Here is a 144,179-nt window from a genome sequence, read left to right as displayed (position 1 = left end):
TGGCATTCCTAAAACCAGTGTACATCGTATTCTTACACGTCACCGGTTCCAGCCTTACCATGTACACCTACATCAAGAATTGCATTGGAATGATTTCCAGAATCTTGTACAGTTCTGTCAGTGGGCAGAGCAGCAAATCCACGCCAACCCGAACTTATTCTCCAGTGTTCTATTTACCGATGAATGTTCCTTCTCAAACAAAGGACAAGTAAATACAAGGAACATGCATTATTGGTCCATGCGACAAACCACGATGGCTTAGACAGGTCGTCAATGGAGAGTTAACGTCTGGTATGGGATGCTTGGTACTACAATTATTGGCCCTATTTTCATCAATGGTAGTCTAAACGGCACAGCATATGCTAACTTCCTCAGACGAATTCTTCCTCCTCTTCTCAATGAAGTGCCGCTAAGAACCAGAAAGCTTATGTGGTATCAACCCGATGGATGTCCAGCACACAATGCCTAGCGTGCACGTCGTGTTCTGAACCGAAGGTACCCTGCCAGATGGATTGTTAGAGAAGAAACAGTTACTTGGCCCGCTAGGTCTTCTGATTTAAATCCTCTGGACTTTTTTCTTTGGGTTGTCTATAGCGATATTCCAATAACTCCGGAGGACAAGCAGGAACGTATCGTGCTGGCTTGAAATTCTCCTCAGCAGGCAACACTGGAAGCAGTAAATAATTCTTTCATTCAACGAGTGCACCAGTGTATCGGTGTCCAGGGTCACCACTTTGAGCACCTTTGAATGTTCTACTCCTGGGCATTGGTCCAGGAGAGTCAAAGTCAATTTTGTGTTATGTTTTTACTTGGTTTTCATTTGTTTTCTGACAACTCCAGCAAGTGGATGAGTTTGTGATCCCGGGCTCAAAGTCACTGTTGCGTTATGTAATTAATAACGTTGTGTTTCAGTGAATGGTACACTGTGATACGTTTTTGAATAAGTCTTTAGGAGAGGAAATGAATTCAGAATAAAAAATACAGGGTACCATTTAAAAAAGTCATACTGCTGTTCATATCTTTGTAAAAAACAAAGCTACAACGAAGGCAATCATGCTGATTCATTTCCCCCTAACAGCTAAAGAACATTTGCTTCAAACATTTTGTAATTTGCATCTGGACAGTTATTTAGGGTGGTCAAGATAAATGGGACATCCTGTATATAGGATATAAGAGAAATGCTGCGACAAGCTTCTAGAGGTTGTAGACGGTGTCTTGAGGAACAAATCGAGGATAGAAACCCATGTCCGGAACCGTCATCCAAAGACGCTACAGAGCGTCAAAGTTATCGGCGCCGGCCGCTGTCACTAGGTCGGCCCTTCGGCAGCAAACATGACTTTGTACGCCTACGTGTCTTAGGCTCAACGTCTCGCAGTGTTGTGTGTTATTCAGCGATGCCGAATGATTACCACTATCGCCAGTGGAGAAGATGGGGCCAGCTGCTGAGCAGAATGGTCTTGTCTGCTATGAATGCGATGCTCTGTTGCCTCGGTGGATGGTGGTTTAAGACACGGCTTTCTGTCCGCAGTTTACTTTTCCCCTGGAGACCTGTGTTTTTTGGTATACAGGTCAAAAATAAACTACAATCGAGGCAACAGAGCATCGCATTCTTAGGAGACAAGGCCGTTCTGCGCAGCAACTAGCCCTATCTTCACCACTGGCGATAGTGGAAATCATTCGCGATCACTGAGTAAGAAACAACATGGCGAAACTTTCAACCTATGCTCCATCAGCGTACAAAGTCACGTTTGCTACAGGAAGGACAGCCTTGCGCCAGTCGCCACCGCCTTTATCTCCGACGGTCTCCACCGCCGTTTAATGACGTTTGCGAGCACAGGTTCCTAGCCTCCATTTATTCCCCCTCGAAGTTTGTCGCAACACTTCTGGGAAACCCTGTATATTATATTTTTAACTTTCCTCCTGACGCACGAGTTACGACAACAACGATAAGACAATGGACTTATTACTAATGTCGGTACTGTTCGGTTCTTTTTACATGCCCCTTCTCAGCACTTTCTCATCACCATAGGAAATATGTCATAGATGTCAATGGTCCGCCTAGAGACATAAAAAACTTGAGATTCAGTCTGTTTCGATTATTTATATCAGTCAGCCCGTTCCCATCCCTATCCGGTCCGTTGGAAAGCAATGGCATATGGACTGTCGCCAATCAGTCAACTACTGCAGGATATTTCTTTTTAACTGTGTTCCTGACGATACTGTCTAGTATGATTTCATCTCCTATGTCAGTCTCTTCATCTCAGAACAGCAAAGACATCAAACATCCTCATTTAATATACGTTTGCATCTTAGCTCGCCATGCCACTGTAAAGTGCATGGAAAAGGGTAAGTTCCATTGTATCACGTATTAAGAATTCTTCTCATTGGCAATTTTTCGATGTTCAAATTGAGTGAATTCCTAAGGGACCAAACTGCTGAAGTCATCTGTCCCTAGACTTACACACTACTTAAACCAACGTATGCCAAGAACAACACACACATCTACGCCCGAGGGAGGACTCGAACCTCCGGCGTCTCAAACCGCGCGGCCACTCAAACGGCAATATTTGATGTATTTCAGTTTTTGTATTCCTCTATAATTTTTGCACTCTGCAGTTTATGTGCTTTATGTGCCCATAATAATAACAGAGGACCCGTGATTAGTAATCAAAACGTCGTTGGTCCCGAGTTCGAACTCCGTCACGGTGTAAATTTTTAATAAAAACCATCAGCAATGGCGACCGAAGACTTCCAGCATAAAAAATCACCCACATACAGCCAACGGCCTAGACAAAGAGAGGAAAAGAGCGGACAGAGGTTCAGGGCACTCTCTAGCCCTTGGGACGGCAAACTACCTCTAAAGAGGGAAGAATCAGCAATCATATACGGCACGAGAAGGCAGAAGGCAATGGAAACTACCATGCTACAGCCACATAATGTGTATCCGCAGAACATATGGCCTGAAATTGGAAATGTATCGTGATGATCTCTTCATTATCAAAAGATTCCGGACTAATCCCCCATTCGGATCTCCGGGAGAGGACTGCCAATAGTAAGGTGACCGTGAAAAAAAGACTGAATAATCAACGAAAGGAAGAGTGTGGTAATCAAACTAGAAAATCTGAAAAGGAATATGCTAAGGCTCAAACCAGATGTAGTTGGGGTCAGCGAAGTGAGTAATATCCTCAGTAGCAGAAAAATGGTGTAACAGGAATAGGATCCGTTATGAATAGGATGGTAGAGCAGAGGGTGTGTTACTGTGAACATTTCAGCCATAGGGTTGTTCTCATCCGAATCCAGGGCAAACCAACACCGACAACCATAGTTCAGGCAGACATGCCGATGTCGCAAGCCGAAGTTGAAGAAACAGAGAAAGTATATGGGGATATTGAACAGCTAGTTGATTATGTAAAGGCAGATGACAATTAATAGTCATGGGGGATTGGAATGTGGTTGTAGAAGGAGTAGAACATAGTTTTATGGGAGAATATGGGCTTGATACTAGAAATGAGAGAGGACAATACTAATTGAGTTCTGCAATAAATAATTTTCAGCTGAAAAACAAAATTCATGACAAATATAAAAAATGCACCAAAATACATAGAAACAGAAATAGATAAAATAGAGCGAGTAAATAAATTTAAATATCTTGGAGTAACTATACAATAGAACTGACTAGAAAAATCTGCAATAGATGTAAGAATTAACAAAATGGAGAGAGCATATGGTTTGACCAAAAATATTTACAACAAGAAATGTATATCCAGAAAAACAAAACTAAAACACTACACCACAGTGGTACGACCAGAATGTTTATATGGATCTGAATGCCTAACGATGAACTATAAGATGGACAAACTAGAGGTACTGGAAGAATAATTATTAGAAAAATAATGGATGCAATAAAAACTGCAGATGGTTAGAAAATAAGAAGTAATGAGGAAGGAGATCTACAAAAATATAGAGAAAATATCTGAAGTAATGGCCAAACGAAGATTAACCTTTTTTGGACATCTCTACCGAATGGATGGAAATATACTAACAAAACAAATACTCCTATATTTCTGGATGAAGAAATCGACAATACCATGGATTGCAGAGGTAAGAAAAGATCTTGAAAGAAACAACATCAAAGAATCAGCAATAGCAGAAAGAAACCTTTTTAAAAACAAAATACTAAATCTGGAAGGCTTTCAGAGCAGAAGAAATAAAAAATCGAGAACAACATGGACAGAAGAAAGGAAGAGACTTCATGGGGAGAAAATGAGGGAATACTGGAAAAATAGGAAACAACAACAAAGGGAGAAGAGGAAATGAAGTTGTTAACGTGATCCTAGTTGGTCAATACGATTGTTAAAAAAATAAATAGCAAACACTCTCTCCAAGGGGGGGATATATATACTTTTAAAAGGCCGGTAGATACGGGAAGATTTCAGTCAGATTACATTACGGTGAGGCAGAGATTCCGAAATCAGACACTGAACTGTAAGGCATACCCAGGAGCAGGTACAGACTCAGATTACAATTTAATAGTGATGAAGAGTAGACAAGATTAAGAGACTGGTCACAAATAATCAATGCACAAAGAAGACGGGTAGTGAAGTACTTAGGAATGAACAAATACGATTGAATTTCTCTGAGGCTACAGATACTCGATAAGGAATAGCCCAGCAGGCAGTTCAGTTGAAAAGGAATGGCCATCTCTAGAAAGGGCAATCACCAAAGTTGGAAAGAAATAACGTAGGTACAAGGAATGTAACTGCTAAGAAACCATGGATAACGGGAGGAATACTCCAGTTGATTGATAAAAGAAGGAAGCAGAAAAATTTTCAGGAAAATGAGGAATACAGAAACACAAGTCTTAGAATTGAAACGAATAGGAAATGCAGGGAAGCTAAGGCGAAAAGCCTGAATGAAAAAGGTGAAAAAATAAAAATAAAATGTAGGTTGGAAGGACTTACTCGGCATACAGAAAAGTCAAAACACCTTCGGTGAGATTAAAAGCAAGTGTGGCATCAGTGAAACTGCAATGGAAGTTCAACTGTCAAATGCAGATAAGAGTGCGGATAGTTGGAATGAGTATATTAAAGGGCTCTGTGAGGGAGAAGTCTTATCTGATGGTGTGATAGAAGAAGAAGTCGGAGTCGATATGGAAAAGATAAGAAATCCAGCATTAGAAACAGAATTTAAAAGAGCTTTGGAAGTCTTGAGATAGAGTAACGCAGAAGGGATAGATAACAGTCCATCAAAACTTCTAAAATCGTTGGGTGAAGTGGCAACAAAACGACTATTCACGTTGTTGTGTGGAATGTTCGAGTCTAGTAATATGCCATACAATATCATCCACACAATTTCAAAGTTTGCAAGAGCCGACAAGTGCGAGAATTATCGCACAGTCAGCTTAATAGCCCATGCGTCTAAGTTGCTGACAAGCATTATGTACAGAAGAATGGAAAAGAAAATTTAGGATGTGTTAGGTAACGAACAGTTGGGCCTCAGGAAAGGGAAAGGCATCAGAGAGGCGGTTCTGACGTTGCGGTTGACAATGGAAGCAAGACTGAAGAAAATACATGGCACATTCATACGATTTTTGGACATGAAGAAAGTGTTCGACAGTGTAAAATGACGCAAGATGATCGAAATTATGAGAAAAACAGGAGTAAGCTAAAGGGAAAGACACGTAATAAACAATATCTACAAGGAACAAGATGGAGCAATAAGAGTGGAAACCCAGAACGAAAGGACTCAGATTAAAAAGGGTGCAAGAGGGAGATGTAGTCTCTCGCCCCTCTTGTTCAATCGATACGCAGAAGAAGAGATAAATGAAATAAAGGGAAGTTTCAAGAGTGGGATTACAATTCAAAGCGGAAGAAACAATAATAAGATTCGTTGATGAAATTTCTATCATTGAAAGTGAAGATGAATTACAAGGTCTGTTGAATGGAATGAACAAATCAGTATAGAATATGTACTGAGAGTAAATCGAAGAAAGACAAAAGTAAGGAGAAGTAGCGAAATGAGAACAGCGAGACGCTTAACGTCTGGATTGTTGAACTTGAAGTAGGTGAAGAAAAGGTTGTCTGCTACATAGCAGCAGAACGACGCGTGATAGTCGGAGCAAGGAGGACATAAAAAACAGACAAACGCTGGCAAAAAATGAATTTCCTGGTCAAGATAAGTTAACTAATACCACTCATAGGCCTGAGTTTGAAGAAGAAATGTCTTAGAACGTACCTTTGAAGCTCAGCATTATATTGTAGTGAAACATGAACTGTGGGAAAACCAAATCAGATGGGAATCGCGAATATCAGTAGAATATGATAAGGTAACGAATGAGGAGGTTCTCCGGAGAATCGGCGAGGATTAGAAAATATGGAAAACACTGAAAAGAAGAATAGGACGGTAGGAAAAAATTTACGACGTCATTGAATAACTTGAATGGTGCTAGAGGGAGCTACAAAGGGTAAAAACTATATGGAAAGACAGAGATTGGCATACATCCAGCAAATAATTGAGGACATAGGTGGCAAGGGATACACTGAGATGAGGAGGTTGGCACAGAAGAGGAGTTCGTGGGGGGAGGGGGGGGGGGCGAATCAGTCAGAAGACTAATGACTCAAATTATAACAACAATTTCGTGTGCCTCATTGGGCGGGTGCACAAATTGGACCCCACTTCCGCGACTTGCCTGTCCATAACCTACCCCAATTATCCATTCGAGGTAAAGGAGCCTACAGTTTAACACCGAATCCGAGGCACGTGTCGTTCCTGGAAATTCCTCACATCGTTGCGAGGTGAAGCCTACATTAAGACAGACTGAAAATTTCCATGGTGTGACTGGGACTCGATCCTGCGACTGCTCTGTTTACAAGCACACACTTCACCACTACAACACCAGGCCTCGCTCTGCACCTGTGAAATGCAGTAAGCAATATCCGTTAGAAAATAATGCATAATATGTGTAAAACAAAGCGTTGGGCTATAGACAGAGAAATGCTGAAAGAAACGTGGTTGGCTACTAAATATGCATGCGAAGGATCTCTCCTAAAGCCCAAAGAAATTCTGGTGATATGTAAGGGCTGTCAGTGTCACTAACGTTAGTGTCCAGACGCTAGTGGATAGCACAGAAAGTGAAACTGATGACAGCGCAGAAAAAGCAGAAATTATCATCTCCGATTTCATTTGCTCCTTTACAAGGGAGGAATCAGGAATGCAACCCCTGCTTCGTTTCGCTCAATGGCAAAGAAGAGTGATACAAACATTAGCGTCAGTGACGTTGAGGAAGAACTGAAATTCAACAAGGCACCACAGACTGATGAAATCTCTAATTTGCAATTGCATATCCATAATATACCGTAGATCCCTTGAACAACAAACTGTGTCCTGTTTTTGGAAGAAAAGTAGCACAACTGACTAATAAAACTACAGCACAGTATCATTGACATCCGTGTATTCATTCTGACCTCAAGCAGATATCTCAAAAGGAAATGCTTCATCTCTGCCAACTGATCCTGAACAAAAAATTGGGCATACAAAATGCAACTGGCGCTTTTCTCACAGGACACACTCAGGTGAATACAGTATGTCTTGAACATTTATTAAAGAAAGTACAATCATATCTGTTATGAAACGAAATTTGTGAATGGATTGAGAATTTCTTGGTAGGGGGGACATTCAGGAGTTGGACAAAAATATGGAAACACCGCGAGAAATGCATGCTTGAACATAAATGCAGAAGCTAGTCAAGCCTGCAGACTGTGCTGTTGCGTTTGGCCACGAACAGAACTTGTGTGCAGTGACACCTCAGTGCGTCGCAAATGTGATCAAAAGAGTGCCCTGTGTAGATGTGAGTACAATACGTCGGAGCTAAGTGAATTTGAACGTGGTAAAGTTGTTGGTGCTATTATGCTGGGTGTATCCGTAACTAAGGTAGCTGAAATGTTTGGTGTTTCACGAGGCAACGTACCGAAGATTTATACCGCATATGGGGAAAGCGGAAAATAGTGATCCTCTAAGTCAAAACGCGAACAAAAGAGCGTGTCGAGTGATCGTCACGAACGATCATTAATGAGAACTGTGACGAAAAACAAATTCCGACAGATGCAAAAGTCACTGCAGAGCTGTATGTTGAACTCGTCAGCACCAAAACTACATGAAGGGTGCTCCGTAAGCTGGTAACTGCATCATTCATCAGTGGTGCAAATGCCGCTAACAGAAAAACGTGATGCCGAAGCCATAAAACCCGGACTATGGGGCAATGGAAGAGTGTCATCTGGTCGGATGAGTCTTTTTTCACGTTTCTGGTCGAATTTAAGTCCCAAGAGTGAAACATGCGGGGGGAGGGGTGGGGGGTGGGGGGTTCGGAGACAGTTTGGCAGCCATATTGTGGCACTCCATAGGCCTCACGGGTACCCTGTAGTGGCATTACTGCCAAGGGTTCAAATGGTTCAAATGGATCTGAGCACTATGGGACTTAACTTCTGTGGTCATCAGCCCCCCAGTACTTAGAACTACTTAAATCTAACTAACCTAAGGACATCACACACATCCATGCCCGAAGCAGGATTCGAACCTGCGACCGTAGCGGTCACGCGGTTCCAGACTGAAGCGCCTTTAACTGCACGGCCACACCGGCCGGCGCCAAGGGTTATGTGACCATTTAGGCTGATCAGATCCATCCCATGACACAGTGTTTGCTCCCTAGTGGTGGTGCAGTGTTCCAAGACAATTCCAAGACAACAGGGCCTTTGTTCACACAGCAACGTCCAGGACTGGTTTTGGAGCACAAGAAAGAATTGTCGCATCTCTTCTGGTCATTACAGTCACCATATCTCAATATTATGGGGCCTTGGTGGTCTTCTTTGGCGAGAAGGGTGAGTGGTCGCTATTCACGTCCATCATCGTTATCTTAAGTTGCCACTATTTTGAAGGAAGAATGATATAAGATTCCCTTTAAAACCGTCTTTTTTTTATTTGGAGCCATCAGTCTTCTGACTGATTTGACGCAGCCCGCCAAGAATACCTTTCCAGTGCCAGCCTCTTCATTTCACAGTAGCATTTACAACCGACGTCATCAATTATTTGCTGGATTTATCGAATCTCTGTCTTCCTCTACAGTTTTTACATTCTACAGCTCCTTCCAGTAGCATGTAAGTTAGTCCCTGATGTCTTAACAGATTTCCTACTACCCTGTCCCTGCTTCTGTCAGTGTTTCCCACCGTACAGGAGACTGTTTCGAATGTCAACGGTTTTCCTACACCATATTAAGCATGGTAGAGTGTTACTGGTGTTTCCACATTTTTGTCAACCCCATGTATGTTATCTTAGATGCATTTTCATCGACGAGTTCAGGGCAAGTGACATGAAGCAAAGTGATGGGAAAATGTGTTTGGACTCTTACTGTTTATATTCTATACTAACGACCACACAGACAATATTAATAGTAACTTCAAAATTTTTCAGATGGTGTAGCTATCGATAACAAGCCACCATTTGAGAAAAACTCCGCAAATATCTAGTCATATCATGATGAGATTTCAAAGCTGTGCCAACATCGGCAGAACTGCTTTTTAAATATTCAGAAATGTCAAACAGTGCACTTTGAAAAACGTAAAAACATAATATTCTATGATTACAATATCAATAACAACATAGGCTCATCGTAATGAAGCAAATGCAGACCTCGGTTCATTGGAAGGATAGTAGGGGAGCGTAGTCATTCTAGAAACGAGATTGCTTACAAACAGTCGTACTATCCGCCGTAGAAATTGCTGAAATTTGTGAGACGCTTGGGGAACTTTCACAAGAAGTCAGTTGATTACACTCAAAAATCAATTTATTGACACAATCACTTTATGTTCACAAATATAAGTGAGCCGTGGCGGCTCATATCGATAGTTGCACTCTGGTGGTTTATCTTTCCTGCCACGGTCAGGGCTGTAAGCAGCGCCCTCTGGGGCCTACGCGAGGAGTAACGAGGCGAGGTCCTGTGGGGGGTGTGCTCCGGGACGTGGTGGAAGACGGTTGTCGGGTTGACGCAGCGAGTGTGGGACCGGACCTATCGCATGGAGATATACAAGTTGGCTCTGAACGGAAGGCGCCGTAGCAAGTAGCGGGAAGCGGGCGTCCTGTGAAGGAGTAACGATTTTGCATTGGATGTCCCAGTGGTTCCCGAGAGTTGCGGTGACTGCTTTCGGAGAAGAGAATTGGTAAGAGCTTGTGTCTACGCTCTTTTCCGTACGATGTTGCTGCCTGCCGTTATAAACGGGTGAAAATCAGACGCTTGTATTGAATATACGGGAACTGGTGATGTAAAATTACATTTGTGATTGAGTCTCACTTGTACTGTGACAATTTAGAGGCGAAAACTGTGGTGGTTTCATTAGGTCTGGTTCTTTGCTGTGCAACTAAGGGAGTCAGTTATTTGGGGTAACTGAGGGAGCACCATTATTTTGGTCAAAGTGATACGTTCTCCACGTTTTGTCTATGGCATTGCGAATCTAAATCGTGGCGGAGTACACGTGTGAGTAATTTGCTATTGTATTGATGGTTATGTTGTAAAGACTGTTCTCTGGTGTGTTAAATGACGCGCTGATTTGTAGCCAATCTAAGCAGAAGTTACCATTGCTACTTGCTTATGTGCTACTGTCCTTATGATTGGCGTTGTTTATCTTTTGATTTTGGGTGTGCTCACGTTTAAAAACAAATTACGGCTATTATTCATAAGGATTGTCTAGTAAGGAAATTGCTTAAGCTTTTATCATATGCTGGTCTGTTTGCCTATCACATTGGCTTTCTATGCAGTAACTGAAGGAATGTGTATGGTGGTTCAAGATTGTAGGCTGACTATTATTTGAACTGGTGTTGAGGTTAAGGGCGAGATCAGCATCCCGCAAACCCGCACACTGCGCGTGGTTAAATATTCCGCTATTGGGGAGCCGGCTCTCTGTTCCTGGATTGTGTAAGGATACGTGATGAGTGCATCGCTGTAGTTTTTCGCGGGCTAAATTGCGGGGTGTCGGTGCCGTCCTAGGGCTAGACTTGTGATGTATATTATGTTGAAAGAGAATTAACTGTACCAAACTTAAGAGAGCTTTTAGTTTGTTTTAGGTCTGTAAATGGAATGATGTTGATATTTTGTCGATTGCGGCAATAACTTCCTGTGTGGGGAGATCCTCTGAGGGACTTGTATTGTACTGTTGCAGTGCAGTCCATCTGAAACGTGCTGCTTAAAACTTGGGACTACAGCTCTCTGATGTTATATATTACTGTTTAATCTTAAATGTCTTGGATGTAATATGGTTGTTAAGGATTATGTAATTAATTTTGATCGCTGGTTCCTTAAAGGAAGTATTTTGTTTTAAAATATGTGCTCGATCAGAGCCTATTTAAATATGATTTTAACTCATCATTCAAATGTTCTAGTCTTGCTTTCTTAAACGGCTTTCAGTTAAATGATTGCTATTTGCCTGTTTAAATGTTTGAGTGACTTAAAGGAAAAGAATATTATTTTGTAATTTGTCTGATTGTTCCTTTTGGGTAATACCTGACTTACGTGTTCAATAAATGAGTGTCTAGTCAATGGTGATGCACTGTTCTATTGCTAGCCTACCCCTTCCACTCCACAGCCTATTGAGCTGCTTTGTGTAGAAATTGTGTTCAGAACACCCCTCTACCACGACACCTCAATAATTTCTGCGATCCGTTAGCAGTTCAAAACAAATAAGAAAAATCCTTCTTGAAAATGAGGGCAACATTCCTTTGACTACTTAAAGTTCTTGGAAAACAACACAAATAAATCTCAGCGTGAGGCTATCTTCTGAAAAGTTCTCTTGCAAACGAAACAGACTATCTTCTTAGGCATCAGCAGTAGGCAGAAAATTAAAGTCCCATCCCACGAGCAGTACAAGAAGTTCCTGCATCAGTCCACGGCCGAAGCAGAGGGTCGCGATGCGCTGTGGTTCAGGACAGCAAGGGCGACGTCGAGCCCGGGCGGCGGCGTGGTGCTGGCGATCTTCTAGTTCTGGTGTCGGAGACGGAACTGCCCGATGCCCGCCGGGCGAGGGCAGTTACACCTGCTATTGTTAATTGCTAATTGTTCATTTAATTCAAGTTGAAAGTTAAATCTCTTATTCCTAAATTGCTCAGATTCAAGTTGCTTTTGAAATGATCGTTGAGGTAGCCCAAGACTAACCTTATTTTATTGAATTTCATAGTGCTTCAGAAACAAAGTTCACTATTAATTTCAGTCACTAAATTAATTTTCAATTTTCCGGTTTTATTAATTCTTTTGCTAAATTAAGTCAGAGTGTAGCGAAATTTATTACTTCTGACAAACATTCAGTTTTCACACAACACGTGTCAACCTAGAGTTGCCACGCCTTTAGTGCTAACTATATGTGCATTAATCTTTCATTTTCAGTTATTGTAGTAGTTGTCCACAGGACCGGCGACCGTAATTTTCCCCAAATCTCAAATATCTAATTAACGCCAATTAATTGTTAACGTAACGCCCGCACATTTACTTTCTTTACTAACTTTACCCCTTTTCAAAATTGATTTCCACCAATTTCATTTACACTTTTTCCTTTCATTTAGATGTAACCCTTTCCTCCCTCTTTACCGACAAATTAACTTCGGTGACGATTGCTTTTCCCAAATTTCCATCAGGTGCACGCGGTTTAATTTCTCACTGTCATTAAGGTCGATAAGTGAGGGGGAGGTTACACGTGGCGACCTGGTGACAGGACAATCTTCGGCTTTTAGGTTGTTCTGGACACGAATTTTGCATTGTGCAAATCTCGTAACAAAGTACTGGTTACGAACAGGTAGTTACGTCAGCGAGAATAACAGATTTGAGATTTGGCATTTATATTGAAAATTACCAAAATTTGGTAGACTTGGATACGGAACAATCGGTCGAACAGTGGGAAACGCGCACCGCGGAACCCATTTTTCAGGGGTAGGCGGCTAGCATGAAAGACGCGACCGCCGAAATGCAACAAGAGCAGAAATGGAATTCCAAACTTTAGAAAATGCTTCGGAATCGGAAGTGAGAATCTAATCTGAACCCTTTGATGACGAATACGGGGGAACAATTAAAGAGGCACCCGCTACGGAAGTAAAACCGCTGGTTTCCGGGAATTTAACTGATTTATTGAATGTTTTGATTAGTGAAATCAAGGCTCAGTCTAGCAGGATAGAAACTCAATCGGCAGAAATTAAAGTTCAGTATGCCAAGCAAGAAGATCAGTCTGAAAAAATTGACAGGAAGCTAGACAATCAGAACAAAGCTATTAATGTTGTTAACAACAATGTTGGAGTTGTTAACACAAAAGTTGATAAAATTAAAGAAGATATTGTTGTGATTAATACCGAAATCGGTAATCTTAAACAGGAAATGATACGCGTTCAGGCGGAAATTGCGAGCATAAATACTCGTTTTGATTCCGAAATTAGCAGAATCGAGAAAAGTGTAGGAGAAGCAGTTACTCCGATCATCGAGAATAAGGTGACGGAACAAATTCAATTAGTGAAAAAAGAGGATCAACAGAAGGTGGAAACTTTAAGGGCTTTAGTATCCGAAATAGATACTAAAGTAAGGAAGTAGGCTAACACCTTGCACATAGTTCGGAATTGTTGACGAAAGAGGAGCGGTTCGACCCCTTGAAAAAAGGCGGTATACACGCGACGGATTTCATTAAAAATTGTGAAAGAGTTTTACTCAGATCATGGACTAATGAGAGAATAATTAGTGCGGTTATTGACTTGTTGACTGGTGATGCCAAGCGTTGGGGCTTAAACCTCAGCATTATGGACCTGACTTTCGACGAGTTTAAAAATTTTTTTCTGGTTGAATACCGGTCAGAGCAAAAACAACAAAGTGTCTGGCGCCTTTCGATGCGCATTCGCGTGGCTCGATGAAGGAGTTTTGTGAGGGCTGGATCCGCAAGTTGGGATATTTGCGTGATCGCCGCACGGAATCCGAAATAGTCTGGGAACTCTACAAGAAGCTTCCAGATGATACAAAACGCTAAGTAGGAAGCAATTACAAGACAATCAATGATTTCCTGGAAAGAGTTGAGGACGAGGACAATTGGCGCAATAATCGCGACAGTGGTAGAGGCCGTGGTAACAACAACGGGTACCACAACAACCACAACAACGATAACCATGGGAATAATGCATACCGCAACCATGGCAGCAATAACAATAATGGTTCGGACCGTAATAACAGTCGGTACAATGCAAATAATAACAGGAATGACGGAAACTAGTAGCATACCAACGTAATACGGGCTTCACAGAATAGTAATAACGCCAGCAGTATCCGGGGAGCGGATCTGCTGGGACGAGACAGGGAAACCATTAGCCGCGCCGGTGAGGGGCCGACTGGGCGTGGAGAAATTTTGGCTGCCCAATAACAGGAGAAAACCCAGGTGTCGTCGTTATGAAAATTCCGTATGGAATAATCAACGGCGGGAGAGTGTGCCAGTGTTAAAAGAAAGGAGTGCGCCCACAAGTAGTAGATCAGTTGTAGACACGGCAGTAGAAAATACATTCACTGTCAGTGAGAACAATTTAAGTAGTGTTCCGGAAATCGATTATAAAGTGGCAGCTGTAACACCCACAGCGGAACTGGAGATTGAGTTTAAGAATGATTCGCAAGTGTTGAGGGAAGATCAGGTGTCGGATAAAACGTCCGTCATCGAGCGAGGGGATGCAGAGAGGGATGATGTCTGGTTAAGGCAGTTCGGTCGCTTATACGACGAACTAAGAGATTATAGGGGCCTGCATGGGAGAAGTGTTTATGGGGAGCGCGTGCAAGATTTGCCGTGTCTCGTCCCGCAGGAAGGTAGTGTTTGTGAAGTGATAGAAAGTTCTGGCCCTAACCGGCAGACTTAACCAGAAATAGTTGATGTTAATGGGGAGCACGAGCAAGATTCGTCGTGTTTCGTCCCGCAAGAGTTGGATGTTGAAGTAGTAACGGAAAGTTCTGGCACTGACCGGCAGACTTTACAGAAAGTTATAGTGGTAGAAGTGGCCGACCCATCCGACGCAAAACTCCAGTTTAAACATTGCGAGAGTATTAAGGAGAAAGATAACGAAAATTTTAGCCGGACACGATTGGTAGAAAAGCACGTAGAATACAGCGTGTATGAGGTTAGAGCTGACGTTATACGGTCGGACGGTAGCAGTGTGGGTTGCGCAGATCGAGAGGAAGTAATTGCGGATACTACTGGGCACATTCCTCCAGGTAGATTGGCAGATTAGATCAGTCTGACCAAAGAGGAATCAGCGAAGGTGACAATTAGTGAATTGATAGCAAAGCAACACTCACTAGTTGACTAGTTACAGGAAAAGGTTTCGGTATTGGAGGTGAAGCTACAGACTAAGCCTCAGGACAAACGTGTTGAAATTAAAACTGTATGTGAACAGAAGCTGAAAAAGCCGCCAGGTAAGCCGGATTTAGGATCAAAGCCGGATGGTTTTTTTCTGGAATGACCTGGATATAGACGAGGATTTATTGTGGGAAAATAAAGAAACAGTCGAGGATAAGAGTAGACAGATAATAGTGTCTTTTAATATGCACGCCCTATAACTAAACGTGTTGATTGAGACCGGTGCAAAATTGTGCTGTATCTGGGAAAATATTTCAGTTACTGAAAGACAGACCTGGTATCGTAGTTATGCCAGAAACAGGAGTGAAAACTATCGGTGCTACTGGGAAGGCCAGTAAACCGGTCACAAAACCGATTTTTGTCAACTTCCAGATATGTGGGGCACGATTTGAACAAGAGTTTGTCGTCGTGCCAGACTTAACTACGGAAGTAATTATCGGGTTAAATGGTTCAAATGGTTCTGAGCACTATGCGACTTAATTTCTGAGAACTTACAACTAATTAAACCTAACTAACCTAAGGACATCACAAACATCCATGCCCGAGGCAGGATTCGAACCTGCGATCGTAGCGGTCTTGCGGTTCCAGACTGCAGCGCCTTTAACCGCACGGCCACTTCGGCCGGCTTGTAAATATTATTTGTATTTTTAAGCTGGGTCTGGCCTAGGGAAAACTATGCTATCGAACGATGACATCGATAGGTCGTGTAGAGAACCAAAGTGTATAGGATCTTTGGTAGTGTTAACTGTGCCGCATGGAGCGCGAGCAGAGAAAGAGTCTGGCAGGAGTAGGACGGTGGAGCAGGTGTGTTGAGTGATGCTCCCGCGAGTTGCAGCGCTTTCGGGGCTTGGCAGCATGTAATTGCGCTCGACTTGCTATGATAGTTTCTGACACGGTGTTGCGGACGGGAAGCATTAGCTGGCGCACATCAAGAGCCCGTTTCGCCTGGTGACCGTGTCGAGAAGAAGGCACGCCAACATCCAGCTTCTGCAACAGCGACGGCCGACAATGAGTGACTGTCGCCACCTCCCTGATATACGACTGCAAACCTTCAATCAACTAACAAGGAAGACTAAAGGCACGTAAGGTTTTAGAACTGTATGGTAGACCTCAGCTTTCCGAACTGTTGCATCACAAAATTACAGCAACTTAGCATGAAACTTTGTTGCTCATTGTCCCAATTACATTGCCAAGCAGGGTCCCTTCCTTTTCCGGAATGAACCCGAGTGTCGTTGAAATTCAAACGCCAGCATTGAAGTAATATCATTCGATTTAACTGCTTTAATTTCGAAGTTCAGTTAAGGTATTCATTGCTGTCACAATATTTAGATTACACAAGCACAAATTAAGAGCGCGAGTTTTGTTACCACATTGTAGCTTACCTGTGACTGCAGCTCAGCTTGGTACGTAGTAAATTTTGCTATTGTTAATTGTTCATTTAAGTCAAGTTGAAAGTTAAATCTCTTATTCCTAAATTGCGCAGATTCAAGTTGCTTTTGAAATGATTGTTGAGGTAGCCCAAGACTAACCTTACTTTATTGAATTTCGTAGTGCTTCAGAAACAAAGTTCACTATTAATTTCAGTCACTAAATTAATTTTCAATTTTCCGATTTTATTAATTCTTTTGCTAAATTAAGTCAGAGTGTAGCGAAATTATTACTTCTGACAAACACTCAGTTTTCACGCAACACGTGTCAACCTTCAGTTGCCACGCTTTTAGTGCTAATTATATGTGCATTAATCTTTCATTTTCAGTTATTATAGTAGTTGTCCATAGGACTGGCGACCGTAATTTTCCCCAAATCTCAAATATCTAACTAACGCCAATTAATTGTTAACGTAACGACCGCACGTTTACTTTCTTTACTAACTTTACCCCTTTTCAAAATTAATTTCCACCAATTTCATTTGCATTTTTCCTTTCATTTAGATGTAAACCTTTCCTCCCTCTTTACCGACAAATTAACTTCGGTGACGATTGCTTTTCCCAAATTTCCATTAGGTGCACGCGGTTTAATTTTACACTATCATTAAGGTCGATAAGTGAGGAGGAGGTTACACATGGATGTGTGTGATGTCCTTAGGTTAGTTAGATTTAAGTAGTTCTAAGTTCTACGGGACTGATGACCTCAGCTGTTACGTCCCATAGTGCTCAGAGCCATTTGAACCATTTTTAAACTTTTTCCTTACAATCAGCTAAACTGCATAACAGTAATCCTCAATCCACACACTGATCAGGATACTTTGTGGACTTAACTGCGCGGACGCTCAACACACAAGTAATAAACTCACGGCGAGCATCAGAGGACGACAACGCAACACAGTGTAACAACCTATCAACAAGAGCATGGTGAACTAATATAACGCAGATAATTAAATTTAATACTTTGTGGGACATGGCTCTCGGAAGCCACAAGTCGTCAAACCCTTCCACAGAATGATCATCTAATGCTCCATAATGCCTCCAGTCTTAATTTAGTTGCTCAAGATACCACACAGTACACACGCGAGACTTCCTCTTCCTTCCTCTCGTATGACACTCAAAAATTAATTCCTCGTCAATAAACTCATTACTCACATCGTACCATTGAAATACGGAATCAGATTTCAGACAGATGCCACAAGAATCTCAAAACATCAGCTAATACAATACACGCAGTTGGACTATCCAAACACACACGACATGTGTGCCTAATTGCTGATCATACGTCATAGTGGCAGCACTCACGACTGAGCTATAAGTGATTCGCGAACACCTCATACATGACAGATTAGGTACACATATGCCAAGCAAACTCACTACAAACCCACACTGATATGAGCTTGTCGGTGAATGCCGCAGGAAACAAACTCTAACCTGGTGCTGACAGAACCTTACTGAAGCATAGCCAGTGAAAATAAGTTACCAAGAACACTGGCAGTGGAACAAAACAATTCAAAAATACTTCCACTTCCAGGCGCGTACTGCATAGGATCTAACACGGTACCGATTTCGAAGCACATGACCGAACGCGAATGCTGCAGCCACAATAAGGGAAATCAAATTTGTTATTGATGTGGTCTTCAGTCCAGAGACTGGTTTGATGCAACTCTCCATGCTACTCTGTCCTGTGCAAGCTTCTTCATCTCCCAGTACCTACTGCTTCCTACATCCTTCTAAATATGTTTAGTGTATTCATCTCTTGGTCTCCCTCTACGATTTATGACAGTATTAAGCATCGGGAATAAACTTCCGAGGACAAATCCCCCATCTGCTTCGCTTACATGGCAAAAGTAAATATCTCAATAGGGATGGCACATCGCGTAGGAAATCTCACCAAGTGGTCAAAACGATTTCACTACACATGGTGCCAGACCCTGTCAACAACACAAGGGCTGTTGTTGTTGTGGTGGTCTTCAGTCCTGAGACTGGTTTGATGCAGCTCTCCATGCTACTCTAATCTGTGCAAGCTTCTTCATCTCTCAATACCTACTGCAACCGACATCCTTCTGAATCTACTTAGTGTATTCATCTCTTGGTCTCCCTCTACGACTTTTACCCTCCACGCTACCCTCCAATATTAAATTGGTGATCCCTTGATGCCTCAGAACATGTCCTACCAACCGATACCTTCTTCTAGTCAAGGTGTGCCACAAACTTCTCTTCTCTCCAATCCTGTTCAATACCTCATCATTAGTTATAAGATCTACCCATTAATCTTCATCATTCTTCTGTAGCACCACATTTAGAAAGCTTCTATTCTCTTCTTGTCCAAACTAGTTATCGTCCATGTTTCACTTCCATACATGGCTACGCTCTATACAAATACTTTCAGAAACGACTTGCTGGCACTTAAATCCATACTCGATGTTAACAAATTTCTCTTCTTCAGAAACGCTTTCCTTGCCATTGCCGGTCTACATTTTATATCCTCTCTACTTCGACCATCGTCAGTTATTTTGCTCCCCAAATAGCAAAACTCATCCTCTACTTTAAGTGTCTCATTTCTTAATCTAATTCCCTCAGCATCACCCGATTTAATTCGACTACATTCCATTATCCTCGTTTTGCTTTTGTTGATGTTCATCTTATATCCTCCTTTCAAGACACTATCCATTCCGTTCAACTGCTCTTCTAATTCCTTTGCAGTCTCTGAGAGAATTACAATGTCATCGGCGGACCTCAAAGTTTTTATTTCTTCTGCATGGATTTTAATACCTACTCCGAATTTTTCTTTTGTTTCCTTCACTGCTTGCTCAATATGCAGATTGAATAACATCGTGCATAGACCAAAACCCTGTCTCACTCCCTTCTCAACCACTGCTTCCCCTTCATGCCCCTCGACTCTTATAACTGCCATTTGGTTTCTGTACAAATTGTAAATAGCCTTTCGCTCCCTGTATATCTGGTGCAAAACATCAAACAGCTAATCCTATACGCGGTTCACATATCAAAGACAGCACGCATTCGTAATCACTAACCACGCGTCATTTGCTAAACCACTGCTGAGAGCATGTAATTCGTGATAAAATAAGAACAATCACACACTACGTTCACTGCAAGCCACAGATGCATCAGCTTGCCATCCCCAGCAAGAAACAACTCTTACAGCAGATAGCAGAAAGTACGAATTCAATCCGATGCTTCAAACATTCGACTTACGAGTGAACAGTACGCATCTCTGCCGTACTATCCATGACAGCGTGACGGAAAGCCCGTCACAACAACCTCTGAATACAGGACTTCATGCATCAACGATACGAGAAAAAGCTGTCGCTTCAACCGCAAGAGGCGGTCCATACTGCTAGATACCGCGCTACTCCATGTGACTCGAGAAAAGACCCAGTCTCTAGCCGCTGCACGCCTCGGCTCGTGAAAACAACAGCCAGAGAGCGTGACTTTGACAGCAACACAGTACATGGCAAGTGGTGGGACTTGAAAATCACGGAAGGTAGGGCAACACTGCACAAAGAGAATTCCGCCCAACCAGATTAGCTAGTCGCACATGCAATTACAATCGCTTTGCTGTTCTGCCAAGCCATGATAATTTTGGATCTGCCGGCAGTAAGACGCATGATACCTCAGGATATTAAAGACGCTAACCTCACAGTCACGACAAGACGGTAATCAACGATAATCTATAGCAACACTGAAGTAATACACAGCTAGATAATCGGCGTTGTCCAGCTTACTGACCGAGCGAGATGGCGCAGTGGTTGGCACACTGGACTCGCATTTGGGAGGACGACAGTTCAATCTCACTTCCGGCCACCCTGATTTAGGTTTTCCGTGATTTCCCTAAATCGCTCCAGGCAAATGCCGGGATGGTTCGTTTGAAAGGGCACGCTGTCTTCCTTCCCCGTCCTTCCCTAATCCGATGAGACCGATGACCTCGCAGTTTGCTCTCTCCCCCAAAACAACCCAACCCAACTTAGTGACGTCTGGTACAGTGATGTCGTATGACGCGCCATGAGCTCGCTTAATCCTTATTCTTATAAAATGATGAACTGTTCTCTTTACTTGGTTGTCCAGGCCTTGGAATCGTCAACGTGCTTGTTGCCTCAGAAGTGTCTGCCTACACAAAATGCTCCTAACTTTTATTTTGTGCCCTTTGTGTTCTTACGCCGGCTTCCCGAAAGCTTTCGAAACTGCGCTCAGCCCCGCCATGATAATATGGCTTCCTTGGGCGCTCTGTCACCCCAGCTCACACCAATGGATGTCTCCAGCTTCTGCATTCTGATTTCAGTACTGAATTACAAGTAAAATTCGAGTGTCTCATGATCCATAACTCTGATCACCGTGCAGTTTTCAGCAAAAGCTCTTAAATAAACGGCCACACCAGTGCACCTCCTGTTCCAACCTCTTATTTCTGTTATTCAGTTCTTACGATTTCAGAAATAAGTGCATCAACATTGAGCTAGGTCATTGATTGTACCTATCACTGCCGTATCTCATTCTTGTTCCGACGGCTCGGTGTAATAGGACCGTGAATATTCGCTACCTCCCCAAAAGATTTTTTGTGCAGCAATTACAGACTCTTCATCAACGCACATACCCTGAAACACCGATACACACGCTACAGAAAAATGTATACGAAACTAGTATCTTACAAGCACAGAAGGATAATCGTGCATAATGAATCTAATTCTGTAGTTGATGTAAGAAGTAAGACTTAAACAAATAATCACAAAAGAGACAATTTTCTATTAAATTATGACAATCAAGTATCGCTTTACAAATGCAAATAAAATATGCACATAGTTTACAGATTTACAGAGATAGTATTTACATAACTGATCACACCTGCTGTAGTGTCCAAGAAGTCCGAGGGATATACAGAGTACGAATTTCGAGGGCACTCTTTAACAGTCTGTCTGACTGTCTTGGAAAGCCACAGATGCACTCCACAGTGATAATCTTCCCCCTGCTGTATAACAGGTCAACGCATCTCACCTGGGTAGTACGAATCTGTTAAGTGTACTCCATGTCTAAAGGGCAGCTCAAGTTGACGTGGTTTTTTGTTGGCATGGAAAAACCTATGGAGCTGTGGTGGAAAGCTGTTGTACATTCTTGCGTTTAAGTCCTCACTGAGACTGAAGTTATGATACCCCAGGTTGCTAGTTGTTGAGTGGGGGATGTCTGGAGCGCAGTCTATTGATTCACTCAGTAGGTATCTCCTCTTAAATTGGCAGCTGCTACTTGCTTCACATTTTCTTATATCCTCACAGAAGGATATTTTTTCCTCAAGTTGTATTGTGAACTGTGGCTCTGTGCGGGTAAAAAGAACATTGAAGTAGATTTAACTATACCCGTAACAATCCGCAATGTTTGATTTAGTTGCGCATCTACGAGTTTTGTGTGGCTATGTTTTCCAGACAGGGTTGTAATATTCTGCTGCCGAGTAGATAAGGCCAAGGACAGATGTTCGTTAGGTCGAAGCTGCAGAACCCATCGTTGTACCACATATATTTGCAGGTTATTATTTCTTGGCCTCAGTTTAGCTGCAATCTTTGTTAACTGCTGCTTAAATAACAGCGTTCTGTAAAGTATACCTCCAGCGTTCCGTGGATATTTATAACTGGCCAGACCTTGACGTATATGTCCACTTCACGGTTGGCTAGGATTTTAGTCAGATGAAAGCTGTGAACTCAGTTTCGTTAGGGTTCGGTGCGCATTTGCGAAAATATTGTCCCATAACATTTAGGCGTTTTTTTAATACGTCTTCAAATGGTTCAAATGGCTCTCAGCACTATGCGACTTAACTTCTGAGGTCATCAGTCGCCTAGTACTTAGAACTAATTAAACCTAACTAACCTAAGGACATCACACACATCCATGCCCGAGGGAGGATTCGAACCTGTGACGTTAGCGTTCGCCCAACTCCAGACTGCAGCGCCTAGAACCGCACGGCCACACCGACAGGCAATACGTCTTCAATGAGCTCGATTTATTTGTGCTGTGTTGCAACCATCCAGTCATCGGAGTTAGGACTGAGCCTTGAGGTAGAGGTTGTAACGGAACCTATTAATGGCTTTACTTTACCGAAGTATGCGTTATCCTCCAAATTCAACCAGTTTAACGAGTATTTATGATTATAGAAAAGTTATTGTGTATGTTAACAATGATTGCATAACATGTCTCCATAAACAGTCAACCCATTAAATTATACTGAATAACTGACCCACACAAAAGTTCATATCACTTGATCACTGATACAGCAAATGTCATCATGTAAAAACACCAAGTTCGTCTTAAATAATTAATATGAAGTACGAAAAATAGTGGCCAACTTACGTATTTTGGATCTCCTTAAATAAAAATCATCCAGTGAAACCTATTTGTTGACTAGGACCGTTTTCACTCAGTATTCACGTAAACACTCCTATTTTAGACGAAAACCAATGCAATTCTTAATAATTCATGTTATTTACTTATTTATGCAAATTAGAGAAGTCAATTGACAAACTTCTAAAAAAACGGCCTTTTTGTAACAAAGAATTATTCTGTCAAGTCAACAAATCTCTCTGTCATTTTAATAACCTGTTAAATTATGTCACTCGATATAAATTAATAACTTTTCTGCACAAATTACGATAACAGATGTACATGTGACTTATAAACTATATCTCTTTTTAGTAGTTCTTTGACAATGTTATAAATACAAGCAGCAAGAAGGATCGGGAGCGGAGTCTGAATGTCACTTTGGTAAATTGTATGTGTGTTATTGTTCGAGGTGGATAAACATTGCAAAGAACATGTAAAAGAAGTGCTACTTTGTGTTGTGTCATTGTCTTTGGTGGACATAAGATGGCCACCAGAGTAATAAATACTTGAAGTTTAAATATTTGTTGGTTTCGCTTATTATTTATCATCAAAAGCACCAGATTTAGAGCCAGCATTAGCATCGAGACAGCAGCGATCCAGCAAGCAGCAGCGATTACCACAATGCATTTTAATGGCGCCAACCTAACATCAGGTGCTAACAAGCTCCGTAAATGGGAGTGAAATAGTGCGATTATAGCAATATCTACGACTAGGCGACCATTATAAGGTAAATAAGAAATTTTTGTTATAGGGCAGAAGAAAGTGTACTGTGTGAAGTGAAAGAAATAGTTATCTCACCCGCGAAACTGTGTAACGTATCGGAAACAGACGGTGAAGGCAAAGGGCTTCATTTGTCCCGTCAGCTGCCACGAAAACTTAATTGTATAAAGCTCCGTAAAGTTGTGCGGCTGGAAATGGAGGGAAGAGTAAAAACTGGGGACAGCGGGGATAAATTGCGCTAAATAGTTTCACCTGGCGGTGGGAAAGTTGGAGCAGACGCCGGGCGGCGTCACGCGACGGCTGTGTGTGTGTGTGTGTGTGTGTGTGTCGCAGGCCAGACCGTGTGTCCATGGCGTGCCGCCGCCGTTGCCGCCTAGAGCTCCGGGTTTACGGTCTGCATATATCATTCCGCTACGCATAAAATATAACAAGAAAACTTTGGCCTGCAGGAAATGATATTTGCACCTCCCTCGCGCACCCCTCCCCAACCTGAAACCGGCGCTCGTTGGAATCCCTTTCCGCGCCGGCGCATCGCGGCTACATTAATCTGCAAAGCAAACAGTTTAGACAGAATAAACTCTGGCGCCAGGAAACATTTGCTTATACGCGTAATAGTAAACGGGCTGTTTATCTGGGAGTGCAGTCCCGCGCTCCGCGGAGCGGTCTATAAAAACAAAACGGCAGCGCCGGGAGCAGCTGGAGTGTAAGCGAGCGGCCGTTCACCGCATTAATCCCCGCAGGTGGGTATTTGTCGTCTCCCGCTCAACACAGTCGCCAGAGGCTGCGGTATCCACCATTCATAAACACTCTCCTTCATACCACTGCTTCCTGTCTCTGCGCTGACTGCTACTGTCTGAGTCGAAACAGAAGACATCAAAACGAGTGACTTAATAACCATTCCTACAGGTATGAGGTGATGTTGATATTCAATCGCTGTATGAGGGGTGCTTAAAAGAATTTAATTATTACCTCAAAAAAATAAAGTTGCGCAATTAATTTTTTGTAGGTTTCCAGATACGGGAGTGTACCCCCGGAACACAATAAAATGCCGCGCTTTAGTACCATAACACTCCGCAAGAGCAAACAAAACAAAATGGAACAGCTTATTGATACAGATGGGCTGCGCTATTTTGTCTCCTTTGCTTACGGTACTGTGTGTGTGTGTGTGTGTGACTGTGTGTGTGTGTGTGTGTGTGTGTGTGTGTGTGTGTGTGGTCGGGAGGGGGGAGGGTTTTCTCCAATCGTAATTTGTTTGTCTGTACACGTCCATTACGTCTCGTTCAGATAATGCCTTTGTAGTGCGTCGCTGTTTTCTTTGTCTTAGAGTGTATCTACAATGGATGAGAAGCACGCCTTACCTGGCTCAAGTAGTTTAATGTTACTATCCATTTCTGTGAATATGGGTACCTGTAGTGACTTGCTATGTAACACGAACGTCTGTGTAATGTGCGTCGAGTATTACAAAATGGGCGCTCAGGGATTTTTATTTGTCCCTTTCGAAAAAATGAAGCAACTTAATTAAATCTTTATTGGTTTCCAGATTCATGGCAGTAGCCCTGGCATGCACTGTGTAACACCCCAAGAAACCCGAAAACCCAAATAAGAATGTCATGATAATTTAAAATAGCGAACAGTGTTATCCTGACAGGTACGACAACTTTAACAGTAGTGTAACACCTTAAAGTTTTGATGAACACCAATTACTGAGTATGCCAGGATATAAAGATAGAAAGAAAGAAAGGTTATTTTTAATTAGCTATCAAACATCTCAGTAATAACTGCAAATCAGTACGACGAAAGTTAAGTCCAAAGTAATATGTCGGTCAGAGACAACATTTTTTGTGAAAGAGAGTTGTAAACGCGGCGAAAAGGAAATTCAATGAATCTACAATGGTTGATCATGGAAATGTTAGTCGCTTGCTAGCTTGCTTGCTATCAAGTCGTGAGAGAGCACCGTTTGTTATAGTAGTACAAACGGAACGCTACGAGATTGTTTCTATTAAAAAAAAGTACCATTGCGTGATAGAGATACGCGGACTTTGTTCTCAGTTATTCTGACTGTTGATGTTGAGCCGCTATTGCTACAGCTCGGTCGGTGGAATGGAGACGCGACGCGCAGTGGTGGTTGTCCCCGTCGGATATCGTGAAACAGCACCTGAAAATCTCTAAAGAAAACTGTTCCCCGCGTAATGTGCGAAAGTCCGTTTGCGAGTCCGCACAGTCTTCTCAGCGATGCGAACTGCTGATTTTAATTGTCTGTTATGGTTTTATGATGATTTGCTATGCCCGGTTAGTTAGTTATTGCGGTATTGAGTGAATCATTCATCACCGGCGTCGTTTCACACCACTGAAGCGAGGAAAAATTCATTTGCGGTTCAGAATCAGTAGTTATTGTTACGTTGCTAGGCAGAATTGTTCACTACGGCACGACGCAAATCCAGAGATAATCTATAATGCTATCTTGCTTTCGTGCGTCTAATATTATTTCGGCAAAACACTCCTTTCAATGATCAATGTTCATCAAGTCATTCTTTCAATTAAAATGTTCACCGATGAATCAGATCAATTACGATTCTTTTCAGTTCGGTGATCGTGACAATTACGACAACTTTTACAATCGGCGTATTTGTATTATCTTCGTGTGGTCGTATTAATGTTTCCTACTCAAGGCTAATCAGGTATTGCAGTCTTCGATACTACGTCCATTCTTCGTTGTAACTGTTCACTTTGATGATGGTTGAGTCCAACAATAATATCTCCAATAATTAAAGTTCATTAACTCGTCGTGCACTATCAGAATATCACTTCAGTTCAAGTTCTCAAGTCAGAATAACTGAGAACAAAGTCCGCGCATCTCTATCACGCAACAGTACCTTTTTTTTAATAGAAACAATCTCATAGCATTCCGTTTGTAGTACTATAACAAACGGTGCTCTCTCACGACTTGATAGCAAGCAAGCGAACAAGCGACTAACATTTCCATGATCGACCATTGTAGACGCATTGAATTTCCTTTTCGCCGCGTTTACAGCTCTCTTTCACAATAAATATTATCTCTGACCGACATATTACTTTGGACTTAACTTTCGTCATACTGATTTGCAGTTATTACTGAGATGTTTGATAGCTAATTAAAAAAATGGCTCTGAGCACTATGTGGCTTAACTTCTGAGGTCATCAGTCGCCTAGAACTTAGAATTAATTAAACCTAACTAACCTAAGGGCATCACACACATCCATGCCCGAGGCAGGATTCGAACCTGCGACCGTAGCGGTTGCTCGGTTCCAGACTGTAGCGCCTAGAACCGCACGGCCACTCCGGCCGGCAGCTAATTAAAAATAACCTCTATTTCTTTCTATCTTTATATCATGACATACTCAGTAATTATTGAAATTGGTGTTCATCAATACTTTAAGGTGTTACACTACTGTTAAAGTTGTCGTACCTGTCAGGACAACACTGTTCGCTATTTTAAATTATCATGATATTCTTATTTGGGTTTTCGGGTTTCTTGGGGTGTTACACAGTGCACACCAGGACTACAGCCATGAATCTGAAAACCAATAAAGATTTAATTAAGTTGCTTCATTTTTTCGAAAGGGACAAATAAAAATTTCTGAACGCCCATTTTGTAATACTCGACGCACATTACACAGACGTTCACGTTACAGGGCAGGTCACTACAGCTACCATATTCACAGAAATGGATAGTAACATTAAACTACTTGAGCCAGGTAAGGCGTTCTTCTCATCCATTGTAGATACACTCTAAGACAAAAAAAAAACAACGACGCTCTACGAAGGAATTAGCCGAACGAGAAGTAAATCGCTAGATGTGATGTACATGTACAGACGAACAAATTACGATTTCAGAAAAAATTAGATGATTTGTTCAAGGGAAAGAGTGCATGGTGCATGTCAACAACACGTTGGTCCGCCTGTAGCCCTATACAAGCAGTTATTCGTCTTGGGACTTGTTCGATGCCTTCCTGAGGGAAATCTGCCAAATTATGTTCAATTAGCACGCTAGATCGTCAAAATCCCGAGCTGGTTGGAGGGCCTACCCATAATGCTTCAAACGTTTGCGACTGGGGAGAGATCCGACGACCTTGCTAGCCAAGGTAGGGTTTGGCAAACATGACGACTAGCAGTAAAAACTGACCGTGTGCAGACGGAAATGCTGAAAAGTTAGCCCATGGAAGGCAACAAAACGGGGTGTAAAATATCGTCGATCTACCGCTGTGCTCTAAGGGTGCCCTGGATGACAACCAGTGGGGTCCCACACTATGAAAAGAAATGGCACCCCGTACCATCACTCATGGTTGTCGGGTCCTGTGCCGGGCAACAATTAGGTTGGTAACATACCGCTGTCTGGGGCGTCTTCAGACATCTCTTCACTGATCATCGGGGCTCAGTTCGAAGCGGGACTTAGCAGTGAAGACAATTCTACTCCAGTCAGTGTGATTCCAGGCCGAAGGCGCATCTGGAAATGCCCTGGACAGTGGTGTAATACCAACCTGACTGTCGCCCGCCATGTGGTTCAACAACCAAGAGTGATGGTCCGGGGTGCCATTTCTTTTCCTAGCTTGATGCCTTTGGTTGTCACATACGGCACATGTGCAGACGTCGACGATATTCAACCCTTCTAAACCCCTCCCCCCCCCCCCCCCCCCACTTTGTTCCCCTTCATGGCAAGCCGCCCTGGGCTTTCACCAAGGACTTCCACTGCTTGTCTTCGTGTTTGCCAAAACCTACCTTGACCAGAAAGGTCGCCGAATCTCTCTCCAACTGATAACTTTTGGAGCAATATGGGCAGGGCAATCCTAGCAGCATGGGACTTCGACGATATCCCTCATAGGACATCCTACAAGTCTATTAGTCAGTGTCAACCCGAATAATTGCTTGCATAGGAGCCAGAGATGAACCAACACGTTATTGACTTGCTCCACTTGTGAAGCTCTTTGTCCTGAATAAATCATCCAGTTTTACTGAAATCACATTCATGTGTTCGTCTGTACATGTGCAATACATCTACCGATTTCCGTCCCATTTGGATAATTCCTTCCTGTTGCGTGTTTTTTTCCCCTTCTTCCTTTCTTTATCTTAGAGTGTACAAAAGTCTCAGACAAAAACTATCAGAATAGTTGAAAATTCAAACACTATTAAATAATGTTTAAAACACTAGACATATTTTAGCGATTTTGGGAACATGATTTAAGCACTGACTTTTCTATGACGATGCTTTATTTATAAACAAAAAACTTAATATCGGTTCACATTTCGAAAGCCTCACAAATTGTAAGATTCATGACATAGAATGAAGAGAATTAGAAGAAGACAGGGAACATCACACAGACACAATTAGCCCCAACATCATGAAAGGAGAGTTTAGAAAGTCACAGCAGACGTTAGGGAAAGGATGTCAATGATCTTTGATAACATACTATGTGAAGTGGTAAATGTTTTAGATGGCAATGTAAGAGAGGAGCAAAGATATAAGTTTTAAGAGTTGATGCTATGCCTACGTTGCATGTACGGTTAATCTTGATCCAGTTAAGTTCATATGGAACAAGAACGCTGAAGCATTACGCGTAAGGTTCGATACCACTGCATCAGTACCATCCCTTTTCGTAAATGGTCCATCAAGATGTATGAAACTCTAGCATGGCCCAGGGTCAAAGTGTCTTGGTTTTGGATGCCAATCCTAATTTCATCGTTCTCGTTAAATGTGGTTGATACATAAGGTTTATGTCAGAAGTATTTCTGGAATATAATACACTGGTCATATTCCACTGGGCTAGTTACATCGAACGTTGTCATTTGGAGGTTTCAGGCCTTCTGATTCAAGAAGCTAGTAGTTTGCACGTGTTATCGCCATGCTGTTTTGTGTGAAGTGCTGCATTGTGTATTTTTTTTTTCTTTTTACAATTGTATTGACCAACTACGATCACGTTAACAACTTCAGTTCCTCTTCTTCCTTTGTTGTTGTTTCCTATTTTTCCAGTATTCCCCCATTTTCTCTCCATGAAGTCTCTTCTTTTCTTCTGTCCATGTTGTTCCCCATTTTTTATTTCTTCTGCTTTGAAAGCCTTCCAAATTTAGTATTTTATTTTTAAAACGGTTTCTTTCTGCTATTTCTGATTCTTTGATGTTGTTTCTTTCTAGATCTTTCCTTACTTCTGTAATCCATGCTATTGTCGATTTCTCCGTCCAGAAATATAGGAGTATTTGTTTTGTTAGTCTATTTCCATCCGTTCGGTAGAGGTGTCCGAAAAAGGTTAATCTTCGTTTGGCCATTACTTCAGATATTTTCTCTATATTTTTGTAGATCCCCTCATTACTTCTTATTTTCCAACCATTTGCAGTTTTTATTGCACCCATTATTTTTCTAATAATCCTTCTCTCCAGTACCTCTAGTCTGTCCATCTTATAGTTCATCGTTAGGCATTCAGATCCATATCAACATTCTGGTTTTACCACTATGGTGTAGTGTTTTAGTTTTGTTTTTCTGAATATACATTTCTTGTTGTAAATATTTTTGGTCAAACCATATGCTACTTCCATTTTGTTAATTCTTACATCTATTGCAGATTTTTCTAGTCCATTCTCTTGTATAGTCTATCCACTGTATATCATGCATATTGATTTTATACCTTACGCCCATCGTGTCTTCGATGACAATACGAGGACGCTGGGGTCTGCTGCAGGTCTCGGCTGATTGAAATTCACAGCCGATTCCGCTCCTGGCCATTGAAGGTCGCCGCCACTTCCGGTCCTGACAGGTTTCTGCACATTTGCGGTCACTGGTAGTTCTGATTTAGACGTAGCCGTACAATGATTTTCTCGATACGACAGTCGACGAGTTGGTTATCCTGGTCCACAATACGCAGCTCCAGATAGTACATTGTCTAAACTGTTACCGGGAGGTAGATAGTGTTGGTAGGGGTCTCAACGATTCACACCTTGTTCCAACTGATGGGAAGCATCCGTCAATTGTATGAATCAGTCTATTATTGAGATAGGAGTTTGTTGCAATGTTACACGACATGGTTTGTGGTGACAGAAAGTACACTACATCTACATCCATACTCCGCAAGCCACCTGACGGTGTGTGGCGGAGGGTACCCTGAGTACCTCTATCGGTTCTCCCTTCTATTCCAGTCTCGTATTGTTCGTGGAAAGAAGGATTGTCGGTATGCTTCTGTGTGGGCTCTAATCTCTCTGATTTTATCCTCATGGTCTCTTCGCGAGATATACGTAGGAGGGAGCAATATACTGCTTGACTCTTCGATGAAGGTATGTTCTCGAAACTTTAACAAAAGCCCGTACCGAGCTACTGCGCGTCTCTCCTGCAGAGTCTTCCACTGGAGTTTATCTATCATCTCCGTAACGCTTTCGCGATTACACTACTTGCCATTAAAATTGCTACACCACGAAGATGACGTGCTACAGATGCGAAATTTAACCGGCAGGAAGTAGATGCTGTGATATGCAAATGATTAGCTTTTCATAGCATTCACACAAAGTCTGCGCCGGTGGTGACACCTACAACGTGATGTCATGAGGAAAGTTTCCAACCGATTTCTCGTACACAAACAGCAGTTGACCGGCGTTCCCTGGTGAAACGTTGTTGTGATGCCTCGTGTAAGGAGGAGAAATGCGTACCATCACGTTTCCGACTTTGATAAAGGTCGGATTGTAGCCTAGGCGATTGCGGTTTATCGTATCACAAGCAGTCAAGATGACAGGCATCTTATCCACATGGCTGTAACGGATCGTGCAGCCACGTCTCGATCCCTGAGTCAACAGACAGGGACGTTTGCAGGACAACAACCATCTGCACGAACAGTTGGACGACGTTTGCAGCGGCATGAACTATCAGCTCGGGGACCATGGCTGCGGTTACCCTTGACGCTGCATCACAGACAGGAACGCCTGCGATGGTGTACTCAACGACGAACCTGGATGCACGAATGGCAAAACGTCATTTTTTCGGATGAATCCAGGTTCTGTTTATAGCATCATGATGGTCGCATCCGTGTTTGGCGACATCGCGGTGAACGCACATTGGAAGCGTGTATTCGTCATCGCCATACCGGTGTATCGCCCGGCGTGATGGTATGGGGTACCACTGGCTACACGTCTCGGTCACCTCTTCTTCGCATTGACGGCACTTTGAACAGTGGACGTTACATTTAAGATGTGTTACGTCCCATGGCTCTACCCTTCATTCCCTACGAAACCCTACATTTCAGCAGGATAATGCACGACCGCATGTTGCAGATCCTGTACGGGCCTTTCTGGACACAAAAAAAATTCGACTGCTGCCCTGGCCAGCACATTCTCCAGATCTCACACCAATTGAAAACGTCTGGTCAATGGTGGCCGAGCAACTGGCTCGTCACAATGCGCCAGTCACTACTCTTGATGAACTGTAGTGTCGTGTTGAAGCTGCATGGGCAGCAGTTCCTGTACACGCCATCCAAGCTCTGTTTGACTCAATGCCCAGGCGTATCAAGGCTGTTATTACGGGCAGAGGTGGTTGTTCTGGGTAGTGATTTCTCAGGATCCATGGACCCAGAGTGCATGAAAATGTAATCACATGTCAGTTCTAGTATAATATATTTATCCAATGAATACCCGCTTATCATCTGCATTTCTTCTTGTTGTAGCAATTTTAATGGCCAGTAGTGTATGTCTACTGACTGGTCACATCTGTAAAATTTATTAGGATCCTCTTTCAAAACCTGTCCTTTTGTGAAACCCAATAGCTGCCTAATTGAACCTTTCTGGGTAACGTCAATCATAGCATTTTGTGATTAATTTCGGATTTACGTGTATTGATGTTTGCACTTAGCACAATCCCTTTTCCAGACCGTTTTAAAACGTCGTTTAAATCGTCAACGTCGTAAGCACCAGTTTCTGTTTCCACAACTTCTTTTCCACTATTAATTTCCAGATGCAGTTTATTGTTAGATTCCGTGATATTTGGAATGCTCTTGTATGTCTCCAGTCCAATCAGCGCAATATTCCTCTCCCCACCTCTTAAATCAATCGATCGCCGGCCAGAGTGGCCGTGCGGTTCTAGGCGCTACTGTCTGGAGCCGAGCGACCGCTACGGTCGCAGGTTCAAATCCTGCCTCGGGCATGGATGTGTATGATGTCCTTAGGTTAGTTAGGTTTAATTAGTTCTAAGTTCTAGGTGACTGATGACCTCAGAAGTTGAGTCGCATAGTGCTCAGAGCCATTTGAACCATTTAATACTGACAATCGATCTTTTAAAGTCAGAGTATATGACAGAGCATCTGAACCTCAACTGATGAATGGATGTTTCATGCACTTCCTTATATATCCTACCTCGTAAACTTTAGGAGGAACATGATGCACAGATGCCTGCATAAGTAGGTATTTAAGTCCTGGTGGCGATGAAAATTGTAGAACACACATCTTCTCACGATGAAGTATCGTTATAGCTCTTCTGGTGGCTGCAGGTTTCCAAATGAGTCTAAATGGTAGACGGTACTTGTGTTTTTCTTAACATATGATATCCAGAGGGTTCCTGGTCCCCCGGCAGCATCTAAATTCACAATTCCACATTCCCTGGATATCCACATAGTCTTTGGTAATATCCTGCATAAACACACACATGTTGGAATGTTAAACTTTTCCTCACAAACTTGAGTAGATTTGTATTTGTAAGCGGTATATCCGGTAGGATGGATAATGAGCTTTATTTTTTAATTTGAGAGGAGACCTAGTCCTTTCTTGTGTGGTTTCAGGTATTGTCCTTTTCCGATGGCTGCTGCTTTCGTCATATGGTTATCTCTTCTTGCTTCCTCTAGCTGCCCCTGGGAGGTCTGTGCGTTCCTGGCTGTTCTGAAAATAGACCCAGCACCACCAGCCGGTGAATCCATCGCTGAGACACCTGTTGTTGTTGTGGTCTTCAGTCCTGAGACTGGTTTGATGCAGCTCTCCATGCTACTCTATTCTGTGCAAGCTTTTTCATCTCCCAGTACCTACTGCAACCTACATCCTTCTGAATCTGCTTAGTGTATTCATCTCTTGGTCTCCCTCTACGATTTTTACCCTCCACGCTGCCCTCCAATACTAAATTGGTGATCCCTTGATGCCTCAGAACATGTCCTACAAACCGATCCCTTCTTCTGGTCAAGTTGTGCCACAAACTTCTCTTCTCCCCAATCCTATTCAATACTTCCTCATTAGTTATGTGATCTACCCATCTAATCTTCAGCATTCTTCTGTAGCACCACATTTCGAAAGCTTCTATTCTCTTGTTGTCCAAACTATTTATCGTCCATGTTTCACTTCCATACATGGCTACACTCCATACGAATACTTTCAGAAACGACTTCCTGACACTTAAATCTATACTCGATGTTAACAAATTTCTCTTCTTCAGAAACGCTTTCCTTGCCATTGCCAGCCTACATTTTATATCCTCTCTACTTCGACCATCATTAGTTATTTTGATCCCCAAATAGCAAAACTCCCTTACTACTTTAAGTGCCTCATTTCCTAATCTAATTCCCTCAGCATCACCCGACTTAATTAGACTACATTCCATTATCCTTGTTTTGCTTTTGTTGATGTTCATCTTATATCCTCCTTTCAAGACACTGTCCATTCCATTCAACTGCTCTTCCAAGTCCTTTGCTGTCTCTGACAGAATTACAATGTCATCGGCGAACCTCAAAGTTTTTATTTCTTCTCCATGAATTTTAATACCTACCCCGAATTTTTCTTTTGTTTCCTTTACTGCTTGTTCAATATACAGATTGAACAACATCGGGGAGAGGCTACAACCCTGTCTTACTCCCTTCCCAACCACTGCTTCCCTTTCATGTCCCTCGACTCTTATAACTGCCATCTGGTTTCTGTACAAATTGTAAATAGCCTTTCGCTCCCTGTATTTTACCCCTGCCACCTTCAGAATTTGAAAGAGAGTATTCCAGTCAACATTGTCAAAAGCTTTCTCTAAGTCTACAAATGCTAGAAACGTAGGTTTGCCTTTCCTTAATCTTTCTTCTAAGATAAGTCGTAAGGTCAGTATTGACTCACGTGTTCCAGTGTTTCTACGGAATCCAAACTGATCTTCCCCGAGGTTGGCTTCTACTAGTTTTTCCATTCGTCTGTAAAGAATTCGTGTTAGTATTTTGCAGCTGTGACTTATTAAGCTGATAGTTCGGTAATTTTCACATCTGTCAACACCTGCTTTCTTTGGGATTGGAATTATTATATTCTTCTTGAAGTCTGAGGGTATTTCGCCTGTTTCATACATCTTGCTCACCAGATGGTAGAGTTTTGTCAGGACTGGCTCTCCCACGGCCGTCAGTAGTTCCAATGGAATATTGTCTACTCCGGGGGCCTTGTTTCGACTCAGGTCTTTCAGTGCTCTGTCAAACTCTTCACGCAGTATCATATCTCCCATTTCATCTTCATCTACATCCTCTTCCATTTCCATAATATTGTCCTCAAGTACATCGCCCTTGTATAGACCCTCTATATACTCCTTCCACCTTTCTGCTTTCCCTTCTTTGCTTAGAACTGGGTTTCCATCTGAGCTCTTGATATTCATACCAGTCGTTCTCTTATCTCCAAAGGTCTCTTTAATTTTCCTGTAGGCGGTATCTATCTTACCCCTAGTGAGATAGGCCTCTACATCCTTACATTTGTCCTCTAGCCATCCCTGCTTAGCCATTTTGCACTTCCTGTCGATCTCATTTTTGAGACGTTTGTATTCCTTTTTGCCTGTTTCACTTACTGCATTTTTATATTTTCTCCTTTCATCAATTAAATTCAATATTTCTTCTGTTACCCAAGGATTTCTACTAGCCCTCGTCTTTTTACCTACTTGATCCTCTGCTGCCTTCACTACTTCATCCCTCAAAGCTACCCATTCTTCTTCTACTGTATTTATTTCCCCCATTCCTGTCAATTGCTCCCTCATGCTCTCCCTGAATCTCTGTACAACCTCTGGTTCTTTCAGTTTATCCAGGTCCCATCTCCTTAAATTCCCACCTTTTTGCAGTTTCTTCAGTTTTAATCTACAGGTCATAACCAATAGATTGTGGTCAGAGTCCACATCTGCCCCTGGAAATGTCTTACAATTTAAAACCTGGTTCCTAAATGTCTATCTTACCATTATATAATCTATTTGATACCTTTTAGTATCTCCAGGGTTCTTCCATGTATACAACATTCTTTCATGATTCTTAAACCAAGTGTTAGTTATGATTATGTTGTGCTCTGTGCAAAATTCTACCAGGCGGCTTCCTCTTTCATTTCTGTCCCCCAATCCATATTCACCTACTATGTTTCCTTCTCTCCCTTTTCCTACACTCGAATTCCAGTCACCCATGACTATTAAATTTTCGTCTCCCTTCACAATCTGAATAATTTCTTTTATTTCATCATACATTTCTTCAATTTCTTCGTCATCTGCAGAGCTAGTTGGCATATAAACTTGTACTACTGTAGTAGGTGTGGGCTTCGTATCTATCTTGGCCACAATAATGCGTTCACTATGCTGTTTGTAGTAGCTTACCCGCATTCCTATTTTCCTGTTCATTATTAAACCTACTCCTGCATTCCCCCTATTTGATTTTGTGTTTATAACCCTGTAGTCACCTGATCAGAAGTCTTGTTCCTCCTGCCACCGAACTTCACTAATTCCCACTACATCTAACTTCAACCTATCCATTTCCCTTTTTAAATTTTCTAACCTACCTGCCCGATTAAGGGATCTGACATTCCACGCTCCGATCCGTAGAACGCCAGTTTTCTTTCTCCTGATAACGACATCCTCTTGAGTAGTCCCCGCCCGGAGATCCGAATGGGGGACTATATTACCTCCGGAATATTGTACCCAAGAGGACGCCATCATCATGTAATCATACAGTAAAGCTGCATGCCCTCGGGAAAAATTACGGCTGTAGTTTCCCCTTGCTTTCAGCCGTTCGCAGTACCAGCACAGCAAGGCCGTTTTGGTTATTGTTACAAGGCCAGATCAGTCAATCATCCAGACTGTTGCCCTTGCAACTACTGAAAAGGCTGCTGCCCCTCTTCAGGAACCACATGTTTGTCTGGCCTCTCAACAGATACCCCTCCGTTGTGGTTGCACCTACGGTACGGCTATCTGTATCGCTGAGGCACGCAAGCCTCCCCACCAACCGCAAGGTCCATGGTTCATGGGTGAGTAGAAATCGAGATCCAAACGTGTTTGAAGCTTTGTACCAGGTCTGCAGTAATTATACCCTAGAATGTGCAATTCGACTGGAAGTTTGTCGAGAATACCACCACCTCCTATAACGTGTCTCCTACCACACATGTTATGCTACTGTGTTGGCTATGCTCTGTGCATCCCATTATACAGCAAATCGTCAACGTCAATCCAGCTATTTTGTGTTACAGGAAAACCAAGCCATTTAACTAGTGCTCTGTTCTCTCGATGTCTTATGACATGCTCTATGAGAAACACGTGTGATTCTGAGCTTTCCTGCATTTCCTCTGTATAAAAGCATCCTGAAATTTCAGTGTCACAGCTATCCTTTAATGTACCTCTCGACCAGTTTGGGAGGTAAGACTTCTCAAATGATGTCTTGTGTTTTGAGATTTGTACTATATCAACCATATTAAATTTCTGTTTACGTGGATCCAGCATTTTAATACAATAGTAAACCATACCCGTAAGCCCAACACTGGTTGGTCTCATTTTTATTATCGAGAGGGGTAACGCAGTGGTTAGCACGCTGGTATTCAGGAGGATGATGGTTCAAACCCCTCCTCCAGTCATCCAGATTTAGGTTTTCTGTGATTTCCCTAAACTGCTAAAGGCAAATTCCAGGAGGGTTTCTTCTAATGGGCACAGCTGCTTTCCTTCTCCATCCTTCCCTAATCGAAGCTTGTTCTCCATCTGTAATGACCTCTTTGTCGATGGGACGTTAAACACTAATCTACTCCTCCTCCTCCCATTTTTTAGGTGCTATGTTTCGTTCGATTAAACTGTGCAATTATTTCTGCGATGATATCTGTAAATTTGTATGAGCCGTGAAGATTAAAATGCATCCACATCTGTCCTTTTATTGTTCTGTTCAGATGTTCCTACGGTCGCAGGTTCGAATCCTACCTCGGCGCCTAGAACCGCTCGGCCACATCGGCCGGCGAGTATCTATTAATAACCATTAAAATATGTTTGAATCCGTTATTCCCGTGTATCTACAAGGATCAGCCTGCCATAAGTCATCGAAACCATCAGGGTACGTTTTTTGTGCTGGTTTGTGCAATTCTTGAACTACTATATCCATACATATTCGATTATACGTCCTTCTCTAAGCTTGGAGATTTTTAAAACGACGTAATTCAAATGAGCGGAATTACCACCAGCAGCTGGTGCCATGAGCAGCTGCAGGCCATCTATTAGCACATTAGAATGTTCATAGCATATATTCTGCGTGTGTCATTTGCTGAATCTTTTATGCTGGACGTCAGTACCATCACCAATTCTATGTCAATAATCTAATACGGGTTTGATAATGCTATTGTATTTTACACTCCTCCAGTTTCCTGTTTTCCTGGGTACACTGGTCATTTGCAGTATTTCATCATACATCTCCAAATATTTGGATGAATAATTTACAGTTTTTTATGGTTCCAGAGTTAGATTTTCACTCTGCAGCGGAGTGTGCGCTGATATGAAACTTCCTGGCTGATTAAAACTGTGTGCCCGACCGAGACTCGAACTCGGGACCTTTGCCTTTCGCGGGCAAGTGCTCTAAAGTTTGGAAGGTAGGAGACGAGATACTGGCAGAAGTGGAGCTGTGAGTACCGGGCGTGAGCCGTGCTTCGGTAGCTCAGTTGGTAGAGCACTTGCCCGCGAAAGGCAAAGGTCCCGAGTTCGAGTCTCGGTCGGGCACACAGTTTTAATCTGCCAGGAAGTTTCAGTTTTTATGGTATTTAGGAAAGTGAGGTTCATCAGACCAGTCGTCCTTTGAGAATCCCTATCGCCTATCTGTAATGTTTTTTTTTTCTTTTAAACTAACCAGCTGCGTGCCCAAGATGTATGGTTTTTCACCACTGACAGCGAAGGTTTCCTCTATCGCCGTGATGGTCAATGAAAATAGCAATGCTGTCGTTGTGTAATTTCAGTGAGCCGGCCGCGGTGGTCTCGCGGTTCTAGGCGCTCAGTCCGGAACCGTGCGACTGCTACGGTCGCAGGTTCGAATCCTGCCTCGGGCATGGATGTGTGTGATGTCCTTAGGTTAGTTAGATTTAAGTAGTTCTAAATTCTAGGGGACTGATGACCTAAGATGTTAAGTCCCATAGTGCTCAGAACCATTTGAACCATTTAATTTCAGTGAGAGTTCATCGAGAGATTCAGTAACTGGTATGAAGTTGTCACTCAGTGTCTGCTCTCGATCCAGATGTCGGAACCTTAGCAGTCGTAATTTTTCTCGAACGGCCTTCCGTCTCACGATGCCCTTTTGCCTAGTCAACATCTTGTTATATGCTAAATGGACTCTTTCGTAGGTTGCACGTTATAAACAATCCGTCCAATTCTGTTATCCTTTACAATTAAATCGTGTACTTTATTTCAATTCCGTCAACCTTTGCAGCTAAGTCATCTACTTTCTTCCTCAGAATGATCCGGGTGTACATCTCTATTTCTTCAGCCCTAGTATCTATGTCACTGATCTACCTCAGAAGAGTCTGGCCATATGTTTCTAGGTCCTTAACTTTACATCCAAGAGATTGAAATTTCCCATTATGTACAGAGGCATTCTCTGTCTATGCATACCTTTGCTTTCAGGCTGAGTTCCTGAAGAGTGTGCAGACTTGTCTGTGGTGTAGAGTAAACTAATGTACCAATCACTTTTTTATATCTACATATAAAGAACATCTACATCTACATTTGTACTCCTCAAGCCACCCAACGGTGTGTGGCGGAGGGCACTTTACGTGCCACTGTCATTACCTCCCTTTCCTGTTCCAGTCGCGTATGGTTCGCGGGAAGAACAACTGCCGAAAAGCCTCCGTGCGCGCTCGAATCTCTCTAATTTTACATTCGGGATCTCCTCGCGAGGTATAAGTAGGGGGAAGCAATATATTCGATACCTCGTCCAGAAACGCACCCTCTCGAAACCTGGACAACAAGCTACACCGCGATGCAGAGCGCCTCTCTTGCAGAGTCTGCCACTTGAGTTTGCTTAACATCTCCGTAACGCTATCACGGTTACCAAATAACCCTGTTACGAAACGCGCCACTCTTCTTTGGATCTTCTCTACCTCTTCTGCCAACCCGAGCTGGTAGGGATCCCACACTAATGAGCAATACTCAAGTATAGGTCAAACGAGTGTTTAGTAAGCCACCTCCTTTGTTGATGGACTACATTTTCTAAGGACTCCCCCAATGAACCTCAACCTGGCACCCGCCTTACCAACAATTAAATTTATATGATCATTCCACTTCAAATCGTTCCGTACGCATACTCCCAGTAACTGCTACCAGTGTTTGTTCCGCTACAAAATAATCATACAATTAAGGATCCTTCTTCTATGTATTCGCAATACATTACAATTGTCTATGTTAAGGGTCAGTTGCCACTCCCTGCACCAAGTACCCATCCGCTGCAGATCTTCCTGCATTTCGCTGCAATTTTCTAATGCTGCAACTTCTCTGCGTACTACAGCATCATCCGCGAAAAGCTGCATGGAACTCCCGACACTATCTACTAAGTCATTTATATATATTGTGAAAAGCAATGGTCCCATAACACTCCCTTTGTGGCACGCCAGAGGTTACTTTAACGTCTGAAAACGTCTCTCCATTGAGAACAACATGCTGTGTTCTGTTTGCTAAAAACTCTTCAGTCCAGCCACACAGCTGGTCTGATATTCCGTAGGCTCTTACTTTGTTTATCAGGCGACAGTGCGGAACTGTATTGAACGCCTTCCGGAAGTCAAGGAAAATGGCATCTACCTGGGAGCCTGTATCTAATATTTTCTGGGTCTCATGAACAAATAAAGCGAGTTGGGTCTGACACGATCGCTGTTTCCGGAATCCATGTTGATTCCTACAGAGTAGATTCTGAGTTTCCAGAAATGACATGACACAAGAGCAAAAATTCTACAACCTCCTGGAAGTTTCGTCTTCACCTAACATCATTCAGTTTTCTTGATTTATTGATTTATCAATATCGAAAATATCATACTGTGTGTGATTCGAGCAATCCATCCATATCTTTTAAAAATCATTCAATGACATGTTGGTTCCTACATGTGCCCGGTAATTGTGTTCTAAATAGAATTTGTTTTGTTTGAAAGTTATAATGAGATTTGCATCATCCCTCACCAACTGTTTCGGGACAATGGAATAAGTTTAAGCTAAGTAGAATACATGAACAACATATGACGACCAAAACAGAAATATTGTAGAATTTCATCCTGGTTTACCACAGCAACATCGTCAGATATGAACTCACAGTGTTACGCTTTACTTTTCCTGCTAGAGGGATTTGACTGCTTCGATTGAGTGTCATGTGTGTTACACCATCTACACCCTGCATTATTTACTGCAGTAACTGATACTTACGATGAAACAGTGTTTTTGAAAGTACATGTACATGCTCAAAGCAGACTCCATCTGGGTGTGTTAGCAGTGACATGAGAACATTTGTCTTGCTGCAGTTAAACGGACCTACAATTATCGCTCGTATGTTATTGGGAGGATTATCCCACTTCCCTCCTTCTCCTGGTACTACGCACCATCACAGAACCAGCACTTCGAACAAAGTCCTGATGTTTCACGCAGCCCACCATGACACCACATACATCAGGTTTTGATGCGCAGTGGGCTTTTATAGAAAAGAACATTGTAATAATAAGAATAATAATATGTGTGTCCACTATAGCGCAATTATTGTACCCACTGACCTACAATGGCTACACCTTACATCAGCGTTGGCACACGTTAGTAATAATTCACGTTTCAATCTTCACAAAAGCACTGTATTTTGCAAATAAAAGTGTCTTGTATGCACAGAATTCAGCATGTATTTCCTTCAAACTGATGGGTTCTCCTACAGCTTCTTGTTTTGACGCTGTACTGATGCAGTGTTCTAAATAGTCTGCATGCACGCCGTATGTACGGACATAGCTCCCATTGTCTTTATACACAGTCTGAACACAAGGCAGCCGATGGTTCAACACAATGTATAGCATCATCCACAGGCCAAACGAGTTTGTAACGGTGGAGAGCTGTAAATAAATGGATTGACCTCCAGATCTCACCATGAGCACCACGCTACTGTACAGTGATTTTATAGATAGCATCAGGCCAGCACAGTAATGTCTGGCGGAGAATGGGATGGATTATACTCGGTTGTCATTTGTTGATTGATGCAGGGTTCTGCATGACACAGTTCATCCCATTCAAACTCTGTAAACCGCATTTTAATATTTCTTGATGCATTTTCAATCTGTAATACAACATGCCGGTCATTGTCCACTGATGCTTCTCTACCAATATTTAACAGCTTGGCCCATTAGCTATTGAATTAGAGTTGAATAGTAGAAACAGCACACTGGGAGGAATCGGCAACTTCTCATCCACCACACCAACATTCTGTCCTTGCAGTAACACCAGAATGTTCAGGGATGGAGCATATGTCAGAGACCAGTACTGACCCACGCTGTGTAGTGTAAGGCCCATATCACAGTCCTCCTGATAGCTGGAGACTAGCTGGGTGACTTCTTTGATGAGTGGGATAGACAATAGTAGCCTGTTGTCCTGCTCCAATGTGCTGGACAGGTGCACTACATGATCCTTTGGACCGCTGCTGCTGCTGTCCCAGATAGGCTGGAGGTCGTTGCAGGATCCGACAACGCTGCTACCACTGCTCGTCCAGACTTGCTAGAGCTCGCTGCCAATCTAGACACACTGGAGGTCGGTGAACAAAGAAGAAGAAACAGTAAGAATCTCCAAACAAAGGCATGGAATTGTACAAAGATGTGGAGCTGAATCACATGTACTTAATTATACGCTTCTTCTGTGAGACAGAGGTGGATGAGGATCTTGAATGATGTTGACACTTCTTGGTTCTTTCACACACTGACTGCGACTGAGATTGCATCCCTCTTATAACACCTGACATCAAAAGCACATGATGAGGACAGGCAAAAGTTAGTAGAGATTCGTGCTGCTGTAAAAAGAGCGATGCACGAAGCATACAACCACTACCACCGTCATACCTTAGCAAAAGATCTTGCTGAAAACCCAAGGAAATTCTGGTCTTACGTAAAATCGGTAAGCGGGTCGAAGGCTTCCATCCAGTCACTCACTGATCAGTCTGGCCTGGCAACGGAAGGCAGCAAAACGAAAGCTGAAATTTTAAATTTAGCATTTGAGAAATCTTTCTCGCAGGAGGATCGTACAAACATACCGCCGTTTGAGTCTCGTACAGACTCCCGTATGGAGAACATAGTGACAGACATCCCTGGGGTTGTGAAGCAGTTCAATGGGTTGAAAATAAATAAATCGCCAGGTCTTGATTGGATTCCAATTCGGTTTTACAGAGAGTACTCTACTGCACTGGCTCCTTACTTAGCTTGCATTTATCGCGAATCTCTTGCCCAACGTAAAGTCCCGAGCGACTGGAAAAAAGCGCAGGTGACACCTGTATATAAGAAGGGTAAAAGGATGGATCCTCAAAATTACAGACCAATATCCTTAAATCGGTTTGTTGCAGGATTCTCGAACATATTCTCAGTTCGAATATAATGAATTTTCTTGAGACAGAGAAGTTGCTGTCCATGCATCAGCACGGCTTTAGAAAGCATCGATCCTGTGCAACGCAACTCGCCCATTTTTCACATGATATCTTGCGAACCATGGATGAAGGGTATCAGACGGATGCCATATTCCTTGATTTCCGGAAAGCGTTTGACTCGGTGCCCTACTGCAGACTCCTAACTAAGGAACGAGCATATGGGATTGGTTCCTAAATATACGAGTGGCTCGAAGTCTTCTTAAGTAACAGAACCCAGTACGTTGTCCTCGATGGTGAGTGTTCATCGGAGGTGAGGGTATCATCCGGAGTGCCCCAGGGAAGTGTGGTAGGTCCGCTGTTGTTTTCTATCTACATAAATGATCTTTTGGATAGGATGGATAGCAATGTGCGGCTGTTTGCTGATGATGCTGTGGTGTACGGGAAGGTGTCGTCGTTGAGTGACTGTAGGAGGATACAAGATGACTTGGACAGGATTTGTGATTGGTGTAAAGAACGGCAGCTAACTCTAAATATAGATAAATGTAAATTAATGCAGATGAATAGGAAAAAGAATCCCGTAATGTTTGAATACTCCATTAATAGTGTAGCGCTTGACACAGTCACGTCGATTAAATATTTGGGCGTAACATTGCAGAGCGATATGAAGTGGGACAAGCATGTACACAGTCACGTCGATTAAATATTTGGGCGTAACATTGCAGAGCGATATGAAGTGGGACAAGCATGTAATGGTAGTTGTGGGGAAGGCGGATAGTCGTCTTCGGTTCATTGGTAGAATTTTGGGAAGATGTAGCTCATCTGTAAAGGAGACCGCTTATAAAACACTAATACGACCTATTCTTGAGTACTGCTCGAGCGTTTGGGATCCCTATCAGGTCGGATTGAGGGAGGACATAGAAGCAATTCAGAGGCGGGCTGCTAGATTTGTTATTAGTAGGTTTGATCATCACGCGAGTGTTAGGGAAATGCTTCATGAACTTGGGTGGGAGTCCCTAGAGGAAAGGAGGCGTTCTTTTAGCGAATCGCTACTGAGGAAATTTAGAGAACCAGCACTTGAGGCTTACTGCAGTACAATTTTACTGCAGCCAACTTACATTTCGCGGAAAGAACACAAAGATAAGAGAGATTAGGGCTCGTACAGAGGCATATAGGCAGTCATTTTTCCCTCGCTCTGTTAGTGAGTGGAACAGGGAGAGAAGACGCTAGTTGCGGTACGCGGTACCCTCCGCCACGCACCGTATGGTGGATTGCGGAGTATGTATGTAGATGTAGATTTAGATCAGATGTAGTGTTCCCGCGTTCCTGTCGGTTCCTGCTAATTTTCGGGTGGGTTGAGAGGGGATGCTGCATTCCTATTGGTTCTCAAGGAAAGTGGTGGCGGGGTGGGGGAAGGGGGAAGAAAACTAATTTCAGGCACCTTTTGGTGCTCAGTTGAGGTCCGTACACCAAAGTGAGCACCTCTGGTTTATTCTGTCTGGGGTAGTGGAATAGGACAAAGTTGTCTCCTGCACTGTAGATTGAGAGACAATTTCAAAAAACATGAATATTTCCAGCACAAGCAGTACGCTCTGCAAGTTTGGAAACGAATCTTCAGCCCATCCTGCTGCATTGCCATTATTTGCTGAAAAGCATTTACCCCACACTCACCAATTATAAACTCCTTATATTCCTTATGTAGGAGGCTATAGACGCAGTCCTCAGCTATATGCTTACAGGTACGAGTGGTCACAGAGAATGTTGAAAATGTTGAGATATAAAACTGCTTCAGCTATTAAATCCTTTTATTCTTCAGTACTACCAGTTTCACAGCACTTACAGTTTCATCTTCAGGACTGCAATATGCACCTGCAGCTGTTAAGTGCTGTGAAAGCGTTACTGCCTAAGAATAAAGTGCTGTGAAACGGGTAGCGCCTACGAACGAAAGGATTTTACAGCTGAAGCGGTTTGTTTCTCACTATAATTTATCATGGCTGTGGTTGCCCAGATTTTGAACAAATCCTGATAAATCTGAATTGGCAGACTCTTGAAGACAGAGGCAAATGATTACGTCATTGACTTGATGTAGCAATGTGTTCTTGGTTTTTCGGATTCAAATTCTTTTTATTTCTTTTCAGTATAGAGCTCATTTTTTGCCATTTTGCCACCAAATTTTGGATTGTGAGCTTTCCTATAGGTTTCGCCAAGTGATTTCAAGTCTCACGCTTGGCACGTTTTGCAGGTATTGTGCTTCGCGTAACAATCAGCAACGAACAACAATCGTTTGCAAGTCAACAGTCTCTTACACGAAATCTAACACGCAAAGCATGCCGGTCACTCCCAGACTAGGGCGGGAGCAAGGGTGGGCCGCTGCCCCCCCCCCCCCCCACACCACCCAGTTTAAAGGGAAAAGAAAAAATATAGTATGGTCAGACGTTTTTATACCAAGAATATGATTTAAAAGTCGATTTTACGCATATTTTTAACGAGGTCGGATGGAGTTTTTTATGGCTACTTAAATTCGCCATTCGTCTTCAAAATTATTAAAAATACTCCATATACCCAGATCTAGCCGCCTCCCTAAATATTATCGTATGGGGCCTTCGCTCCCAGATGCAGAAACAGTGCATGTTACTCAAAACACTCAGATGGAAATATTACTTTTCTCAAGGAAAAATCAGTCTGGATCTCTGTTACCTAAAGCCTTAACAGGAACATGTACTCTTTTCTGATATTTGTTTCAGGGTTAAATTACCAAACACACTTCATTCAAAACTCAAAATATAAGCAACAATACGAGTTATATTATTTACCCTTAAAGTTTCTCTTTCATCTACGTCTACGTGAAAACTCTGCTACGCACAATCAAGTGCCTGGCAGAGGGTTCAGCGAACCAGCTTCAAGCTATTTCTCTACAGTTCCATTCCCTAACAGCGAAGGGAAAACGAACACTTAAATCATTCCGTGCAGGCTCCAATTTATCTTATCTCATTATAACGGCCATTTCTTCCTGCGTAGATAGATACAAACAAAATATTTTCGCATTCGAAGGGGTAAGTTGGTGACTGAAATTTCGTGAAAAGATCCTTTCGCAACGAGAATCGCCTTTGTCTTAATGACTTCTGTCCCAACGCGTGTATCGTACCTGTAACTCTCTCTCTCTCTCTCTCTCTCTCTCTCTCTTCTGCTTGCGATAATACAAAACGAGCTCCCCTTCTTTGAACTTTGATTTCCTCCGCCAATAATATCTGATGCGGATATCACACCGCACAGCAGTTCTTCAGAAGATAATGGACCCGTGTAGCGCAGGCAGTTTCTTCAGTAGACCTGTTAGATCTTCTAAGTACACTACTGGCCATTAAAATTGCTACACCACGAAGGTGACGTGCTACAGACGCGAAATTTAACCGACAGGAAGAAGATCCTGTGATATGCAAATGATTAGCTTTTCAGTGCATTCACACAAGGTTGGCGCCGGTGGCGACACCTACAACGTGCTTAAATGAGGAAAGTTTCCAACCGATTTCTCATACACAAGCAGCAGTTGATCGGCGTTGCCTGCTGAAACGTTGTTGTGATGCCTCGTGTAAGGAGGAGAAATGCGTACCATCACGTTTCCGACTTTGATAAAGGTCGGATTGTAGCCTATCGAGATTGCGCTTTATCGTATCGCGACATTGCTGCTCCCATTGGTCGAGATCCAATGACTGTTAGCAGAATATGGAATCGGTGGGTTCATGGGGGTAATACGGAACGCCGTGTTGGATCCCAACGGCCTCGTATCACTAGCAGTCGAGATGACAGGCATCTTATCCGGATGGCTGTTACGGATCGTGCAGCCACGTCTCGATCCCTGAGTCAACAGATGGAGACGTTTGCAAGACAACAACCATCTGCACCAACAGTTCGACGACGTTTCCAGCAGCATGGACTATCAGCTCGGAGGCCATGGCTGCAGTTACCCTTGACGCTGCACCACAGACAGTAGCACCTGCGATGATGTAATCAGCGACGAATTTGGGTGCACGAATGGCAAAACGTCATTTTTTCGGATGAATCCAGGTTCTGTTTACAGCATCATGATGGTCGCATCCGTGTTTGGCGACATCGCGGTGAACGCACATTGGAAGCGTGTATTTGTCATCGCCATACTGGCGTATCACCCGGCGTGATGGTATGGGGTGCCGTTGGTTACAAGTCTCGGTCACCTCTTGTTCGCATTGACGGCACTTTGAACAGTGGACGTTATATTTCAGATGCGTTAGGACTCGTGGCTCTACCCTTCATTCGATCCCTGCGAAATCCTACATTTCAGCAGGATAATGCGCGACTCCATGTTGTAAATCCTGTACGGGCTCTTCTGGATACAGAACATGTTCGACTGCTGCCCTGGCCAGCACATTCTCCAGATCTCTCATCAATTGAAAACGTCTGGTCAATGGTGGCCGAGCAACTGGCTCGTCACAATATGCCAGTCACTACTCTTGATGAACTGTGGTATCGTGTTGAAGCTGCATGGGCAGCTGTACCTGTACACGCCATCCAAGCTCTGCTTGACTCAATGCCCAGGCGTATCAAGGCCGTTATTACGGCCAGAGGGGGTTGTTCTCGGTACTTATTTCTCAGGATCTATGCACCCAAACTGCGTGAAAATGTAATCACATGTCAGTTCTAGTATAATATATTTATCCAATGAATACCCGTTTATCATCTGCATTTCTTTTTGGTGTAGCTATTTTATTGGCCAGGAGTGTATGCTGCCACTAAATCGCAGTCTTTTGTTGCCTTTCCTCCAACATTATGTATGTGATTGCTCCAGTCTAAGTTATTCGTAATTGTAACCCATGTGTATTTAGTTTATTTTTTTACTTAGCGTTGTTGAAGTCATTAGCTCCAGGATGATTACTTTTTTATATCGTTGACTGAGAGCAAAATACAAAAAAATTGGAGGAATTAATGTTGTCTTAAAAGCTTTAACAAAGTTACTAATTTTGTACCATATCCGCATTTGAACTTACGAACTTTTTTTCCATTTTAAAGAACCAAGAGTCAATTCATTCTTACTGATTTTCTTCTAGCGCATATTAAACGAAGAATATCGAACAACTTGTTTGAGAAATAGTTCTATTTTCGTTTTGTTGCTTTGCTGTAGTGATAAGGGTTATTACTCCAGTCAGAATTTTTTTTTTCAGGCACACTTTTAAACTGTGTTAAGTTGGTCCATCCCTTCTCATTTTAGTAGATGCAGTAAATGGTTCCTGAACGTGACATGTTCTAGTTGATTTACCTTGCAATCAGTTACAAGATTAGCTTCCAGCACAGATTGCCGAAGAATAGTTGTTTGATCGATATGACTTGAACTCTCAGTATGCCAGGTTTTATTTCTTTTATGTTAACCACATGTACTATTATCGACGACAACTGCCTCATTGCCAACTGCAGACAGAGCTCACCAAAATAGAGTGGCCCCGGTGCAGAGGCGTGTTCTTGTGCTAGCCGCCGGGCGAGTCCGTTCGTTTGTTATGAAGGTTGCGTTTCGCCTGCTGAGCTGTGTGCTTTGTTACTTGAGAATGGTTGAGCCAGTCATCAGCTGCCTGTTGCCTGCCGACCACCGTACTTCAACCTAACCTAACCTCGAGTACTCTCATTCTCGTCTCTGTTTTTCATAGCATGACAGTGCTGCCCTTCACACGGTACGTGCAGGGAAAGCGATTCATAGCCAGGTATGGAAGCTGGTGTGCAACGTCATAAAATTTTATAGCTGATGAGGGAGTAAAAATCCCATTAGAAAGAGTGCTAGAGAAGGTGGCAGCAGCTATTGGCATTTTCCATCGTACAGTGAAGGGAATACAGAAGGAGGGGAGAAACACAGATACATATACTACCCAAGGTTTCTCTGCTCCAGAAAAGATGTGGAAGAAGGAGAAGGAAATTTTACATTCATATAATTTTATGTCAGGAGACTAATATATAAAGTTAACGTAATACATAAAGAGCGCCGAAATTATGGTCATTAGTCCATTAATCAGAGAAAATATCTCATTAGATATTTCATCATTACGACCCACACTACACAAATTAGGCGTCAGGTATACCAGTATCTATTTACTTTTTGTTCTTGTCTTATTCATCGTGTTTAAACGTTCGTATAATTCCCACTGCACAATAATTACCCTGTGAAGAGGGTCATCAGATAATACGAAGGGGCTAGTTGAACATTTAAAAATAAACTTATTTTTTCGAATAACATGAGAAATTACTGTGTGCAGGACAGAGACATCATACATTCATAGCTCTCACACTAAACCCTACAAGTGATGTGATGGATCAAGACAAGTTATAAAAGCACCTCTTTCAAAAGGACAAAGTCTCTCTGCAGTACGCTGTAGCACAGGTAAGAAGACACGAATTATGTGAACGTATAGTTGTGCAAAACGCAATAAATTAATTTGTCTCTCGAAAATAAGTAAATGGTTCTACAGTAGCAAAATATGGTTTTGTTGCACATGCGAATTTAATTTTCTTTTTAATTCGTTCTTTACTTCATTATTTCTTTGGTGGTTTCCTCTTGACTTCCTTTCATGACATTTTCTTGGCCTTCAAAATTTTTATTGAAGATCGTCATACATTCGGCAGACTGATAATTGCAGGCGGCGGATGCTCGGCTTTACTGCTAGGAAGGGTCCCCTCTGGTTCTTTCTCTTCTTGTGTCTGTAGCGTTGAAGTTTCACTCAAGCTTAATTCCGTCGTTAGTTCCATGTCTACACATTCTCCCTTAGTCACACCTTCGAAACCGTAACCTCTAAACCCTGCACTCTCGTATTCTCCCTCTTTATCAAAATGAGCTTCCATAAATATCAGTTCTTCCTCCTTTAGAGGCCCTCGCCAGGCACTTAAGTGTTAAGTGCAGAGTAATCATATGGATGTACATGTAGGCACACAACATCTTACACGTGAAATCAAAAATTCAAGACACAAGTTTAACTAACTTTCTCCACAAAAAGTTCGTCACACGCCAAATAATTCAAAAGTTTTGTTTACAGCCGGCCGCGGTGGCCGAGTGGTTCTAGGCGCTTCAGTCCGGAACCGCGCGACTGGTACGGTCGCAAGTTCGAATCCTGCATAGATGTGTGTGATGTCCTTAGGTTAGTTAGGTTTAAGTAGTTCTAAGTTCTAGGGGACTGATGACCTCAGATGTTGAGTCCCATAGTGATCAGAGCCATCTGAACCATTTTTTTTTTTTTTTTCGTTTGCAGCAGCAATTCAAGCAACACACAATTGACATTCTTGTGACACTTAGGCCTAATTGACACAGAAGCGGCGTGGCGCGGACGTATGGCATGGACGCGACGCTGTTTCGCGCCACCTCCATGTTAACAAATGAAGCTATTCACACACAACTGGCGCGGTGGGGACGCGTCGCTTCGTGGTCCGCGCCACGTTCGTTTATCGCCACGAGTAACGCACCCAAGGCATGCGTCGTGCAGACGTCCAAGCGGCGCGCTGCAGTTTCCATTAATTTCAAGTGCCAAAATGGGAGATGATTTAGAGTGTACAGAAAGTTCTATGAAATAATAGAAAAATACCCTCCAATTTAAACGTGGAGACGATTGCAGTCACAGTGTGCAATACAAAGAATGGTAGAGCATCGCTGGCGAACTAAACGAAACATGTTAGGCATTAAATCACGTCACTAATAATATTGTACTTGGTCTTTAATTGAATCGTTCATCCGTTCGTTTGCTTCTCCGTCTGCTGTTTGCTGTGCCGTGGTGTGTCGTTCCAGACGGCACCGTTCCCTTGTTTCGTAGACGTGGTCGTTTCGAACCGCTCCAAGATACAATAGATTTCCGCTTCATACACGGTTTTCTCGGCCATGATACAATTTTTTACACTCTCTGCAAGTTGACCTGCGGCTCTGTTTTTTTACTTATTTCTCATTATTGTGTTTCGAATCATTATTCCTCGCTCAGGAAGAAGTAGTCCCAGAGTAGTATCCCAAATGTAAAGCTCAGTTATACACTGACGGCAAAGAAATCGCAACACCAAGAAGGAGTTTTGCGACATAAACGAAAGTTTATTTCTACACCTGAAAAATTATTTCTGTTCCAGACAGGTCGCACCAATATTCAAGAAAAGCTAAGTAGGAGTAATCCACTAAATTACAGGCCCATACCGTTAACGTCGATATGCAGCAGGATTTTAGAACATATATTGTGTTCGAACTTTATGAATTACCTCGAAGAAAACGGTCTATTGACACACAGTCAACATGGGTTTAGAAAACATCGTTCCTGTGAAACATAACTAGCTCTTTATTCACATGAAGTGCTGAGTGCTATTGACAAGGGATTTCAGATCGATTCCGTATTCTTGGATTTCCGGAAGGCTTTTGACATTGTACCACCCAAGCGGCTCGTAGTAAAACTGCGTGCTTATGGAATATCGTCTAAGTAATGTGGCCGGATTTGCGATTTCCTGTCAGAGAAGTCACAGATCGCAGTAATTGACGGGAAGACTGTGGTGTTACCGCCAGACACCACACTTGCTAGGTGGTAGCCTTTAAATCGGCCGCGGCCCATTAGTATACGTCGGACCCGCGTGTCGCCACTGTCAGTGATTGCAGACCGAGCGCCACCACACGGCAAGTCTAGAGAGACGTCCTGGCACTCGCCCCAGTTGTACAGCCGACTTTGCAAGCAATGGTTCACTGACAACTACGCTCTCATTTGCCGAGACGATAGTTTGCATAGCCTTCAGCTACATTTGCTACGACCTAGGAAGGTGCCGTATTCAATTGATGTTTATTATGTCAAGCATGTATCATCAAGAGCGATGTTCTACAATTGTGGATTAAGTCTTATATCAACTACGTACTTTATCTGGAATTCTCGAGATATTGTCCTGTTCCAGACCTCACGCCAGTCAGCGTGTAATTCAACGCGTGCATTTCGGCCTCCTCTAGAAAAACAGTGTTGGCTCTTCTGCCAACACTACAAAGACATGTAGAAAAACAGAAGTGATTTCTGGCGTTCCCAAAGGTAGTGTTAGAGGACCTTTGCTGTTCCGTATCTACATAAACGATTTGGGAGACAATCTGAGCAGCCGTCTTCGGTTGTTTGCAGATGACGCTGTCGTTTATCGACTAATAAAGTCATCAGAAGAACAAAACAAATTGCAAAATGATTTAGAAAAGATATCTCAATGGTGCGAAAATTTGCAGTTGACCCTAAATAACGAAAAGTGTGAGGTCATCCACATGAGTGCTAAAAGAAACTCGTTAAACTTCGGTTACACGATTAATCAGTCTAATCTAAAAGCCGTAAATTCAACTAAATACCTAGGTATTACAATTACGAACAAATTAAATTGGAAGGAACACATAGAAAATGTTGTGGGGAAGGCTAACCAAAGGCTGCGTCTTATTGGCAGGACACTTAGAAAATGTAACAGACCTACTAAGCAGACTGCCTACACTACGCTTGTCCGTCCTCTTTTAGAATACTGCTGCGCGGTGTGGAGCCCTTAGCAGAGAGGACTCACGGAGTGCATTGAAAAAGTTCAAAGATAGGCAGCACGTTTTGTATTATCGCTAAATATTGGAGAGAGTGTCACAGAAATGATACAGGATTTGGGCTGGAAATCATTAAAATAAAGGCGTTCCTCCTTGCGACGGAGTCTTCTCACGAAATTCCAATCACCAACTTTCTCCTCCGAATGCGAAAATATTTTGTTGACACCCACCTACATATGGAGGAACGATCACCACGGTAAAGTAAGGGAAATCAAAGCTCGTACGGAAAGATATAGGTGTTCATTCTTTCCGCTCGCTATACGAGACTGGAATAATAGAGAATTGTGAAGGTGGTTCGATGAACACTCTGCCAGGCGCTCAAATGTGATTTGCAGAGTATCCATGTAGATGTAGATGTAGTTGTAAATGTAGATGTAGTTTCGTGCCACTCGCGTAAGAGTGGCGCTAGTAGTCCCACTATGAGCATAAAAATCGCGTTTGTTTGAAATACAAGCTGTAGCAGTCATGAGCGTTAGTTACGATTGAGATTGGACGTGATGACTTGATGTTAGTCAAGAATGTCCTTAAGGAGAGAAAAACGCCATTATCAGCACCTCACTGAGTTTGAACGAGGTCGTGTAACAGAGCCAGAGAAGCCGGATGTTCTTCTGCGGAACTGCAGGTAGACGTGCCAGGATTGTAGCCCCTGTAGATGAGTACTGGCACTGGAGGTCACGAGAATGTACGGTCGCAAGAAGGCAGGGCTCTGCATCGCCACTTGGCACTACCGGGAGGGAAGCACATGTCATCTACATCTACATCTACATTTATACTCCGCAAACCACCCAACGGTGTGTGGCGGAGGGCACTTTACGTGCCACTGCATTACCTCCCTTTCCTGTTCCAGTCGCGTATGGTTCGCGGGAAGAACGACTGCTGGAAAGCCTCCGTGCGCGCTCGAATCTCTCTAATTTTACATCCGTGATCTCCTCGGGAGATATAAGTAGGGGGAAGCAATACATTCGATACCTCATCCAGAAACGCACCCTCTCGAAACCTGGACAGCAAGCTACACCGCGATGCAGAGCGCCTCTCTTGCAGAGTCTGCCACTTGAGTTTGCTAAACATCTCTGTAACACTATCACGCTTACCAAATAACCCTCTGACGAAACGCGGCGCTCGAACGAGTGTTTTGTAGGCCACCTCCTTTGTTGAAGGACTACAGTTTCTAAGGACTCTCCCAATAAATCTCAACCTGGTACCCGCCTTATCAACAATTAATTTTATATGATCATTCCACTTCAAATCGTTCCGCACTCATACTCCCAGATATTTCACAGAAGTAACTGCTACCAGTGTTTGTTCCGATATCATATAATCATACAATTAAGGATCCATCTTTCTATGTATTCGCAATACATTACATTTGTCTATGTTAAGGGTCAGTTGCCACTCCCAGCACTAAGTGCCTATCCACTGCAATCTTCCTGCATTTCGCTGCAATTTTCTAATGCTGCCACTTCTTTGTATACTACAGCATCATCCGCGAAAAACCGCATGGACACTATCTACTAGCTCATTTATATATATTATAAAAAGGAATGGTCCCATATCACTCCCATGTGGCACGCGAGAGGTTACTTTAACGTCTCTCCAAGGAGAACAACATGCTGCGTTCTGTTTGCTAAAAACTCTTCAATCCAGCCACACAGCTGGTCTGATATTCCGTAGGCTCTTACTTTGTTTATGAGGCGACAGTGCGGAACTGAATCGAACGCCTTCCGGAAGTCAAGGAAAATGGTATCTACCTGGGAGCCTGTATCTAATATTTTCTGGGTCTCACGAACAAATAAGGAGAGTTGGGTCTCACACGATCGTTGTTTCCGGAATCCATGTTGATTCCTACAGAGTAGATTCTGGGTTTCCAGAAATGACATGACACGCGAGCAAAAAACGCGTTCTAAAATTCTACAACAGATCGACGTCAGAGATATAGGCCTATAGTTTTGCGCATCTGCTCGGCGACCCTTCTTAAAAACTGGAACTACCTGTGCTCTTTTCCAATCATTTGGAACCTTCCGTTCCTCTAGACGGCTGTTAGAAGGGGGGGGGGGGCAAGTTATTTCGCGTACTCTGTGTAGAATCGAATTGGTATCCCGTCAGGTCCAGTGAACTTTCCTCTGTTGAGAGATATCAGTTGCATTTCTATTCCTTGGACACTTATTTCGATGTCAGCCATTTTTTTCGTTCGTGCTAGGATTTAGAGAAGGAACTGCAGTCCGGTCTTCCTCTTCCTCGTTTTGCATACGGCTCTGGCTCGTCGTACTGCAAGTGCAGCAGCAACTTGAGCTGTAGTTGGCACATAATGACGCAAGAATTGTTACAAATCGATTAGTTCAAGGACAGCTTCGAGCCAAACGCCCTGTAGCGTGCATTGCATTGATACTAAACTACAGCAATTTGCGACTCCAGTGGTGTCAAGCAAGAGGTCATTGGACGGCAGGATAGAGGTCTGTTGTGTTTTCTGATGAAACCTGTTTCTGCCTCGATGCCAATGATGGCCGAGTGTTGGTTAGAAGGACGTCAGTTGAGGGCCTGCAACCAACCTGACTACATGCTAGACACACTGGTCCTACACCTGGGGTTAGGTGTGGGGGATGATTTCGTATGACAGCAGGAGCAGTGTCGTGGTTATCCTATGCACCCGGATAGCAAATCTATACGCCAGTTTGGTGAATCGACCTGTTGTGCTGCCATTCATCAACAGCATTACAGGAGATGTTTTCTAACAGAATAACGCTAAGCCACACACTGCTGTTGTAACCCAATGTGCTCTACACAGTGTTGACATGTTGCCTTGGCTTACTCGATCGCCAGGTGTGTCTCCAATCGAGGATTAAGGCTCTCATCGGATGATAACTCCAGCGTCATCGACAACCAGCATTAACCGTCGATGTACTGGTCAACCAAGAGCAAAAGGCATCAAACTCAAAAATGGTTCAAGTGGCTCTGAGCACTATGGGACTTAACTTCTAAGGTCATCAGTCCCATAGAACTTACAACTACTTAAACCTAATTAACCTAAGGACATCACACACATCCATGTTCGAGGCAGGATTCGAACCTGCAACCGTAGCGGTCGCGCGGTTCCGGACTGTAGCGCCTAGAGCCGCTCGGCCATCCCAGCCGGCAGCTTCCAGGCGATTCATCCCTTACCTAACGATATCGTGGCCATGCCGTCTCACTGAACGAGTTCGCATCCCTTTCGAGTGTATTGCGACAGTAGTTCTGCTTGGTATACAGGGTGGAACCACTAGGTACCGTTCAAAACCATTCTTCGAAAATTGAGCTTGATCCGTAGCAGCAAAGTGTACCTATACTTTTTCAGTGTTTTCCTGTTTTGCGCCCCCTGTGATGTAATCACGAGACGGAGTTCGCAACACTCTAGGTGCCACCCGCGCACTTTTGTTCAGCACTACAAAAATGTATATGTACAGAGACACTCGGCATTTCCCACACTGTGACACGTCCGCTGCGATGCTGGGCTGAATTGTGGTGAAATCCGGTGCCAGTGTGACATCATTAACTCACCATCCATCTCACATGAACTTCTTAGCTCCAGCCTTTTTTTTCACGTCTAGTCATCTTACTGTTAGCAGCTTTATAGAGCCAAATGGTGACGTCAAAGGGTGCCACACTTGTGCACCATTACAGAGGAAAGCTATATGCACCGTGAGACAAATTTCAAACTCCTCCGTCGCGATGGGAAACAATTACAGGATTTCGAAAAACAAATTACCCTTTAATTATGTAGCGGTTGCGCGGTTCCAGCCCGGCCGGCGGCATGAAACTCTACCCCACAAACTGACATCAGGCACCTGTACAATACAAGGCATGCACTTTCGCATGCTTGCATTCAACATTCTGGCGGTTACACTGATTATTAACGTACCAGCATGTCACATTTGCAATGGGTTATTTCGCGCGTACATTAACCTGTGAACTTACAATGTTAATCACTTAAATGTGTTACCTAGACAAATGTGTTTTCCGATATTTCATTACTGAAAATTAATTATTTTTTGATGTTGTAATTTTTTATCCGTTATTGTATTTATTTTAGTTATTTTTCGGCTAGCATACTATGGTGTGGGACGTTTACATAGTTAACATTCTTTGTTATGAAATAAACCTGATCATTTGCCTAATACGAATACGTGCCTCATACACTTTTCAAATGTTAAAGTCTCTCAATTAAGATGCGGAAAATATCACTTGGATATAGTAATAGCACAAATCAATATTACTTTATTTATTATCCTTTTAGCATCGAACATGCTCCCTAAAAATTCCTCGGCTCAACCCTTCTTCCATCAGCTGTTGAGCTAGTTTCACAAATTAAACGGAAGTAAGCATTCCTGCGCTGCATCTTTCACGGTATCTCAACAGGTAATCACTGATCATGGAAACCTTCCTCAGTGATGAACCAAGAGTAACATTTCGCCATGGTAGTTACTGACTGAACAAAGACGCTGCTGTTGCAACCATAAATTTCGTATGTAATCCCGCTGTCTTTCCACGAATAAGCCGAATCCTTAAGATACTGTTACTCTATCATACAACAGAATACGTTCGCCTTAGAATCATACTTTCTAACAAATTCTTGAAGTAGTTTGTCCGTAAAGTAGTTGCACGTGACTGCTCCGTACGTAACGGCAATTAGACTCCCTCTAGGACCGAGCGAGGTGGCGCAGTGGCTAGCACACTGGACTCACATTCGGGAGGAAAACGGCTCAAATCCGCGTCCGGCCATCCTGATTTAGGTTTTCCGTCATTTTCCTCAAATCGCTCCAGGTGAATACCGGGATGGTTCGTTTGAAAGGGCACGGCCGACTTCCTTCCCCATACTTCCTTAACCCGATGACACCGAAGACCTTACTGTCTGGTCTCCTCCCCCAAAACAACCCAACTCAACCCAACCCAACTCCCTCTAGGCACATAGTCCGCGAGACTAGTAGCTCTTGGGAGTCGTTAGCGTTAGAAGAAAGGGAATGCCCCCGCCACAGAAAAGAAGCTCTCAGCTTCGAAAATTCCAGAAGTCAGCAATGAGTAAGCAGTTTAGTATCACTATGTCATAACACCACAGTTAGCAGCGGTACTCCTGATGAGCTGAATAATTCTAAATTACAACATGAAATGATGACTTCGCTAAATGAACAAAATAGTAGTTAAAATGCTGATTGAAATATAGCGTCCTATAGGAGTGCAATGCCAAATCGCCTAAGGAAAAATATGTTGTGAATTTTTTGTTCCTGTACATGAAGGTAAAATGGTTCTACTATAAAAATGTTGCTCTGTAAGCATTATTCAGGGCAGTAACTGCACGTACTTGTATTCGATGCTACCTGATTCAAACTAATAACTTTTGAAACCATCAGGTAGACAGTTATTGTAACAAAGACGAATGATTTTATGTTGTGTTCATACTGCGCTTAGTGAACAGTACATTTCAGATTGTAATTATTTTACGTGTTGACTGTTGAAGTTTCTGTTACCACTGAACAAATACTTCATGTAACAGTTTCTTTTCGGAAGAACGTCTAACATTAATGCACATCCCAAACTCATTGACGTGAAACCAATGTTTCTGTATTTTGCTGTTATTTCATTCGTTTGCTACGAGACATTTAGAGTGTCAGTATTTCTAGATGGGTAACTCAGTTGATGGTTCAAGATCGCCTCTTCTAACAGCCGTGTACCGCAAGTCTCCAGAGGAACGGAAGGTTCCAAATGATTGGAAAAGACCACAGGTAGTTCCAGTTTTTAAGAAGGGTCGTCGAGCAGATGCGCAAAACTATAGGCCTATATCTCTGACATCGATCTGTTGTAGAATTTTAGAACATGTTTTTTGCTCGCATATCATGTCATTTCTGGAAACCCAGAATCTACTCTGTAGAAATCAACATGGATTCCGGAAACAGCGATCGTGTGAGACCCAACTCGCTGTATTTGTTCATAAGACCCAGGAAATATTACGTACAGGCTCCCAGATAGATACCATTTTCCTTGACTTCCGAAAGGCGTTCGATACAGTTCCGCACTGTCGCCTGATAAACAAAGTAAGAGCCTACGGAATATCAGACCAGCTGTGTGGTTGGATTGAAGAGTTTTTAGCAAACCGAACGCAGCATGTTGTTCTCAATGGAGAGACGTCTGCAGACGTTAAAGCAACCTCCGGCGTGCCACAGGGGAGTGTTTTGGGACCATTGCTTTTCACAATACTATAAATGACCTAGTAGGTAGTGTCGGAAGTTCCATGCGGCTTTTCGCGGATGATGCTGTAGTATACAGAGAAGTTGCAGCATTAGAAAATTGCAGCGAAATGCAGGAAGATCTGTAGCGGATAGGCACTTGGTGCAGGGAGTGGGAACTGACCCTTAAGATAGACGAATGTAATGTATTGCGAAATCATAGAAAGAACGATCCTTTATTGTATGATTATATGATAGCGGAACAAACACTGGTAGCAGTTACTTCTGTAAAATATCTGGCAGTATGCGTACGGAACGATTTGAAGTGGAATGATCATATAAAATTAATTGTTGGTAAGACGGGTACCAGGTTGAGATTCATTGGGAGAGTGCTTAGAAAATGTAGTGCATCAACAAAGGAGGTGGCTTACAAAACACTCGTTCAACCTATACTTGAGTATTGCTCATCAGTGTGGGATCCGTACCAGGTCGGGTTGACAGACGAGATAGAGAAGATCCAGAGAAGAGCGGCGCGTTTCGTCATAGGGTTATTTGGTAAGCGTGATAGCGTAACGGAGATGTTTAGCAAACTCAAGTGGCAGACTCTACAAGAGAGGCGCTCTGCATCGCGGTGTAGCTTGCTGTCCAGGTTTCGAGAGGGTGCGTTTCTGGATGAGGTACCGAATATATTGCTTCCCCCTACTTATACCTCCCAGGGAGATCGCGAATATAAAATCAGAGAGATTCGAGCGCGCATGGAGGCTTTCCGGCAGTCGTTCTTCCCGCGAACCATTCGCAACTGGAACAGGAAAGGGTGGTAATGACAGTGGCACGTAAAGTGCCCTCCGCCACACACCGTTGGGTGGTTTGTGGAGTGTAAGTGTAGATGTAGATGTAGATCCCAGTTCCAACCCGCCAGCTAACGGGTTCGAGGAGGGACAAAATTTTTACTTTCAACAGTGCATGGGGGCTTAATTAAATAAAATGAAAATACTTTTTAAATTTTTCGTATCTGTATGTCCGATTACGCTGTGTCTCGTAAACGGTTGGCCCTGACTAGTATTATTACGCAATCTGACTGCATAGAACAACATCAAAGAATGAAAGAAAATTTTCGTTAACACAATTAATTAATTAATTCCCCAGCAACTATAAAACCAACGCAACAACAAGCACAAGAGTAACTGTTCTGTGTGTGGAAGTATGACTCAACGTACACATCTGGCACGGTTCTTCTTCAATAAGACAAGAAATTTCAACCACCATTTATACTGACGTGATAAAAAAAATTAGAAATACTATAATTGCGCAAGAAAACCAGAATTACACTCTAATACAAGAACACAAGCCAGATGCTTTGTTGACTGAACCTGTAATTACGCATTATTTAAGACATTGAGATAATAAAAAGAAAAGGAAATTTTTTTTTCTTTTACCTTCATATATTGACGAAAATCACTCTAATCATTACAATATATCTCCACACCAACTCTCTACTACCACATCTCAACAAGAACTGACTACTGCCACATCTCGACAAGCCCTCTTCACTACGACATCTCAGCAAACACTTTTCACTAGCACATCTCAACAGGCACTGACTACTACGAGTTCTCCCCAAGCACTGACTACTACGAGTTCTCCCCAAGCACTGCCAGTGGAGGCGGCTGAATAATACTCTTTGGCGCAATCTCTGGCGCAGTGGCTCAGTGTAGCCACCTTTCATATGCCCCTCCTCCATGGGCCAGAATTTGATGGTATTTTTGCCAGCATTGGTGGTGAAAATACCACCAAATTCGTCCACAAAAATACAGACAAAAATAAAAGATAATATTAATACGTTGAAACACGTATGTAACATAGCAGCGTTGGCGAGGCATTGTAGCATCTGTGACCAGAGAGTATGCGCTTGACCGCGCGAGTGTTGCGAGCGGTTCTCAGTCTGTCAGTCTGTCGTTGCGAGTCTGTCAGTCAGTCGTTGCGAGTCTGTAGCTCTGTCTAGTTGAGAGCAGTACTCTGTCAGTAGTCGTCGCGTGCAGTACGCTAATAGTCGTCATGCAGAGCGGTCGGTCAGCAGTCGCAGCCCAGTGCGGTTGTGTGATGTAGGTGGTCGGCAACACTGGTCAAGATGGTGAATAAGGTATACTGTTAATTAATATAATCATTAGATAATGAAAAATTTTATTTATTGTAATTATTCTCCAACAAGTCCCCCAATAATAATTTTTATTTCAAAGCATTTTTCAAAAATTTAATTTTTTATTGAACTAAAGATTTCGTTGCACTTCCCATTTCATTCCACTTCTTTTGAAGAAAAATTTCACTAAAATCACAAAAAAAAAGAGAATATTATTATTTGCAATGCAGTTCTTCCAAGCGGTGCGCAACAACAAGAGCAGAAATGTGACATCCATTTATTCTGAGGTAAGACTTTAATTCTGATTGTTTTGCACAGGGCCAAAGACCGATGTTTCGGTTTAATTGAATTTCCTTATCACTGAATGGACTTTAATTTTTTTTGAAGGATTCACATTCGAGTCAGATTGCGTATTTCACATTTTTGTTGCCATTGTCAGTACATTTCATTGTGGGCAGGTTACGCTTACAGCAATGTCCATTAGCATCCCTAAATAATATTGTCAATTCTTTAAAATTATAGTGGGGAGGTTACACTCGGCTCCCATTTCTATATAATATTGTCATTTCATTTCTTTTAAATTTCGGTGGGGAGGTTACAACGTAAATATCACATAATTAGATAAAATTTTGGCTTTGCACTGACCTTTCAATAACCTAATATATAAAATACAGTAAGCAATACAAATTCTTTTCATACATGTGACTTTACATAATAGTTCACACAATACACAAAAAATCAGTTTATACAAATGTTCACATAAAATGCTTTCAATGATTAGTTCCAGCAGTAGCACCCAGCAATGGACAACAGGTGCAAATACCAACAAGTGACATCATTTTAGTAGAAACAGTTCCATTAGTGGCACCCAGCAATGTTGAACAGGTGCAGACAGCAACAAGTGACATCATTTCAGTGCAAGCAGTCCATCAGTGGCACCCAGCAATGTTGAGCAGGTGCAGACAGCAACAAGTGACATCATTTCAGTACAAGCAGTCCATCAGTGGCACCCAGCAATGTTGAGTAGGTGCAGACACCAACAAGTGACTTCATTTCAGTAGAAGCAGTTCCATTAGTGACACCCAGCATTGTTGAACAGGTGCAGACACCAACAAGTGACTTCATTTCAATAGAAGCAGTTCATCAGTTGCACCCAGCAATGTTGAAAAGGTGCAGACACCAACAACTGACATTATTTCAGTAGAAGCAGTTCCATTAGTGGCACCCAGTAATGTTGAGCAGGTGCAGACACCAACAAGTGACATTATGTCAGTAGAAACAGTCCGTCAGTGGCACCCAGCATTGTTGAACGGGTGCAGACACCAACAAGTGACATCATTTCAGTAGAAGCAGTCCATCAGTGGCACCCAGCAATGTTGAACAGGTACACACAGCAACAAGTGACATTATGTCAGTAGAAGCAGTCCATCAGTGGCACCCAGCAATGTTGAATAGGTGCAGACACCAACAAGTGACATTATGTCAGTAGATGTAATCCATTAGTGGCACCCAGCAATGTTGAGTAGGTGCAGACAGCAACAAGTGACATCACTCAGTAGAAACAGTTCCATTAGTGGCACCCAGCAATGTTGAACAGGTGCAGGTAACAGTTCATAATATTCACCATCACTAATCAGACAGTTCAGGCATGAACAATAGTTTGAATCCACATACAAATGCTTTTACACTAAACATACAAATCATAACAAACACACAAATGATGTCAGATAATTGTCATATTAACTATTACAAATACACAAGCCAGATCAAAATGTACGGTTGCTGAACAACTGTCAGTGAGCCAAGATATGCAATTACTTCCTCTCTCAAAAAAAAATATGTACTGCTTATTGATTTAACAAGTGTGTGTAGACAATCTTCCTTCTACTTTAGTGTTCTAGTCTGCTATCTTCATCCTCCTTGTTCCATATAGACCAACAAAAAAAAAAATATGCACCTCACTTACTTTATCTCTTATCCACCAAAACTCCAATAATCATCAGCATCACATCATCTCAATACTTCAATAATACCTCTTACGTCGATACATATAAACCTTATCATTAATATCATTTACCTTACCTCTTGTCCACAAAAACTCCAATAATCATCAACTTCATATAATCTCAATACCTCAATAATACCTCTTCAATACGTCGATACATATAAACCTTAGCACCAATATCATTTCACTTCCATAACAACTCTTTCCTCTAGTCAGTCTCCTCGAACAAGTACAGATAAAATCCTAATGCAAACCTCATCATCCCATACAATCCGAAGACACATTGTCAACACACAACCTCTGTGTAATCCATCTGAGCCAAATCGTCTACTCATTATGAATTATAAACAAAGAAATGCATACATGACCTCTAACAGACTTAGTTCGAATAACTCTCAGTAATTAAGTACGATTACGGAGTGTGAATGATCATAATATTTCACAGTGTGTACACCACTTCAAGAATTATGGCAAACAGAAGCAAACATGTGGAGTATTTCTTGTGTCAAGTGTCACTTCCTATTTCAATTGCTCACGAAAAATGCAGTGTAATAACTGTCAATGGTCTAAACCTAGTTTTGGTATGTCATGTCGTTAGCTTCCTTCCTATTAGCATAAATTTATACAGCTTCCATAAAACCTCCAGCTCATGTGACTTCTATGAAGTTTCTTGTACTAATGTCGTTTATGTCGAATTATAGCAGTTCATTTTCTTATCTTAAAAATATAAGGCACTGAGCGTAAGCAAAACAAGCAATAGCGAGTAAATATACCAGTAGAGAACAGAATGTCAACAAGTGGATGCAGCACAATTCTTACAACGAGGCTCTGCCAAGTGAACAATCTATAATTAATACAATAGTGTGATCTACACTCTATGTTCATTCACAGTATATCAGCATTTCTATATACCAAATTAAAGAGTAGTTGTGACAACAAAACAGAAATGTGTAAATATGCAATCCATAAGCAAGGCAGCAAATATGTTATCTAACATAATAAACAGGTCATTAGCATCATATCAGCATAAGCAAACAAATGTTCATATGTAATCTTAATAAGTAAACATGAAGGCGCAAGCAGATAAATCACAAAGTATAACTTACATACCTAACCACATCAGCACAATTAATCAGGTGACAATTATAATTTAAATAAATAAGCACAGCAGGCACATAATAGAAAAATATGACATCAGTGAAAAAGCAGTGCAGCCAAGCGATGCATAATATATACAAATAACAACCCTGTTCACTAATAAAACATTGACAAAAATCAGCAAATGTACGCAAGCACGTCGCTTCACAAGTAAATTCATAGAACATGAAATTAGCACAAAGTATGAATCACGTAATTGCGAGCAGCAAATTACGTCTAAAGTACGTACCTAAGTGGAAATTTGTTACCTGAAAAATGAACTCAATTAATAGTTACCTTTTTAGTTTATTACTTTTTTCTTCGAAATTACATTCTTTCTGAAATTTTCTCGATAGCAAGTCCAATAACGTCGGAGACACACACAATTTACCTGAAGTTCTTAAATATTTTATACAACCGTATCCTGAAAAATACTGAACGTTAATAACTGAATTTAATCGGAGAAATTAGACTGTGTATTTGTTTACGGCTGTCAGTGCATTCGCACTGAGCGCTCGATCAGCTGTAGGCGCGTGACGTAGGAAGTAATTGTTTGCGGTCAACGACTGCCTTGTGGGGCGCGCAGACTTGACTGTTGCTTTGAGTATGTGCCGCCGCCGGAACACAGCGCGGTATCCTTGTATTCTCTGCATGTTTACATGTAGCTGTTAGTTTCTCTAAAGTATGTCATTCCACAAAAATTTTAACGTTTGATATGTGATGTATTCCCTTAGAGCGTCGAGATTTAAGAGTTTCTACTTCGACAGTGTTATCATGAATAATTTTGCGAATTCTATATGGACCGTTATAAAGCAGAAAAAATTTGCGACACAAGCCCGTTCCTTTGTGAGACAAACGATGAGACTTAATTAATACCTTTTGGCCAACTGAAAAGTTTTTAAACGACCAGGACGTTTTGCTGATTTCTTTCTTCTAGCAGCCGCAGATGCAATATTTTGTAGAGCCAGGTTGACAACTTCAGAATGCCGCAGTTTCCGTGAAGGCGGAAAAGGAACGATTTCAGATATGCGATTTGTCGGTGCTTTGTTTTTTAATATCAGTATAGGCGGTAAAGAAGTTGAATCATTAGGAAGTTCATTCAGAATGTTTTGAAAAATCTGAAGGTACTGATCCCACGTTCTGTGATTCTGATGACAATAAAGACGACACAATTTATTCATTTCCTTCATCCATCTCTCTGAAGCGTTAGATTGAGGGTGAAAAAGTGAAATGAAAATTGGTTTAATTTTACGACGCCGTAGAGTACGAAGCCAAATTTTAGAACGAAACTGTGATCCATTATCTGATATAACCTTATCAACATGACCCACTTCTTTAAGAAAATGTTTGATGAAAGCGTTAGATACTGAACGAGCTGTTGCTTTGCGTAAAGGTGTAAAACACACATATTTTGATGTCAATTCCACTGCTACCAAAATGTATGCAAAACCATTAGTAGAACGAACCACTGGACCGAACAAATCGACTGCAGCCATGTCCTTTAATTTCGCTGGAATGATAGGAAACAACGATGCTCTGTGAGAAATTGTTGGCGGCTTAGCCTTTTGACATAATTTGCATTTGGCCAGAACAGATCGAATACGTTTTTCCATATTACTGAAGTAGCAATTTTCCCGTAATTTATGAAAGCATTTTCTGGGACCAAAGTGTGCATAACTGAAATGCGTATACCAAATCAGCTTATTAACCCACTCATCGGGAATACAAACTAACCAAGCAGAGTTGTCGACCGATTTTCGTTTAAAAAGACTGTCATTGCGAACTAAATAATGCTGTCTAATCGCTACGCTTTCCTTTCTCCTCCACTTCTCCTTAATGTCCTTCCAGATTGGATCCTTATTTTCCTCCTTAGCGATGTCCTGGAGCGAAGACGAAATAAAGTTCTCAAACGCAACACCTTGAATATACATCAAACAATAATTGTTTTCTATGCAGTCCTCTTCAGCACTTTGTTTCAAACCCATAGGTGCACGTGATAAAGCATCAGCAACAATATTTGAAGAACCTTGTATGTAAACAATACTAAAATCAAATTCCTGTAGGTACAACGCCCATCGTGACAATCTGCCATGAGTTAATTTTGTCGACATAAGAAATTCCAGAGCTCGATGATCGGTGTAAACCTTAGTATGTCTGCCAAACAAAAATGTGCGAAATTTTGTAAAAGCCCAAACAACAGGCAAAGCTTCAAGTTCCGTAATCGAATAATTCTTTTCTGATTTAGAAAGAACACGACTTCCAAATGCAATAGTCTCCTGTACTACAACGCCGTTTTCTTCTATCTCTTGAAATAAGTGTGCCCCTAGGCCCTTGTATGATGAGTCCGTCGCCAAACAAAAATCTTTAGATAAATCCGGATTTGAAAGAAGTGGAGCAGCAACTAAGGCATCACGAAGCTGTTCAAATTCTGACTGAGCTTCCTCATCCCAACACCAATTAGATTTCTTTCCAGATAGTTCACATAAACGAGGTGTGGCCAAATCGTCCAATCTAACAAAGCGTCTAAGAAAATTACAGACACCAAGAAAACTACGAACATCACGTTTTGTGGTAGCAACAGCATAGTTACGAATAGCATCTAATTTTTCTGGATCAGGAAGAATACCTTCTGTAGAAATAATGTGACCAAGAAATTTCACCTGAGAACGACCAAATTCAGATTTTTCTAAGTTCACTGTAATGCCAACTCTTGCAAAAATACGTAATAATGAATCCAAAATTTTGTTGTGCTCACTCCAAGAACGTTTAGCAATAAGAATGTCGTCAACATATGAAGTAATATTGTCACGAAGATAAACAGGTAAAATTCCATTTAAGCTACGAATGAATGCTTCTGAAGGTACAGTAAGTCCAAACGGTAATTTCCGAAATCACATTTAGGTAAAATAGTCATATCAGGTTATTCTTTACCGATTCTCTAGATAGATTGATAGTCGAAGAGTTGTTTTGACAGATGCAAAGAATAGTAAAAGAGTAGGCAGCGGTACAGAAAACTAAAAGAGAAATAGCACCACTACAGCTCGGGGCCCTATGCACGCTACGGCACATATTCACTTAGTGTAGTGAATCCCCTGAGGACATTAATAGCCGCACATAATTTCCAGTTTGTGACTTAGTGGCAAATTTGGTAGAAGTGCGTACATAAATTGATCTAACCATGCACACGGATGTATGTCATTCTTAGAATTGCGGAAGATCTTAAATTTCCGAACAGTCAAAAAGTGTTTATAGTCAAAGTTTTCGCCTCAAGGCGACAAAGACCTACCGCGTCTGTCCCAGTCCCAATGTTGATTATTGTCAAGTTCGCGCGCAGGGCGCTCTCTTGTTGCATCCCGTAAATGAAACAAATTATTTTCTTCAAAGCCCTCTGCTATGATTTCGCCTTCAATTTGTTTGACTTGCTTTTGTAATGCTTCAAATTCCCTTTTGACGCGTTCATTAAATTTTCCCTGATTTTCAACATGCTTATTTATGTTCTGGTACTCTTCGGTTTCTGCAAATGGTAATGGAGCTGTATCATCTGAATCTCTATCCCCATTTAAACTAAGATTTGTCAATTTATCTGAAATCTCTTCAACTCTTTCCTGTTTATTTACGTCTTCCGTAAGTGTCGCGACTCGGGTTTCGGTATTGTCACATTTAGTAGTTGACTTTTCACACTGTTGCGTTAAGTCATTTGGTACGGATTCCTCGATTCTTTCAAATATTTCTTCCTTATCTTTTGCACGTTGTAAATTTAACTCTGAAAATTTTTGTACTATCACGCGATGTCTTTCTTCCTGTTCTCTATCCTGTTCCTTTTGTCTAATCTCTACTGCAATTAATCTATTATTGTGGGCATTCAAAATCAGTTGTACTTCTTCTCTGATTTCTTTCTTTAATTCATCTTTCATGTTTTTGCAACACGTCCCTATTCGTGAGTCTAACCGTGTTGTCATTGCTTTCATCTCGGTTTTAATTGTTCCTATCTCAGTTTTAATTGTTCCTAACTGTGAATCTAACAGTGTTTCCATTCGTGATCCCAAATTTAATATAGCACCCATCAACTGCTCCATATCTTCTGTCGTTAACCACGTAATCTGTGAATTTTCCGATTGAGAAAAATTTTGAACTGTTTCCGGACTATTTTCCCCGCTTATTAAATTGTTTTCCACTTCATTATTCATAACACTGTTCTTCTGTGTTGGCGAGTTCGCCATGTTAACAATTTCGTTATTCTGACTATTCATCATTTTTGCCTGTTTCATTGATCGCGTAATCCTTTACAAAACATACAAAACTCGTCACTGTACGAAAATTACACACAATGACTCTTTATCTCCAACAATACCATTCACACGAAATGTTTCCTTCAAACACGATTAACGAACAATTGAAATAATTGCACTAAATTGTCAAACGCGTATACAAGACAGCAAAATTAAATTCTGAAATAGCATTAGAAGAATGACAATTACCAAATCTACACATGCAAAATAGACTACAATTACTAAACTACAAATTACTACAACAATACTACTGTCTACTATTTTTACAATCAGAAGAATTCCAAGGGATGATCCGAAGCAGCGGTCGCCACGTGCATGGGGGCTTAATTATTATTAAATTTGAAAATCATTTAAATTTTTAGTAGCTGTATGTTCGATTACGAGGTCTCGTAAACGGTTGGCCCTGACTAGTATTATTACGCAATCTGACTGCATAGAACAACATCAAAGAATGAAAGAAAATTTTCGTTAACGCAATTAATTAATTAAGTCCCCAGCAACTATAAAACCAACGCAATAACAAGCACAAGAGTAACTGTTCTGTGTGTGGAAGTATGACTCAACGTACACATCTGGCACGGTTCTTCTTCAATAAGACAAGAAATTTCAACCACCATTTATACTGACGTGTTAAAAAAAATTAGAAATACTATAATTGCGCAAGAAAACCAGAATTACACTCTAATACAAGAACACAAGCCAGATGCTTTGTTGACTGAACCTGTAATTACGCATTATTTAAGACATTGAGATAATAAAAAGAAAAGGAATTTTTTTTTTTCTTTTACCTTCATATATTGACGAAATTCACTCTAATCATTACAATATATCTCCACACCAACTCTCTACTACCACATCTCAACAAGAACTGACTACTGCCACATCTCGACAAGCCCTCTTCACTATGACATCTCAGCAAACACTTTTCACTAGCACATCTCAACAGGCACTGACTACTACGAGTTCTCCCCAAGCACTGACTACTACGAGTTCTCCCCAAGCACTGCCAGTGGAGGCGGCTGAATAATACTCTTTGGCGCAATCTCTGGCGCAGTGGCTCAGTGTAGCCACCTTTCAACAGTTCATACTGCTATTGGACGAATTCAAAAATTTAAAATGCTGTCACAATCTACCCAATAAGAGGTATAATCCTGTGTCAAGGGCCGATACAGCAACACAAGTATTGCTGTTAGAGACTGTTTTTGTGTCTTGAGGCAGCACAGCTCATGATGAGCAAATGACTGACTCTATATTCATCCAGTATTATAGAATGAGAGCACTTGGCGCTTTCATCAAACGTTACACATAATTTCAAACCTTTGCGAAACTCTTTCTTGCTAACAACAAGATGAAATGGAAAAAGTTTATCGTTTGCTACATTTTCGCTGTTCATGCGGTAAAACTGCAGCATTACGCATAACATTTACATTTATAACTTCTCACTGACTCTGTTTGCGACGTATTTTACAGACAGTATCCACATTTGTCACTGAAAGTACAAACAAAAACACAGTATATCATAGTGCGACACGGGAGTGCAGAATAAACGCAGGATAATGAAAAATATGATTGTGGCAGGGTTAGTGAAGTTAGCCAGAGAATGTGGAGACGAAACGGGGATTATGTGGAAGAATATGACGACTTCAAATTTGTATGAAAATTTCCTACTACTACTACATTTCGATCACACGCTTGAGAAAGTGGATCATAAGAAAGAAATGTGAAACTACTCCCTAAAAATAAACTTTTTGCCTGTAATAGGCTAATAGGCATTTGATATTGGTACTTAAGTGATTATATTCCATCGTGTTATTGATGTAAATGAGGTACATAAAAATAATCATTTGTGCCAAAACAGTCTCGCTTATTTGGCGAGTGTTACAATTCCTGTAATATTAGAAAGGCCTATATCGTTTTGTCTAGCAGACAGTGGCAAAATAGACGCAATCAAATCGAGAAGCCACACTACTCTTGGGTACTATTCGTATTAACAGCTTTTTCAGTGTTACACAAGGACATTTTGATTTTTCATGTAGCAAATGTTTTACAAACTTTGATGAGGTAATAGATTCTTTCACAGGAAAAATCTGTAGCAAGAATAGAGAGAAATAAATGCTGGGACCTAAGGATTGAAGAAATGTGTACTGTCTTGCTTGTCTCTTATCTTTACTGGTTTTATGTTTCCTATATTTAATTTTATGTCACAAAAAGAGAGAATTATTAGCTAATAGGCAATAGCAATAAAGAATGCAGATTTTCGGAAGAGTTCTTATCCTCCCGGTCACAAATAATCCCACCTAGTATTAACAGTGAGTTTTTTTTAAAAAAAAGGGAGAGAGGACGTCCAACAGGCCGACTGGGAGTGGGAGAGGCACCACAGGACATTTTAATTTCCACTGTCCTGAATATAGGTTTGATGGCTTCCATTACAAAATATACACGTTTGAATTCCACAGACCGAAATACAATGACGTTCGATAGAAGAATGCTGTGTGAAGTGGTGTGGCACTGCATTTTGTCACACTTAAGAGCAAAGAACAAACTCTTCAGAAAGATGTGCGCTACGAAATGAACATATTTTTGAAAAATCTTTTTTTTCTTAATTTTTGACTTCCTATCTCAAATGACCACGTGGGAGGGGTGGGGGGGGGGGGGTTGGCTGACGACATTATTTAGTTTCTGTCCCGGTTTGGAAACATCGTAGATCCGACTTATCCAGCGTTTTGCTACCGAGAACGCTTAGTGATTTTAAACAAACTTTAAACATAATTTCAAAGCTTTTCTCACTTACTACTCAACTTCAAACATTTGACAAATTAAGTCCATTCTAAAGTATCACAAGTCTGAATCTGTTTTATACATGGGAGGTCGATTCATTGCGCTGTCGAGGTTTTACCGATTATATCCTATGTGTGAACGTTGCAAATGTGCTTCGGACAGCGCGTTTTATAGGCATTGTCATTGTAGATTACGATATGTTTCTTTCGTGTAATTAATGTTTCAGGTATTCTATTTAATTAGGCAGTATTCCTGCAACAAAATTAAACAGTTTCCTTGTTATTCGGTTTATTTTTGTTTCCCGAACAGCGGCGTTTACATGTCCGCCACACGGACGAAATTCACTTTAACAAGCCCGTGGGTAGTTCGATCTCCATACAGATAATTGTGATCCCTAATTATACAAACCATGGCTTGGTTACAAGAGACTGTGGGACAATAAATTAATCAAGCAGCAGTCTGGAATGGAAGACGTAATAATGACCGTAATGAGAATGAAACGGAGACATGTAGGCAGCCGAATCGAAGGCAGTCCGAGCAACTTCTTTGCTGGATTCTCAGTGATAAGAAAGGACGAAGACGCTGCGCTCAAGCGGTGACTAAAGCGTTCTCTACTACTTTACGTGTAATGTCTCATATCCCAGCAATTATGTTCTTGTACACCAAGGAGCCTCGATTTGTTTGTCATACTTGACGCCTATTCACGACAAGCGAGATTTAAATCGAAACTTCCTGGCAGATTAAAACTGTGTGCCGGACCGAGACTCGAACTCGGGACTTTTGCCTTTCGCGGGCAAGTGCTCTACGAACTGAGCTACCTAAGCACGACTCACGACCCGTCCTCACAGCTTCAATCCTGCCAGTACCTCGTCTCCTAACTTCCAAACTTCACAGAAGCTCTCCCGCGAAAGGCAAAGGTCCCGAGTTCGAGTCTCGGTCCGGCACACAGTTTTAATCTGCCAGGAAGTTTCATATCAGCGCACACTCCGCTGCAGAGTGAAAATGCCATTCTGACATTTAAATCCTCCACTGAGCACCCAGATTTAGGTTTTCCGTCATATCCCCAAATCAGTGAAGGAGGATACTTGGATCATTTCCTTCACAAAACTTTGGCCGATTCCCTTCCCAATTCCTGTCCTACTCGGGCCTATGTTACATTTCTCTAATGATATCGTCATCGATGCGACGTGAGACCCTTATCTCTCTTACCTTACAACAACAAAACAAATCACATCTCCGCTTTTCTGGTATGAGACGGGCCAATTGGGACCGAGTGATCGTCGTATCCTCCTAAGCAGTGTGGAGGGGCATGGGGTCAGCACACCGCTCTCCAGATCCTTGTCGCCTTTGCAAACCTTGGAGCCGCTATTGTCATTTAAATAACTACTCAAGAGGCAGCACTATGCTGAGAGGACCCTGCTCCAGTCCTCTCACAACGAAACAATGCCTGTCAGTGCCAGGAATTGAGCCCGTGTCTTCTGTGCAACGGGAGCCAAGCTCGCAGCGGACTCACCTTCCCACAGCGAACATTTCTCTCATTCATTTTCATATTTCACTCAGCTTTCCTCATCTTATTTCCGATCTTCGTTTTCCTTTTCTGTCTTCATTGGTTCAAATGGCTCTGAGCCCTATGGGACTTAATTGCTGAGGTCATCAGTCCCCCAAGAACTTAGAACTACTTAAACATAACTAACCTAAGGACATCACACACATCTATACCCGAGGCAGGATTCGAACCTGCGAGCCTAGCGGTCGCGCGGTTCCGGACTGAAGCGCCGAGAACTGCTCGGCCACACCGGCCGGCTAGCAGTATTTCCAACGATTTCTCTGGCCAGCACAATGTAGAGAGGATTAGTTTGAGTAGGTTTCCCATTTTCATAGCAATTCGTGATTACGGTTTCCGTTGCAAAAACTGAATAGGTCCACTGTGCACCTACCTTCTGAAAATGAGGTTGCGGTACCAATACTTCCTTTTGGCTTCCGTTGTGTCTGCTTTCCACAGACACAGCTGCACTTCACATGTCCGTGTGTCACTGTGTACTTCCCTGACAGGACAAATAATGACGTCTTCTCTTAGACACTCCTTTAGGTTGAAACGTCCCCTTAGAAAAATTTATACAAGACTGTGCTTAACCTGACACACAATATTTTGTTAGCGCAACGCAATCTGACTTTCAATAATCCCTACAAAAGAATGGCTCTGACTAACATTAAACTATACCTTTCACAAATCACTTACCTCACAAAAATCTTCGCTGCTCAAGCTACTGCAATACAGCGAGCGCCACTACTGCCAGCTAAATAAAAGATTCAAACTATGGAAGGCACTAACTACTGATAGGGATAGTTAGCAAATAAAAGATATTAATAGAGAACAAACAATGTATTTACCTTGATATCATCATATATAAATATAGCAGTTCATGACAAATTTCAAAACTCCGCCATCTCTCTCCCCACATCCACCACTGCTGGCGGCTCACCTCCAACTGCGCAACGCTACGCGCTGTTCACAGCCAGCTGCCGCTGCCCAACACTACAATGGCAGACAACAATGCAAACTAAACACAGACTGCACACAGCACAGCCAGTGATTTTTATACCGAGCGCTACGTAACGTTGCCAATAAGAAAACATAAACAGCCTACTTACATAGCCCCCATTTTACAAATTTTTTTGGGCAGTGGCCAATAATGATTTGATAAAATTTTTCATAATTACAGTAAGAAAGATATCAAACGCACGCACTTCCTAATACAGAGTTGGTCAAAAGCTAAAATTTTCTCACAGTCCATAAAGACAGTCCAGATTGTTCATCACAGTAAAAATGCAGAGTTTTTCTCAAAGTCTGAGCAGTAAAAGAAAAGGCACACAGAAGTAGTGGATTTCCATGCAGTCTTGAAGAAGTAGTGTTGTCCTTCCAACGGAAAGACAGTGCTGACTCTTGACATGCATACAGGTAATGGGCCACAACAGAGCAAACCCACAGCAGAGTCATTCGAAGTTTTGAAGAATATTGGTAGGTAGGTCATCACAGAGCAGACCCACTGTAGTCCTGGTAGAGATTACGGTATTGGTGGGCCACCAGAGGTGCAGACCCACTGCAGTCCTTGTAGAAATAATGATATTGATGGATCATCAAAGATGTAGACCCACTGTAGTCCTTGTAGAGATAGCCAGCAGCCATCTGTTGTGACTGTGCAGGTGCACAATCACCATTGAAGAGTCTTGCAGATAATATAGCAAGTCCATAAACCACCACTTGTGCACTCACAAAGTTTTTGAAATTGTCCTTAGAACCAGCAATGCTGTTATCCAGTCCCTTGCTGAATTATTAACACACGTGCAAACACTAACAGTCCCTACTTCTCACATATTGTCCATATACTATGACCAACAGAAACGTGTGCAGCGAAATGTAACTAACAAGTTAATAATATCATGAACTGGTGACAATTACAATTTTATAACATAAGAATACAATAACAAAGGTACAAAATACATCATTAAAGAGCATAACAATACAGATAACATTTGTAGTAAAACAGGCTTTACAAAAGAATAGAAATGAACATATACATCAATGTTACAGGAATTATGAGATAAGTAGATACATAAAAGATCAGAATAACTTTTGGAACATCAACTTTACACATGAGCATTAAAACAAAACAGAATAAATAATGTCTAAGCATATTTACAAGGTAAATAACATATTATTAATGCCAATTATATTTGAGGATAACAGTATTGCTCATCATAGTGAATGTAGCTTAATATTAGAAGAAGAAAAAATCCTATGAAACTACACAGAGACAGGAAGAAAACAAATACACAAGGGTACACAAATATATAGTGGGATAATACAAAAGGAAAGGGCAGGGTTTGTTGTACTGCAGTATTTTGCAAACAAAACTTTCTTTACTTCTTGGAGATCTCCCTTCATTCATCATTATTCCCAAAAAGTCCTATCTATACCTGCTTTCTGTACTTTTCTCGTATAGCCTCTCAGTGCATTTCTTCAAATTCATCACAACTCATTCTCTTATAGGCTACCCCCTCTTAAGCTAACTTAAATCTACTGAGCTCAGATGCTAAACTAAGGGACGAGGCAATGCAGCATCACATAAAACAATTAATATAAACAGCAATGAAAAAAATGGAAAATCGCAAAGCAAGCTACAGTAAATCTAAATTACCAAGCAATTCAACATTACAACTAATATGAGGCAATGCGCAGCAAACAAAAAAATAAATCTGGCTTAGCAGAGTAACACAAATTAAAGTTCAGTAGCACTATGCCTGGCAAACAGCAGCTTATATCTAAACATGACATAGCTCAAGCAGAAAAAATAGTGCACTAAAGATAACAATGCAGATAAGGGAAATGTATAATCACATCTTAATGTCTAAGTAATTAAAGTGGTGCACCACAACAACTTATTGTAAAAGAAATATTACCATGTACTTGAAAAGAATATTATGTATGCAGTTACTGTTACTAGTCCCTTCTTATTGTTCTTTCCTTTCCAAGTGCTCCTTTTTTGAAGAATGTGGATCACAAAATTATTATTTAATAGATCTGTTGACAGAAAGTGTTCACATTAGCAAATGCATTTAATTTTATTTTATGAAACCAATGCTGCAACACAGCTGGAAACCAGATATTAAACAAAATGAGCAATATCTTAACTACAAAGACAATAGATGTAAAATGTTTCTAATCATTTCATTAGGCATTTTAGTAAATATCATAAATTACGAGCTCCACAGTATGCTTTCAACAAGGAAATGTCAATAGCGAGGACAATGGCCTCCCCTTTCTTTTTTTTCTACCTGTGCCGCTGAAAGGCTAATGGCTTTTTTTCGGGCGGCTGTCGCCCAGGTGGGTGCCCGCGATGCATTACGTGCTGGTGGTCACTTAACTTTCTTACGGAAATATTTACGACAGCAGTTTCCGCTATAGTGACAGTCTCACATAAAAATATTTCACAGGTCAAGAATTAGCGTTGCAAATCTGTAGAAAGAAAATCCTATAAATATAAGTGTCCAAATAAAATATTCATCAGCATTGTGATACAGTCACGCATTTACGCACATTTCATAACTCTTAAAGTACGATTCTTGGTTTCCAACATACTTCTTATTCCTCATATACGGTAGCATCATCTTATTGGTCATAAACATATCTCAACAGCATAGTACACATCGTCGTCGTAATAATAACATCATAACACCTCAGTCAAATCTCAAAAACGTCGTAGCTTTCTGTAATAATTTCAAAACCTAAAAAAAATTCTCTGCTCATTTCAATAGTGTCATCTACCTCAAACGTACTTTAAAATCATGCTCCCTTACCAAATATATCATTCAAAGCTCTCATAGTATCACAATGGTTCCAAAAAAATATGAACAGTTTACAAAGTACAGACAAAATACAGTTTCATAAGTGTGAAGTTACCCAACTGTGTATTGCGTAAACATGTGACACTGATGTAGTAAAAAAAATGTTTATCTCTCAGTTAAATGATCAGATAGCTGTGTAATTTGTGTGTTAGAGAAATATGGTACCGATGTGTAAAGTTGTATAAGCAAATACCATATTAGCTAGGGTTCCTTGTGGTTGCCACACACATGGTACACAAAGTAAGCGTGTACCCCCCTGAGGATTAATGTAATTATACCCTCAGGTGTTACAGATTACAGCAATGGAATGAAATGTATCATGGAAAAACTTCGTATCATTGAACTTCAAATATCTTTAAAAATAAATGTTTTAAGTACAAAATTAATCACTCAAATGCGTGTCCTGTAGCGCTAAATGTGCGTCTTGCTGTAAGATAATTCTGTGGAAGTGTCGTAATTATCGTCCTCCGAAAGCTAAGTTCTGCAGAAGTCAATGTACTTACCCCATCATAAACGAAAGTGAAATGCTTTGTGTATAGATATCGTAATTATTATGTACATTACTGTGATCAAGAAAATACTATACTGTAAAGTATTGTTGTGCTACGAAAAAGGCCCTCACATTGTAGCTTACTACTAAAACATGTTTTGCTTTCCAGAAGAATTCAGAAAAACTGTGTGGATATAAAACAGATACACCGCAAAAGCAACATTGTAAATTGTCACTCATTAGTAGCATCGTGATATAATCGTGTATCTGTCAAAGAAACCAAATGCTAAGTCATCATTAATTCCACAGAAAGTACTTTAAATCCAGAATGTATTTTCAAGTAAACCAAAATGTTGCATTAAAATCTCATTAGCAGTACTGGTAAATGTTCTAAGTATGTGAGCCTTATAGTCGTTACGTAATCGTGCAACTAACAAGCAAGAATGTACACACACAATAACACTGTGACGTCTGTTCACTATAACAATGCATTCGTCATTTCTGTTTCAATAAGTTCTCTTGTTTCTTGACTGGATATTTAACTTCAAACATTGTTGCATGTTAACAGATTCTAAGTCTGACAAGCATACTAGTAATGTAAAGTGAAAAGTTTTATGGCAATGACAAAGTTAAAAAGCAGATTATCTTTCAATAAACGGTTTTACATGTGAAATGTGGTGTAAACCTTTACTATTCCTAGTACGCAGAGTTTCAACTTCAACGCAATTATCATGTGGTATACGTCGGATTCTGTAAGGTCCATTGTAAACTAGAAAGAATTTGTGACTCAAGTGTTTCTTCTTATGTGACAATGAATGAGCTTTAATGAGAACTTTCTGACCGATATATAATTTCTTTGCATTTGCTTTACCGTGTAGTTCTCTCCTTTTGTCTGCTGCAGATTTTATATTTTTAAGAGCCAAATCAATTATGTCTTTGTGTCGAAGTTTACAAGTATTCGGGAAAGGTACAAGCTCTCTGATTCTGTTCGGTGGTTCTTCATTCTTCAGTACAAGAGTGGGTGGTAAAGCAGTGGAATCATGAGGCATTTCATTCAGCACATTTTGAAATAATTGTAGATATCTGTCCCAATGCTGATGCTTTCTGTGACAATAAAGTCTGCAAAGCTTATTGATTTCTTTCATAATCCGTTCAGACGGGTTGCAATGTGGTGAGTACAATGAAATAAAAACAGGTTTGATTTTATGATTCCGAAGCGTGCGTGACCGAACAGCAGATCTAAATTGCGGTCCGTTATCTGAAATGACTTTAGCAACGTGGCCAACTTCACGTAAGAAATTTTTAACAAAGGCGTTGGAGACAGATCGTCCAGTGGCTTTACGTAACGGAGTGAAAGAAACAAATTTTGAAGTAAGTTCAACAGCGACTAGAACGTACGAAAATCCATTGGATGTTCTGACAAGCGGTCCCAAGAGATCAACAGCAGCAAATTCTTTTAATTTAGAAGGAATAATAGGAAACAACGGAGCACGATGTGAGACAGTAGATGGTTTCGCCTTTTGACAAAGTTTACAAATAGACAAGACTCTTCGAATTCTTTTTTCCATATTGTTAAAATAACAAGTCGTTCGAAGAATATGATAACATTTTCGTGGACCAAAATGTGCGTAGCTGAAATGAATGTACCAAATGAGCTTATTAACAAAATCGTCAGGAATGCAAAGTACCCATTGCTTGTCATCAACAGTGCAGCATTTGAACAGTATGTTGTTTCTAACCAGATAATAATGCCGAATCTGTGTGTGTGTCTTTTCATGCCATTTGCTCTTGATGTCTTTCCAAATCGGATCTTTATCTTGTTCATGAGCGATGTCCTTTAAAGATGTGGTGATGAAGTTTTCAAAGGCGACTTTCTGAATGTAAAGAATACTGAAATTTTTCTCGAGGTTGCCTTCTGTGGTACTTTTCTCAAGCCCAGCCGGTGCGCGTGACAGTGCGTCCGCAACAATGTTCTCCTTGCCAGGAATGTAGACTATTGTGAAGCGGAATTCTTGCAGAAACAATGCCCAACGTTTTAACCTGTCATGATTTAATTTTGAAGACATAAGAAATTGCAATGCACGATGATCACTGTATACTTTTACGTGCTTACCAGAAAGAAAGAAACGGAATTTGTTAAATGCCCAAACGATAGCTAACGCTTCTAATTCAGTAACGGGATAATTTTTTTTCAGATTTTGTTAGCACTCGGCTAGCAAAAGCAATGGTTTTCTGAATGGTAGTGTCATTTTCTATGGCTTCTTGAAATAAATGGGCACCAAGACCGACTTTAGAAGAATCCGTGCTAAGGCAGAAATCTTGTGACAGATCTGGATGAGCTAAGATTGGCGCGTGAAGTAACGCTTCTTTCAAAGAATTGAATTCCAATTGTGCTTGTTCGTCCCAGTTCCAAATAGTATTTTTTCCAGTGAGAGAACAAAGTTTTGGTGTAACAAGAATTTGCATATTCAGAAAACGACGGTAAAAATTTACGAGACCTAGAAAACTGCGGACTTGTCTTTTTGTGGATGGAACTGGAATGGCTCTGTTTGCTTCTAACTTTTCAGGATCCGGCTGAATGCCTTCAGAAGAAATAATATGTCCCAAAAACTTCACCTTTGTCCTACCGAATTCAGACTTTTCAAAGTTAACTGTAATTCCAGATTCTGCAAAAATACGTAACAAACTGTTGAGGATGCGATTATGTAGTTCCCATGAAGCTTCTGCTATTAGAATATTGTCCACATATAAGGTGATGTGACGTTTTAAGAACTCAGGTAATATGGAATTTAGCCCGCGAATGAATGCTGCTGAAGAAATGTTCAAACCAAAGGGAAGTTTCCGAAACTGGTAACAAACGCCGAAACAAAGGAAAGCTGTGTGTTTTCTACATTCTGGATGAAGTTCGATCTGATAAAAGCTGGATCTGAGATCAATGGAAGACAACACTTTTACACCATTAAAATTTTGAAGAACTTCTTCCATCGTCTGCGGCCTGTCTGTTTCAGGAATAATGATAGTATTGATTTGTCTCGAATCTATGACAAGCCTGACCGATCCATTTTTCTTCTCAACAACATGTAATGGATTGTTGTATGAGCTTACTGCAGGCTCAATAATGCCCTCGTCAACCATAGATTGTATTTCTGTTCTAACACGGTCCCTATAATGTGCTGGAATTACGTATGGTCTAACACAAAATTTAGTATGCTCACGAACACGAAATTGGTATTGAAATCCCTTGATTGTTCCTGTTTTATGAGTAAAAACTGTGGAATGTTCTTGTAAAATCTCAAAAAGGTCCTGCCTATCAGTGTCATTACAATTCTCAATTGTTTGAATTTTATTCTGAATTAACTCATTAATTTCAAACATGCCGTCGATATCATCCCTGTCAGTTCTTGCAGAGTGATTGTTAGTGTCTAGTTCCGTAGAAAATTCCGAACTGTTGTCCAACAGAAGGTAAAGCCGATTGATTTCTTCGTCATGGTTTGAGAGCCAATCTTCAAATTTCCTTCTCTAAACTTATTTCAGCATCGTGAAAGTTTAAGATTGCTTTGAATTCATTCAAATAGTCTACTCCAAATATAATTTCCGTCGACAATAATGGAACAATAAGAAAGTTCGTAGAGAAGCTGTGGCTTTGACAAAAGAATTCTAAGTTGGTTTGTTGGCGTACATCTACACTTTTTCCAAAGATTGCACCTTGTAATTTAATCTTACGTAACGGAAGTGTGGGGCAATCGTTCGATTTGTTGCATTTGCTAAAGGCTGTTTCACTAATTACTGAAATGGGACTGCCAGAGTCAAGTACTGCCGTAAATTTTACGTCATTTACAGTAATGTGAATCACAGGATATGCAATGTTGTTAAGTTTTACGTCGTGTTCCTGGAGTAAGATGTCCCTAATGTCTTCCATTTTTACGTAATTACTAGCTACGGCAGCTGCGTCATCAGTTTCATAAGTACGTTTTGTTGCTGCCAGCGGTGTGAGTCATTGCCTATTGTCTCTTTGTTGGCGCGCGTCGTTATTGGGATTTGGAGACCTAACTTCTACAAATTCACCGTGACGAGAGGGCCCTGCTCTATTTTAATCCCGCCAGTTCTGATGAAAGTCAGGTCTGTCGTTACGATCATATCGTCTGTCGTCATGTCGGTAGATTCCATAGTTTCTTTCTTGTCGGTCACATGGTGGAGAATTTCTCCCTGAATCGTAACTGCGCGCTGGTCCGTTGCGTCTAAAGTTATTCTGTCTCCCTTGATAGTATTTATTTTGGTTCCCATATTGTCTGTTTCTCTTATTGTCTCTGTGATAGTCATTACCACGGAGAGGTGATCTTTCCCTGTAGTTATTACTACTCTGCCAACGGTTGTCATACGGGTGGTGTCTGTTTTGGTCACGATTTGTGTTGTGAGAATAGCCTTGTCGTGTCAAGTTATTACTTCTTTCATCGCGGAATTGCGACGGACGTGACCTGTAATTGTTGTGTTCCTGGTTTCGCGTTCCGCGATTGTCAGTGTCAATTTCTAATTCTTGTAAGAGTCCATGAAATGCTTCAATGTCGTCTTTGCAACGTCCTGCCAAAATAATATGTCGTAAATGTTCAGGCAGTTTGATTAAGCAAATGCGGATGAGTTCTGAGGGGCTGTATGGGTTTGAAAGATACTGATTCTTATGCAACATGTCTTCAAAATATTTCATAAGACTGGAAAATTCAGATTGTTCGAAACGTTTCATCATTATGATGCTATGTTTTACTCGGTCTTGTGTGGCTTGAGACCAATATGCTGAGAGGAAGGCATGGTAAAACTCTCCTTCACTGTGGCAATCGTGAATTACCGATCGCATTCTTACAGCTGGTTCATTCTCCAAGTAGCCACACATAAATTCTAATCTGTGTTCTAACGACCAGTTGGGAGGAAAAAATGCGAGAATTGATGGAGTCATGCTTGTGGATGAATGTCGTTGCCAGAATTCTTAAATGTTTTGAATTTCCGTGTAGTAATGAACAGCTTATAGTCAAAATCATCATGTCGGCGAGTCGCATATCGGTCATTGTTAGGTCGTGTCGGCCGTTCCATCTCAAAATTCGGTGCACATTGCCAATTTCTTTCATAACTTCCGAAATGCCCTGTGTTATTATTTTGTGGCTGTTCCGTATTTCTGTGTCCCTCTTCCCGTATTGGGGCGCAAGTATCCTCTGAAATACGTAATTCTTGTATTACCTGTGTCAGCTGATCTTGTACTTCCCGGATTTCTCTTTTGTACTGTGTATTGATTTGATTTTGATTCTGTTTGAATTTTCTAATTTGTTCATACTCTTCTGTGTGAGTGAAGGCTACAGGTCTTGTGTCATTCAGATCATCATCTACCTTTGTAGATAAGTTAGTGACCTTATTCGAAAGTTCGGCTACTTTCTCCGATAGTGAACACATTTCCTCAGTGTGTTTTTCTGAACCAAGTTTCAGAGTGTCCATTTGTGTTGAAATCGTATCTACTGTGTCCTTTAAGTTTTCTTGAGTTTTTGCAAGTTGCGTAACCAAATCGGTAGATGCAACTGAGTCAATTTTAGCTTGCAAGGTGTTGTGATTTTCATGAACAATAGTTTGCAGTTCTTTTATGGCTGCTTCATGATTTTGTAATTCATTTTCATGACGCGAAAAAATAGGTTGGAAATGCTCACAAATTTGTGTTTTTACGTCATTACAGACTTTTTGACATTTCGATTCGATGTTATGTAACTCAGTAGTTAAATCTTCACGTGTTTGTTCAAGCGTGGTGTGAAGATTTTGTTCCATTGCGTCTAACTGTAGCTGTGTTTGTCTCTGGTGTTGTTCCATTGTGTCTAACTTTTGAAGCTTTTGCTGTGTTTGTCTCTGATTTTGTTCCATTGTGTCTAACTTCTGAAGCTTTTGCTGTGTTTGTCCCATTTGTTGTATTAATTGTAATAACAATGCATTGGTGTCTGAAACATGTTCCTCAGTGCTTTTCGGCAGTGAATTTGCACTGGCAACATTCACATTTTGACAAGCGGAAAATGTGTCTTGACTCATTTGAGAAAACGGTGAGAACCCAAAACCTGAGTCTACAGTATTTGCAATATTGTGTTCTGTCATTCCTGATTCCCGAGGCGAGCTGTTGCCGACCGATCGATCGATAATGCTTCCCTGTTCACTACCTGTTTCACTGTCTACACCATTATTTGACGCCCGCTCCATTTCCCTATGCACAGTTACCAAATTACTACTTTGAACATTAGTAAATTCATTACTCGGCGGCGCTGATAAGCTACGCTCGTCGTCACTATTATTTCTCAGTTTACTTTGGAGCCTAGTGTTACGTTTTTCACACGCCATTATTGCCACAATATTTCACACGATAACACAGAAAAGCACAATTTGAAGAGCAAAAATAAGAGAACACATTAACATAGCACTGAAAAAATATCTAGTTAATTGCACGCGCTGCTGAGAAATACTTGGTGTAAAACTGCATGCATGCTACAACTGTTTTACTGTACCACAATGAAAGACTGCAACTACAAAGGAGATTCTCTCTACAATTATGCGCTAGCAATAAACAAAAGCTACACTAATTACACAAACTACAGGAAAAAATCAGAAGATTCCAGTGAGGTATCCTGGCAGGGTCGCCATATGAAACGTCCCCTTAGAAAAATTTATACAAGACTGTGCTTAACCTGACACACAATATTTTGTTAGCGCAACGCAATCTGACTTTCAATAATCCCTACAAAAGAATGGCCCTGACTAACATTAAACTATACCTTTCACAAATCACTTACCTCACAAAAATCTTCGCTGCTCAAGCTACTGCAATACAGTGAGCACCACTACTGCCAGCTAAATAAAAGATTCAAACTATGGAAGGCACTAACTACTGATAGGGATAGTTAGCAAATGAAAGATATTAATAGAGAACTAACAATGTATTTACCTTGATATCATCATATATAAATATAGCAGTTCATGACAAATTTCAAAACTCCGCCATCTCTCTCCCCACATCCACCACTGCTGGTGGCTCACCTCCAACTGCGCAACGCTACGCGCTGTTCACAGCCAGCTGCCGCTGCCCAATAAGAGCGTGAGCTTCTCCGTGTTCAGAAATCGTTAACACCTCTTGCATCCACACTTGTACTCATTTTCCCATTATCCCTCATCTTACTGGATAATGGTGAATTGTACAACACCGATACCTCGAGTTCATCCCTACCATTGGTAATCAGATCGATACGTACAGCCTTACTTTTGCCCGCACTCACTTCCACAGTTGTTATGTGGTAATGCCAAGCCACCTTTCCATCATCTCTGTCACGTGTAGCTCCGCAGGAAATACTTCTTCAGCTAGACGCAGCCCTGCCAGTAATTGTGGCGGTAAACTGCTTCTTGTAATGACTCTGCTACCACTCTCGCACCGTTGAATCTATCTACTGATGCCCCTAATATTCTGGATACTCTTATTTTGATGTCTAGTAAGCTCAACCGATTCTCCCAAATCACTGTTGACTGATTTCACTGTATCCCGGGTGTACTGAGTTAACTCCTTATTTAACTCATGCAAAATTTTGATGTTATTTAGAATGCCTCCTTCTACATTTGACAATTACGTAATACGCCACTCTACTCACTTTTGGCACTGTCTGCCATCAGTTGCATTCCCCCAATCGCGTCATTCATCTTCAGAATATCTCCCTTATCCGTCGTTTCAAACACTGTGTTCAATACTTTTCCTCCTGCGACCAGCCACCCTCTTCTCCTACGAACTCTCATCTATGCTACAATATCAGTTATTTCCGCCAGTTGAGCTCTCAGTTTGACATAATTACGATAGTCTCAATTCCTGGTATTTTCCCTGTACCTCTGTGAGGATTTTGTTCCTTTGCGATTCCCTCTGTAATTCTACAAATGCATCTTGCAACCTGTAGGCTTCATCGCTTATTTCCCACACATCGATAGTCAACGTCAGTGTCGATTGATGATTGGTTAACAGCAAAAAAAATGTTCAAATGTGTGTGAAATCTTATGGGACTTAACTGCTAAGGTCATCAGCCCCTAAGCTTACACATTACTTAACCTAAATTATCCTAAGGACAAACACACACACCCATGCCCGAGGGAGGACTCGAACCTCCGCTGGGACCAGCCTTAGACTGCTCGCATAAGTTAACAGCACATCCAGTTGTTTGGAAAACAAAATACCCGATTCTAACTTTTGAATGTGAACTGTATGCATCGCTCCTTCATCGATGACATTCAGCTGCTACACCAGGGCTACAACAACCCATCGGATTGTCCCTGGTGATCCGCCACCTGAGCAAGGTAACTTTCATTACTCAATCCGTCCCTCGAGGACGCTTATACAGATCGAAACAACCATGAAATAACTCGTATCTAACACAACTGTTACGAGCTATGGTAACTAATATAAATATAAAATCACGATACACTCAAGCAAGAATAGAAAAAAAATGACATATGCATTAAATAGATCTTAGAAATAACACAATTAAACCCAAATATTTCTAGTTGTAACGAGACCTCAGTGGGTGAGATACGCTATGCGCATATGCGCATGATGCTTCTTCATCTACATCTACACGATAATTCTGCCGTTCGCAATTAAGGGCATGTCAGAAGGTTCATTGAGCCATTTTCACACTATTTCTCTACTGTTCCACTGTCGAATAGTGCGCAGGAAAAACGATCACTTAAATCTTTCACTGCGAGCTCTCATTACTCTTGTTTTACTACGATGATCATTTCTCAACAACTGCATCAACAAAGTATTCCCACATTCGGGAAGGGGGGGGATGGAGGGGAGGGGGGGGAGGACAGAACGAAGACTGAAATTTCGTGAAAGATCTCGCCGCAATGAAAAATGCCTTTGTTTCTATGATTGACACTTCAAATGGCGAATCACATCCGTGATGTTCGCTGACATATTTCGCGACAATACTGCCCTTCTTTCAACTTTATCTATGTCCCACGACAACGCTGTCCGAGGTGGATCCCATTCCGCACAGCAGTACTCCAGAAGAGGACGGACAGGTGAAATGTAGGCAGTTTCTTTAGTAGACCTGTTGCATTTTCTAAGTGTTCTTCCATAAATCGCAGCCTTTAGTTTACTTTCCCCACTACGTTAAGTATGTGATCATTCCAATTTAAATTACTCATAACTGTAATCCCTAAGTACTTACAAGAATTCACAGCCTTTAGGTTTGTGTGATTTATAGTGAAACCGGAACTTGGCGGATTCCTTTCAGTATAAAACCGACTCAGGGATTAGTGGACACAGGGCTGTCGTAGCAAGATTGAATATTGTAACCCCCAAATCCTCGAAAAAACAAGCGAAAAATATACCTATTCAAAAAAGTAGATAAAAAGTCGCTTGACGCCTTCCTGAGAGACAATCCCCACTCATTCCAAATTAATAATATAAGTGTAGATCAGATGTGGCTTAAATTTACAGAATTAGTATCGGCAGCAATTGAGAGATTTATACCAAATAAACTAACAAACGACGGAGCTGATCCTCCTTGGTACACAAAACGGGTTAGAACACTGTTGCAGAAACAACGAAACAAACATGCCAAATTTAAACAGACGCAAAATCCCCAAGATTGGCGATCTTTTACAGAACCTCGAAATTTAGCGCGGACTTCAATGCGAGATGCTTATAACAGTTTCCACAACGAAACTTTGTCTCGAAACCTGGCAGAAAATCCAAAGCGATTCTGGTCGTACGTGAAATATGTTAGCGGCAAGAAACAATCAATGCCTTCTCTGCACGGTAGCAATGGAGATACCACCGAAGACAGTACTAAACACAGCCTTCCGAAATGCCGTCACAAAAGAAGACGAAGTAAATATTCCAGAATTCGAATCGAGAACAGCTGCCAACATGAGTAACGTAGAAGTAAATATCCTCGAAGTAGTGATGCAACTTAAATCACTCAACAAAAACAAGTCTTCTGGTCCAGACTGTATACCAATTAGGTTCCTTTCGGAGTACGCTGATGCATTAGTTCCGTACTTAATAATCATATACAACCGTTCGCTCGACGAAAGATTCGTACCCAAACACTGGAAAGTTGCACAGATCACACGAATATTCAAGAAAGGTAGTAGGAGTAATCCACTAAATTATAATCCACTAAATTACAGGCCCATATCGTTAACGTCGATATGCAGGAGGATTTTAGAACATGTATTCTGTTCGAACATAATGAATTACCTCGAAGGAAACGGTCTATTGACACACAGTCAACATGGGTTTAGAAAACATCGTTCTTGTGAAACACAACTAGCTTTTTATTCACATGAAGTGCTGAGTGCTACTGACAAGCGATTTCAGATCGATTCCGTATTCCTGGATTTGCGGAAGACTTTTGACACTGTGCCACACAAGCGGCTCGTAGTGAAATTGCGTGCTTATGGAATATCGTGTCACCTATGTGACTGGATCTGTGATTTCCTGTCAGAGAGATCGCAGTTCGATGTAATTGACGGAAAGTCATCGAGTAAAACAGAAGTGATTTCTGGCGTTCCCCAAGGTAGTGTTATAGGCCCTTTGCTGTCCCTTATCTATATAAACGATTTGGGAGACAATCTGAGCAGCCGTCTTCGGTTGTTTGCAAATGACGCTATCGTTTATCGACTATTAAAGTCATCAGAAGATCAAAACAAATGGCAAAACGATTTAGAAGACATAACGGAATGGTGCGAAAAGGGGCAGTTGACCTTAAATAACGAAAAGTGTGAGTTCATGCATATGAGTGCTAAAAGGAACGCGTTAAACTTCGGTTAAACGATAAAGCAGTCTAATCTAAAAACCGTAAATTCAACTAAATACCTAGGTATTACAATTACGAACAATTTAAATTGGAAGGAACACATAGAAAATGTTGTGGGGATGGATAACCAAAGACTGCGTTTTATTGGCAGGACACTTAGAAAATGTAACAGACCTATTAAGCAGACTGCCTACACTACGCTTGTCCGTCCTCTTTTAGAATACTGTTGCGCGTTGTGGGATCCTTACCAGATAGGACTGACTGAGTACATCGAAAAAGTTCAAAGAAAGGCAGCTCGTTTTGTATTATGGTGAAATATGGGAGAGAGTGTCACAGAAATGATACAGGATTTGGGATGGACATCATTAAAAGAAAGGCGTTTTTCGTTGCGACGGAATATTCTCACGAACTTGTAACCTCCCCACCGTAATTTAAAAGGAATAAATGAAATAAATGACAATACTTAATACAAATGGGAGCCGAGTGTTACCTCCCCACAAAAATTTGAAAGAAAGAAATATGACAATATTTAATTATGAATCCTAATGGACATTGCGCTAAGCGTAACCTGCCCACAATGAAATGTACTGACAATGGCAACAAAAATGTGAAATACGCAATCTGACTCGAATGTAAATCCTTCAAAAAAATTAAAGTCCATTCAGTGATAAGAAAATTCAATTAAACCGAAATATCGGTCTTTGGCCCTGTGTAAAACAATCAGAGTTAAAGTCTTACCTCAGAATAAATGGATGTCACATTTCTGCTCTTGTTGTTGCGCACCGCTTGGAGGAACTGCATTGCAAATAATAATATTCTCTTTTTTTGTGATTCTAGTGAAATTTTTCTTCAAAAGAAGTGGAATGAAATGGGAAGTGCATCGAAATCTTTAGTTCAATAAAAAATTAAATTTTTGAAAAAATGCTTTTGAAATAAAAATTATTATTAGGGGACTTGTTGGAGAATAATTACAATAAATAAAATTTTTCATTATCTAATGATTATATTAATTAACAGTATACCTTATTCACCATCTTGACCAGTGTTGCCGACCGCCTACATCACACAACCGCACTGGGCTGCTACTACTGACCGACCGCTCTGCATGACGACTATTAGCGTACTGCACGCGACGACTACTGACAGAGTACTGCTCTCAACTAGACAGAGCTACAGACTCGCAACGACTAACTGACCGACTCGCAACGACTACTGACAGACTGAGAACCGCTCGCAACACTCGCGCGGTTAAGCGCATACTCTCTGGTCACAGATGCTACAATGCCTCGCCATCGCTGCTATGTTACATACGTGTTTCATAACCCTCCACTGGGGGGGCAAAAATTTAGCAGCGATGGTGAGTCATTTGGACTTGCCAATCGCGGCAAAATTTTTTAATTAATTAATAAACTTCTACAATTTACAGAATAATTAGATGTAGTACATAAGGTAAATGTTGTGCACACGCACTAAGTACAAGATATATCAGACAAAGACAAAATGTGAGTACAAAACATAGTAACAAATCAGAAAAATGTATATACAAATTATTTGACAGAAAACAAAGTGCAGACGCACTGAAAAAATTCATTGGCATATTCAGAACAAATAAACAGACTGGCAAAAAATATTATGTTGACAAGTGACATGAGTGCACATGCACTGCAGTTGAGAACATATCAGTAATTGATGAAATGTATGTACAATTAGTAACAAATGGCATAAGTGCATTCGCATTAAAGTATTGAATATACAGAATAGTAGAAAACATATTGAAAAATGAGATAAGTGTACAGGCACTGAAGTTCAGTAGAAAACATATTAACACCTAACATAAGTGCACATGTACTGTAGTTCAGAACATATCATTAAAATAAAAATGTATATACAATATAAAAGACAAGAGTGTACATATACTGTACTTCAGAACAATCGAAAAAAATGTCTTTAGTATTTTCGCAATAAATAAACATAATGGCAAAAAAATCATGTCCAAAGTGCACACGCACTGAAGAAATGTCTTTAGCATTTTCACAACAAATAAACATAATGGCAAAACATCATGTCGACCAGTGCCACAAGTGTACTCGCACTGGAATTCAACAAATCGAAAAATGTATAACATATGAACATAAATGATGTTACCAAAAAAAATTTTTTTTTTTTTTTATGTGACAAGAATCAGGATAGGAAAGGGAAGGATTGCATCATGGTTGTAGCACTTTAGATTGCACACAGCTGCTCTGAAAGTCCATATCTTTCCACAGAAGTACAACACCAAGTGACACAACTTGAAGTTCTTTTCCCATCAGAATTTATCAGTGTAGCCAAGACACTGAATTGTCGTAGTAATATTCCATGTTTTCATTTTGGCAGTACATTAGGTACACCAAACAGTGGGACCATAATAATATCTTCATCGCTCACGGTGGTGGACAGCATGTCATGTCAACACCACGCTCTTACAAGGCACACCAACGTAGAATTATTGCAAAACCAAATATAGTGCTCCATGATCACTAGGATAAACAGGACAAATGGACATTGCAGTAATTCAGGGTAGTTAGCTTATGAGGTGAAGGACATCAAGTCACATAATATTGACAATTAGAGACTTAATTAGTTTGTGGCATTCATAGCCCAGTTATTGAACATTTCTGTACCAAGTATGTAGTATTACAGAAAAATGTTCATTAATTGTTTTACATGGAATCAGTAGCCTTCTTTTCCTGGTTACAAAGCATTATTAAATAATCGCATTCTTTTCAGTTACAGAGTGTAATTAAGAATCATTAACCTTCTCCTAATCACAGTTAATTAATCATTTGTCATTCCAATAATAATCATTAGTCTTTTCCTAATTACAGTTAATTAATCATTTGTCGTTAATTAATCATTTGTCTAATTACAGTTAATTAATCATTAGTTGTTAATTAATCATTTGTCATTCCAATAGTAAGAATTATTAGTCTTCTCCTAATTACAAAGCATTATTAAACAGTACCATAGTTAATTAATTATGTGTCATTCCAATCACTAGCTGGCATCATGGGTAATCATATTACAATAAACAGTGGCGGTCCTTGGCCAGTTACAAAGTATATTTAGTATGACAGAATAATGTTCATCAGAAGTCTTAGTTGAAAAGGAGAGTCAATTATTGGCCTAGCATTAACATAATACATTGAGTGATACAAATTATTGGCACTCATTGGCCATTAACCAAAACATGAAAACTCAACATGGGAAAAAAAGGGCTAATTAATGGCATAATTAATAACAATTCTTCAAGTGACATTAATTATTGGCACTCAGTGGCCAGCAAGTATTGAATAGAATCATCTTTCAGTATTATTCAGATTATTACGAAGTCATTATTAAAAATCAGTTAATTACAGTCATAGCATTAATAATCACAGGCATTATAAGTAGTCTCATTACAATAAACAGTGTTTCTCATTCAGTGGTATTCAGATCATTACAAAGTCATTATTAAAATCAGTTAATTAGTCATAGCATTAGTAATCATAGGCATTATAAGTAGTCTCATTACAATAAACAGTGGCAGTTATTAACTAGTGACAAAGCATTATTTTAAATATATACTTTTTTTTGTCTCATTAAGAAGTCATTACTCAAGTGACATACTATTCAGAGCTAATCAGTATTATTCAGAATTTTCTCAAACTGGTATCACTATTTGGGACTGGTAATACATTTTTTTTGTTAGCAATGCATTGCGTTGAGATCGATAATTAATTGCTGAGGCATAACACTATTTGCTTTTGACCTATTGCTGCAAATGAGGATAGGTAACGTCATTCGTCATGAGTCAGCTGTAGCAAGGTTATGCAACAAGGCAGTATATGTGATCACATTCATAAATGATAAACACAAATGGGTAAAAAATAAAAATGCAAGTACTAGAACAGGTATAATAAGTAACAGGTTTAGCAAGTATCATGAAAAGCTTCTCTTGAAAAAATACAAAATGGGTTATTAACCTGAAAGAAGAAACTCACACTATGCTGAAAAGTAGTGAACTTCGAATTAACAGGTAGTGAAATGTGTATAAAAATGTGTTCCATAGCTGTCCTTTCCAAAACTTTCTGTCATCCTACTATGCAATGTAACACCTGCTGTCAAAACAAACTGCAACAAATACTTAAATAACTACGTAGCATAAATACATAACTTCAACATTATCCTCGTCTGTAAAGAAAAAACTTCATTATCAATACCATCATAACTTCACTATTATCATCACCTGTAAAGAAAAACTTCATTATTGATAACAGCATATTCTTCATCATTATTCGTCAGCATTCATTATCATCTGCAAAAAATCACTTCATTACTCATTACATAACTATTCCTTATCTCTAGCATATTTCAGCACTAAAACTAAGATGTGTAGTTCTCTCTGACAGCCTGCATCAATCACCTTGTATTCTGAAAGAAAAAATTAGTTAAGACTGCTATTCTGTGATGAGTATTGTATATTCTTGTTAATGCCTGCCAATCCTGATCCATTTACTCTTCCTCATAAAGTTATTGCATCTTCTTTTGTTTATTCCCTAGGTGAAATTCCCATTTATGGTAAATTTATTTCTTAGAATCATCATTCCTTTCTGAAATTCATGAACAAAGATTAATGTCTTGCATTTAAATCATATACCCACTAAATAATGACTGGTTTATGGTGACACAATTAACCATATAGCATAACATGACAGAAAACGTAATATGTCAAAGACATTGACAGTGTTCAGATGCAAAAATGTACACAGAATATCACAATGCAGCAGCAAAAAATGTAAAACAGTCACGATCTTGAGATGTCATAAGGCAAAAATATGTCAAAGTCACTGGTGTGTTATATCTTAACTATTTCACAATACATACAAATAAAACTGGAGTATAATCATACACAAAAAAAAAGTGGAAAATGTGCACGGTCTGATGTGTAACGACAAGAAAAGCGACCTGCTAACCTTACCTTGCCGGGCACTTGCCAAGAAAAAATACGATAATCATCAGTAATTAGTCAGGTGAAATAATTGCATTAGTAAATGGCATCATCAGTGTGTTGAATCATACAGTGGTTTCACTCAATAAACGGTTTAATGTTTGAGATATGGTGATTGCCTTTCGATTTTCTGGTTCTCAAAGTTTCGACGTGTACAACATTGGGGTGAGGGAGGCTGCGAATCCGATATGGACCTGCGTATAGAAGTTCAAATTTACTGCACTTACCTTTTAATTTGCTGGATAAATAGTGTGTACGTATTAGTATCTTCTGTCCAACGTGAAAGACGCGGTGTGTACAAACCTGTTTTTGCTGTCTTCTCCGGCGCTCTGCGGCACGTTTGATGTTGTTCAGCGCAATGTCAATTATTTCGTGGTGTCGTAATCGACGAGATGTAGGAAATGTTATTAATTCTTTAATTTTGTTAGGTGGTTCAGCATTTTTCAGTATCACAGACGGAGATAGCATAGTGGATTCATTTGGTATGGAATTAATTACATCTTGGAATGAGAGTATGTATGTATCCCAATCAATATGTCTTTTGTGGCAGTATATTCGGCACAGCTTACCAATTTCTTTCATTAATCTTTCACAAGGGTTCGAAGAAGCGTGGTACTTGGATATATAGATCGGAGAAATGTTTCTGGCTCGTAACATGCGTGTCCATACGCTACTACGAAATTGAGATCCATTGTCAGAAATTACTTTCATTACATGCCCTACATGAGATAGAAAATGTTTTACAAATGCTTTCGAAACAGTTTTGGCAGTAGCTTTGCGTAATGGAGTGAAAGTAACAAATTTTGAAGTGAGCTCAACAGCGACAAAGATGTAGCAAAAACCTCTGTTAGTTCTGGGAATCGGACCAAAAATATCTACTGCGGCCATGTGTCTTAATTTAACAGGTATAATGGGATATAAAGGAGGAATATGTGAAGTGGTGTCTGATTTAGCTTTCTGGCAAATTTTACAAGACGCTAAAACTCGTCGTATACGTTTCTCCATGTTGGTAAAATAACAGTTCTGTCTCAGTATAAGAAAACATTTTCGTGCTCCGTAATGTGCGTAACTTAAATGAGTGTACCAGATTAATTTGTTGACCAGTTCGTCAGGAATGCATAATAACCAATTGTTGCTGTCTGGATGAGAGCGGCGAAACAGAATGTCATTGCGTACAGTGTAGTGGTTTCTAATCGTAACATTATTCTTATCTTGCCAAAGGTGTTTAATTTCTTTCCTCACATTGTCTTTATTTTGCTCCTTTGCTATGTCCTGTAATGACGATGAAATAAAGTTTTCAAATGCAACTTGCTGAATGTACATGACACTGAAATTTGTTTTGCAGAAGTTGGTTGCTACGTCTTGCTGATTGTTGCCGAGAGAACGCGATAGTGCGTCTGCTATAACATTTTGCGTGCCGGGAATGTGAACTATTGTAAAATTAAATTCCTGTAAATAAAGTTTCCATCTGCTTAATCTATCGTGCGTGAATTTTGCCGAAAGTAAAAATTGTATCGCTCTGTGGTCTGTGTAGACGGTGGTATGTCTGCCATAAAGAAAGTGCCTAAATCTCGTGAAAGCCCATACAACACATAATGTTTCAAGTTCTGTAACAGAATAATTTCGTTCAGCGGGTGACAAAATGCGGCTTGCAAATGCGATGTTTTTAATTACTATAGAACCATCTTCTTCGATTTCCTGGAAAATGTGTACGCCTAAAGCGGTGTTGGAACTGTCGGTAGCAATGGAAAAATTTCTAGTAAGATCTGGGTGCGATAATAGTGGAGCATTCAACAGAGCATTTTTCAAATAACATTCTCGTGAGCAAAATTCTGCGTGTCAAAAGTAATGTTTGCGTTACTGTAATATGCAATCTGTGCTGTATCTGGTTAAAATCTATCGTACGTGTTATTATTTACGGGAGAATGTTGTGGCATATCCACTATATGAACTGTTCTGTTATTTCTTACTGACGTGTTACGCTATCGATGACACCTATTGTCTGTTTCATTCATGATTATTTGTTGTTGCTGATGTTGTTGCTGCTCATAAGATCGACTGTTATTCAATGTACGCTGAAAATGTGCTCGTTATTTTTACGTCTGTCATGATAGTAATTTCTATACGGCGCATTGCGATGCGAGTTGAAATGGTGTGTTGTCTGTACGTAGTTATTTCTTTGCTGCCATGCGTTACTATTTGTTGGGGCTGGGACTATACGTGCACGCGGCGAAACATTAAAGTTTGGTTGACCTTGTAGACTACATTGTTGGTTAGGTATGCTAAGCGGTTGACTTTCATGTTGTTGCGGTGAAAAGGTCTATTGTTACCAAAAAATGCGTTTGCTGTTAATTTTACACATACTGATGATTACGATTTTTATCTGTTATTTAAGTTCTCGTGATTCTGGAGTGCCTAATGAAAATTGTCACATTCGGTAAAAATTTGTCTTATCGGGTTTTCATTACATAATCTTAATACTAGGTAGAGCAATAGTTAAAGAGCAGTTTGGATAGATATAAAGGATAGTAGAAGAAAAGGCAGCAGTGCAGAAAACTAAAGATGAAACAGCACTACTACAGCTCGGGGCCCTATGCTCGCTATGGCACATATTCATTAAAGCGTAATGAATCCCCTGAGGTCTTTTACGCACTGCAAATAAATTTTGGCTTTTGCGTTACAGGCAATGGCGGTAAAATTCCAAAAGTAAATCGCTGTATTCTTGCTAATTCAAGTTTCCTCATTACAGGCAATGCTGATGAAAATACAATAACAAATTGTCGCCTCAGGTTCAAAGCTAGCTTTTGCATTACAGGTAATAGCGGTGAATGTACAAAGATAAATTGTCGTATACAGTGCAAAGCGTGTACCTGTACGCTGTCATTATTAACTTCTTTACATTTTCTTACAAATACAAATTGCTTATTATCAACGCTCTCGTCACTGAATTTGAGAATACGTTCGGGTTTGTGTGAGAATTTGTTTGTCTGTGTCATTTCGTACTTCAAGTTACGTAGCTTTGCAGATTTTAAGTCGCGTAGCTTTTCGGATTTTAATTCGCGTAGTCTCTGTAAATTGTTCGCATTATACACGCTGCGTGACTCAGACAAATGCTCACAACGTGGCGGATTCTGTGACGTATTGGTGACTGAAATAGTTTTTAATTCTCTTACTTGAAAACTTTCGACATTTTGGTTGTTCTGTCGTTCACTTTTATTATTGACTTCCGTATTCGGAGTGTGTGAAACTTCCAATGACTTCAAATTAAACTCGTCGCGTATCTGTACTGCGTTTTTACGGCATTGTTTGGTGACTGCATTAATCCCGTCTTTATGTGATTCTGTTGTGTCTACACGTGTGCTACTTAATTCTTGTGCAACAGTGCCAACTTCTTCATTACTGTTATTAGCACAAGTCTTAGTATCTACACGTAATTGTACTTTATTGTCCCGACATTGCACGGTAATAGCTGTATTCTGTTCACTAACTTGTTTGTTCTGTTCTTTAAGATCGTCTTGTTTTTCGTTTGTGAGTTCGAAACTTTTATCAATTGTTTAGCTAGGTTGTCTGAAATGGTTGTCGAAAATTTCATCAAGTTGTTGTTTGAGTTTTTCGTTATCTTGTTTGTTCTGTTCCCTAAGTTGTTTAAAATCTTCACTCTGTTGTCTGACCTGTTCACTAAGTTTGTCTTGTTTTTTGTCATTATTTTCTAGTCTTTTACTATTTTGTAGCAATATTGCCATAATTTGACCCAATGTAACATTATCTGCTTCATTCTCTGTACTATTTGACGGCGTATTTGCAATTGTCGCGTTTTGTGTGACCATTTGGTCATTCTGTAATTTACAAAAAGATCTGTCACTCGAACGTACATTGTCAGTCACTATTTCGGAATTAAATGAATCCGTCGTATTTTCGGTACACTGTCCATTCTTATTAGAAACATTTGTCTGTACGTTATTTGAATTTTCCAAATCGGGTGTGTTAAGCTCGGCAGCGCTCATTACAATAGAGCGTTCTGCGTCATCAATTGTCGTCCAATTAACAGACGAGACAATTGAGTTCGTTTGTTCATTATCAGGGTAAAAGTCATCATTAGTGTTTGGAATACACTGATTGTTAGTGAACGCAGGATTGTCATCATTACGCTGCGTATCACAATTACTATCGGTCACGTTGTTTAAGTCGGTAATTTCATTCATAATACTTCGCGATACACTATTCACAGTCTTTCGCGGCATTTTTACAATAGTCACAATTTTTCACAAAACAAATAATCACAAATGCAAAAGCAACACACAAATACAACAGAGCAAACGAATTGTCGTTGATCTGTGGAAAGAGAGTCACAAAATTAGTAAAAGCGTAGCGCCAAATCCTAATTATAGTTAAGCAAACAAGAGCAGATATCTGACTGTTTTTCAAAAGACTCTCAACGAAATACGATCCTGGACTGGGTGTCGCCAAGTGTAACCTCCCCACCGTAATTTAAAAGGAATAAATGAAATAAATGACAATACTTAATACAAATGGGAGCCGAGTGTTACCTCCCCACAAAAATTTGAAAGAAAGAAATATGACAATATTTAATTATGAATCCTAATGGACATTGCGCTAAGCGTAACCTGCCCACAATGAAATGTACTGACAATGGCAACAAAAATGTGAAATACGCAATCTGACTCGAATGTAAATCCTTCAAAAAAATTAAAGTCCATTCAGTGATAAGAAAATTCAATTAAACCGAAATATCGGTCTTTGGCCCTGTGTAAAACAATCAGAGTTAAAGTCTTACCTCAGAATAAATGGATGTCACATTTCTGCTCTTGTTGTTGCGCACCGCTTGGAGGAACTGCATTGCAAATAATAATATTCTCTTTTTTTGTGATTCTAGTGAAATTTTTCTTCAAAAGAAGTGGAATGAAATGGGAAGTGCAACGAAATCTTTAGTTCAATAAAAAATTAAATTTTTGAAAAAATGCTTTTGAAATAAAAATTATTATTAGGGGACTTGTTGGAGAATAATTACAATAAATAAAATTTTTCATTATCTAATGATTATATTAATTAACAGTATACCTTATTCACCATCTTGACCAGTGTTGCCGACCGCCTACATCACACAACCGCACTGGGCTGCTACTACTGACCGACCGCTCTGCATGACGACTATTAGCGTACTGCACGCGACGACTACTGACAGAGTACTGCTCTCAACTAGACAGAGCTACAGACTCGCAACGACTAACTGACCGACTCGCAACGACTACTGACAGACTGAGAACCGCTCGCAACACTCGCGCGGTTAAGCGCATACTCTCTGGTCACAGATGCTACAATGCCTCGCCATCGCTGCTATGTTACATACGTGTTTCAAACTCCAATCATCAACTTTCTCCTCCGAATGCGAAAATATTTTGTTGACACCGACTTAAATAGGGAGGAACGATCACCAAGATAAAATAAGGGAAAGTAGAGCTCGTACGGAAAGATATAGGTGTTCATTCTTTCCGCGCGCTATATGAGATTGGAATAATAGAGAATTGTGAAGGTGGTTCGATGAACCCTCTGCCAGGCACTTAAATGTGATTTGCAGAGTATCCATGTAGATGTAGATGTACTCATATGTATGACTGCATACTCTCCATTATTTAGAGTCAATTGCCAGTTTTCGCTCCGTACAGATGTCTTGTCAAAATCATTTTTCAATTGGTTTCGATCTTCTGATGACATTACAAGACGGTAAATGACAGCATCATCTGTAAACTATCTAAGAGGGCTACCCGGATTGCCTCCTAAATCGTTTATATAAATCAAGAACACCAGAGGCACTTTAATACTTCCTTGGGAAACGCCAGATATTAGTTCTGTTTTACTCGACTTCTTCTGTCAAATAGTACGAGCCGTGATCTTTCTTTCGCGAAATCACTAATCCCTTCGCACAACTGAGACGATATTCCATACGCACACAGTTTGATTAGCTCGTTAGGAACGGTCTCAAAAGCCTTCTGGCAATCAAAAAATATGTAATCAATATGACATCCCCATCGACAGCACTCATTATTTCGTGAGAATAAAGAACTATTTGTGTTTCACAAGAACGATGTTTTCTGAAAAGATGTTGGCTGTTTGTCAATAAATGGTTTTCTTCGAGGTAATTCATAATGTTCGAACACAGTAAGTCTTCCAAAATCGTACTGCAAATCGACGTTAGCGATATGCGTATGCAATATATCGGATTACTCTCATTTACTTTCTTGGGTATTGGTGTGATATGAGTAACTTTTCAGTTTTTAGGTATGGATCTTCGACGATCGAGAGGCTGTATATGATTGCTGAGCGTGCAGCTACTGTATTAGCATACTCTGACAGGAACCTAACAGGTACACAATCTGGACTGGAGGCCTTGTCTCTACTGAACGATTTAAGCTGCTTCTCTACACCGAGGATTTCTACTTCTAAGTTAGTCACGTTGGCAGTTACTCTTGATTCTAATTCTGGAATACTTACTGCGTCCTCTTTGATGAAGGAATTCCGGAAATATGAATTTAGTAAGTTCGCTGTAGTGGCAGTGTCATTGGTAACATTACTTTTGCTATCGCGCAGTGAAGGTACTGCTTTTGTCTCGCCACTGGAGTACTTTACATACGGCCAGAACCACTTTGGGTTTTCTGCAAGATTATGAGATAGAGTTTCGTTGTGGGAACTTCTGAAGACATCTCACACTGAAGATCGCACTGAACTGCTTATCCACTGGAACATGCTTTTTGACTTCCTTAGTCGTTTTTCTCCACAAGAACTCGAGTGATGGATGTGTAGTAACCCCATGAACCATTCCTTTAAAAGGCTTAACTCTACTGACATGGACAATAGACCTTTTAGTCGGAAACTGCACTTCTAACATTCACTGGAGATGTCATCTCGATGACCTGATAAGAATCCTGATACTTAGACAAGAACTTCTTTGTTTTTCCTTATGGCTTGTCATAGTTTCCCTCCATGTTATCCCGACGGTTCTTGTCGTTTCAAGGCTTTAGTGTTGATTTTACCTTGTGTCATACCCCCACATATCCTTTTTGCAAACTTTTCTTACTGATTCACAGATAGGTCCTAGTTTAGGAATCATGACATCAAAGACTGATGTCATTTTCCTAATGTACACAACAATGACATCTGTTTGTACTTTATAATTATATCTGCAAATTACATATTGTAGGTATGTATCCCACAGATGATTATATAAACTTGCTCCGTTCTGCCATTAATTTCTGTTTCTCTTAGATGGTGTACCAATGGCGATGGCCTGAAGGACTATAGTACTACACCTTCATAGTGGGACTTTCTTGTATAGTTACATCAAGTCGTACCTATAACAAAATATATATATAACTTCGTTTTATCACATATCTACTGTTAAAGTTAGTACTGGCCGAACTAGACAAACATTGCCATACAGTTTCCGGTAGCAGGCATAAAGGCACGATATCTATGTTTTACGATGCACCCACATATGTTTAAGCTGGACACCATCAATAAATGGGTGCAAGTAAAGATTCACGAAGTGTCAATGGTCTCGGAGTGAAAAGATGCTCACGTACATAATTCCATGGACGACGTAAACAACTGTATTAGACATAGTGTGTTACCATTCGTCCAACCAGGGCAGTTGAGACTGACGAACAGGTATGTAAAGTGTAATTATTTCTTGGGAAAATGGAAGCAATAGAATGTAAAAATGAAGTACTAGCCTTGGAACCGTATCTCCAGAAAATTGTAGCTCACTGGATTTAATCGATATTTTGCCAGAAACAGTGCTTGTAAACCGCTACAGATTTACTCGATATTTTCACGAGAAACAGTGGTTGTATACAGTTACAGAAACGGGAAATCAACAGGGATAACAAACTTAGAATTCCAAAATAGTGAATTATCAACCAACGGCTCAAAGTGTGACACAGTCGACATATGGTTTCACCTTCCAGCTACTACCACAGGAACAACGATGATTACCTTTTCTCGACCAATGTTGTATTGGCCAGAGAAACTATCCTAAAGTTCCTTAATGAAACTTTAGATTCCAGTCTGTTACATTGTTCAAACGAACTGATAACCTCAGAAAAGGGAAGAATTTCCATTGACGAGGTGCTGCAACACGTAAATCAACATGACGAGAAGCACAAGCAAAACATAAAATAAGAGTTGTGTGTCCACAACAAGTGTAATTCTGATTCTAGTAGTATTCATTTATGCATTTTAATTCTGCGTAAAACGCAAAATATCCCGTTTAAACGAATTGCCAACCCACTAAATACCCGTGGAATGGATACAACCTTGTGATAAGAATTAAGAATAGAAACTGTAAAGTGGTCTACGGGTAGCGACTTTGACTAGTAGCCAAAACGTTCTCAGTTCCGGGTTCGAAACCCACCACTGCCTAAATACTGAAAAAATCATTAGCAATGGCGACCGAAGACTTCGGGCAGAGGAGCGGACAGAAGTTCAGGGCACTCTCTTGCCCTTGGGATATGGCCCTAAAAGGCGGAAGAATCAGCAATGATGAAAGGCATGAGGACGTAGAACTCTATGGAAACCACTGCATTAAAGACGCACAACGTGTATCAATAGACCACGTAGCCTGCAACTGATAACCGTCATGATGATCTATTCATTAGCTTAAGATTACTGACTAGTCCCTCATTCGCATGTCCGAGAGGGGACTGCCAAGGGTGAGGAAACCATGAGAAGAAGATTGAACAACCAACGAAAGGATGACGTTCTACGAGTCAGAGCGAAGAGTGTCAGCAGTTTGAATGTGACAGAGGAAGCTCCAAAATCTGAAAAGGGAAATGTTAAGGCTGATAAAGTTGGGGTCAGTGAAGTGAAATGAAAAGAAGACAAGGATTTCTGGTAATATGGGTGCAGGTCTATCTCAACGGAAGCAGAAAAACATATAACGGGAGTAGAATTTGCTGTCAATAGGACGATGGGGCACAGAGTGAGTTACTGTAAACAGTTCAGTGATTCTGTCCTATCAGAACCGACACCAAATCAACACCGACGTCTCGAGCAGAAGCTGAAGAGATAGAGAAAGTATATGAGGATACTGAACGGGTAATTCGGTATTTGTAGGGAGGTGAAAATCTGATGGTCAGGTGGAATTGGATTTCGGTTATAGGGGAATGCGTAGAAGAAAGAGTTACGGGAGTAGAAGGAAGAGTTGAGGAAGAAAAAGAGCCTGGAAGCAGGAATGAGAAACACTAATTGAGTTCTACAATAAATTCAGCTATTAACAGAAGGTGGTATACTTGGAAAAGGCCGGGAGATATGGGAAGGTTTCAGTTAGATTACATCATGATCATGCAAAGATTCCGAAATCAGGTATTGGATTGCAAGATATACTCAGGAGCAGACTAGAGTTAGATCATAATTTAGTATTGATGGCGAGTAGGCTGAAGTTTGACACTAAACAGGAAGAAACAATGTGCAAAGATACGGAAATGCTAAGGAATGAAGAGAGACATTTTAAGTTCTATGAGGTTTAGAGATATTGTTGTAATAAATGATTAAGTAGGCAGTTCTTTTCAAGAGGAGTGGAAGTCTCTAAAAAGAGCAATCACAGAAGTAGAAAAGAAAAACATAGGCGTAAGGAAGGTAATTGTGAGTGTAACATCCCTTTAGAAAAATTATGAATGACTGTGCTGATAAAACTCTTACGTTATCTGATTTTCAAACAGCTGAGCAAACCTGAACGTACTCAGACATTTCTCTCTTTACATATTCTGATCAACACTAAACTGACACACAATATTTTTAGCGCAACGCAATCTGACTTTCAATAATCCCTAAAAAAGAATGGCCCTGACTTACAATAACAACCTATACCTTTCATGAATCACTTACCTCACAAAAATCTTCGTTACTCGAACTACTGCAATACAGCGGGCGCCAATACTGCCAACTAAATAAAAGGTTCTAGATACTGAAGGCACTAACTACCGATAGGCATAGTTAGCAAATGACAGATTTTGATGGAGAACAAACAATTTATTTACCTTAATAGTGTTCAAAAGTCATTATATATATCAGTTCATGACAGCCAGTCTTACAAATTTCCTTTTTCTGACGGACACACGTCCAGATCGTCCGCTCTCAAATCTCTGACATCTCTGTCCCCACATCCAACACTGCTGGCGGCTCACCTCCAACTGCACAACGCTACGCGCTGTTCACATCCAACTCCCCAACACTACAACAGTGAATATTCCAACAATGCCAACCAGCCACAGACTGCACACAGCACAATCAGTGCTTTTCATACGGAGTGCTATGTGGCGTTACCAACATAAAAACCTAAACAGCCTACTTACACGAGGAAATCGGTACAAGAAATACTTCAGATGATCGACGGAAGAAGTAAGTACAAAAATGTTCAAGGATATTCAGGAGTACAGAAATACAAGTCACTTATGTTGAAAATTAATCGGAAGTAGAGGGAAGCTAAGGCGAAATGGATGTATGAAAAGTATCAAGAAATCGAAATAGAAATAATTGTCAGAAGAACTGACTAAACATATCGAGAGGTCAAAACAACATTCGGTGAAATTAAAAGCAAGGACGGTAACATTAATAGAGCAACAGGAATTCCACTATTAAATTCAGAAGAAAGTGGATACGTGGAACGCCTGTATAATGAAGAGGACTTGTTTGGTGTGATTGATGATGAAACAGGAGTCGATAGTGTAGAGTAAGGTATCCGGTATTAGGGTCAGAATTTAAAAGAGCTTTGGAGGACTTGAACCCAAATAACGAAGAGGGGATAGAATACATTCCTTTGGAATTTCTAAAATGACTGGGGGAAGTAGCAGCAAAACGACTATTCACGGACCGCTACAGTCGCAGGTTCGAATCCTGCCTCGGGCATGGACGTGTGTGATGTCCTTAGGTTAGTTAGGTTTAATTAGTTCTAAGTTCTAGGCGACTGATGACCTGAGAAGTTAAGTCGCATAGTGCTCAGAGCCATTTGAACCATTTGACTATTCACGTTGGTGTGCAGAATGTGTGAGCCTGGAGATATAGTATTAGACTTCCCGGAAAACATCATCCACATAATTTCGAAGACTGAAAGAGCTGAAAAGTGCGAGAATTATCGCACAGTCAGTTTAACAGTTCATTCTTCCAACTTTCTGAGAGGAATAATATACAGAAGAATGGAAAGCAAACTGCGGATCATTTATATGACTATCAGTTTGGCTTTAAGAAAGGTAAAGGCACCAGACAGGCAGTTTCGACGTTGCGGTTGATAATGGAAGCAAGACTGAAGAAAAATCAAGACATGTTCATAGAATTTGTCGACCTGGAAAGAGTGTTCGACAATGCAAATTGTTCACGATGTTCGAAATTCTCAGAAAAATAGGTGTAACCTACACGGAAAGAAGGGTAATATGCAATATGTAGAGGAGCCAAGAGAGAACAATAAGAGTTGAAGACCAAGAACGAAACGCTCGGATTAAAAGGGCTATAAGAAGGGGATGTAGTCTTTCACTCCAACTGTTCAATCTATACATCAAAGAAGCAGTGACAGAAATAAAATAAAGGTTGAAGAATGGAATTAAAATGCAATGTGGAAGGTATGATGATAAGATTCACTGATGACATTACTAACTCAATGAAAGATAAAAGGAATTACAGGCTCTGTTGAATGGAATGAACTTTCTAATGACTACAGAATGTGGAATGGGAGTAAATCGAAGAAAAACGAAAGTAATGAGAAGTAGCAGAAATGAGATAGCGAGAAACTTAACATCAGAAGTGGCGACCACTGAGCAGATGAAGTTAAGGATTTCAGCTGTCTAGGCAACAAAATAACGCACAACAGATACAGCAAGGAGGACAAAAAGTAGACTCGCACTGGCAAAACAGGGCGTTATTGGCCAAGTGCAGTCTACTAGTATCAAATACAGGTCTTATTAGAGGAAGAAATTTCTGACAACATAGGTTTGTAGCACATCATTGTAAGAGTTGTAAACATAGTCCCGCGTAGTCAGTGCGTACACAACTTTCCCACTAGAGCGCGCCCCGCTAAGCACAACAGCGCAGGTGCAGCGCTCGTCCGTCTCCGCACTATGAGATGGCGCTGCCTTAGAGATGGACCAAATTTTGCTTCCGCCGATCTGCGTATTGATATGTAACGCAGCCAATGAGATTGCTGCTAACGTAGAACCTTTTCTCCTTGTGGATCACACTCGCGCACTGATACATGAACGCGCGAGGTATTATAACGAGTGTACAGACCTCTGATTAGTCAGTCTGCATTTGTCTGCACCTGTCCGCACCAGTCTGCATTTGTCTGCACCATTCTGTGCCAGTCTATAGTCAAGTTTCAGTCTGCGCCTAATAAGATTACCATATTCCTGTACATAGCCATGAAGATAGTTATAGACACTTTTGTCAAGTATCAGAGATATATGTGAGAATAAGATTACTGTACCAAGACCAAAGGAACTTCAGATTGTCAATTTTGGTCACCATCAATCTGCTACTCTAAGTGTGCAAGTGGCATTTCTATCGTCTGACCTAACGGCAGAAGATAAACACGCCACGATAAGACTGCGAGACACATTGCTGACACTCGCCTACTTTGTTAGAGTGACAAGTCAAATAATCTGATGGTGTGTGTACCGAAGGTCTTACAGTACGCACACCACAGTAAGGTAGTGAAATATAGACTGTGAAACCCGGAACAGAAGAGAATCGAAGAATTTGAGATATGGTGCTACAGGAGAATGCTGAAAATTGGGTGGACTGATGTAAGGAATGAGAAGGTACTCCGCAGCATCAGCGAGGAAAGGAATATATGGAAGACACTGACAGGAGGAAGGGACATGGTGATATGGCATCCGTGCAGACATCAGGGAAAAACTTCCACGGTTGCAGAGGGGGCTGTAGGGGGAAAAACTGTAGAGGCTGACAGAGACTGAAATACAGAGATTGGAATACATCCAGAAAATCATTGAGGACGCAGGGTGCAAGTGTTTCTCTGAGATGAAATGGTTGGCACAAGAGAGGAATTCGTGGCAGGCCACATGAGAGGAGGCAGAGGACTGTGTTAGTAACAGTACAGTCTAAAGTTAGATAATTAAGTTAACACAGACTAAAATTAAGAGGACTACAGTTCAGCTCAAGAAGCAACAAAGGGATTGAACTCAGAGTAATGTTAAATTGGAAATACAAAACATGTACGCACTAGTTTAGTAAGAGATAGAGAAAGTAAAAATCGGGACGAATTCCTTAAAGAAATAAGAATGTTACGCAACAGAATTGAAAAGTAGAAGAAATTTAAATTTGCCGTTAATTCACGCTACCTCAGCCACAAGGGACACAAGGGAGAGGTGATGACATACCTACGTAACAGAAAGAAACAACCAACACTTTAAGTCGGTTGTGGGCACGACACTCATTGCTACATCGGTGATAATCACCCAGAACATGTTACACATTTAGTAGAAAGTCCACTGAGAAAGAGAAAGAGATGTACTCATTAGCTCTTGTTACATGGAGCAACAAACAGTACCTCAGACACAATAACACCTATCAGTGACATGGGGTGCAGTTAATAGCTACAACAAATTCTAGATAAGCTCAAGTACTGTGGTATGAATGGGACAGTGCTCAAATGGTTTAAATCATACCTAACTGGAAGAGTGCAGAAAGTTGAAATAAGCAGTTCACATAATATGCAAAAAACTGGTGATTTCTCATACTGGGGAACAATCAAGAATGGGGTGCGGCAAGGTTCGGTCTTGGGTCCTCTGCTGTCTTAATATATATTAATTACTTGCCATTCTATATTCATGAAGATGCAAAGCTTGTACTTTTTGCCGATGATACAAGTATAGCTATCACACCCAACAGACAAGAATTAACTGGTGAAATTATAAACGATGTTTTTCAGAAAATCATTAAGTGGTTCTCTGCAAATGGGCTCTCATTAAACCTTGACAAAACACAGTATTACAGTTCCACACAGTAAATGGAATGACACCTTTAATAAATATAGACTTCGATCAGAATTCGGTAGCTAAGGTAGAATATTCAAAATTGCTAGGTGTATGCATTGATGAGGGGTGGAACTGGAAAAAACACACTGAGGATCTGCTGAAACGTTTGGGTTCAGCTACTTATGCTATTAGGGTCATTGCAAATTTTGGCGATATACATCTCAGTAAATTAGCTTACCACGCCTATTTTCATTCTCTGCTTTCGTATGACATCATATTCTGGGGTAACTCATCATTGAGTAAAAGAGTGTTCATTGCACAAAAGCGTGTAATCAGAATAATTGCTGGAGCTCATCCAAGATCATCGTGCAGACACTTATTTTAAAGAGCTAGATATCTTCACTGTAGCCTCACAACATATATATTCACTTATGAAATTTGTTATTAACAATCCGAACGAATTCAAAAGTAATAGCAGTGTACATGGCTACAACAGTGGGAGAGAGGATGATCCTCATTACTCAAGTTAAATCTAACTTTGGCTCAGAAGGGGGTAAATTATGCTGCCACAAAAGTCTTAGGTCACTTACCTAATAGCATCAAAAGTCTGACAGATAGCCATGTAGCATTTAAAAGGAAATTAGAAGAATTTCTTAATGACAACTCCTTCTACTCATTAGATGAATTTTTGGATATAGTAAGTGGGTAATTTCCTCAACCCCCCCCCCCCTCCCCCCGCAAAAAATTAAGTGTCATGTAATATTTTGTGTAATGTAATATCTTGTATAGACACCTTTTATTAACCTGACACGTTCCACATCATTACAAAGTGTCGTATTCATGATCTATGGAACAAGTACTAATCTAATCTTAACCAAACACAGCGTAACGAGGACCGCTAACCACTAGTAAGGAAGCTGACCACGTTCGATCGTACAAAGCAGAGCCTCACGTCATTGTCTCCCTCCTGTCTCCATAAATAAGACAATTCTCCATCTCGGAATTCAGATGGTCATTAGAATCGATGGCGTTCATATCAGAGCACTCAATTCGATGATTATTATGGTGTAGTGACATCCCCGTTTAGATGTTGCATCACTGCTCATGAACACGCTGCTGTCGTTTCTGAGATGGCAACATCCAAGTAAGCACAATCTGCCACTCATTGAACTTCACATTGGCTGTCACCTGCCACAGTGCATCTCGCAGTGCTGGATAAGAGGGCCGTCCGGTGCCTCAGTTCCTGATCATAGCTGCAGGTACATCCGGGTGCCAGATCCTAACTGCCAGTAGGATGAGGATCAGCCAACTACACGGCTCTGCAGTACATCCCGATAGGTCACCGCGGTTAACTGTCACCTTCTGGAGTGAGATCAAGGATGCTTCAACGCAGTGATGGGGCATAATCTCGCGCTACGGCTTCACCTGCCAGGCAGCAGTTTGCAATGCTTCAGCTGAACTGTTGGTGTGGCAGTCTTGACTTCCAGTCCAGCCTAGCAGATAACAAGAGTCAGCAAAATTCCTCTGTCACCAGCAAGAGGCGACAAGTGAGGCTAACAAGAAGACACAGAACTGTAAGTCTGTAAGAATAAATATTAACTTGCTAATCATGTTTTATTAACGCCAAAAGACGCCCTACAGGTCCCACTGTACCATACCGATAAGATAAGATGTCTCCACTGGGTACCCCTACACGGCTGTGGCGCAGTACCAATAAAGCAAGGACATACTGGCTAATGCTACACAACAAATCACTGATTCATCCACACTGTTTCTGAAAATTTCTGTCTGTCTATACAGACACAATTCAGGTATCCTTGCATCTAAAGTATGGCTCTTTGTATGTTGTAGCACACAACACCATGCTGAGTTCCAAGTTTCTTGGAGTGTCCGTCTATATATAGCCCAAGACTGAAAATTTGGTCTCTAGCAATTTTCAAGTGGAACAGTGAATATGTACAGCAGTTTTCTGTTATTTATGCAGAGGATCCTTATGTCTTTATACACACAGCCGCTGGAGACGGAACACATGACATTGAAAGTATTCATCGCTAGATATTTCTACTTTTTACATGTACAAAAGAACAAAATTTGAGCAGTATTCCATTTGCAGATTGTCAAAGTCTACAATTGCAGTGTTGGCCATTGTTAATGAATAGTGATTGATTGGTGTAAATATTGAAGACAGAGTTACATGAAGATACGTAATCAAACTGTACTAGATGGAGTGGTGACCATCAACTAATAGGTAGAATAAACAAATGTGTGTGTGGGGGGGAGGGGGGGGAGGGTGAGGCACAAGAAAGAGAAGAGGTGGAGGGGCTGGGGGTAGAGAGAGGGGAAAGGAGAAAGAGGGAAAGAGAGGACGAGATAGAAGGAGGGTAGAAAGAGGGGAAAGAGAAAGGAGTTAGAAGAAGAGAGAGGAGTAGTGAGAGAAGAATTGAGAGGTGTTGAGTTGGAGTAGGAGGGGGTAAGCAAGGGAGGTGATTGGGAAGGATATTGGAAGGTGGGAGAGTGGTAGGAGGAGAGAGAGGGAGAGGAAGGGGGGGCAGAGTGAATGGAAGAAACAGAGAAGGTGGAAAAGTGACTAGGAAGGGGTAGAGAGGAGAAAAACAGATGGGGAGGGTAAAGTGAGAAATGGAAAGAGAAGTGAAAAGTTGAGAGGGAAAGAGTGTGAAGGGGAGAGTGGGAAGAGGAGAGTGGGGGGGGGCAGACTGATAGAAATGAGTGACTGGGAGAGTGGGAGGATAGAGTTTGGCAGAGAAAGAGGGGGTAGGACAGGAGAAGAGTGATGGGAAAATGAGGCTTATGGTACACTGATAAGAATATTGTGTTGTGGGGTAGGCAGGTAAAGAGGAGAGGGGTGAGAGGAGAGGGAAAATGAGGGGGAATGGTAGAGTGACAGGGAAAGGTAGAGTTAGAGGGAAGATGGAAGTGCTGATGTGGGACAAGGAGAGGGAGAGAGTCAGGCAGAAGGAGAGAATGTAGGAGGGGTGGATTGTGAGGGGATAGCAATAGAGAATAAGGAACAGAGGATGAGAGAGAGAGGGAGAGAGAGAGGGAGGGAGGAAGGAGTGGGAGAGGGACACAGAGAGAGAGGGGTGGGGAAATAGTGGGAAACAAGAGAGTGGGAGAGGAGTCAGTAGGGACAATGGCCAGGGAGAGAGTAAGGAGGAATAGAGGGAAGAGAGTGGAGGAGCTGAGAGTGAGAGGGAGGGAGTTGGGGGGGGGGAGTGGGGAGGGCTTGACTGAGTACAGTTTGAGTCAGGAGGGTTTAGAGGGGAGGGGACAAGTGGGGTGTGAGAAAAGGAGGAGGAATGAGAAGAGTGGGTGAGAGTGAGGATGGAGGGAGAGATGAGAGAAGGGGGGAGTGAGACAGTATGGCAGGAGTGAGATGGAGTGGGGAGGGACCGTTAGGAAGAGATGAGGATACGAGAATAAGTACAGAGAGTGGATGTGAGAGAGAGAATGTGGGAAGGGTGAGGGGAACTAGGTTGGGAAGAATGAGAGGGGGAGAATGTGAAGAGGAGATGTGAGGGAGAAAGTGTGGGGAAAGACAGAGTGGGGCCACAAGGGAGGGAGAGAGGAGGATGAGAAGTGTGTGGGAGGAAGGGATCATGCTGTACTGTAAGTAATGTAAGAAAGCATCTTTAGATAAGTATGTAAATCGTCTGTATGTTGTGAAGTGTGTAACTGAGAAAGTTCTTTAGTTTTATGTTCTACGCATTATATTTATGGTAAACTCTACGATATGAAACGTATGAGATGAGCAAAAGAAGTTCGTAATTGACTAATTATATCTGCCGGCCGGTGTGGCGGAGCGGTTCTAGGCGCTTCAGTCTGGAACCGCTCGACCGCTACGGTCGCAGGTTCGAATCCTGCCTGGGGCCTGGATGTCTGTGATGTCCTTAGGTTAGTTAGGTATAAGTAGTTCTAAGTTCTAGGGGACTGATGACCTCAGATGTTAAGTCCCATTGTGCTAGAGTCATTTGAATCATTTGAACCACCAAGTTTTATGAATGAAAAAATGTACTGCAAGGCTGTGGCTAATATGCCCAACTGCACAGACAGATGCCTGTAAGGCGTACGTTCGTGAACGCTACACATAATTTTAATTAGTCGCATTTGAGTAAAGAATATTTTTTGCACGTGTAGAATTATCCTGTAGGTCAAAAGTGAATGAGCATATGCGAACATTCTTAACTGAGTTTTATGCACCCAAAGTTGAAAGTTATTCTTAAGGCAAAAGGAGTCGAGTGTAAACGTTTTAGCGGATCTACTACGTAGTTTATTTCTATTGAAGTTTCCGTTAATAAGTATAGCCAAGACCTTGAAGATTTTTACACTGTTTATTGTATTCATAGTAGGTGGGATGTTTTTGACAGTACTAAACTGAATGAACTGTAATATTTTAAACATAGCTGCACAACAGCAACGGTTTCAAGTAATAAAATTATAAACAGCCGACCAGTTGCAATGGATAAAGAAATTCTTCACCTAGGTTTCGACATATATAAATTTGTCTTCTTCAGAAGATAACAATTTTACATTAGTGAGGATTAATGTACCATCGCCGTTTGAAACGTCCCCTTAAAACAATTATACATGACGGTGCTTAAACTGACACACAATATTTTTAGCGCAACGCAATCTGACTTTCAAAAATCCCTACAAAAGACTGGCCCTGACTAACATTAACTTATACGTTTCACAAATCACTTACCTCACAAAAATCTTGGTTACTTGAACTACTGCAATACAGGAGCGCCACTACTGCCAGCTAAATAAAAGATTCAAACTACAGAAGGCACTAATTACTGTTACGCATAGTTAGGAAATGAAAGATTTTAGTAGAGAACAAACAATGTATTTACCTTAATAGTGTTGAAAAATTATAATATACATAACAGATCATGACATTCAGTCTTACAAATTTCCAAACTCCGCCATCTCTCTCCCCACATCCACCACTGCTGGCGGCTCACCTCCAACTGCGCAACGCTACGCGCTGTTCACATCCTGCTGCCGCTGCCCAACACTACAATGGCAGACAACAATGCAAACTAGCCACAGACTGCACACAGCACAGCCAGTGATTTTCATACAGAGCGCTACGTAACGTTGCCAATAACAAAACATAAAACAGCACAGCCAGTGATTTTCATACAGAGCGCTACGTAACGTTGCCAATAAGAAAACATAAACAGCCTACTTACATAGCCCCCATGCTCCCCACAAAAAATTTTACAAATTGTTTTGGGCAGTGGCCAATAATGATTTGATAAAATTTTCCATAATTACAATAACAAAGAAATCAAATGCACACATTTATTGATACAATGTTGGTCAAAAGCTAAAATTTTCTCACAGTCCATAAAGACAGTCCTGGTCGTTCATCACAGTAAAATAGCAGTATTTTTCTCAAAGTCTCAGCAGTAAAAGAAAATGCACATGGAAGTAGTGGATTTACATGCAAACTTGAAGAAGTAGTGTTGTCCTTCCAACGGAAAGACAGTGCTGACTCTTGACATGCAGACAGGTATTGGTCCACAACAGAGCAAACCCACAGCAGAGTCAGTCGACGTTTTGAAGAATATTGGTAGGTAGGTCATCACAGAGCAGACCCACTGTAGTCCTGGTAGAGATTACGGTACTGGTGGGCCACCAGAAGTGCAGACCCACTGCAGTCCTTGTAGAAATAATGGTACTGGTGAGTCAGCAAAGGTGTAGACCCACTGTAGTCCTTGTAGAAATGGCCAGCAGCCATCTGTTGTGACTGTGCAGGTGCACAATCACCATTGAAGAGTCTTGCGGATAATATAGCAAGTCCATAACCCACCACTTGTCCACTCACAAAAATTTGTTGAAATGTCCTTAAAACCAGCAATGCTGTTATGCAGTCCCTAGCTGAATTATTAACACACGTGCAAACACTATCAGTCCCTACTTCTTACATATTGTCCATATACTATGACCAACAGAGACGTGTGCAGTGAAATGTAACTTACAAGTTACTTAATTTGTTGAAATGGTGTCAATTACAATTTTATGACATGAGAATACAATAACAAAGGTACAAAATACATCATTAAAGAACATAACAATACAGATAAGATTTGTAGTAAAACAGGCTTTACAAAAGAATAGAAATAAACATGTACATCAGTGTTACAAGAATTATGACATAAGTACATACATAAAAGATCAGAATAACTTTTGAAACATCAACTTCACACATGAGCATTAAAACAAAACAGAATAAATAATGTCTAACATCTTTACAAAGTAAATAACATATTATTAATGCCAATTATATTTGAGGATAACAGTATTCCTCATCATAGTGAATGTAGCTTAGTATTAGAAGAGAAAAAACAAATGTGTGTGTGGGGGGGGGGAGGGGGGAGGCACAAGAAAGAGAAGAGGTGGAGGGGCGGGGGGTAGAGAGAGGGGAAAGGAGAAAGAGGGAAAGAGAGGACGAGATAGAAGGAGGGTAGAAAGAGGGGAAAGAGAAAGGAGTTAGAAGAAGAGAGAGGAGTAATGAGAGAAGAATTGAGAGGTGTTGAGTTGGAGTAGGAGGGGGTAAGCAAGGGAGGTGATTGGGAAGGATATTGGAAGGTGGGAGGGTGATAGGAGGAGAGAGGGGGAGAGGAAGGGGGGGCAGAGTGAATGGAAGAAACAGAGAAGGTGGAAAAGTGACTAGGAAGGGGTAGAGAGGAGAAAAACAGATGGGGAGGGTAAAGTGAGAAATGGAAGAGAGAGAAGTGAAAAGTTGAGAGGGAAAGAGTGTGAAGGGGAGAGTGGGAAGAGGAAAGTGGGGGGGGGGGGGGCAGACTGACAGAAATGAGTGACTGGGAGAGTGGGAGGATAGAGTTTGGCAGAGAAAGAGGGGGTAGGACAGGAGAAGAGTGATGGGAAAATGAGGCTTATGGTACACTGATAAGAATATTGTGTTGTGGGGTAGGCAGGTAAAGAGGAGAGGGGTGAGAGGAGAGGGAAAATGAGGGGGAATGGTAGAGTGACAGGGAAAGGTAGAGTTAGAGGGAAGATGGAAGTGCTGATGTGGGAGAAGGAGAGGGAGAGAGTCAGGCAGAAGGAGAGAATGTAGGAGGGGTGGATTGTGAGGGGATAGCAATAGAGAATAAGGGTACACAAACACATAGGGGGATAACACAATGGAAAGGACAGGGTTCGTTTTCAGTGTAGCATTTGGTACTGCAGTATTTTGCGAACAAAACCTTTTTTGTTCTTGGAGATCTCCCTTCGTTCATCATTATTCCAAAAAAGTCGTATCTACACCTCTTTTCTGTATTCTAACCATATTTCTTTCAAAATAATTATGGCTAATTGTACGATACTCATTTTGGCCCAAATCGTTTTCATATAACTTCTCAATGCATTTCTTCCAATTTATCACAACTCGTTCTCACAATTAGCCTACCCCATCTTAAGCTAACTTAAATCTACTGAGCTCAGATGCTAAACTAAGGGACGAGGCAATGCAGCAGCACAAAACAATTAACACAAACATCAATGACAAAAAAAATACAAATTGGCAAAGTAAGCAACAATATTACAACTAATATAAGGTAATGAGCAGCAAACAAGAAAAATAAATCGGTAGTAAACTGGCTTAGCAGAGTAACACAAAGTCAAATTCAGTAACACTATGCCTGGAAAACAGCAGCAGCAAATGAAATAACTTATATCTAAACATGACATAGCTCAAGCAAAAAAAATATTACACTAAAGACAACAATGCAGACAAGGGAAATGTATATTCACATCTTAATATCTATGTCATTAAAGTGGTGCACCACAACTTATTCTACAAAATAAATTACCAAGTACTTGAAAAGAAAATTATGAATTCAGTTCCTGTAAAGGTACATGTCTTTTTGCGCTGCCTCATTTTTTTGAAAAAATTATTATTTACTCGATCTGTAGACAGAAAATGTTTATATTAGTACATCTATAAAATTTTATTTTAATCAATGCTGCAGTGCAGCTAGAAACTAGATATTAAACACAATAGGCAAAGCAAGGCGTGAAACGTCATTCACTAGCCATATGGCATTTCATAATGCGGTAAACAATCTTTCAACTAGCAAGGCAATAGATGTGAAATGTTTCTCATCATTTCATTAGGCATTTTAGTAAACATCATAAATTAAGAGCTCCACAGTATAATCATATGTTTTCAAGTTTGAGCGTGTCGTATTTGTGATGCTTTCTACAAAGGAATGTCAATAGCGAGGATAATGGCCTCCCTTTTTTTTCTACCTGTGCCTCTGAAAAGGCACACACTAATGGCTTTTTCTACAGGCGTCTGACACAGCTGGGTGCCCACGATGCATTACGTGCAGGTGGTCACTTAACTTTCTTACGGAAATATTTACGACAGCAGTTTCCGCTACTGTGGCAGTCTCATATAAAAAATTTCACAGGTCGAGAATTTGCGTTGCAAATGTGTAGAAACAAAATCCCGTGAATATAACAGTGTCCAAAAAATTTTCAGTGGCATTGTGATACATTCACACATGTACACACATTTCATAACTCTTAAAATACGATTCTTGGTTTCCAACAACCTTTTTCACAAACCAGAGTCCCTAACCACTACTCATTATTCCTTAGCTTATTCGTCGACACTTTTTCAATATTTCATCATAACAGATACGTAGCATACTCAAATAACTCATATAGCATCAGCTTTTTGATCATAAACATACCGCAACAGCATAATACACATAGTCATCGTAATAATAACATCATAACACCTCAGTCAATTCTCAAAATCGTCGTAGCTTCCTCCAATAACTAAAAAAAAATTCTCTGCTCATGTCAAAAGTGTCATCTGCCTCAAACGTACTTTAAAAATCGTGATCCCATACCAAATATATCATTCAAAGTTCTCATAATATCACAATGGGTCTGAAAAAATATGAACAGTTCACAAAGTACAGACAAAATACAATTTTGTAAGTGAGAAGTTATACAAAGGTGTAATTACGTAAACATTTGTCACTGATGTAGTAAAAAAAATGTTTGTCTCTCAGTTAAATGATCCAATAGCTGTGTAATTTATGTATTAGGGAAATATGGTACTGATGTGTAAAGTTGTATAAGCAAATACCATATTAGCTAGGGCTCCTTGTGCTTGCAAAACACATGATACACAAAGTAGGCGTGTACCCCCCTGAGGATATAATTATACCCTCAGGTGTTACAGATTACAGCAATGGAATGAAATGTATCACAGAAAACTTTTGTATCATTGTACTTCAAATATCTTTAAAAATAAATGATTTAAGTACAAAATTAATCACTCAAATACGTGTCCTGTAGCGCTAAATGTGCGTCTTGCTGTAAGATAATCTCTGTGGAAGTGTCGTAGTTATCGTCCTCTGAAAGCTAAGTTCTGCAGAAGCCAATGTACTTACCTCATGATACACCAAATGTCAAGTAAACCAAAATGTTGCATTAAAATCTCATTAGCAGTACTGGTAAATGTTCTAAGTATGTGAGCCTTATAGTCGTTACGTAATCGTGCAACTAACAAGCAAGAATGTACACAGACAATAACACTGTGTTGTCTGTTCCCAATAACAATGCATTCGTAATTTCTGTTTAAAAATGTTCCCTAGGTTCTAGACTGGATATTTAACTTCAAACATTGTTGAATGTTAACAGTTTCTATGTCTGACAAAGCATACTAGAAATGTGAAGTGAAAAGTTTTATGGCAAAGACTAAGTTAAACAGCAGATTATCATTCAATAAACGGTTTTACATGTGAAATGTGGTGTAAACCTTTACTGTTCCTAGTACGCAGACTTTCAACTGAAAAGCAATTGTCATGTTTTATACGTCGGTAAGGAATGTTAAATCTTTTCTCTAGGTTAGCGTGTGTGTTATTTTTCTCTGAGCCAGCCGGCGCAGGTGGCTGCCTGCGGTGCGAGTCATTGTCTGTCCCTATATTGGCGCGCGTCGTTATTGGGATTAGGAGACCTAACTTCTACAAATTCACGTTGTCAGAAGCGCCCTGCTCTGTTTGAATCCCGCCAGTTCTGATGAAAGTCAGGTCTGTCGTTACGATCATATCGTCTGTCGTCATGTCGATAGATTCCATAGTTTCTTTCTTGTCGGTCACGTGGTGGAGAACTTCTCCCTGAATCGTAACTGCACGCTGAACTATTGCGTCTAACGTTATTCTGTCTCTCTTGATAATAATTGTTCTGGTTCCCATATTGTCTGTTTCTAAGGTAACCTCTGTCATATTCATTACTATGGAAATGCGATCTTTCTCTGTAACTATTGTTACTCTGCCAGTGGTTGTCATATGGGTGGTGTCTGTTTTGGTCACGATTTGCGTTGTAAGAATAGCCTTGTCGTGTCCAGTTATTATTTCTGTCATCACGGAATTGTGACAGATGTGACCTGTAGTGATTGTTTTCCTGTTTTCGCATCCCGCGACTGTCTGTGTCAATTTCTAATTCTTGTAACAGTCCCTGAAAAGCTTCAATGTCGTCTTTGCAACGTCCTGCCGAAATAATATGTCGTAAATGTTCAGGTAATTTGATTAAGCAAATGCGGATGAGTTCTGAGGGGCTGTATGGGTTTGACAGGTACTGATTCTTGTGCAACATGTCTTCAAAATATTTCACAAGACTGGAAAATTCAGATTGTTCGAAATGTTTCATCACTATGATGCTATGTTTTACTCGGTCTTGTGTAGCTTGAGACCAATATGCTGAGAGGAAGGCACGGTAAAATTCTCCTTCACTGTGACAATCGTGAATGACCGATCGCATCCTTACAGCTGGTTCATTCTCCAAGTAGCCACACATAAATTCTAACCTGTGCTCCAATGACCAGTTGGGAGGAAAGCAATGAGAGAATTGATAGAGCCACGCTTGTGGATGAATGTCATTGCCAGAATTCTTAAACGTTTTGAATTTTCGTGTAGTAATGAACAGCTTATAGTCAAAATCATCATGTCGGCGAGTAGCATATCGGTCATTGTTACGTCGTGTCAGCGGTTCCATCTCAAAATTCGGTGCACCTTGCCAATTTCTTTCATAATTTACGAAATGCCCAGTGCTATTATTTCGTGGCTTTTCCGTATTTCTAAGTTCCTCTTCACGAGTTGGAGCGCGAGTGTCCTCTGAAATATGAAATTTTTGTATGACTTGTGCCAATTGATCTTGTACTTCCCGGATTTCTCTTTTGTATTGCGTATTAATTTGATTCTGATTTTGTTTGAATTTCTTAATTTGTTCACACTCTTCTGTGTCAGTGATGGCTACAGGTCTTGTGTCATTCAGATCATCATCTACCTTTGCAGATAAGTTAGTGAACTGATCCGAAATTTCTGCTACTTTCTCCGATAGTGTACTTATTTCCTCAGTGTGTTTTTCTGAACCAAGTTTCAGAGTGTCCATTTGTGTTGAAATCGTATCTACTGTGTCCTTTAAGTTTTCTTGAGTTTTTGCAAGTTGCGTAACCGAATCGGTAGATGCAACTGAGTCAATTTTAGCTTGCAAGGTGTCGTGATTTTCATGAACAATAGTTTGCAGTTCTTTTATGGCTGCTTCGTGATTCTGTATTGCATTTTCATGACGCGAAGAAATAGGTTGGAAATGCTCACAAATTTGTGTTTTTACATCATTACAGACTTTTTGACATTTCGATTCGATGTTATGTATCTCAGTAGCTAAATCTTCACGTGTTTGTTCAAGCATGGTGTCTAACTTTTGAAGATTTTGTTCCATTGTGTCTAACTTTTTAAGATTTTGTTCCACTGTGTCTAACTTTTCAAGATTTTGTTCCATTGTGTCTAACTGTTGCTGTGTTTGTCTCTGGTGTTGTTCCATTGTGTCTAACTTTTGAAGCTTTTGCTGTGTTTGTCTCTGATTTTATTCCATTTGTTGCATTAGCTGTAATAACAATGCATTAGTGTCTGGAATCTGTTCCTCTACGCTTTTCGGCATTGCTTTTGCACCGGCAACATTCACATTTTGACAAACAGAAAATGTGTCTTGACTTTTTTGAGAAAACGGTGAGGACACAAAACCTGAATCTACAGTATTTGCAAAATTGTGTCCTGTCATTTCGGATTCCTGAGGCGAGCTATTGCCGAGCGATCAATCGATAATGCTTCCCTGTTCACTAATTGTTTCACTGCCTACGCCATTGTTTTCCGCCCACTCCATTTCCCTATGCACGATTACCAAATTACTATGTTGAACAACAGTTAATTCATTACACGGTGGCGCTAACTCACTGCTTTCGTCTTCACTGTCATTTCTCAGTTTACTTTGGAGCCTAGTACTACGTTTTTCACACGCCATAATTGTCACAATATTTCACACGATAACACAGAAAAGCACAATTTGAAGAGCAAACTAACAAAACATATTAACATAGCATTGAAAATAATATCTAGTTAATTGCAAGCGCAGCTGCGAAATACTTGGTGCAAATCAACATGCATGCCACAACTGTGTACAACAATGAAAAACTACAACTACAAAGGAAATTCTCTCTATAATTATGTGCTAGCAATAAACAAAAGCTACACTAATTACACAAACTACAAGAAAAAAATCAGAAGATTCCAGTGAGGTATCCTGGCAGGGTCGCCATATGAAACATCCCCTTAAAACAATTATACATGACGGTGCTTAAACCGACACACAATATTTTTAGCACAACACAATCTGACTTTCAAAAATCCCTACAAAAGACTGGCCCTGACTAACATTAACCTATATGTTTCACAAATCACTTACCTCACAAAAATCTTGGTTACTCGAACTACTGCAATACAGGAGCACCACTACTGCCAGCTAAATAAAAGATTCAAACTACGGAAGGCACTAACTACTCATAGGCATAGTTAGCAAATGAAAGATTTTAGTAGAGAACAAACAATGTATTTACCTTAATAGTGTTGAAAAATCATAATATACATAACAGATCATGACATCCAGTCTTACAAATTTCCAAACTCCGCCATCTCTCTCCCTACATCCACCACTGCTGACGGCTCACCTCCAACTGCGCAACGCTACGCGCTGTTAACATCCAGCTGCCACTGCCCAACACTACAATGGCAGACAACAATGCAAACTAGCCACAGACTGCACACAGCACAGCCAGTGATTTTCATACAGAGCGCTACGTAACGTTGCCAATAAGAAAACATAAACAGCCTAGTTACACGTTTATACAATTATCGGCATAGATCCATGTGTCGAAAATAAAAACTCTAGTATTAGGGTTCGTCACGTTAATATAAAATAGCTCATGGATTTTGCAGAGCTCACAGCCTTACTAACGTAAAATTGTTACCTTCTGAAGAAGACAAATCTATATTTGTCGAAACCTAGGTAAAGAATGTTGTGTACATAGTTCCGCGTAGTCAGCGCGTACAAAACTTTCTCCTAGAGCGCGCCCCACAAAGCACAACAGCGCAGGTGCAGCGCTCGTCCATCTCTGAACTACGAGATGGCGCTGTCTTAGAGACGGACCAAATTCTGCTTCCACCGATCTGTGTATTAATATGTAACACAGCCAATGAGATTGCTGCTAACGTAGAACCTTTTCTCCTCGCGGATCACACCTGCGCAGTGATACCTGAACGCGCGAGGTATTATAACGAGTGTACAGACCTCCGATTAGTCAGTCTGCATTTGTCTGCACCAGTCTGCATTAGTCTGCATTAGTCTGCTTTAGTCTGTACCAATCTATAGTCAAGTTTCAGTCTGCGCCTAATAAGATTACCATATTCCTGTACATAGCCATGAAGATAAATGTATAGACACTTTGTCAAGTATCAGAGATATGTGAGAATAAGATTAACGTACCAAGACCAAAGGAACTACAGATTGTCAATTGTAAATAGCATCCAGAATCAAGTTAAGTAAGGTTTATGATTATTATTATTTTAATAAATGTGTGTGAAAATTAATCAAGTTCTGCTTAAGGCTGGTCACGGTCAAACTGCTACTCTAAGCGTGCAAGTGGCATTTCCAACCTCTGATCTAACGGCAGAAGATAAACACGCCACGGTAAGACCACGAGTCATATTGCTGACACTCGCCTACTTCGTTAGAGCGACAAGTCAAATAATCTGATGCTGTGTGTACCGAAGGTCTTACAGTACGCACACCACAAAGAACTTCTTTATCCATTGCAACTGGTCGGCTGTTTATAATTTTATTATTGAATGAACTGTGTTTATTTTTCTTCTCTGTGTAAAATGGTTCAAATGGCTCTGAGCACTATGGGACTTAACATCTATGGTCATCAGTCCACTAGAACTTAGAACTACTTAAACCTAACTAACCTAAGGACAGCACACAACACCCAGTCATCACGAGGCAGAGAAAATCCCTGACCCCGCCGGGAACCGAACCGGGGAACCCCGGGCGTGGGAAGCGAGAACGCTACCGCACGACCACGAGCTGCGGACCTTCTCTGTGTACCTTAGGTGTAAGAATGACTCGTTCCACACGGTAACGGGAGGTCGCAATTACGACACACGGAGCAGGCGCATTACTAACTAGGGCCGTCGCCCGTGAGGGGTGAATCGTGTCGGCGCGCTCGCAGACCCGCGCCTCGACAGTTGCCCGGGTACCGCGCTTGCCTGCTGTGGTCCGGCCCGGACCGCTCAGCTGGTTCGAAAAACGCGGCCCGGCCTCAACCCGTCGCGCCGGCGGCTCATCTGTAAACGAGTGACGCGCCTAACGCGGGCGGACGGACGGAAACAACGCACCGCGCCCTGTCGCACCAGCGCCGTCCACCGACACGGCGACGCCCGCGCAGCCTAATTGATTGGAAGCCGTGTCGTTCAGCACGCCGAACTGCCCGCCGGCGGAGTGTACAACACACTATAGTTCAATTCTTTTATCTTGGCGGCTCGCGCATGCTCGCCCTCACGCGGGAGATTGCTGCGTTGCCAGTGCACGCACCAAGAGAAGCAGCGCCATAATATAGTTCCCAAACTTACGTTTAGGGGGGAGCGCGCAGTTTATAAAGTAAAGCCACCACGGTCGCATTAACCCTTTCGCTGCTACAGAGACGTGCATTCCGCGCTGTCCGCGATTTTGTCATCACTGCACTGCTTGCCTGTGCTGACACATGGTGTTCCGACTGCTTTGACACACTTATCATTCGATTTCACAAAAACTATTTGGGCCAAAAATTTGATTTTTACTCATCTTCTTGACTGTTACCTTCCCCCCATAAATGACTTAATTTTGTTTCGATGTTCAACGCAGTTATTGTGCAGTATTAAATGTAGTAAACTATTGCACGAAATTTTGTAGAGTTTGTGGAGGTAAAAGTCCACAGCGTATACTTTCTGTATGGTCGATTTTAGTTGTCACTAGAAATTTTAAAAAACTACATTCAAACGAATAAAATTCATGAAGACACTTCGATAGCGTTTTTAAATAAAGAAATTATTAAACACAAAACAAGGTTCGAACTCAGAACCTTCTACGTAGCAGCCAAACACCTTAACCATTACACTAACACAGCTCATCATTCAACAGACTTCCTTGAGGACTTTAAAGATTCACCCAAAATAGCAACAAACACTATTGGTATGACTATGAATTACTCACGTTTCGTCGGAGTACATCAGGAAATAAACAATTACCGCTGTTCTTTATTGCGAAAAATCGGTTAGTGAGAATGAATTTCCTTGCTATCACCTGAATTAGGAGGCTTATTGCTTGTTTGGTTTAATTAATTAATAGAATATGAAGCAATTGGTATGAAGAATGCTTTTTCCAAACATTCTTTTATAGATAGTCTGCTATCAAGACATTGCTTTTGTTCAATTACTTTATTTATGACTGAACGTTTCTAAAACTGCAGACACTCGTCCGTGCTCTGCACTGCACTCGAGCTCTGGCAACGTCGTTCTCTATTCATTGGCTGACTGTGTTTTGTGACGTCAGATGCGCAGAACGAACCTAAACTCGGCCGCCGTCGTAAATGACGCGCACTTTAGTCACTCGGTGGCAGCGGCCGGCACACACGAAGGCGTATCAGCGAACACTATAATTCATACGAAATATTTTGAATGTTGGCCTCTATAACGTTCCCTTTCTGCAATGACCGTGGAATATAAAATTATAAAGCATGTAGCAACCAGTCACGGAAACATAATTTATTTATCTTGTTTCGATTGGTATCAGCCATCATCGGTGCATTTTTCTAACCGATATCAGTCGAAACCGATTTGCAACTAGATAAATAAATTACGTTTCCGCGACTGGTTGCTACAATCTTCATAATTTCATACGAAATACACATCTACCTGCAGACTGACGACATCCAACACTGTTGTTGTTGTGGTCTTCAGTCCTGAGACTGGTTTGATGCAGCTCTCCATACTACTCTATCCTCTGCAAGATTCTTCGTCTCCCAGTACCTACTGCAACCTACATCCTTCTGAATCTGTTTAGTGTATTTATCTCTTGGTCTCCCTCTACGATTTTTACCTTCCACGCTGCCCTCCAGTACTAAATTTGTGATCCCTTGATGCCTCAGAACATGTCCTACCAACCGATCCCTTCTTCTAGTCAAGTTGTGCCACAAACTTCTCTTCTCCCCAATCCTATTCAATACCTCCTCATTAGTTACATGATCTACCCTTCCAATCTTCAGCATTCTTCTGTAGCACCACATTTCGAAAGCTTCTATTCTCTTCTTGTCCGAAATATTTATCGTCCATGTTTCACTTCCATACATGGCTACACTCCATACAAATACTTTCAGAAACGACTTCCTGACACTCAAATCTATACTCGATGTTAACAAATTTCTCTTCTTCAGAAACGCTTTCCTTGCCATTGCCAGTCTACATTTTATATCTTCTCTACTTCGACCATCATCAGTTATTTTGCTCCCCAAACAGCAAAACTCATTTACTACTTTAAGCGTCTCATTTCCTAATCTAATTCCCGCAGCATCACCCGATTTAATGTGACTACATTCCATTATCCTCGTTTTGCTTTTGTTGATGTTCATCTTTTAAAAAAATGGTTCAAACGCCTCTGAGCACTATGGGACTTGACTTCAGAGGTCATCAGTCCCCTAGAACGTAGAACTACTTAAACCTAACCAACCTAACGACATCACACACATCCATGCCCAAGGCAGGATTTGAACCTGCGACCGTACCGGTTGCTCCGTTCCGGACTGGAGCGCCTAGAACCGCTCGGCCACTCCGGCCGGCGATGTTCATCTTATATCCTCCTTTCAAGACACTGCCCATTCCGTTCAATAGCTCCTCCAGTAACACTAGAAGTAACGAAATTTGTATCTGAAGATGGCCTAGCTATGAAAAATACAATAAAAAGTGTGATCTAGACTGTGGTATTCGGACAGTACGTACAGAACTTTTCATAACTGGGATTCACAGTCATGTGAAATTTTTTGAAAGACATTATGTTTACCCTAGTGACTGTTAAACTTTTTATTTCCGGTATTGCAATTTCGGCCTTAGGCCATTATCAAGTGCAGCTGAAATACAAAATGTTTATAAAATATTTTACAAAAATCGTTGTGTATTTTGACATTCGGCCTATTACACGAAATGAGAAATGCAGCTATGTAACCATGTTTACCTACATGTTTTGGCTTTATGCCATGTCTACTTTATACAGGCTGACACATTTATATGGCGTTGTCATTTGCTGTTATATGCATTCGTAACGCTGCCAAGTAGTACTGGTTTACGATATATGGACATGAGTGCTCGCACTACATAGCAGCGTTACGAATGTATATAAAAGCAAATGAGAACGGCATATAAAGTACAGGGTGTCCACAATGAGACTCCAACATTTTAATATCCTATATCTTTCTCGTTTCAGATGGTGGACCTGTGAATCCTGAAGGGGCAGACAGAGCAACTCAACAAGTTTGTGGTGTGCAAATTTGATACGCCAAGTGGCCGTAGGGGAGCTGCAATCAATTGTTTTAGCAAAATGGAGGATACGAAGGAGCGTGCACAAGTGGTCTGGTGGTACGCAGAGACAAAATCGGCGACCCAAGTGCAAAGAAACTTTCGTCGAGTTTACAACAAAGCGCCCCGTCGTTCAAGACTATAAAGAAGTCGTGTGATCAGTTTTTGGCTACTGGGAGTGTTGCTAAAGGGCATGGTTGTGGTAAGCCTGGGATCAGCGAACATCATGTGGAACAAGTGCGGCGGTCATTCGAACAAAGTCCACAGAAGTCAGTGCGACAGGCAGCACGAGAACTTCGTATGAAACGTTCAACAGTGCACAAAGTGCTTCATCAGCGATTACGTTTGTACGCATATAAAGTGCAGGTTGTGCAAGAAATCAAGCCTGATGATCGACCAAAGCGAGAAGAATTTGCATGTGTCATGTTAGATCGCATTGCCGCGGACGAGACACTTTTATCGCGCGTGATGTTTACTGACGAGGAAACGTTTCACGTCTCAGGGGCTATCAGTCGTCACAATGTGCGCATCTGGGGGTCCGAAAACCCACATGCACCTAGGGAACAGAAAATGTGTGGTGTGGTTTGATGATAAATCGCATTGTTGGGCCGTTTCTCTTTCAGGAGCCGACTGTGGATGGAGCAATCTACCTAGACATGTTGGAACAATTTGCCGTGCCACAGATAACAGACCCTCAGCCAAATGTGATGTTTCAACAGGACAATGCACCACCCCATTGGAGCCTTGATGTCCGCAAATTTTTAAATGACACATTCCCGCAACGATGGATTGGCCGCGGAGGTCCATTTTCTTGGCCGCCACGTTCGCCCGACATAACCCCCCTCGATTTTTTTCTTGTGGGGTTATGTGAAAGACCGGGTATACGCTACACCAGTATTTTTAAGGACCTGCAAGACTTGAAACAGCGCATATGAATTGTCATCAACGCTGTCACAGAACAGATGCTCCACAACACATGGCACAAAATCGATTATAGACTTGATTTTCTTCGCGCTAACCGTGGCGCCCATGTTCAAGTGTACTGAACTGTCCATCTGTGTATGAAAACTCGATGAGCTCCTGTATGATTTCCCTGTATTTTTTCGTCAGTAAATTATGTTTCCTCTCAGATTTTATGAGTTCAAAAGTTTGGAGTCTCATTGTGGACACCCTGTATATCCACCATGTCTCTTCTGCAATTGTCTCCTTTTGTATCATTAGTCATATCTGTGGCCGAAGAGCGGCATAGTATGCCGCTGCTGGCCTACCTGTATCAGGTGTGAAAATAACAATAAAGAAAAAAAAACGGCATATAAATGTGTCAGCCGGTATAAAGCTGACAGGGATTAAAGCCAAAACATCTGCACTTGATAATGGCCTAAGGCCGAAATTGCAATAGTGTAGTGGAAATGAAAAGTTTAACAGTCACTGACATAAACATGATGTCTTTCAAAAAAGTACCTACAGAGATTGAACTCATTTGTAGAGACACAACATACACTGCTGGAAAAAATTAGTAGTCCCGGAAATACGAAGTCAATTTTGACCCGACGATGACATGCGCCACATGAGGGATAGTAAATGTACTGATAATACTTTGAACGTCATCCGTCTGCGGATAGTGTAGTGGCACAGCTACCAGAGCGTCATCTGTGTCTACGCTTTAATAGGCTCAGCGTAGTACAGGCGTGTGAAGCAAGCAAGCATCCATGCCATGGAGACACACTCGTGCTTCCTACAGTCTATTGAGAAAGTTTTTAACGGGTCAGATTTTGCGTTTCCGAGTAACAGGATGGTCCTTTCGGAGCACTGCCACGTAAGTTAGACGTGCAGCGTCAGTTGTGCAAAGATGCTGAGATTACTGGTCAAATGAACATTCTCACACCCGTAGACGACGTTCTACAATTCATCTACATCCACATCGATACTCCGCCGTCCACCCAACGGTGCTTGGCAGATGGTACCCCATACCACTACTAGTCATTTCTTTCCCTGTTCCACTCGCAAGCAGAACGAGGGAAAAACCTCTATCTATATGCCTCCAAATGAGCCCTAATTCCTCGTGTCTTATCTTCGTGGTCTTTACGCGGAACGTATGTTGGAGGCAGCAAAATCGTTCCACAGTCACCTTAAAGTGACCGTTCTCTAAATTTCCACAATAGTATTTATTCCTCAAAAAGAACATCTCCTTCCCTCCAGGGATTCCCATTTGAGTTCCAGAAGCATCGCTGTAACACTTGCGTGTTGCTCGAACTTACCGGTAACAAATCTAGCAGCCCACCTCTGAATTGCTTGGATGTCTTCCCTTAATCCGACCTGGTACGGATTCCAAACATTTGAGCAGTACTCAAAAACAGGTCGCACTACCGTACTATTTGCGGTCTTCTTTGCATGTCACAGACACTTTCCTAGAACTCTCCCAATGAACAGTAGTCGATCATTCGCCTTTCCTACTACAACGCACACACGCTCGTTCTATCTCATATCGCTTTGCAGCGTTACGCCTATGTATTTTAACGACGTGACTGTGTACAGCAGGACACTACTGATGCTGTATCCGGACATCAAGAGTTTGTTTTTCCTACTCATCTGCATTAACTTATATTTCTCTAGATTTAGAGGTAACTGCTACTCATCACAGCAACTAGAAATTTTGTCTAAGTCATCTTGTAACCTCCTACACCTTACGGTACACCACAGCATTGTCAGCAAACAACCGCAGATTGCTGCTCACCCTGTCCACCAAATCATTTATGCCTGTAGAGAGTAACATCGGTCCTATTCACTTCCCTGGGGCACTCTCTGATGAACACTCGCAGTCGAGAACGACATCTTGGGATCCATAACTTCAGAAGGCTTTGAGCTACTTACATATCTGTGAACCTATTCCATACGCTCGTGCATTCGTTAACAGCCTGCACCGGGGCGCAGTGTCAAATGCTTTCCGGAAATCTAGAAATATGGAATCTGAAAAACCGAAATGGTATTCCATCCGGATCTGGTGACTTATGTTTTCAACTCCTTCAGTTGTTTCTCTACGCCAGAGATGCTTATTACTATGTCATCCATACAGAAGTCTCTATGAAGGTATATATATACGATTCTCCTGCGTAACGATTTCTTGAACATGAAATTTAAGACTCCGGCTTTCTTTTTTCTATCTGCAACTGCCACACTAGTCAACAAGTGACTCGATGGAAGCCTTACACCTACTTAACGATTTCACATAGGACCAGAATTTTCTATGATTCTCTGCCAGATGTGGCAGAACACGGTGGTAGTGTGTGGATTGAACTGGGGACCTAGAAACGTTGGAGAGGCTTCGTCCCGCCGTAGCCCTCAGTGGTTCACAACCCCACAAGAGGCCACAGCAGTCCATCCACTCCACCGGCGCCCCACACTGAACCCAGGGTTATTGTGCGGTTCAGCCGGCAGTGGACCCCACCACCCCCCCTCCCCCTTCCCCGGGAACGTCTCATACCGGATGAGTGTAACCCCAAATGTTTGCATGGTAGAGTAATTACGGTGTACGCGTACGTGGAGGCAGCGTTTGTGCAGCAATCACTGACATAATGTAACTGAGGCGGAATAAGAGAAACCAGCCTGCATTCGGCGATGCAGGTGGAAAACCATCCACAGGGTGCACGGCACACCACACGTCGACACTAATCCGCCGGGAGGATTCTTGCTGGGGACAGGCACGCCTTCACGCTCGGGAAGCAGCGCGTTAGACCGCGCGGCTAGCCAGGCGGGCTCGGTGGTAGTAGTTCAATGCTCCGTGCGTCGTCTTTTCACAGACGCACGAATCTTTACTAACCTTTGCTTGTCGTCACTTTCACGGTCGGTTTTGAACCGAGAGTGCAGCGACCTCTGCTTCCCAAGCATTTCCCAATCTCGTTATTAAACGATGGCGGGTCTTTTCCGTCGTTAATCCACTTACTAGGCATATAATTCCTCGGCTACGATTTACAGTCAGCTTAAACTTTGCCCATAATTCCTCTACGGCCATCTTACTGGAACTAAGTGATGTCAATTCACTGCCTAAGTGAGATGCTGACAACTACTTCTCTGCTCTTTCTAGCAGAAACACTCTCCCAGCCTTCTTAACTGATTTATTAACTTCCGTAAGCATAGTTGCTATAATGAAATCGTGATACATAATGCCCGTTTCTATATAGGCGTTGTCAATACGGTCTAGATTATTTGTAACTACAAGGTGTAAGATGCCTCGATTAAGTGTAGGCTGCCGAACTGGCTGCTCAAGACAGTTTTCAGAAAATGTTTTCCAAAGTACTTCGCATGACTGTCTGTCTGTACCCCCGCAATGATTCCATAGACATTCCAGTCGGTGCTCCGAAGTTCAAAGTTGCCTCCGACTAATAATGGATCTGCGTATTAATGGCTTTGGGTTTCAGCCAGCTCTCGATCCCGATGATAATTTGAGCGCGAGACCTTTCCTAGAGGACTTAGATTCGGGAACTTTGTTACAAATATTTCGACAGTTTACTGATAAAAAATTGTTCAAATGGCTCTAAGGACTATGGGACTTAACGTCTTAGGTTATCAGTCCCTTAGACTTAGAACTATTAAAACCTAACTAACCTAAGGACATCACACATATCCATGCCCGAGGCAGGTTTCGAACCTGCAACCGTAGCAGCAGCGCTGTTCCGGACTGAAGAGCCTAGAACCGCTCAGCCAAAGCGGCCGGCTTTACTGATAAAATTTTGACAGTCGAAGTGTCTTTACTCTGAACGCGGTCCGACTTCGCTCGCTGCATATGACTGCCGAGTGTTCAAACTACCTCCTAGGAGAAAAAAAAACCTCATGTGCGTTCCACAAGTAATCTGTTATCCGAGTTGCTGTTTCCTTTGTGTACCGAACACCTGGGCTTTAAAGGGGAGTTCACCAAATCCCCAGCCGATAACACAGGTCTAGAAAGCTGCAGCCAGAACTGTCACAGAGTCGACGAATCCTTTGATTGAGACCTTCCACTCGGTTCCAAACCAAAGGATCCCGATCAACTCTGGGAACAATGCTGCAAATTATGAGCTCTGCTTACACCCCACGTGTGAGGCCATCAGCCTTCACCATATCCGCCAGCCGCCAGCCGCCAGCCGCCTGTGGCCTCAGAAACCATGCGTCAGGCATAGTTGGTGCCGACATGAGCCACAACTTGCAGTTAATTGCACCCTGCATACTCGATAACCGCAGGCACAGCTACCTCCATGTCTTGGACGAGGCCACATGGCAGGTATAGCGAGTGCACATTGGTTCGGCCACGTGTCCACTCACAGGATGAACGGGTGAATGGGCGAAACAACACGACCAGTCTCCACGTTGGCCCTCCACTTCGAGCGACGTGACCACGTTACCACCCGCCACTGTTCTGAGGGCAGATCCACCGCGTCAGATACACTAGAAGAGCCCCGGTAGGAGAACCCATGGGCGAAACAAGCGACGCCTGAGGTGTCCAGTGTGACCCGCCAGATTCTCGGTCACCGCTGCACTCCGAGGTAGCAGCCTGAAGGTGACTACTGTAGCCAAAAGTGCATTTAGCTGTTCGTGAACTGTGGCCAGCTCTTCCTATGTGTGCACACAGCGTTCACAAATCATACCCATCCTAGCAAGGCCAACTGAAGAGGTAAACTACAAAATCAGACAGAATCCTAGATACTCAACTTGCTAGGCTCCTGATTTCTCACCAATGGACGCTGATACCTCAATGAGCTATGTAGCTGGCTGATCAGAAGAAATGAAAACGGCATTACAGACTGCCCGAATTTAGACTTACAAAATGGAAACTCACAACTCTTTAACGGAAACACACTTGAAATTTTGGGAATATACTACGAGGTAAAGATAGGAAAAGATAAATACTTAAGTTGCCGCTCTATAGACGAGTATCAACCGAGAGCTGGAACCTGACTGACGTTCTGGACGTCCACGCAGCACAGACGTCCGTCAGAATCGTCGTATTGGAAGAGCAGAAGTGGCAGATATTACAGCTACCACAGCACAGATAAGAGGGCATGTGAACCCGTAGGTTTCAACATGAACAGTTGCGCACTGGTTATTAGCAGTGGGACTATGGACTTCTTTAGTTCGTCTTCCATTCAAGACACAGCATCGACGGAGGATCAGTGGAAGATGGATTGGCGAGCAGTGGTCTTCAGCGATGAAAGCACATTGTGCCTGCAAGCAAGTGATGGTCGTTTGCGCGTACATCGTAGATGTGGTGAGCGTTGCCTCGTAGAGCGGATTCGTCCAAGGCACCAAGACACACTTGCCCAACCCAGGCCTTATGGTCTGGGGTGCTACAAGCTAATATTCTCGTTTACCTTTAGCGCTTCTATAGGGGACGCTAACCAGCGCTCGGTACGTGCAGAATGTTGTTAGACCCGTTCCTGTGCCGTTCTTGCAACAGGAAGGTGATGTGTTGTTCCGACAGGATAATGCTCGCCCACACACTCTGCGTAAAACTCAAGTTGCTCTACAACACATGTAGCAACTTCAATGGCCAGCACGGTCTACAGCCTAGCACATGTGGGATATGATGGAACGAGAAGTGACTCTTGTGACTCGTGAACCAACAACTCTTAGAGAAGTACGTGAACAGGTGGAGCAGGGCTGACATAATGTAATCCAAGACTACACTACTGGCCACTAAAATTGCTACACCACGAAGATGACGTGCAACAGACGCGAGATTTAACCGACAGGAAGAAGATGCTGTGATATGCAAACGACTACCTTTTCGGAGCATTCACACAAGGTTGGAGCCGGTGGCGACACCTACAACGTGCTGACATGAAGAAAGTTTCCAAACGATTTCTCATACACAAACAGTAGTTGACCGACGTTGCCTGGTGAAACGTTGTTGTGATGCCTCGTGTAAGAGGAGAAATGCGTAGCGTCACGTTTCCGACTTTGATAAAGGTCGGATTGTAGCCCATCGCGAATGAGGTTTATCGTATTGCGACATTGCTGCTCGCGTTGGTCGAGATCCAATGACTGTTAGCAGAATATGCAATCGGTGGGTTCAGGAGGGTAATATGGAACGCCTTGCTGAATCCCAACGGCCTCGTATCACTAGCAGTCGAGATGACAGGCATCTTATCGGCATGGCTGTAACGGATCGTGCAGCCACGTCTCGATGCATGAGTCAACAGATGGGAACGTTTGCAAGACAACAGTCATCTGCACGAACAGTTCGATGACATTTGCAGCAGCATGGACCATCAGCTCGTAGCCCATTGCTGCGGTTACCCTTGACGCTGCATCACAGACAGGAGCGCCTGCGATAGTGTACTCAACGACGAACCTGGGTGCACGAATAGCAAAACGTCATTTTTTCGGATGAATCCAGGTTCTGTTTACAGCGTCATGATGGTCGCGTCCGTGTTTGGCGACATCGCGGTGAACGCACATTGGAAGCGTGTATTCGTCATCGCCATACTGGCGTATCACCTGGCGTGATGGTATGGGGTGTCATTGGTTACACGTCTCGGTCATATCTTGTTCGCATTGACGGCACTTTGAACAGTGGACGTTACATTTCAGATGTGTTACGACCGTGGCTCTACCCTTCATTCTGTAAGTAGGCTGTTTAGGTTTTTATGTTAGTAACGTCACCTAGCGCTCTGTATGAAAATCACTGACTTTGCTGTGTGCAGTCTGTGGTTGGTTGCATTGTTGTTCGCCTTTCTAGTGTTGGGCAGTTGGCTGTTACAGCACGTAGCGTTGCGCAGTTGGAGGTGAGCCGCCAGCAGTGGTGGATGTGGGGAAGTGAGATGGCGGATTTTTGAGAGCGGATGATCTGGTCGTGTGTCCATCAGAAACAGTACATTTGTAAGAATGGATGTCATGAACTGCTATATATATTATGACTTTTGAACACTATTAAGGTAAATACATTGTTTGTTCTCTATAAAAATCTTTCATTTGCTAACTATGCCTATCAGTAGTTAGTGCCTTCAGTAGTTTGAATCTTTTATTTAGCTGGCACTAGTGGCGCTCGCTGTATTGCAGTAGTTCGAGAAACGAAGATTTTTGTGAGGTAAGTGATTTGTGAAAGGTATAGGTTAATGTTAGTCAGGGGCATTCTTTTGTAGGGATTACTGCAAGTCAGATTACGTTGCGCTAAAAATATTGTGTGTCAGTTTAGTGTTGATCAGAACAGGTAAAGAGCGAAATGTCTGAGTACGTTCAGTTCTGCTCAGCTGTTTGAAAATCAGATAATGTAAGAGATTTATCAGCACAGTAATTCATTAAATTTTTCGAAAGGGACGTTTCATATGTCGACCCTTACCCGAGGATACCTCACTGGAATCTTCTGATTTGTTTCTTGTAGTTTGTGTAATTAGTGTAGCTATTGTTTATTGCTAGCGCGTAATTATAGAGAGAATTTCCTTTGTAGTTGTAGTTTTTCATTGTTGTACAGAAGACAGTTGTGGCATGCGTGTAGATTTGCACCAAGTATTTCGCAGCTGCGCTTGCAAATAACTATATATTACACTCCTGGAAATTGAAATAAGAACACCGTGAATTCATTGTCCCAGGAAGGGGAAACTTCATTGACACATTCCTGGGGTCAGATACATCACATGATCACACTGACAGAACCACAGGCACATAGACACAGGCAACAGAGCATGCACGATGTCGGCACTAGTACAGTGTATATCCACCTTTCGCAGCAATGCAGGCTGCTATTCTCCCATGGAGACGATCGTAGAGATGCTGGATGTAGTCCTCTGGAACGGCTTGCCATGCCATTTCCACCTGGCGCCTCAGTTGGACCAGCGTTCGTGCTGGACGTGCAGACCGCGTGAGACGACGCTTCATCCAGTACCAAACATGCTCAATGGGGGACAGATCCGGAGATCTTGCTGGCCAGGGTAGTTGACTTACACCTTCTAGAGCACGTTGGGTGGCACGGGATACATGCGGACGTGCATTGTCCTGTTGGAACAGCAAGTTCCCTTGCCGGTCTAGGAATGGTAGAACGATGGGTTCGATGACGGTTTGGATGTACCGTGCACTATTCAGTGTCCCCTCGACGATCACCAGTGGTGTACGGCCAGTGTAGGAGATCGCTCCCCACACCATGATGCCGGGTGTTGGCCCTGTGTGCCTCGGTCGTATGCAGTCCTGATTGTGGCGCTCACCTACACGGCGCCAAACACGCATACGACCATCATTGGCACCAAGGCAGAAGCGACTCTCATCGCTGAAGACGACACGTCTCCATTCGTCCCTCCATTCACGCCTGTCGCGACACCACTGGAGGCGGGCTGCACGATGTTGGGGCGTGAGCGGAAGACGGCCTAACGGTGTGCGGGACCGTAGCCCAGCTTCATGGAGACGGTTGCGAATAGTCCTCGCCGATACCCCAGGAGCAACAGTGTCCCTAATTTGCTGGGAAGTGGCGGTGCGGTCCCCTACGGCACTGCGTAGGATCCTACGGTCTTGGCGTGCATCCGTGCGTCGCTGCGGTCCGGTCCCAGGTCGACGGGCACGTGCACCTTCCGCCGACCACTGGCGACAACATCGATGTACTGTGGAGACCTCACGCCCCACGTGTTGAGCAATTCGGCGGTACGTCCACCCGGCCTCCCGCATGCCCACTATACGCCCTCGCTCAAAGTCCGTCAACTGCACATACGGTTCACGTCCACGCTGTCGCGGCATGCTACCAGTGTTAAAGACTGCGATGGAGCTCCGTATGCCACGGCAAACTGGCTGACACTGACGGCGGCGGTGCACAAATGCTGCGCAGCTAGCGCCATTCGACGGCCAACACCGCGGTCCCTGGTGTGTCCGCTGTGCCGTGCGTGTGATCATTGCTTGTACAGCCCTCTCGCAGTGTCCGGTGTCAATGTGTTCTTTTTTCCATTTCCAGGAGTGTATTTCCAGTGCTATGTTAATGTGTTTTCTTATTTTGCTCTTCAAATTGTGGTTTTCTGTGTTATCGTGTGAAATATTGTGACAATGGCGTGTGAAAAACGTAACACTAGGCTCCAAAGTAAACTGAGAAATAATAGTGACGACGAGCGTACCTTATCAGCACCACCGTGTAATGAATTAACAGACATTCAAAGTGGTGATTTGGTAATTGTGCATAGGGAAATGGAGTGGGCGGCAAATAATGGCGTAGACAGTGAAACAATTAGTGAACAGGGAAGCATTATCGATCGATCGGTCGGCAACAGCTCGCCTCAGGAATCGGAAATGACAGGACACAATCTAGCAAATACTGTAGATTCAGGTTTTGGGTCCTCACCGTTTTCTCAAATAAGTCAAGACACATTTACTGCCTGTCAAAATGTGAATGTTGCCGGTGCAAATTCACTGCCGAGAAGCACTGAGGAACATGTTTCAGACACCACTGCATTGTTATTACAATTAATACAACAAATGGGACAAACACAGCAAAAGCTTCAAACGTTAGACACAATGGAACAAAATCTTCGAAAGTTAGACACAATGGAACAAAATCTTCAAAAGTTAGACACAATGGAACAAAATCTTCAAAGGTTAGACACCACACTTGAACAAACACGTGAAGATTTAACTACTGAGTTACAAAAAATCGAATCGAAATGTCAAAAAGTCTGTAATGACGTAAAAACACAAATTTGTGAGCATTTCCAACCTATTTTTTCGCGGCATGAAAATACATTACAGAATCATGAAGCAGCCATAAAAGAACTGCAAACTATTGTTCATGAAAATCATGAGACCTTGCAAGCTAAAATTGACTCAGTTGCATCTACCGATTCGGTTACGCAACTTGCAAAAACTCAGGAAAACTTAAAGGACACAGTAGATAAGATTTCAACACAAATGGACACTCTGAAACTTGGTTCAGAAAAACACACTGAGGAAATAAGTTCACTATCGGAGAAAGTAGCCGAACTTTCGGATCAGTTCACTAACTTATCTACAAAGGTGGATGATGATCTGATTGACACAAGACTTGTAGCCTTCACTGACACAGAAGAGTATGAACAAATTAAGAAATTCAAACAAAATCAGAATCAAATTAATACGCGACACAAAAGAGAAATCCGGAAGTACAAGATCAGTTGACACAGGTAAATTACATATTTCAGAGGACACTCTCACTCCAATACGGGAAGAAGGACACAGAAATACGGAAGAGCCACTAAATAATAACACAGGGCACTTCGGAAATTATGAATGAAATTGGCAAGGTACACCGAATTTTGAGATGGAACCGCCGAAACGACGTAACAATGACCGTCATTCGACTCGCCGACATGATGATTTTGACTACAAGCTGTTTATTACTACACGTAAATTCAAAACATTTAAGAATTCTGGCAACGACATTCATCCACAAGCGTGGCTTCATCAACTCTCTCATTGTTTTCCTCCCAACTGGTCATTAGAGCACAGATTAGAATTTGTGTAGCTACTTAGAGAATGAACCAGCTGTAAGAATGTGACCGGTCATTCACGACTGGCACAGTGAAGGAGAATTTTATCATGCCTTCGTCTCAGCAAATTGGTCTCCAGCCACACAAGACCGAGTAAAACACAGCATCATAATGATGAAACATTTCGAACAATCTGAATTTTCCAGTCTTGTGAAATATTTTGAAGACATGTTGCACAAGAATCAGTACCTGTCAAACCCTTACAGCCCCTCAGAACTCATCCGCATTTGCTTAATCAAATTGCCTGAACATTTACAACATATTATTTTGGCAGGACATTGCAAAGACGACATTGAAGCTTTTCAGGGACTGTTACAAGAATTGAAAATTGACACTGACAATCGTGGAACGCAAAAACAGAAGCATAACAATTACAGGTCACATCCCTCACAATTCCGCAATGACAGAAATAATAACAGGACACGACAAGGCTATTCTTACAACGAAAATCGTGACCAAAACAGACACCACCCATATTACAACCATTGGCATAGTAGTAATAATTACAGAGAAAGATCGCATTTCCGTAGTAATGACTATCACAGAGACAATCAGAGAAACAGACAATATGGGAACCAAAATAATAATTATTAAGGGAGACAGAATAACTCCCGACGCAACGGTCCACCGCACAGTTACGATTCCGGGAGAAATTCTCCACCACATGACCGACAAAAAAGAAACTATGTAAACTACCGACATGACGACAGACGATATAATCGTAACGACAGACCTGAATTGCATCAGCACTGGCGGGATTCAAACAGGGCAGGGCCCTCTTGACAAGGTGAATTTGTAGAAGTTGGGTCTCCAAATCCTAATAACGACGTGCGCCAACAAAGAGATAGCAGACAATGACTCGCACTGCAGGCAGCCATGTGCTCCGGCTGGCTCAGAGAAAAATAACATAGACGCTAACCTTGAGAAAAATTCCAGTATTCTTTACCTACGTATACCGCATGATAATTGCGTTTAAGTTGAAACTCTGAGTACTATGAAGAGTAAAGGATTGCACCACATTTCACATGTAAAACTGTTCATTGAAAGATAATCTGCTTTTTAAAGTAGTCTTTGCCATAAAATTTTTCACTTCATGCTACTAGTATGCGTTGTCACACTTAGAAACTGTTATCATGCAACAATGTTTTGAAGTTAACTATCCAGTCTAGAACTTAGACAGTAATTACCACTGCATTGTGATAGTGAACAGAGGACACGGTGTTATTGTGTGTGTACATTCTTGCTTGTTAGTTGCACGATTATGTAACGACTATAAGGCTTACATACTTAGAACATATACCAGTACTGCTAATGAGATTTTACTGCAACGTTTGGTTTACTTGAAAATACATTGTGGATTTAAAGTTCTTTCTGAGAGATACCAGATGACACAGTGGTTAGCTTGTTTGACAGCTACACGACTATGTCACGACGCTACTAATGTGTGACCCAATTTACATTGTTGCTTTTGTGCTGTATCTGCTTTATATCTGCACAGTTTTTCTGAATTCTTCTGGAAAGTAAAACATATTTTAGTAGTAACTTTTGTGGTATAGCTACAATGAGACAGCCTTTTTTGTAGCACAACAATACGTTTCAGTGTAGTACTTTCTTGATCATGGTAATGTACGTAATAACTACAATATCTATACACATAGCATTTCACTTTTGTTTATGATGAGGTAAGTACATTGACTTCTGCAGAACTTAGATTTCGGAGGACGATAACTACGACATTTCCACAGAATTATCTTACAGCAAGATGCACATTTAGTGCTATAGGACACGCATTTCAGTGATTAATTTTGTACTTAAAACCTTTATTTTTAAAGATTTTTGAATTACAAAGAAAGTTTTCCGTGATACATTTCATTCCATTGCTGTAACACCTGAGGGTATAATTACATTAATCCTCAGGGGGTACATGCCTACTTTGTGTACCATGTGTGTGGCAAGCACAAGAAGCCCTAGCTAAAATGGTATTTGCTTATACAACTTTACACATCGGTACCATATTTCTCTAACACATAAATTACACAGCTATCTGATCATTTAACTGAGAGACAAACTTTTTTTTTGCTACATCAGTGACACATGTTTACAAAAATTACACAGTTGGATAACTTCACACTTATGAAACTGTATTTTGTCTGTACTTTGTGAACTGTTCATATTTTTTCAGAACTATTGTGATACTATGAGAGCTTTGAATGATATATTTGGTATGGGATCATGATTTTTAAAGTGCGTTTGAGGTAGATGACACTATTGAAATGGGCAGAGATTTTTTTAAGGTTTTGACATTATTGCAGAAAGCTACGACGTTTTTGAGATTTGAATGAGGTGTTATGATGTTATTATTACGACGACGATGTGTATTATGCTGTTGAGGTATGTTTATAATCAATAAGCTGATGCTATATGAGGAATTTGATTATGCTATGTATTTATTATGATGAAATATTGAAGAAGTGTAATAAGGCAAGGAATAATGAGTAGTGGTTTGGGACTCTGACTTGTGAAAAAGGATGTTGGAAACCAAGAATCGTACTTTAAGAGTTATCAAATGTGTGTAAATGCGTGAATGTATCACAATGCCAGCGAAAACAAGATTTTGTTTCTACACATTTGTAACGCAAATTCTCGACTTGTGAAATTTTTATATGAGACTGTCACTGTAGCGGAAACTGCTGAAGTAAATATTTCGGCAAAAAAGGTAAGTGACCTTGACGTAATGCGTTTTGAGCGCCCAGCTGAGAGATAGTTGTCTGAACAAAAAAAAGCCATTAGTGTGTGCCTTTCAGAGGCACAGGTGGAAAAAAAGAGGCCATTATCCTCGATATTGGCATTCCTTTGTAGAAAGCATCGCAAATACGACACGCTCATTACTTGGAAACGTATTGTACTTAGTGCTACTTACTGAAATGCTTATGAACTGATGGGAAATATACTTACATCTGCTCACCTGATTATGACAAGTGTATTTCTACGAGAATTGAGAGTATTTCTACTAACTTATGAAATGCCACATGACTATTGAATGATATTTTTATGCTTTGTACATAGTTGCTTATTTTATTTGATATCTGTTTTCCAGCTGTGTTGCAGCATTGGTTTTACAAAATAAAATTAAGTGCATTTGCTAATGTGAGCACTTTCTGTCAACAGATCTATTAAATAATAATTTTATGATCCACATTCTTCGAAAAAGAAGCACCTGGAAAGGAAAGAACAATAAGAAGGGACTAATAACAGTAACTGCATGCATAATTTTCTTTTCGAGTACTTGGTAATTTTTTGTAGAATAAGTTTTTGTGGTGCACCACTTTAATCACATAGACATTAAGATGTGAATATACATTTCCCTTATCAGCGTGGTTGTCTTTAGTGTACTATTTTTTCTGCTTGAGCTTTGTCATTTTTAGATATTAGTTATTGCATTTGCTGCTGCTGTTTGTCAGGCATAGTGTTACTGAATTTGACTTTGTATTGCTCTGTTAAGCCAGTTTTACTACAGATTTATTTTTCTTGTTTGCTGCACATTGCCTTATATTAGTTGTAATATTGCAATTGCTTTGCTAATTTATATATACTGCTGCTTGCTTTGCCAATTTCCATTTTTTTGTCATTGCTGTTTGTGTTAATTTGTTATGTGCTGCTGCATTGCCATGTCCCTTGGTATATATATCTGAACTCAGTAGATTTAAGTTAGCTTAAGAGGGGGTAGACTATATAAGAAACTAACTATGATGAATTGGAAGAAATGCATTGAGAAGCTATAAGAAAATTGTTTGGCCAAAAAAGTAGTGTACAGTGGAAAAAAACTATTTTTGAAAGAGGATGTGAACAGAATACAGAGAGCATGTTTGGATAGGATTTTTTTGTGGAAACAAATCTTTAAATAAGAGGAAAGATCTACAGAATGAAGTTTTGGGTTGGACTGCAGTACCAAATGTTACACTGAAAACAAACCCTGTCCTTTCCTCCTGTGTTATTCTGCTATGTGTTTGTGTACTCTTGTGTATTTGTGTTTTTCCTGTCTATATGTGTTCAGCTAATAAGATTTACGTTGTAGAATTTTTCTAATACTATGTTATTTACTTTGTAAAGATGTTTACACATTATTTATTCTGTTTTGTTTTAATGCTCATGTTTGAAGTTGATGTTTCGAAAGTTACTGTGATCTTTTATGTATGTACTTATGTCAAAATTCCTGTAGCACTGATGTATATGTTATTTCGATTCTTTTGTAATGCCTCTATTACTACAAATGTTATCTGAATTTTTATGTTTTTTAATGATGTTTTCTGTACCTTTGTAATTGTATTCTCATGTTATAAAATTGTAAAGGACACCAGTTCATCAAATTAAGTACCTTGTAAGCATTCATTTCACTGCAGACATTTCTGTTGGTCATAGTATACACCGAATATGCGAGAAAAAAAGGGGACTGTTAGTGTTTGCATGTGTGTTGATAATTCAGCAAGGGACTGGTTAACAGCATTGCTGGTCCTAAGGACAATTCCAAAAACTTTGTGAGTGCACAGCATTGCTGGTTCTAAGGACAATTCCAAAAACTTTGTGAGTGAACAGCATTGCTGGTTCTAAGGACAATTCCAAAAACTTTGTGAGTGCACAAGTGGTGGTTTATGGACTTGCTATATTCTCCGCAAGACTCTTCGATGGTGATTGTGCACCTGCACAGTCGCAACAGATGGCTGCTGGCCGTCTCTACAAGGACTGCAGTGGGTCTGCACTTCTGGTGACCCACCAATACCATACTCTCTACCAGGACTACAGTGGGTCTGCTCTGTGATGACCTACCTACCAATATTCTTCAAAACTTCGAATGACTCTGCTGTGGGTTTGCTGTGTTGTGGCCCATTACCTGTCTGCATGTCGAGAGTCAGCACTGTCTTTCCGTTGGAAGGACAATACTACTTCTTCAAGACTGCATGGAAATCCACTACTTTCGTGTGCATTTTCTTTTACTGCTCAGACTTTGAGAAAAAAAAGTGCAATTTTACTATGATGGATGATCAGGACTGTGTTTATGGACTGTGAGAAAATTTTTGCTTTTGACCAACATTGTATCAATAAGTGTGTGCATTTGATATCTTTGTTATTGTAATTATGAAAAATTTTATCAAATCATTATTGGCCACTGCCCAAAACAATTTGTAAAATTTTTTGTGGGGAGCATGGGGGCTATGTAAGTAGGCTGTTTAGGTTTTTATGTTAGTAACGTCACCTAGCGCTCTGTATGAAAATCACTGTCTGTGCTGTGTGCAGTCTGTGGTTGGTTGCATTGTTGTTCGCCATTGTAGTGTTGGGCAGTTGGCTGTTAACAGCATGTAGCGTTGCGCAGTTGGAGGATGTGGGGAAGTGAGTTGGCGGATTTTTGAGAGCAGATGATCTGGACGTGCAAGAATGGATGTCATGAACTGCTATATATATTATGACTTTTGAACACTATTGAGGTAAATATATTGTTTGTTCTCTATCGAAATTTTTCATTTGTTAACTGTGCCTTTCAGTAGTTAGTGCTTTCCATAGTTAAAATCTTTTATTTAGCTGGCAGTATTGGCGCTCGCTGTATTGCGGTAGTTCGAGTAACGAAGATTTTTGTGAGGTGAGTGATTCATGAAAGGTATAGGTTATCGTTAGTCAGGGCCATTCTTTTGTAGGGATTATTGAAAGTCAGATTGCGTTGCGCTAAAAATATTGTGTGTTAGTTCAGTGATGATCAGAATAAATAAAGAGAGAATTGTCTGAGTACGTTCAGTTTTGCTCAGCTGTTTGAAAAACAAATAACGTAAAGAGGTTTACCAGCACAGTCATTTATAATTTTTCTAAGGCGACATTACAGTCCCTTCATCCGAGGTAATAGGAGAATATCACTGGTTCTCATGTCAGTAGAGTACGTACCTCAAAAAAAGTTTGATAGCCCAAAGGAACAGCAAATGTGCCTGTGTCCTGCGTGCAGATTGAGTGGAGCAATGTCATAGACGAAAAATACTCCATCTGACAGGTTTTCGTGACGCTTCCTCTTGACAGCCTTCCTTAATTTCGACTGGAGATTTCTGTAGTATGCTCCTGGAACAGTTTGCCCCATAGTGACCCAAGCAGTTACTTGGGAGTCCCACTAAACACTCAGCATCACCTTGTCCGATGCTTGTTGCGTCCTCCCTCATTTTTACAGTGGTGAATCCGCAAGGTTTCTCTTGTTGTTTGCTTTCCTCCTTGGTAAATCTACAAGTTTTGTCTGCTAGCTTGCTTCACTCCTGGCTCTTTGCGTCATAGTGATACACCCAGCACTCGTCCACAATGGTGATAAGGCGGCAAAGAACGTGATCCGGATTTACCTGATACAGTTGAAGCATTTCCGCTGTTGCCTCTGTTTGGTAGGCTGTTTCAAGGGAAGTGAGCAGTCGCAGAACCCAGCAAGCTGCGGTTTTTCCATGTTCCAGTTTCGTACAAAACGTTGAAAAGTGATCCACCACCGATTTTCACTTTTCCCACTACCGCAATTGTAACATGCTGATCACAACTCCTCTTGGGATTGCCAGTTCTTCAGACATAGATGCTATACCACCTCTTCCGCCGTCATTCCAACTTCTTTGACCACATTGGACGCTTCTATGGAATTTAGGCACTATGTCATATGATGGTGAAATACCGCCATGCTCTTCTAACAACGTAGCATGGATTGCAGCAGCATTTCTCCATTTCAAATGCAGAAAATGAGTTACCGCACGATACTCCAACTCTATCAATGCTCTGTGTCAGTTTCAATGTGTACATCATCGTGACTATCTGTCTTTATGCGATCGTGCTTTTTTGTGACCACCACAGCCAGCTATCATTTACAGTGGCTACATTCCTACCAAGTCTTTCTGCAATATCGCAAAAGGAACACGCAGCTTCTCGTAGCCCTACTTCGCGACATCAATCAAACTCAGTCAGCTGTTATAGTGGCGTCTTCGTCGTCTGAAATGCATTCTAGACGAACATCAACTCGCTACGTCCAGTCTCAAAGGTAACTAACTCTCACGACACTCACAGCGCGTATTTAAAGCAAATTTGATGTGCATCCCCATAGTAGCAGTACTAGCGCCACTCTTACGCGACTTGCGCGAAATTTGAATAGACTTCATGTAGTTTCGTTG

The sequence above is a fragment of the Schistocerca piceifrons genome, chromosome 6 (genome assembly GCF_021461385.2).
Source record: "Schistocerca piceifrons isolate TAMUIC-IGC-003096 chromosome 6, iqSchPice1.1, whole genome shotgun sequence".
In the NCBI taxonomy this organism is placed as follows: Eukaryota; Metazoa; Arthropoda; class Insecta; order Orthoptera; family Acrididae; genus Schistocerca; species Schistocerca piceifrons.
Note: the sequence above shows the minus strand (reverse complement) of the source record.